The 119,379-nt window shown below is 43.3% G+C and overlaps 4 protein-coding genes and 1 long non-coding RNA gene across 7 annotated transcripts; 4 read left to right on the top strand and 1 right to left on the bottom strand.

The window, feature by feature from the left end:
* Nucleotides 1-2,066: 2,066 nt before the first annotated feature.
* Nucleotides 2,067-45,069, top strand: TEP1 (telomerase associated protein 1). Its single transcript, XM_084861717.1, has 55 exons — nucleotides 2,067-2,212; nucleotides 6,729-7,267; nucleotides 8,678-8,860; nucleotides 9,161-9,295; nucleotides 9,982-10,143; nucleotides 10,816-10,977; nucleotides 11,286-11,360; nucleotides 13,374-13,498; nucleotides 13,714-13,871; nucleotides 16,645-16,754; nucleotides 17,440-17,530; nucleotides 17,752-17,938; nucleotides 20,936-21,104; nucleotides 21,595-21,753; nucleotides 21,931-22,008; nucleotides 22,986-23,128; nucleotides 23,449-23,508; nucleotides 24,383-24,541; nucleotides 25,224-25,400; nucleotides 25,600-25,720; nucleotides 26,280-26,404; nucleotides 26,698-26,811; nucleotides 26,903-27,020; nucleotides 27,487-27,681; nucleotides 27,801-27,976; nucleotides 28,075-28,231; nucleotides 28,358-28,537; nucleotides 28,983-29,075; nucleotides 29,377-29,509; nucleotides 29,666-29,816; nucleotides 30,029-30,162; nucleotides 30,359-30,447; nucleotides 30,710-30,824; nucleotides 31,244-31,484; nucleotides 31,688-31,811; nucleotides 32,658-32,782; nucleotides 32,908-33,007; nucleotides 33,211-33,366; nucleotides 33,507-33,719; nucleotides 33,964-34,117; nucleotides 34,211-34,423; nucleotides 35,264-35,424; nucleotides 35,615-35,728; nucleotides 37,031-37,138; nucleotides 37,501-37,633; nucleotides 37,727-37,803; nucleotides 37,898-38,030; nucleotides 38,171-38,307; nucleotides 38,460-38,584; nucleotides 39,703-39,846; nucleotides 39,997-40,093; nucleotides 41,235-41,340; nucleotides 41,445-41,650; nucleotides 41,769-41,873; nucleotides 44,047-45,069. The coding sequence occupies exons 2-55, from the start codon at nucleotides 6,752-6,754 to the stop codon at nucleotides 44,167-44,169; spliced, it is 7,845 nt and encodes a 2,614-aa protein (XP_084717843.1). The 5' UTR covers nucleotides 2,067-2,212; nucleotides 6,729-6,751; the 3' UTR covers nucleotides 44,170-45,069.
* A 1,597-nt stretch (nucleotides 45,070-46,666) lies between these two features.
* PARP2 (poly(ADP-ribose) polymerase 2) lies at nucleotides 46,667-58,853 on the bottom strand. The gene is made up of 16 exons (XM_084861843.1): nucleotides 58,241-58,853; nucleotides 56,717-56,857; nucleotides 56,142-56,212; nucleotides 55,074-55,124; nucleotides 53,172-53,268; nucleotides 52,684-52,759; nucleotides 51,998-52,100; nucleotides 51,008-51,167; nucleotides 50,625-50,763; nucleotides 50,324-50,387; nucleotides 50,108-50,242; nucleotides 49,708-49,835; nucleotides 49,451-49,550; nucleotides 47,632-47,730; nucleotides 47,051-47,175; nucleotides 46,667-46,932 (listed from the first exon to the last, which is right to left on the bottom strand). Exons 1-16 carry the CDS (start codon nucleotides 58,290-58,292, stop codon nucleotides 46,773-46,775), a joined length of 1,701 nt encoding a protein of 566 aa, XP_084717969.1. The 5' UTR covers nucleotides 58,293-58,853; the 3' UTR covers nucleotides 46,667-46,772.
* A 5,967-nt stretch (nucleotides 58,854-64,820) lies between these two features.
* On the top strand, nucleotides 64,821-77,837 carry LOC311611022. 2 transcript variants are annotated; one of them, XR_014793050.1, is made up of 5 exons: nucleotides 64,821-64,834; nucleotides 68,642-68,810; nucleotides 71,644-71,720; nucleotides 73,237-73,364; nucleotides 75,378-77,837. It is a non-coding gene; the product is annotated as an uncharacterized lncRNA (long non-coding RNA). The 2 variants fall into 2 exon arrangements; XR_014793051.1 differs by lacking the exon at nucleotides 64,821-64,834 and adding an exon at nucleotides 67,869-68,021.
* A 3,915-nt stretch (nucleotides 77,838-81,752) lies between these two features.
* Nucleotides 81,753-89,825, top strand: CCNB1IP1 (cyclin B1 interacting protein 1). Its single transcript, XM_084862382.1, has 4 exons — nucleotides 81,753-81,882; nucleotides 83,518-83,849; nucleotides 87,731-88,064; nucleotides 88,890-89,825. The coding sequence occupies exons 2-4, from the start codon at nucleotides 83,553-83,555 to the stop codon at nucleotides 89,090-89,092; spliced, it is 834 nt and encodes a 277-aa protein (XP_084718508.1). The 5' UTR covers nucleotides 81,753-81,882; nucleotides 83,518-83,552; the 3' UTR covers nucleotides 89,093-89,825.
* Nucleotides 89,826-91,660: 1,835 nt separating this feature from the next.
* Nucleotides 91,661-108,102, top strand: TTC5 (tetratricopeptide repeat domain 5; the record flags this gene model as incomplete). Of its 2 annotated transcripts, XM_084861891.1 has the most annotated exons (10): nucleotides 91,661-91,765; nucleotides 93,216-93,348; nucleotides 94,697-94,908; nucleotides 96,718-96,868; nucleotides 98,917-99,008; nucleotides 101,607-101,663; nucleotides 102,200-102,346; nucleotides 102,532-102,746; nucleotides 104,659-104,803; nucleotides 107,482-108,102. In XM_084861891.1, 10 exons carry the CDS (start codon nucleotides 91,661-91,663, stop codon nucleotides 107,599-107,601), a joined length of 1,377 nt encoding a protein of 458 aa, XP_084718017.1. In that variant the 3' UTR covers nucleotides 107,602-108,102. The 2 variants fall into 2 exon arrangements, 1 of the variants encoding a protein (XP_084718017.1); XR_014792967.1 differs by lacking the exons at nucleotides 104,659-104,803; nucleotides 107,482-108,102 and adding an exon at nucleotides 103,095-103,245 and having other exon boundaries at nucleotides 91,683-91,765; nucleotides 102,532-103,009.
* Between the last annotated feature and the right edge of the window lie 11,277 nt (nucleotides 108,103-119,379).

Raw genomic sequence — 119,379 nt, 5'->3', positions numbered from 1 at the left:
GATTGGCCTCGGAGGCCTCTCCTCTCCCAGCATGTGCTCTACCACAGAGGCTGCAGGCTGCCTCCCCCCCCCCCCCCGCCCCCTTCTGCTCACCTGAAGGCACATCCTCCTCCTGTCCGGTATTCTCCTGTTACAGCGTCCTGGCCTAATTTGCATATTACCTCTCTCTCTCTCTCTTTCTCTCTCTCTCTCTCTCTCTCTATATATAGTCTAAAGGCTCAGTGCACAAAATTTGTGCATTCAGGGGGAGGATCCCTCAGCCTAGCCTGTACCTTTTAACAGTCTAGGAGCCCTCTCCTGTGGGGAGTGGGCCTTAGCACTGCCAAGGAGGTGAGAGAGGCTCCTTCCACCACCACTGCACTCGCCAGCTGTGAGCCCACCTTCTGGCTGAGCAGTGCTCCCCTGTGGGGAGCTGCCCTGGATACAGGGATCCTCTATGCCTGAATGCAGGCATGGGTGTAGGACACAGCTCTTCATGTGCCCCCCCTTTCCATTGACCTAAGTGGAAAATTACTACCACCCCTAGGAATGCTGCTAACTGCAGATGTCTTTGCTTCAGGGTAAAACAATTGATAGGAGCCTGCTGACGCAGAAGGAGCTGTAAAAGGAGTTGTAAAAGGTCAGGTGGTTGTAAAAGGTCAGTTGCTGAAGGAATTTATCTGTACAGGGACTCATCATGTTAGCAGAAACGGCCACCTGTATGATTGCCTGAAATAAATATTTCCTCTTTCAGAATTGTATTTAAAGGTTGGAAAAATAAAATTCGGGGCTGCAGACCTCGGGTCTTGAGCCCTCCCGACCCCATCTGTTGTTGTCTTTCTTTTTTCTCATCCTCACCCCCTCAATCAGGTACTGTTGGTTGCCGGCAGGTTCCGGCACTCCCCCTTTGGGAGTGTATGGACTACCAGGGGCAGCTCCTGCTTTGAACATCTGCCTCCTGGTAGTCAGTGCATGTCATAGTGACCGGTTATTCCGCCATTGGGCAGAAACCAGCTCTCCAACATCCCCCGAGGGTTCTCAATTGTGAGAGGGTGCAGGCAGGCCAAGGGATCCCACTGATGTTCAATTGGGACAAAAGAGAAGGAAGTGGAAGGTTGGCCAGCCAGGGAGGAACCACGGGAGTGCTCCAGGGAGGGATCGAGGGAGGGCTCCTGGGCATGTCAGGCCCGATTGGCTCCGCAGGACTCCAGCAGCAAGCTAACCTACTTGTTGGAGCATTTGCCCCCTGGTGGTCAGTGCACATCATAGCAAGCAGTTCAGTGGCCTTAGCATATCATTAGTATATTATGCCTTGGTTGAACTGACAACTAGACAACTGGACACTTAGCATATTAGGCTTTTATTATATAGGATTAGGTCATCTGGGTACCAAGATGGACTGAGCCCCAATATGGCACCAGAACCTAAAGATGGGGAGTCAGAGGTTTTTAAAGGACTCTAGGTGGGCTTTTTCTAGGTGGAGAATTCTCTGTGCAGGTCTGCATCCTGGGAAACTCTGGAGGAGAGAGATAATGGTCTTAGTAATGGAATGTGGTCTAAGCAAGTGGAGTGCCAATTGTGAAGTGCCCTAAAGGTCAGTTTCCAGGGGAGGGAGTATCAATTCAATATTCCAGATAGATTTCTTATAACCTACAATCCCCTCCAGATGGGCATGGGCTGCCCTGAGTTCACCCTGCCCCAATTAGTCCATATTCCGTCTCCTTTTATTTCTATTTCCACAAAGTAACTTACGGGTGAATTAAAAGTCCAGCTGTCTTTGACACCAGGGGGAAAAAAAAATGTGTCCAGGCAGGAAATGAACATACAAAAATCTTTTTCAAGAAACAGTGGTAGAAGATATGCCACAGATAGGAGAGGAAATTTAGCAAAAGAGGGGACCTTGGTAAATGGGGAGCCTGACGGGCAAGAGAAAGGAGGACAGGAAAAGGGAAAAAGGGAGGGGCCCCAGAAAAGGCTGCAAAGTCCTTGGGCATTTGCACTACCAGCCAGGCTCCTGCTCTCCTGCGGGCGACGCCCCGCTCCGGCTCGCAGGTCAGCGGCTCCGCCCGCCCGCGGCGGTCCCTCCCCGCGCCGCCGGCTCCTCCTCCGGCTCCGGTTCCTCTGACCCGCGGAGCCCAGAGCCGGCTCCTCTTCCTGCTTCGGGGGACGGAGACGCCGTCCCAGGCAGCCGGCTGCTCCTGCCCGGAGTGGCTCCGGGACGGTCGGAGCGCAGGTAGAAGCCGTCTGCCCGGCGCCCGGAGCACCGGGCTCGGAACGGAGAGGGGGAGCCGGTGCCAAGGGCCCAGCGCCCAGGCTCGGGCGGGGCGGACGCGGCGGGTGCGGGTGCCGGCTCCTCCCGGCCGCTCCGGGAGGGTGTGTGTGTGTGAGTGTGTGTGTGAGTGTGTGTGTGAGTGTGTAAGGGCAGGGAAGGGCCCAGGTGTGTGTGTGTGTGTGTGTGTGTGTGTGTGTGTGTGTGTGTGTGTGTGTGTGTGTAAGGGCAGGGAAGGGCCCAGGTGTGTGTGTGTGTGTGTGTGTGTGTGTGTGTGTGTGTGTAAGGGCAGGGAAGGGCCCAGGAGTGAGGGCCAGGGAGGGGCAGGGCGTTGAAGGGACATAAGAGGGAGGAAGAGACCGAGAGTGAGAACGAGTCTCCCTGCTCAATGCTCCTTGGAAGGACATGGTAACTGCCACCAACAAGGGAGTTTGAGCACTGTTTGTAATAAAACAGAAACCCGGGCGGAGCTTAAACAGGAAAGAATCTCATACAGCCAACTTTTGTAAAAGTGAGGTGGGTGTTAATGTGTTAACACAAGGTTTCCATGACACACTGAGTGCAGAATGGTGTCTAAAGTATGATCCTCTTTATGTAAAGCAAATTTAAAAAAAGGGGGTGGGTGGAAGGTGTGTGTGTGTGTGTGTGTGTGTGTGTGTGTGTATAAGCATAGAAAATATCTGAAACTATTCATATAAAACAGCAGTGGTATCCCTGAGAATGGATCTAGAGATGGGGGTGTGGGGTGGGGACTTTTCATTTGCATTTTACAGCTGAATCTCCCTTCCCAAATTCCAGAGTGCAAAAACATTGAACTGTGTTTTTCTGTTAACTTCATTTTTGTTTTGAGACATTATAAAAAAACACAAACTCTTGAGTTAATTCTGAGATTCCCCCACTCTTTTCCCTGGGGTGTATGTGGTACCAGGATATGAGGGAAGTTACGGGGCACAGAGGCCATCATTCGGGATGTCATTTGCCCACACGGACATCCAGGGAGCTATCCATGTCCTTTCTGGTTCTGGATTGTCTGTCCATTTGGGTTTTCTTGGAAGTATTCTACGCTCCTCTCCATAAGCTCTTGCATTTGAGGTTTAACTGATTCATTTAACAACATACTTATTCCTAAAATATCAATACTTAAATGCAAATAGAAGATAACCACTTGTCCAAATAAGTAAATAGATTCCAATAGTATAAGATCAAGCATTCTGTCAAGCAGTTCTTAATTGGCAGTTAATGGAAATTCTAAGCGATCCATGGATGGACCCTGAAAATTGAGTGCAAAATAGTGTATACTCATTTTTTTTCTAAGAAAAACTCCACAGCTTTCACCAGATTGTCAAAAGTCTCTGAATCCCACTGATGAGGGCATTGTGGAAACAATAGTGAACAAGGCTACAAGGGTTATTCTCAGAAATGTATAATCTGGTGGAATGAAAGACAAACAGGCAATTACAAACCAGAGATATGTTCTATGATAGAGGAGGTATGATGTTGTGAGAACACAGGGCCACCTCAATTAGACTGGCTGGCTCCTTGGAGGAACTATTAAATTGAAGCCTGCTGAGTGAGAGGAAAGTACAGTTAGGCCTGGTAAAGGAAGGGATGGGGAAGGAGTGGTCTTTGTAGAAGGAAGAGTATTCCAGGTACCTGCCTTTCTGTAATCTAGAGTGATTACATAAAGTGGAAATTTAGAATGAGATAGGAATAACAGTAAGAGATGAGGCTGAACCATGATCAGTGTTAGGGTTGCCAATGGAGGAACGCACGAGGCCAAAAGAGGTGAAGAATCATGAATTTATTAGGTCACCTGTATACCAGATGGTCTGAGCCCCAAAATGGCACCAGCAGCCAATGGCAGGGAGTCAGAGGTTTTTAAAGGACTCTAGGTGGGCTTCTTTTGGGCGGAGAATTCTCTGTGCAGGTCTGGATTCTGGGAAACTCCAGAGCGGAGAGATAATGGTCTTAGCAAGTGGAATGTATTATACTGTGAAGTGGCCTACAGGTCCGTTCCCAGGGGAGGGGGTGTTGATTCAATTATTTGACCAGACCTAACAATCGGAAGCCAGGTTATATGTATGAAGCAGGGCATATAAAGGAAAACAAGATAAAGCAACCCTCAGGGAGTTCTATTCTTGTAAGGAGAGAGAGAGTGAACAAGGAGGCAAATAAGCAAACAAGGTAAAATTTTACCACCTATAATAATAAAAGGGTAATATTCTAATTAGACCTCCTGGGCATCATTATGAACATCCTTCTGGATGAAGTTGGAGCCCTGGTACAGACGCCTGGTGGTGAGGACCTGAGGGAAGCAGCCCGGGTCCCAGGTGCCAGAGGGAAGCCGGTGCCAGCAGCCAGGGGAAGGAAGGCCTACTCTTGCATGAGTTTTCGTGCATCGGGCCTCTAGTGATAAAATAAACAAGGCTATGTATTAAACAGTGGCTGGGATATGTATCAGGGAGCTCCTTTTTTTGGGGGAGTGCTCCTTTATTTAAACAGATCTATACATTGGGGTCCACATGGATTGCAGGGTTTTAACAAAGGTGGTGGCAGGCAGAATGGAGAGAACTGGATAGGTTTGAGAGACACTGATAGAGTAGAATCAATAGGATTCAATGGTTTATTAGATGAAAATAACAATAGATTTTATTTATTGAACATTTACTAAGTGTTTCTGTAAGTGCTTATTTTTTTCTCTCACTTATTCCTCTAACAACTCTGTGGAGGGAGACATTTATTTCAGTTTTGTAGAGGCACAGAATTTTGTTGAGGCACAGAAAGTACAAAGAAGCCCAAGGTCCCAAGTAGATTCAAGGTCCCATAAGGATTTAAACTCAAGTCTATTCCACTCCAAACCTCTGTAAGTAGAGGTGGCAAGGGATTGGGGGAAAGACAATACATTTCGGATCTATGGAGCTTTGCATACCTTTGAGTCACCCAAGTGGAGATGTCCAATAGACAAGTGGGTAAATGAGTATGAAGCTCAGACGAGACCTAGGTCAAGGAAGACATTTGTGAGTTGCCAGCATAGAAATGTTATTTGGAGCCACAGAATAGGTGAGACTATGTTGGGAAAGTATACAGAATGATTGGAAGTCTAAGGAGCATTAACCTGTAAGGAATGGCAGAGAAGGAACCCCCAAGAAGGTCTGGTCAGAGTTGTAAAAGGAAAACCAGGACAGAGTTTCAATGAGAGTGATTAATAGTCTCATATTGTACTTGAAAGTTGAAGGAAAATAAGTTTTCAGATGTGTCTGTTCTTGTATAACAAGAATTCCACTAGTTACCTAAGAAGATAGCCTTGCAGGAATAGTGGGACAGAATCCCATTTATTTGGTTGAAGAGTGAGTAGTAGACAAAGAAGTTGAAGTGGTGCATATAGACAGCTTAATCAAAATGTTTGTTTCTGGAGCTAAGAATCCAGAGTCCAAGTTACAAGTGTGGCCCCTGTACTAATCACACCTACAGCCCCTGGGCATTTCTTTACCCCTTCATAAGAAGATATCTCTGTTTGTTTATTTTTTTAAAAAAAACCAACAACTTCCTGCTCTTAAGCTTCTGCCTTACTGTTTCCTACTCTCCTCCCTTAGAATATCCCCTCTATTCTCTCTGTAGAATACTCCCTGAATACATCCTATATAACAAAGAGATAATATGCAAATTGACCATCACTCCAACACATAAAGATGGCCACTCCATGTGGTCAAAGATGGCCGGCAGGGGAGGACATTTGGGAGGGACCAGGCCTGCAAGAGAGGGCAGTTGGGGGTGATCAGGCCAGCAGGGGAGGGCAGTTGGGAGGCACAAGGCCTGAAAGGGAGGGCAGTTGGGGGCAACTAGGTCTGCAGGAGAGGGCACTTGGGGGGCACCAGGCCTGCAGGGAAGGACAGTTAGAGGCAACCAAACCTGCAGGGGAGGGCAGTTGGGAGCAACCAGGCTTGCAGGGGTGGACAGTTGGGGCAATCGGGCTGGCAGGGGAGGGCAGTTAGGGGTGACTAGGCTGGCAAGGGAGGGCAGTTAGGGGTGACTGGGCCAGCAGGGGAGGCTAACAGGGGTGGGCAGTTAGGGGTGGGCAGTTAGGGTCAATCGGGCCAGGATGGGAGCTGTTAGGCATCAATCAGGTTGGCAGGGGAATAGTTAGGGGGTGATCAGGCTGGCAGGCAGGCAGGCAAGCAGTTCAGAGCCAGCAGTCCCAGATTGTGAGAGGGATCCCATAGGGATCCTACAGGGATCGGGCCTAAACCAGCAGTTGGACATCCCCCAAGGGGTCCCAGATTGGAGAGGTGCAGGTTGGGCTGAGGGACACCCTCTCTTCCCCTATGTACAGATTTCGTGCACTGAGCCTCTAGTCCTTATAATAAACCCAGTCCTGTATCGGTTGTTCTTTGCCTTTAGTCACAGGCATTACCAGGAGTGCTATAGGAAAGAAACACTCCCTGTGCAGCCAAGTGCTCATCACATCTTTCTCTCCATCTAGGATATACTGGTTGGGCTCCAGCCATGGAGAAACTTTATGGGCACATGTCTGCCCACCCAGACATCCTCTCCTTGGAGAACCGATGCCTAGCCATGCTCCCTGACTTGCAGCCCCTGGAGAAGTCATGTAGGCATATGTCCACCCGTCTAGATATCCTCTCTTTGGAGAACCAGTGCCTGGCCACACTTCCTGATGTGAAGATCATGGAGAAACCACATGGACATGTGTCTTCCCACCCAGATATCCTTTCCTTGGAAAATCGTTGCCTGGCCACACTTCCTGATGTGAAGATCATGGAGAAGCCACACGGACATGTATCTGCCCACTCAGACATTCTCTCCTTGGAGAATCGGTGCCTGGCTACACACTCTGTTCTAAAGAGCACTATGTCTGCCAGCTCCTTTCCCCAGTGTGTCCACACATCTCAGCTGGTGCAAACCTGGAGGACTCAGTGTTTCTCTGAGGGACCAGGCCCTCCGACCTGCCCCAGAGCCCTGAAATCCATCTCTGCCACATGGGGAGCTCAGGAAACAGCTTTGGTAATAGCTCTAGGTGCTCCTCTTGACTGCAGCCATGTCTGCTGGATGCTCCAGCCCCTAGCTTTCGTGCCACAGCATCTCTCCTTGAAGCCTCTTCCTGAGGTGCCCTTTACCCCAGGGCTGGCTTCATCAGCATCCTTACTCTCATTACATATCTAGTTTAGACATTCTGGACAGTAGAGCAAAAACAGACCCTGTCCTCAGAAAGCCTCTGCTCAGGAGGAGAGCCATCATGATGTTGAAGTAGCATTATCAGTCAAATGCTTTTGAGAGCCTATTCAGGCATGAGACACATGTGCTATACCCTGACTCAGTTCCCTGGAGGTGCATATACAGACACATGTCCACTTATACTCGTATATATGAGCACAGGTCAGAATCAGTATACAAACACACATTCCTCTGTACAACCTTGGGATTCGGACTGAAGCAAAGACTAATCTGAGCCCTACACTGTCTCTGCCTATTATAAGCACTACCTTAGGCAAGACTCTTGCCTTTTGAAACTTTAATTTCCTCACATTTATTTATTTATTTTATTGATCTTTCTTATTGAGAGTATTTCAATGTCCCCCCTATTTCTCCCCATCACCACCCACCATAATTTCCTCACCTTTAAAACAAGATCAATGGAAATCTACATCATAGGGTCACTGTCAGGATTATAGCTACTGCCATCTTACACTTATTTAGGGCTATTCAATTTGCCAAGAGTCATACATGCATTATCCCATTTAATCTTAATGACCCCATCAGATAGCCTTAATCCTACCTGATGGAGCCATTAGAAGGGAATGAGGTGGCTGAGATTTAAAGATTAAGGGGGATCCCAAAGTTGCTGGGGGATTGACCAGGGATGTGGCCCTTTTTCTTCTGACTCCGAAATGCATTTTTTAAAAGAAAGAATTTATTGATTTTTAGAGAGGGAGGAAGGAAGAGGAAGAGAGAGAGAAACATTGATGTAAGAGCAAAAGATCAATCAGCTGCCTCCTGTAAGCCCCCCTACTGGTGATTGAGCCCACAACCCCAAGCATGTGCTCTGGTCAGAAATCGAACTAGCAACCTTTTGGTGCATGGGGATACGCCCAACCAACGGAGCCACACTGGCTAGGGTGACTTCAGAATACTTTAATAGCATCATAGGAGGGTTCCTAGGCTGTGACACCAATAAGGAGATGAAAGCAGGTTGATCACAAAGCACCTGAGCAAACGCTCAGAAGATTAGCCAAGAAAGATGGTGAGTGTGATGGTGAGAGATCCCTATGTGAGACAGGACAGATTGGTGCTGAGTGTGAAGGGAGAGGAGTTGAGGTGCTAGAAGATAAAGGTGGACACTTTCTATCCCTGGGAGCTGCCTTCAAATCTAAGTATGTTTGAGAGACTGTGATTAATAATTGCCACTATCCCCAGGGTCATTGGTCCTCTTCAGAAGACAAAAAGCCAGGGGAGAAGAAATGGACAGAGGCTCAAATGCCTTTTTACAGTCTAAGCTTGGGAGAGGAGGAGGAGGTGGAGGAACTGGCCTTGAAGCTCACCCCTGGAGACTCCGAGTCTTGGTCTGAGCCCACTGACCAGGTCCTTCAGGAGAAGAAGGTAAAAATTCCGGTGTGGGAAAGAAGTTGGTGGTGGAGGGGAGGATGGGGGGTGGGTGGGAGCCGTAGTGCCCAAAGACTGAACCAGATTCCTTCCACTGATGGAGGGGCGGCAGGGGGCATCACCCAGCTCTTATTTCTCACCTCCTAATCCCCTTTCCAACCTCTCAGTTGAAAAACCATCTTCTGAATCTGGGATCCATTTTCTCTGTCCATGATTTTGTAAGTTGGCTTGAGGGATGCTTACATTGGTCCTTATTCCCTCTTTCCTCCTTCCTTACCTCTCTTTCTCAATTCCCAGATGGCTCTAATGAGCTTGTTGTGCTCCACTGTGGCATCAAAGGTAAACGTGAAAGATGCCGCCAACCCTACCAAGACTGCCCTCCTGGAAATCTGTAGGGAACTTGCCCCCTTGGAGCCTGAGTTTATCCTTAAGGTATTGTGGTGTGAGAGAGTGGATGGGAGTGGGAAGCTGGGAGCTAGAGAATGTGCTTATGGTGTGTGAGGGGGATGGTGACCAGCTTTGTGCTGTTGGTGGAGGGAGCTTCACTTAGGAAGTGAAGATGATCTCTGGGGGAGTCTGTGGCCTGGTCCCTAGGGTTCTGTGAGGAGTGGAGAAGATGGGATTGGGAAGGAGTATGCTAGCAAGTACACATATAGAGTTTCTTGAGGGCATACCAACAGCATGAAGCATGATCTGGCTCTTAAGGAGCTTATGGTACTGTTAGATCAGCAAAAACACTTCCAAATATGTAAATGTAAATGGCACAGTAGATAAGTGACTGTTTCAGAAGTAGAAAAGAGGCAGGGGGGAGGGGGAAAGATGTTGAACCCAGGGTAAGTCTTTGATAGATGTTGAAGGTGGGAAGTCTTCCAAAGAGGGAAAGGGCCTGGTCGATGTAGAAGGTGATCCATAGACCCAGGAGAAGACATGCTGCAAAGGCAGAAACAGACTAAATTACAGAGGATTTAGGATGCAAAGCTCAGAAGTTGAACTTGATATTTCATAGACAATCTGGAGGGATCGGGAAAAGTTTTTATGCAGGTAGACTAGATTTTCAAGTTAGTTTAGGGCATGAAGTTCTGGGAGAAGATGCTAACTCTCCCCAACCTGCACCCTAGGCATCTCTGTATGCCAGGCAGCAGCTGAACATCAGGGATGTAGCCAACCAAGTCTTGGCCATTGCTGCCTTCTTGCCAGTCTGCCGTCCTCACCTGCGACGATATTTCTGCGCTATTGTCCAGCTGCCTTCTGATTGGATTCAGGTAGCCGAGTTTTACCAGGTATGGCACTCACTTCCCTGAACTTTGGCCTTCATGTAGGTTCCTCTCATTTGCTCATTGCATCCCTGGCGAAAATTCTCGGACAATTTGGCCTCCCCTCTGCTGCCCTCAACCTTAGTGCCCAGACAGGACAGCAGAGGGGAGGGGTAGTGCCCAAAGACTGAACTAGATCCCTTCCCTCTACAAGGCTGGGTTGCCCAACAGGGAGAATATGATTGAGAAGGGCTGGAACACAGTTTAAGAAAAATTGGTCTTATTCTGGACCTTGTATTTACAATGAAGAAAATGAGATCCATGGAAGTCTGTTGACTGGTCCAGTACCACAGAAACTGTCATTTTAGAGCTGGGGTAGGGAACATCTGGCCTGTGGGCCGTATAAGATCTAAGAAATCATTTGGTCTGGCCCTGCCGAGGCACTAGGGATGAGTTAACTAAATGTTTGACCAAATATAGCAAGCTAATTTTTAAATTTAATTGTTAATTTTGTATGTCCTCAGAATGATGTTATAGATATCCAAATGGTCTTGGCAGGAAAATGGTTCCCCTCCCTTGCTTTAGAGCTTGGGCTGAGAACTTGCTCCCTGTTCTCATTTTAACCCTGTGATGGGCCTTGTTTTGTTTTGGAGGGATTGTTTGGGTCTTACTCCTGATGGTCTCTCCTCTCTCTGGCAGAGCCTGGCTGAAGGAGAGGAGGACAAGCTGGTGCCGCTGCCTGCCTGCCTGCGTGCTGCTATGACTGACAAGTTCACCCAGTTTGATGAGTACCAGCTGGCCAAGTACAACCCTCGGAAGCACCGGGCCAAGAGATGCCCCCAGAAACCCCCCCGGTCTCCGGTCAGTCCCTATCTCAGCTCTGGTCATTCACAGCCCAGGTCCCTTTTCTCTGGGAAGGGAGGGACGAAGGAACATGCTCATCCAGGGGATCCCACACTAAGTGTCTGGCATGTTCTTACCATCAGGAACAAATAGTCTGGAAAATGCGGAGGAGCCAGGTAGAGCTCAGGAGTCAGAGAAGGCAGGGCCTGCCTCTTTCTTAGCTGGCTTCCTTTTAGATAGAGATGGGCCTTTGGGACTATTGACATGGATCTCTCCAGGGACAACCTCCATTTCCCTTTTTGAAACTGCTTCTCCTGTCCCTACAGAAGACGAAATATCCATTTTCTAAGAAAATGAAGGATTTGCCAATATTTAATCTTCTTAAAGATGAACAGGAGAAGGTGAGTGCCTTGTTCTGGGGTTCTATATGTGCAGTAGAGGCCTGGTGCATGAAATTCATGCACCGGGGGGGGGGGGGGGGGGGTTCCCCTCAGCCCAGCCTTCCAATCTGGGACATCTCCCAACAGGATAGGGCCTAAACTGGCAGTGGGACATCCCTCTGATCCAGGACTGCTGGCTCCAAACTGCTTACCTGCCTGCCTGCCTCATTGCCCCTAACTGCTACTGCCTGCCAGCCTGATCACCCCCTAACCACTCTCCTGGCAGCCTGATTGACACCTAACTGCTCCCCTGCTGGCCTGATCATCCCCAACTACCCTCCCCTGCCAGCCTGATTATTCCCAACTGCCCTCCCCTGCCAGCCTGCTTGGCCCCAACTGCCCTACCCTGATCTTATGATGACATGGGGGGTGGTCATCTGGTGATGATGTCGGGATGGCTATTTTGTGGCAGCCATCTTGTGTCAAAATGGGGGTGGCCATTTGTGATGACAGGAGGGTTAGATGCCATCTAGACTTTTATTAGTATAGATGAACAATCTTCTCATCTGATACTTAGAAATTGAATTCCATTTGGTTTAGAAATACAAATAGAGGGTATAGTAGGCACAGGCCATTTCCCTACCTGGGGAATTCTCAGCTGTGATTGTGGGATCAGGTTTTGAGAGAACTAGAAAATGCTCTTTATAGATATATTTCTTTATTGCTTTCAGAGAGGAAGGGAGAGGGAGAACGGGATAGAAACATCGATGATGAGAGAGAATCATTGATCAGCTGCCTCCTGCATGCCCCCTACTGGGATCGAACCCACAACCTGGATATATGCCCTTGACCAGAATAAAAACTAGGAATCCCTCAGCTCACAGGCTTGATGCTCTATCCACTGAGCCAAACCGGCTATGGTTTTCCCCCCATTTCTTATTTTTTTTCTGTAAAACTTGAATATAATGTCTGTTTAGATTCATTACAGTATTTTTAAATTTGATTACTAATTCTTGATCGTAAGTAAAGCAATAAATTACAGAATTTCTCTCTCCCCCCCTCCCCTCCATTTCTTTAATTATAGGGGACTTGTCTAGCTGGATAAATGAGTTAAAGACATGAAATGTTTACCTTCCATGGGAATTTTTAAAAACAAACCAAACCATTTTTAAATGTGCGTCAATGACAAATAAGTCATTGCACTTAGTGGTTAAGAGCATAAAATCTGGATTCTGACCTGGGTGTGAATCCCTCCACCACCAGCACTGCTGGCTACCTGACTTTGGCCAAATGATTTGCCCTCTCTTGCCTCAGTTTCCTCAGATATAAAATGGGGAGTATAATAGTACCTACTTCATTGGGTTTTTATGAAGATTAAATCAGTTATTGTATTTCCAGTATTTCTAAAAACACCTGGCCCTGAATAAAGGTGAGCTACCACCACCATCATCATTGGAATAGATTATTAGGAAGACGTAAGCATTATAAGAAAACACATTCTCAGTCGGTCTGCTGATCTTTTCTCTTCATCCTATTAATACATCCCAAACTTAGCTCTTCCACCATAGAAGATTCTGTAAAGCAACTTCTTTCAGGTTTTTTTTTGTTTGTTTGTTTTTTGTTTTTTTTTTAACTCCTCACAGCCTTCATTATTCTGATGCCTCCTCCTGGTCCAGGTCTCAGTGATTTAAATAAGAGCCCCTTTTCTCTTTCCTCCCTTGGAGAACAAGGTATCCTCTGTTCATCCTACCTCCATTTTGCTGTTCACAAGCCAATCACTCCATTTTACCATTGATAGTTCAATCTTATGTAAATAAAATATGGTGATCCCCAAACATTGCTCTATGATGCTTACGATAGGAGTTCTTGTTGGTAGATATTTTTACCCCTTATATTCCTACTCTTTGCCTAAATCTGATTTGGGGAAAGAAACGATCTCATAGGTATAGGATGATCTTAGGTTCTGCTTTCGGAAGAAAGTGACTATGGTCATAGATTCAATGACCCCAGTGGTATTTGGGGGTATTTCCACAGTTTGAGAAGTCTTACAATGCAGTGCCAGAGAGAAAGAAGCCCCCAAGGTTCACCCTGAAGAAGTTGGTACAGCGACTGCACATCCAGGAGCCTGCCCAGCACGTGCAAGCCTTGCTAGGCCACAGGTGGGAAGATACACTCTGAACGTACATTCCGCCTGGGAAACCCCATGACTCTTCTACCCTCATGACCCTAATCCCTGTACTTCTGACCCCAGCAACATAGTTTGGGCCGATGTGGCCTGTAAACATGACTGACTAGCGTTGACTGGCTCACCTTTCCTTTCCTGGGTTATTTTCAGCTGGCTTTGAAATGACAAGGTTTTCCTCCTCCGTTCCAGATACCCCTCCAACCTGCAGGTCTTTTCTCGAAGTCGCCTCCCCGGGCCATGGGATTCTAGCAGAGCTGGGAAGCGGATGAAGCTATCTCAGCCTGAGACCTGGGAGCGGGAGCTGAGCTTGCGGGGGAACAAAGCTTCCGTCTGGGAGGAACTCATTGGTATAGTAACCTTGACCATCACACACTCCTCTGCTCTTCCGATTCATGCCTTTCCATTTTAGACCAGAGGATTTCCATGACATGATGCAGTTACTCTATTGCTTGGTAGTTGTGACACTAAAAATTATTGGACTTCTAAGGTCTGCCATTGACCACACCCAAGTGGACAGGGGTGCCTGCTTTGAGTAACATTGCAAGTGTAGATAGATCATTATTCCAGATGTGGTTAGGTCTTCATCAACACATGACAAAAGTGGTACCTTCTCCCTGATTTCACTTGTATCAGTATCTGTGTAATTCATTCAAATGAGATAGAACTTTCTGTCACATGGCATAGTAGAATATCCACAAGAATTTATATTTAGAACATGGAATTTTTATTTAGAACATGGAATTTTTAACTCAATTTGCCCATATTGAGTAAAAAAAACTTCAAATCAGGGAGGGCCAAATTACTCTCAATCTTCTCTTTCTGTTTTAAAATTTTTGACTATAGAAGGTTCTTTCTATTCCATGTTGTTTTCTTTTATTTCCTCTTTCACCTTTGATAATTTATTTTATTTCCTCTTTCATCTTTGATAATTTAAAGTCAACTTCTTTCTGTTGAGAAATATCTAATTAGACCTTTTATCTGCTTGAGCTTTGTAGACTTCACATGGTAGAACCTTGGAAGCCCATGCTGGCTTTTCCCTTATTTCTCTGTGGGCTGCTGGTTATAGATTATACTCAGGGAAGCCGGAATTGCTCAGCCTCTAGCACTCCACTCACTTTGTGGTTGTCACAATCACATGTTCCACACAAACGCACACACTTGCCTGGCAACCTCTTCCCCAGTATTGATTCAACTTTGGGTGGAGTAGAATAAAGCAGCCTGGATGGCAGCCAGTATATTAGATGACTCTTGTATGCATCATCTGCACTTCCTTTCTCTGCCCCTGAAAACCCAAATTGTGTCATTATTCTTGGTTGAGACAAATGCCCATAGTAACCCATTGGACTCCAGACTTTTTCTAAAAAATTACATATTACAAAACAAATTTTGGGATATAGCAGAATATGTATATATACAGAGTGGGAAAAAGTAGGTTTATAGCTGTAAGTATGAAAAAGTTTATTCTTATGTTATTATTTATTAATTATTGTATTATTTTCCATATGAAAAATTGTAAACCTACTTTTTCCCTACCCTGTATTTATAAAAATTTCATACATATATTAATAAATTAATGTACTTTAAATATAGCAAATTAATTATTTTTAATATAGGTATGAAAGTAAATAAAAGAAAATATTAAAATATATAAACATAAATATAAAATATAAGATAAAATGTATACCCTAACTGGTTTGGCTCATTGGATAGAGTGTCAGTCTGTGGACTGAGAGGTCCCAGGTTTGATTCTGTTCAGAGGCATGTACCTTGGTTGCGGGCACATCCCCGGTGGGGGGTGTTCGGGAGGCAGCTGATCGATGTTTCTCTCCCATCGATGTTTCTGACTCTCTATCCTTCTCCTTTTCTTTCTGTAGAGAATAAAAAAATATATATAAGAAAAGATAAAATGTAATTAGATATACATACCCCTCTTTGATTGGTTCATTAACTTATGAATAATTTCTTTGGAATGAAGCAGAAAATTTCCCAATTTATAGGATAAATACTCAGTTTATTTTCTAGAGTCATAAATATGATGTTGACTTAAGTTCTTATATCTAGAAGACCCTTCATACATAGCAACAGTTGAGAAAACATGACTTTACAAAGGATACAATAGTTCATCAGCTATCACACATCACTTATACTGCGTACTCACCCTCCTCTTTCTCTTCGCCTGATAAAAGCTGCCGAGAAATGCAGACTAGAGCATGGGATGTGGGTTTGGGGCTGACAGACCTGGTCTCTAAAGTGGGGGCACCCAGGTAAAATAGTAAGTGACAGAGGTGAAATTCTATCTGCTTAATCAGAGTGTACCAGTTTCCCAGAAAACTTAAAAGGATCAAGAAGACTATTTGAAATAGGGGTTTGCATTCAATATTATGATGATGAACCTTATCTTAAGTGTATACTGTGCCTTGAAATATTAATTAATGGTTGTACTACATGAATATAATTTATTAATAAACAAACTTACATCAGGAAATTTCTCTTTTAGCCATCTAAACAGTTTGCAAATCATTACTCTTTAAAAAAAATTTTTTAATCTTTATTGTTGAAATTATTACAGATGTTCTCCTTTTTACCCATTGACCCCCTCCACCCTGAACTTCACCCCCAGGCCTTCACCACACTACTGTCTGTGTCCATTGGTTATGCATACATACATATAAATTCTTTGGCTAATCTCTCCCCACAAACCCACCCCGCCTTCCCTCTGAGGTTCATCAGTCTGTTCCATGCTTCTGTGTCTTTGGATCTTTTTTGTTCATCAGTTTATTTTGTTCATTAGGGAAATCACTATTTTTGGTTAGAGAATATATTTTGCTAGTTAACCCCAGTCTCAGGGCTGGAGCCAATAGATAAAGTGATAGCATAAGTTGTTTATTGAAACAGCTGTCCCATAAACAGTGTTGCATAAATTTTGCTCCAACCGTGTTTGTTTTTTCTTTGGGGACCTTTAAATCATTATGGGTAGGATAGGTCAAATGTTAATACCTCACTCCCTCCATCCTGAATTTTCTACATCCTCTGAGCTTCTTGTTCTGCTTTCTGACCTCTCTCACGTCGTATCCTTTGTTTCCTTTTCTCACCCCTGCCCGACCTTCTGACCTTCTGCAGGCAACGGGAAGCTTCCCTTCATGGCCATGCTTCGGAATCTGTGCAACCTGCTGCGGGTTGGGATCAGCGCCCACCACCACGAGCTTGTACTGCAGAGACTCCAGCAAGCGGTATTTGTGAGGGGCACGGAGGCGGGAGGTGGGTGTGGAGATGCTGTTGCAGTTTGGGGAACTGGGCTGTTCTTAGTGGCTGGGGAAGGTCATGGCCGCCAAGCTATTTCCATGTGGGCAGGTAAGGGGATACAGATAGGATGGGGGAGACAGGTGTGGGGGTTCATCAACCCTTTGAGAAATAAGAGTATAAGAACTTTCCTTTTGCTCTGGCTGGGTAGCTCAGTTGGATTAGAGCATTGTCCTGATATGCCAGGGTTGAGGGTTCAATCTCTGGTCAGGGCACATACAAGAAGCAATCAATGAATCCATAAATAAGTGGAAAAGCAAATCGATGCTTTTCTCTTACTTTCTCTCTCTCTCCAATCAATAAAAAAGAACTTTCCTTTTTATTTTCTGATCTACCAGGAGGAAGCACTTCTGTGATTTAACTGATTTCAGAAGGAGTCTGATATGAAACACAGAACTCCTTCTGTTACTTCCTGTCTTTTCTTCTTTACCTCTTCTCATATTCTCACATAGATTTTCATTTTTCTTTAATCTTCTCCCCCTTTCTCTGTATCTCGTCTCTAATATTCATCTTGCCCTTCCTCACCTTCCCACAAATCTAGAGCAGTTATCTCAAGTTCCTGGTCCCTGAGGCCCCTAATGCCTCCCACACTCAGACTCTTCCCTTGCTTTACAGAAGTCCGTGATCCACAGTCGGCAGTTTCCGTTCAGATTTCTTAATGCCCATGATTCCATCAATGACCTTGAGGCTCAGCTAAAAAATAAAGGTATTATCTCTTCTTCTGACTCCTGTTTGTCTCTCATGTCTGAGAATAGATGAAGCAGCAGCACTAGTGTTTTTCAGCCTCCTGCCTTACAGTCTCAGGGTCGGGTGGGCAGAGGTCAGTTGATTGTCAGCCTCAAGGGTTGGGATGCAGGACAAAACTGATGGGAAAACAAGGAGAGGATAGAAACTGCCTGACTCAGGTACTTACCTGTTGCCACACAGAATTGCCATTTCCTTCCAACACACAACTGATGAGACGGATAATGATTAGACACTCTAAAAATGTCCAGAGACGGTACGGTAAAACGCAACTTCAAAACCTAAAACGTCGAGAACTTCGGGCAGTACTGAGGGTGCCCGTGTTTTATGAGCAACTCAAGCGGGAGCAGCTAAGAGTACACAGGAGCAGGTAGGTGTGTGTGTGTGTGTGTGTGTTATGTGGAAGCAAAGGATGGGCAACAAAAGGTACCCTAACAAGGCTTGAGAGTCATCTGGCAACCCCAACTTTTATTCTCTAAACTAAAGACATGCTTGTCAGTCATCCCAATGGCTTAGACTTGTCTGATTCCAATCGTCTCTTGCACAGCAAAACATATCTTTAACCTTGTCTTATGCAGATATCATGAAACAAAACCTATTCTTGTGATTGTTTCATTGGTTCTATGGATTCCGTGAGTCTGTGTAGCATCTCCCTTTCTCCTGTGAGTGCTAGGGTCTTTTCTGCTTCTGCTCTGGTGCAGGTTTCTTTCTTTTTCTTCTCTGTGGCATCTGTTTTACTTTTGCTTTCTCTCTCTATCTGTATTTCCTGACCATTTCACTTTTCTTTCTCTTTTGACACATATATGTTTATCATCAAGCAGGCTCAAATGCAGACATGAAATCTGTCCTAAGTCCCAGCACCCTGTTCTTTCAGACACTTCAACAGTATCTTCATTCATTTTCATTAAAGGAAAAGGCTGGGATCATCTGACTTTTTGGTAGAACTTGGTGGCCAGGAATATCCTGAATCAGTGACCAGTGGTTGAACACGATTCATTAAGAATCAAGCCTAGCACACAGTTCAAACAGTATACCTTTGCTGGCCATTAAGGTAGCCACTAGCCACATGTGGCTTTTGAGCACTTGAAATGAAATGTGGCTTGTCGGAACTGAGATGTGCTGGGTTTTGAGGACAGTATGAAAAAAGGATGTAAAATATCTCATTCATAGTTTTTGTATTAATTGAATGCTGAAATAAAAATATTTTAATTTAATTAACTATAATTTTTAATTGAATAATGCTGGTAGAAACTACTGACTTCTATAGATTTAAAATTATTATGAAAAAACTTAAACATTTACACAAGTAATGAGAATAGTATAATGGATTCTATAGAACTGTTAGTCATATTCAGTGATTACATTTTACCACACTTCCTTTCCTGACTCCTCTCTTCTTTTTCTTTTTTCCCATTTTTGAAGAGGATTTTAAAAACAAATGATAAATAATATGATGCATTTTATTTCACCCCTCTGTACTTCTCCTGCATCTCTTAAAGCAGACATTTTCTTATATAATCAGAATGTCATTAATATACTTAAGAAAACTAAAAAAAAAATTCTTGGTATTATCATTTATTATCTAATACATATTAAAAAAATTTCACTTGTCTCAAAAATATTTCAAAGCTTTGTTCAAATCAGGATCCAAACAAGACATACATATTACATTTGGTTATTAAGTCTCTTAAATCTCTTTTAATTGTTTTCCTGTCATGACTTGCTGTAGAAACCAGGTTCAGGGGCCGCACAGAATTTCCCACATTCTAGATTCTTGTACTTCCTCGTGATGTCATTTAACTTGTTCCTCTATTGCATGCATCCTGGCCATTAACTCCAAAGGCTTGAATAATTCAGATTTAACTTTTTTTCTTATAAGACTATTTCATATATGATTCTTTGTACACTATAATAAGACCATTAGACTTTAAAAAAAGGAAAAGTCCTGGCCAGTGTGGCTCAGTTGGTTGAGGGTTATCCCATGCACCAAGAGGTCCCTGGTTCAATTCCTGGTTAAAGGCTCAATCCCCAGTAGGGGGTATGCAGGAGGCAATTGATCAATGTTTCTCTTTCACATCAATGTTTCCCTCTCACATCAATGTTTCTTTCTCTCTCTCCCTCTCCCTTTCTATCTCTCTGAAATCAATAAAAAACATATATTTTTTTAAAAAGTGAAAAAAAGACTATCAGTCTTTTTTTTGCTTCCTAATAGGTTAAGGATCTGGAGGCACAAAAAGTCTGGTGGTCTTAGTCACAGTGATGCTAAGATGCTAAGATTGATTAGTGCTCTTAGGTGATGACAGCCTGATCTCTCCACTATAAAGTTAATGGTTCATCCATTGATTATCTTTGCCTGAACGAATTGTTTCATTAGCAGTTGCAGATGGAGGTTTTCTGTCATTCCTCATATTTATCAGTTGGAATTCTGTGAGGGGGTGTTTCTCTCTTTTCTGCGTCCATCACGGAAAAGGAAACAGTCCGGTTGCTGAGTGGAGGAGCTGGGGATTCAGAAATTAAAGAAAGAAAGAGAGTAAGATGCAGAGATAGATTTATAAAGCTGGGAGCTAGGTGGGCTGCCATTCCCTCTGATGGAGAGGCAGTGAGCACCCTGAGTCACGCAGCAGGTTTATTTTATAGGATCAAAGCAGCTTATTTGCATTCTTAAGTAGACCCTAGCATTACTGGATTTACATATCTAGACCTGCCCCTGCTGACACCTGGACAAAGGTTAAGTCAGAACTGAATAATTCCTCCCCTCCCCCCACCTTTGTGGGGGAGGGGGGGACGTGTAATAACCAGGGACACGACTCTTCCAGTGCCTCAGGCTCAGCTGACAATTTAAAGAAATGTCCATTCGCCTTCCCAGCGAGCCCTCTACAGAATTCTAAAAAGAACTTGCCTCATCAACTAAAGGTATTTAGTTACCCTATAATAGCAATTGTATTGGAAAGGTGGAATGAATGCTCAGTTCTTTCCTCTTTAACTGCCAGTTTGCAGAGTAAGAAAGTAGTAAAACACAATTTTTTAAAAATGTAGCAGTTAAATCTTGCCTCATGAAGCAAGTATGGATTGATGTGTTAAGCGTGGCAAGTGAATTCAGAGAGTGGGCCTGCTGGTGACTTCTCTCCTGCCATGAGAAGGGATTAGGAGAGTCCTGCAGAATTTAAGCAAAGGGAAGCTCTGTCCTTGTCTCCTCTCCTGGCAGTGGAGGCTGGCTCTGGAAGGTGGGGGGGAGAGGGGGACGGAGGGGGGCGAGGTGAGTGGGAAACTCAACACTTAAGTGGCCAGTTCTCATCTTCCCATCTGCCTTAAAGTGACAAACAGAGAAGCTCCTGAGTCCTTGTGTCTGTGCCTTTCCTGTCTGCAGAGAGTGGAAATACGACAGTGAGATGCTGGCTCGATATCGAGAGGCCCTGGAGACGGCTGTGCACCTCTCCGTGAAGCACAGCCTGCCGCCGCTGCCAGGCCGCACCCTTCTGGTCTACCTCACAGATGCGGATGCAGACAAGATCTGTCCCAAGAGCAACCTAGAAGGGGTAAAAAAAAATTTTAAATAGGAGGTTTGTTAGGATGCTGGGGCTCCCGAGAGGTATCCTGGATGCAGACCTGGTTCTCACAAGCAAACACGCATAAGCAAGCAAGCAACTGAAAGAAATGACTTGCATTTGCTTCCCAGTGTCCGACGTTGGTCCCTGGGGACAATTCCTAGAGTGTGATCTCAAGCCAGGTTGTGGATTATAATTCTCACATTGCACAACTAGCTGGTACATAATCTTTTCTAAATCTCTGCCACCAAAATATTCACTTTACCTGCCTACATCCGAATACTGATTCTGGGCAGGGGTCCTGGCCTCTCTACACTTTCTTCCCGGGCAGCTGTTCCTGTGGGCCTCGGAAGGTCCTCCTAACCTGGGGATTTGTCTCTTTCCCCAAGCAGCGGAGGTGTTTGGCCTTCAGGGCCGAATAGACAAGAGTAGTTTTTAAAAGTAGGGGGGCCTTATTTCACCCCGATGCCTGTCCCATCAGCCCCCCTTGAACTACGTGTTGCTGTTGATGGGCATGATGATGGCGCGGGCGGAGCACTCGGACCTCTTGCTGTGCGGAAGAGGTGCTCTGAAGCCTGCGGTGATTAAGGCAGAAGATGGCATCCTGAAGACTGCCCTCGCACTCCAGGCTCAAGTCCAGGTCAGCCACCCACCCCTGCCCTGCAAAAATACGTGAATGGTCACAGGCCTGGGAAGAGTCTGCAAAGCTGAGAAAGGCTTGTGCTAGTAAATGCAGTACGGAAGATTTCCCAAGCAGACTGTGGTGTGTGTTGCTTACTGATCAGGCAACCACATAACATGGGCCTTTTTCCTTCAGGAGTTAGATGGAGACAATGAATGTTCCCTGCATACTTTGGGGAAACACCTGCTGTCTCTGGCTGCACAGAGGGTTCCTGTGAGTACTGCCCAGTCTCTGAGAAACCTTTCCCTCCCCCGCATTTTCCTCCACAACTGATGTATCTCACTCCTCAAAGCTACCTTTCAAACTAAGTGCAGTGCCCAGATCGGCTCCCTGCTGGCTGCAACTTCCTCACCAGTGGTATGCTGGTAATATATAGCAACCAGTACTCTGGGAAAATACACCTTGGTTATAGCATGTGCTAACTTCCATGGTGTAAATTCTCCTTCCGTGGCTGATTTCAAGGTATCAGTGAACTCAGAGTTGGGAAGAGATGGTAAGTATCACACTATTGTGTAATCCTCCACAATACAGATAAAGTACATGTAGGTAAGATCAAGACTACATAATGGGCCGAAACCGGTTTGGCTCAATGGATAGAGCTTCGGCTTGGGGACTGAAGGGTCCCAGGTTCGATTCTGGTCAAGGGCATATACCTTGGTTGTGGGCATATCCCCAGTAGGGGGTGTGCAAGAGGCAGCTGATCGATGACTCTCTCTCATCGATGTTTCTCTCTATCTCTCTCTCCCTCCCTCAATGTACAAAATCAATAAAATATATTAAAAAAAATACTACATAATGGTAAGATGTAATAAAATAATTAGGAAGTGATATGCTCCTATTTATTACCTTTGTTTTTAATATAATTTACTAAAGTGTAGTTCATACAGTTGAATATTTAATAACGGCCATGTTTCACAACTGGCTCACATAATTTCTAAATATTTGGTAACCAGCTCTTGGGAACCTGACTGAGCAGCTACCCACACCACTGCCCCTAACCCAACTTCCGCTTTGATGCCCCTCCAAGTCCGGGTGTAATGGCTGCCTGGTCCTCAGTGCTCTCAGGAGAAGCAGTTTTCTTTTGTGCTCAGCATTCTCCTGCTGCTCAGAGATCTCTTGATGTCCTTACTTCTTTGGCCTGTCTTCTGTTCCTTTGTTCTGGTCTCAGCCCCTCCCCTTTTATCTTACAGGTGGACAGGGTCATCGTCTTTGGCCAAGCTATGAATGCGAATCTGATAAACAAGGCCAAACAGCTTTTCTGGCAGCATGTGAATCCCAAGTGCCTCTTTGTTGGTGTTCTCCTAAGGACGTGTGACCTAAGGACGTATGACAGGTAACGGTGCTCCTTCTCATCGCCGAGGGTCAGAAGACAGTGATCCATATTTAATCTCTACCGTCACAGTGTGGACCCTCCCACTCACCAGACCCTCCCCAGTTCTTCCTCTTGTGTCCGTTGACGTCAGGTGCAAGAAACTTCTCTGAAGTATTCACCTAGCTCATACCCGTTTGTGAGGGGCCACCCTAGCTCCAGCCTAGCACATTACCCCATTGAAAGTGCGGAGGCAGGATGTTGGGGGGGGAGGGGGGGAAGAGGTAGTGATTATGTTCCTGATACTGTTTCTGATAGGTAGTGGCTTCTTCTTCCTTTGCCAGATTTCAAGATTTGAATCCCAATGACGTGACACTCTCAGGCTGTACTGACGGGATACTGAAGTGAGTACAGGCTGGGCCCTAAAGGGGTTGGGAGTTTGTTAGAGCATTTTTCAGAGAGATCTGCGGTCTCCACTCTATTTACTTGTTTTTTTTTTTTTCAAGGATGATAATGAATTCCTCTTTTAGAGCTGTCTAAGCATAGCAGCAACACTTTCTGTCTTATTGCTCCATCATTATCAAATACTCTGCCACCACCTCATGGTACAGCAGACTGCTCCAGCTCCAGCCATTGTTTTTGTATTACATTTAGTAGGAAAAGGGGACATAGGTGATTATACTGTTTGCTTTTAAGTGAACAACTCGAGAGTTGGTCACATCACTTCTCTTTGTTCCATTTTTGATCCAGAGGAAAGCCAATGAATGCTGAAGTTATTTATTTATGCCAAATTTACAGAAATCTTTTACTTTCTCTCCCCCCCCCCCCCCCATGCTTAACCTCCTTATTTACATGTCTTCTCCCCTGCCTTTTTCTTTGGATGCCATCCATCGCCCCAGCTCCTGTTAGGAAGCCTCGTGCAGTTCCTCCTTCTTCAGGGAGCTTTTCAGGCTGATAGAGCTGACCAAGCCCAGACTGGGATGGCCTTCTTCTTTGTACCTTCGCCCAGCCCAGTTTCCCCTGGCCCTACAGAAAGCCTAGGAAAATTATGCATGACGGGGCCAGAACTAGGTTTTTCTCTTTTCCTTCATTCCTATGGATCCACACCCTCATTTATTTTAAGCCTAAATTCACTGCTTATGGTCCTCTTCTTCAGGAGCTCCGGTTAACTGGGGGCCCTAGCCCAGCCATGTCTTTGTCCCTTGCCCCCTTAGGAAGACCTTGCTGATTGCGACTGGTATTCTGCTCTCATTTTTTTTTGGTCACTGTTTGTTTCAGGTTCATTGCAGAGCGTGGGGCCTCCCGTCTTCTAGAACATGTGGGCCAAATGGACAAAATATTCAAGATTCCCCCTCCCCCAGGAAAGACAGGAGCCCTAGCTATCCGGCCACTGGAAGAGAATACTCCAAGCCCCCTGGCTCCTATTTCCCAGCCTCGGTCAGTCTATGTTTCATGCTTTTGTGAATTGGGAGGAGGGGCTGCCTTCAAAACCTGAAGAATCTCAGGTGACTGGAATTCTTGCTATTGAGATGCTCTTGCTCTGTTCACGGAGGTGTGCCTCTGCTTTCCCAGCCAAGGGTTTCCCTAACACAGGGAATCCTCAGACTGTGAGCATGTCCCTTTCTCTAGTCGAGAAAGGGGCTCAGACTGGGAGGCAGGCGGCATGCAGACAGGGCTCAGGCAGAGGGCTTAGGAGCAGGGGCTCTGGCTTTCTCATCCTGACTTTGCCAAAGAATAGCTTGAATCTTGGGCTAGTTGCTTCAATTTGTAAGCTTTAGCTTCTTGATCAGTAAACTGGAGATAGAGATTGTGCTTATTGCAAGTGTTGTCCTGAGCTTTCCCGGGGCAGATAGTAAATGCATAATAATTATTATTTGACAGAAGAGGGGTGCTTGAAAAGTGGCAAGTGGGGTTTAATTTCCTGGGCTCTGCATCTGGGTCTACAAGCAGCTTATTTTCCGGAGGCCTGCTGGACACCCCATTCCCCCCCAACTGTCTGTTGTACCTGACTCATACTCTGTGCCAAAGGGTGATCAGCTGTGTCTGGGGAATTGGGTTGTGGGGCTGATCCCCAGATCAAGCCCAGCCCTCTGCTTACATGCCCTCTGCTTACCCCCAGATGGCACAGCATCCGGATTTTCATTTCCTCTACTTTCCGGGACATGCACGGGGAGCGGGACCTGCTGCTGAGGTCTGTGCTACCAGCATTGCAGGCCCGAGCGGCCCCCCACCGCATTAGGCTTCACGCCATCGACCTGCGCTGGGGCGTCACTGAGGAGGAGACCCATAGGAACAGGTGTGGGGACCACCGAGAAGAGGGGCGGGTGGGGGCCATGTGGTGGGCAGGCTTGGGGCTGTAAGGATGCCCGAGGGAGGAGAGCAGTGGATGGCTCCTTGGTTGCTAATGAGCAGCCTGCCTTCTGCCACTGCTCAGTTGTGAGTCAGGGCCCCGTCTCCACATTTGTGCCTGAGTTCCCTGATATGTGTGCCTGCAGACAACTGGAAGTGTGCCTCGGGGAGGTGGAGAATTCGCAGCTGTTTGTGGGAATTCTGGGCTCCCGCTATGGCTACGTTCCCTCCACCTACAACCTTCCTGACCATCCTCACTTCCGCTGGGTAAGGCAGACAAGGTCGGAGCAGGGTCTGGGGAGGAAGCAAAGGTTGGGACAGGGGTGGGGAGAAGCCACGGCTTGTCAAGAACCCTGGGACTGTGCACAGGCTGGAAGTGGGGCACAGGCAGAAGGGTCTGTGAGCTGCCAAGACCTAGAGGAGGTAGCTCCTTTGAGAAGTACCTCTGGGTTGTGTGTGGGACGCAAAAAGAAGAGGGTAGGTCTGTTTAGGTTTTGCCATCAGATGGATCTGGGTGCTGATCTCCCTTCAACCCTTATATGTGGGAAGTAGCTTATTCTAATCTGGCCTCAATTTCCCCGTGTACTGAAGAAAAACAGTGGCATCCACATTGCAGGGTTCTATGGGAATTAGCTAGTCTATAAAAAAAAATACTCAATATGTGATGGGCATTCAGTAAGTATTAGCTGTTAGTTATATTTTACTGGCTGGAGGGAGGCGGGAGGAACATTCCTGAGAGGAAGGAGCTCTGGGGTCTGGGCAGATGGCAGGGGAGGGTCTGTGTGATATTGAACTGGGCCCGCCTGTTCTCTGCCCTCTCCCCCAGGCCCAGCAGTACCCTTCAGGTCGCTCTGTGACAGAGATGGAGGTGATGCAGTTCCTGGATCGTGGCCTCCGCCTGCAGCCCTCCGCCCAAGCACTTATCTACTTCCGGGATTCCAGCTTCCTCAGGTGCCTTGTCTGGCCTCCAGGCCTCGGTCTCTCCACAGAAGGCCAGACAGGCTCAGTGGCTACGTCTTTTTCCCCCATGGTCAGAGTACTGACAGAGGAAGGGGAGCTGGTAGAGGGAAATGGCTTGGAGGGCTGCCTTTGCCGCACCAGATCAGCCTCAGAGCTGAAGTAGGGAGAGCTCCCCTTGAGTTTCAGGGAAACACAGCCAGGTCTGATGCGGGGAGGGGTTGCGGGGGAGCGGTGTGGAGAGAGGCTGGGGCCTGAGTCCACTCTTGGGGTTTCTTTGTGGTCAGCTCTGTGCCAGATCCCTGGAAACCTGACTTTACTCCTGAGTCCAAAGAGGCTGTACATCGGATCTCAGAACTGAAGAGCTACCTGAGTAAACAGAAAGGGGTTACCTGTCACAGGTGAGCTGGGGGAGTTGGAGAATCCCTGCACAGAGAGGTGCGGTGAGGGGAGCCAGGTCTCTAACGCTGCCTGTGCTTGCTTTGCCCACAGATACCCCTGTGAGTGGGGGGGTGTGGCAGCCGGCCTGCCCTATGTTGGGGGGCTGGAGGAGTTCGGGCAGCTGGTTCTGCAGGATGTATGGAGCGTGATCCAGAAGCTTTACCTACAGGTCAGTAGGAGCACGGGCGGCCAGGGGAGGGGAGAGGGGGCCGGGTGGTCTAGCTCAGCGTTTTTCAACCGCTGTTCCGCGGCACACTAGTGTGCCGCGTGATGTTGCCTGGTGTGCCGTAGGTGCAGACAAAAGAAGAATTTTATAATTTTTCACTATTTTGTTTACTTAATATTTCATAATAAAGTAATTATAAAATACTTTCTTTGTGTTTATTTGATTCCTATTCAAGAGAATTACTTTATATATAGTCAATGTAGGCACAGAGTTAAATTTTTTAACATTTTCTAATGGTGGTGTGCCTCGTGATTTTTTTCATGAAACAAGTGTGCCTTTGCCCAAAAAAGGTTGAAAAACACTGGTCCAGCTTCTCCTGGGTGGGGAGTGACTTTGTGGGGGCGCTGTGAGTCTTCGGCCTGGGGTCCTGAGGGCATGGAAACCTAGTCACTGCCCCTTGTGCCCTCAGCCCGGGGCCCAGCCGGAGCAGCCGGCATCCATCCCAGATGATGACGTGGTCCAGGCCAGCTTCCAGCAGCTGCAGTGCCCACCGAGTTCCGCCCGACCTCGCCTTCTCCAGGACACAGTGCAGCAGCTGCTGCTGCCCCGAGGGAGGCTGAGCCTGGTGACCGGGCAGCCGGGACAGGGCAAGACCACTTTCCTGGTACGGAGTCTCAGGCCTGGGCAGGAGGAAGGGCGGGCCGTGTGGGCTGGGGAGGGCTGGGAAGGTGGGAGCCTGTGAGTGTAAAATGTGACCGTGTTTTCTGTTCCCTTCTCACACAGGCATCCCTGGTGTCAGCCTTGCAGGTCGCTGATGGGGCCAAGGCGGCCCCCTTAGTCTTCTTCCACTTCTCAGGAGCTCGCCCTGACCAGGGTCTGGCCCTCACCCTGCTCAGACGCCTCTGTGCCTATCTGCATAGGCAACTGCAAGAGCCGAGTGCCCTCGCCAGGACCTACCGGTGTGTATCTTCCCCATGAACCGTGCTTCTGGATGCCACATGCGGCCGCCCCTGATTCTCCCTCTCGGCTGACCCTGGTCCTTCCCCTACGCATTCAGGGGCCTGGTGTGGGAGCTGCAGCAGAGGCTGCTGCCCAAGTCTGCGCAGTCCCTGCCGACTGGCCAGAGCCTGGTGCTGATCATCGATGGGGCTGACAGGGTGGTGGACCAGCATGGGCGGCCCATCTCAGACTGGATCCCAAAGACCCTCCCCCGGGTGAGTATGAGAAGGAGGAGGGGTGAGGGGTGAGGGGTGGGGGGTGGATGCACCTGGGAGGAAAGGGCCTCTCCAACCCTGTTCTCTTTCCCTTCTGCCTCCACACCCTTTGCCCACATTTCACAGTCGGTGCACCTGGTGCTGAGTGTGTCTAGTGACTCGAGCCTGGGGGAGACCCTGGAGCAGAGCCAAGGGGCCCATGTGGTGGCCCTGGGGCCTCTGGATCCCTCTGCGCGGGCCCGGCTGGTGAGAGAGGAGCTGGCTCTGTACGCGAAGCGGCTGGACGAGTCGCCTTTTAACAACCAGGTTGGACCGAGGCCAGGACTGGTGGGTGTGTGGGGTGAAGCTGGGAGCTGTGAGGACCAGGGTGCAGAGGCAGCCAGCTGCCCCACACAGACCAGCTGCTTCTTCATTTTCCCAGGGTCCCTGTGCCAGGGGAAGTTGTTAATAAGATAACTCATTCCCCAGCCTTTTCCCTGGTGAATGGCCTCTCCAGGCCCATCGGTGGCGAGGGGAGGAGTGAAGCTGTGGTTATTGAGTCGGGGAGACAGGGGGTTCCCCAGAAAAGGGCTTGGCTGAGCAGAGCAGCATAGGGAAGGTGATGCCATCCTTGGATCTTTCCACTGCTGGGGGTTCTCAGGGGAGGGGCTACTGTGCAGTGGGCTCTGTGCTGGACTGGAGGGCAGGGGGCGGAGGGCTGGCTGCGGGCAGGCTCTCTGTTGCCCATGTTGAGTCTCCTGAGTCTCATCAGATGCGGCTGCTGCTGGTGAAGCGGGGGTCAGCCCAGCCTCTCTACCTGCGCTTGGTCACCGATCACCTGAGGCTCTTCACACTCTACGAGCAGGTTGGCGGAGGATGGGAACCCCCAATGCTCATCTTCCAAGCCCTAATCCCACCATCCCGTCTCTACTCAGCTCCTTTCATGCCCATCCCTTGTCTTTGCCCAGCCCCATCTTTTGCCGTCTCTGATCAACCCCAGGCCTGCTTTTTATGATCACCTTTCCCCCAACCCTGCTTTTCTCTTACCTGTTTTTCTTCCCCTTACATCCCTCCCCATGGTTTCTCCTGCTGCCCCCTCCCCATCCCTACAACCAAAGCTGCCTCTCCTCTCCGCCCACTGACCGGCCTGTCTCTTCCCCTCCCAGGTGTCCGAGAGACTTCGGACCCTGCCGGCCACTGTCCCCCTGCTGCTGCAGTACATCCTGGGCACCCTGGAGAAAGAGCATGACCCTAACATACTGTGCCAAGCCTTGGCCACCCTTGGGGTCACACATAGTGGTCAGTGTTTGGGGGTGGATTGGGAGGCTGAGGGCTCCGAGGTTGGATGACCTTGGTTGAACTGGGGTCTTCTTAAGCGGGGTGAGGAGGGACTAGGTATCCGAAGGACGGGGACACTGTGGTTTGGTGGGGGCCTCAGAGAGCTGGCCTTTTCAGGTCTCACTGTGGACCAGCTGCACGGAGTGCTGAGTGCATGGAAGGTTCTTCCCAGAGGGACCAAGACCTGGGAAGAAGCGGTGGCTGCTGGGAACAGTGGGGACCCCTACCCTATGGGGCCATTTGCCTACCTCGTCCAGAGTCTGCGCAGGTACAGATGCACCCAGCTGACCTCCTGTGTCTTCCTGTCTTTGAACCAGGGCCCCATGTGGTCTCTTTTCCACCCTACCCTTCCTCTGCATAGCCACTGACACCTGTCTCCCAGGTTGACTTCCCACTATTTGAGGTGGGAATGGGAGTTCACAGCTGTGCCAGGGTGCTCACTGACAGGCCTTCCTCTCTTCTTCCTTCTCTCCCACACAGTTTGCTAGGGGAGGGCCCCCTGGAGCGGCCTGGGGCCCGGCTCTGCCTTCCTGCCGGGCTCCTGAGGACAGCAGTTAAAGGTCGGTATGGGAAGAGGCTGGAGCTGGAGAGCACAGCACACGTCCTCATAGCAGGTAACTGCGGCTCAGATTAGCCCGGGCCACTGAGTGTGGGGCCCTGGCCCCAAGGCTAGGCCCACACACTGCTGCTGCCTTTGGGCTGGCCTCCCCAGCACCTCCGTGGGTGGGCGGCTTGCTGGAGCCTGAAGGATGCAATCTCTGGAGATGCGCCAGGGCTGAATCATCTCAGTGTCCTTCCTCTGACCTCCAGCTCAGCTCTGGAAGACCTGCGACCCCGATGCCTCAGGCACCTTCCGCTCTTGCCCCCCTGAGGCTCTGGAGGACCTGCCTTACCACCTGGTTAGTCCCCACATTCCTCAGGCGCCTTCTCCCAAGCTCCTACTCTTACAGTTCTGAGACCCCCTCTCTCCTTTGACCATGCCTATCACCACTGCCATTGCCCCTTCCAACTCCCTCTACTTTTCTCCTCTTGGTTTTCCTGCCCTCCTCTTTTGGGTCCTTGGTCCGAGACCCCAAGTCTCGGTCCCAGCTGCTCAGGCAGGTCCAAGACCCCCTCGCCAGCCTCTAACACAGCCCTGCGAATCCACTCTGGTTCCCTCAGCTCCAGAGCGGGAACCGTGGCCTTCTGGCGAAGTTCCTCACCAACCTCCACGTGGTGGCTGCACACCTGGAACTGGGTCTGCTCCCTCGGCTTCTGGAAGCCCATGCCCTCTACGGTGAGATGGGTCCCCGTCGGCTTCTTCTTTGAGATACGGGGCTCCTGGGTGTGTTCACGGGGGGCCTGCTCAGAGGGAGGTGTCATGGAAAGAAGAGCCCAATTCCCATTCCAAGTGGGAAATGCCAAGAGGATGAGCACGTGAGTCTCGAGGGACCTTTTGCCCAGATCTCCTAGATGAGAGGTTCTCAGACTTTACTCAGTGGGTAGGTATACAATTACTTGGGAAACGTGTTCAGAATGAAGAGCTCTGGGCCCACAGAGTCCGGTTGCCGAGGTCTGGAGGGGGGTCCTTTTAACGGATGTCCCTGAGGTGGGGCCAGAGGGCCACACTCTGAGACTCACCATTTTAGATGCATGTATTGGTGCTGGGGTCCATGGGGGTCCAGGCTGGCTCCCCAATCTGCGTCTCTTCCATAGCTTCCTCAGTTCCTGAAGAGGAACAGCAACTTCTGGAGGCTGACATCGCTGCATTCCACACGTTCCTGAAGCAGCAGGCTCCAGTCCTCAGTCAGTACCCCCTGCTCCTGCCTCAGCAGGCAGCCAACCAGCCCCTGGACTCGCCTGTTTGCCGCCAGGCCCCCCAGCTCTCCCAGCGGTGGCACCTCCAGCGCATGCTAAAATGGCTTAACAAACCCCACACTATGGAGGGCCAGCAGAGGTAAGAAACTTAATCCCAGACTCTACCCCCAAAGATCTACCCCCAAAGAGCAACCGGCAGCCTTTCTGAAATTGGACAACAGAGGCGAGATCAGCCAGAGTCACCGCTGGAGAGAGGAACCCAGGCACAGAAATGCAGAAATGAATTCCTGTTTCCTTCCCTGTGTTCCTCACTTCCTCCCTTTCTTCCTGCTCTTTCTCTAGCTCCAGCCTGTCCCTGGCAGTTTCCTCGTCCCCCACAGCGGTGGCCTTCTCCCCCAGTGGGCACAGAGCCGCCGTGGGCACTGCCAGTGGGACGGTTTACCTGTTGGACCTGAGAACCTGGCAGGTATGGCACGCACGGGAGGGCAGTTTACCTACCCAAACGGCCTTGGGACCCCAACAGGCCAAGCCCACCTGCTGCCACCCTGTTTGATTCAGCATCTCTACTTCCCTCACATCAGATCAAAAGGGCTGGGGCAAAAATCAGTCACACAGCAACTACTTGCCATAGGCCTTCCGTTCAAGGCATTGTTGTAAGCATCGCAGGGAACACAGGGCCTAGGACATTATCTTTGCCTGCCTAGTGGTTACTTTGGTCGAAAGATGAGACGCAGCACGCAAAGAGGAACCAAAACCTAGCGGTGCCTCATAGATGAGAGCTAAGCTATATGGTGACCGTAGGATACTAGACAGAGAAGAGCAGGCCTTCCTGGTTGGCTGAGGAGGAGCCTGAGCAGAGACGCGGGGAAGAAGGTCTCCTGTAGATTTCGGGAACAGTTGCAGCAGAGGGTGAAGGCTGGAGAGGCGGGCCTCTCATCTTTCTGCCCATATCACACCTCCCAGGTGTCCGTGTACAGTCACCCATTCCCTACCCAGACCCACCAAAGTGTCCTCTGATTAGGGATATGTATGGAATTTGGGGTGGGGAACAAGGTGTGACCCCATCTGGATTACCAGGCTCTGGTTGGACCTGAGCGTGGCCTAGGTCCAGAGCGGGGCCCAAAGCTTTGTGCTTTTAGCAGGTGTTCCAGATGTGGGGCCACATGTGGAGGCTTATGTAGAGACTGTAGAGAGCCAGGGATGCCAGCCCTTCTTGCCATGATATCCATTTTGCTTGGATTTGCTGGACATGGGGGGGTGGAGAGGGGTTCGAGGGAGTGTTCTGAGCGCGCTTCCCCGCTCACGCTCACAGGAGGAGAAGTCTCTGGTAAGCGGCTGTGACGGGGTCTCCTCTTGTTCGTTCCTCTCGGACAATTCCCTCTTTCTTACTGCCTTTGACGGGCTCCTGGAGCTCTGGGACCTGCAGCATGGCTGTCGGTAAGGGCTCTCCCAGGTCTCGGAGTGGGGGCCTTCCCTGTTTGTGGGGAGCCCGGGGGGAGGCGGGATGAGGGGAAGCCTGTAGCCAGATGGCCCCGAGGCCTGACTCTGTCTCCCTGGGGTAGGGTGCTGCAGACCAAGGCTCACCAGTACCAAATCACCAGCTGTTGCCTGAGCCCGGACCGCCGGCTGCTGGCCACTGTGTGCCTCGGGGGGTGCCTAAAGGTAATGCCTGGGCTCTGTGGCAGTCGGCGTTGCCCTAAGTGCTGCCTCAGCCTGGGAGGCTGCTCTGTCAGTATGGCAGGGGCTGCTGACTGCTTGGCCGGGGGAGGCCCTTCCTGCTGAGGGTGGGGACTGGACCGGGAGATCCTTGGAGCTGTGGGAAGAGGGGCTCAAGCCTCTGTCTTCCTCCCCTCTCTCTCCTCCAGCTGTGGGACACAGTCCACGGGCAGCTGGCCTCCCAGCACACCGCTCCCAAGCCCGTGAACTGTGTTGCTTTTCACCCAGAGGGGCAGGTGCTAGCCATTGGCGGCTGGGCTGGCAGCTGCAGCTTCTTCCAGGCGGACGGACTCAGGGTGATCAAGGTGAGACGGTCCGGCGTGGCCCTGGGGGAGGACACGGAGGTGGGCGGGGAAGGCGGGGAATGATGGACGTCCATGTCTCGTGTCCCTTTGGGCTGTGTGGAGAGCAGCCCTGACACTTCTGTTTCCACCTCCCCGCGTAGGAACTGGGAGCCCCGGGAGCCTCTGTCCGCACTGTGGCCTTCAGTGTGCCCGGGCGGGTGGTGGCCGTGGGCCGGCTGGACAGGATGGTGGAGCTGTGGGCCTGGCAGGAGGGGGCGCTGCTGGCTGCCTTCCCTGCCCACCAGGGCTTTGTGGCTGCTGCCCTTTTCCTGCGAGCTGGGAGCCAGTTACTGACAGCTGGAGAGGACGGCAAGGTCAGGGGTCAGAGGGCCGGGGAGGGTTCCAGGGAAGGAGGGCAGAGGCGGGGAATGCTTGTGGAGGGTGGGCCTTTGTGGAGGGGACTGTGGAGATAGCGCGGCTGGTGTGAGCCTCAGGGAGAAGGTGTGGGTGTGCATACAGGAGGCTCTCAGAAGACTGTTTGGAAGCAGGACTTTAACAGGGTGGCTGTCACTCTGGGGTGGGAGTGGGGTATCTGTAAGCCCTTTGATCGGCCCTCAGGTTCAGGTGTGGTCCGGGTCTCCGGGTCGGCCCCGTGGGTGCCTGGGCTCCCTTTCTCTCTCTCCGGCCCTCTCCATGGCTCTCAGCCCAGATGGTCGTCAGGTGGCCGTTGGATACCGAGCTGATGGCATCAGGATCTACAAAGTATCTTCAGGTACAAAGGGAGAAAGGATGGGGTGTTTGAGCCTTTGGAAAGAGACCTCTCCTTTCCACGTGTCGTCCTCTCTTGTTTTCTCTCATTCTCTAGGTTCTCAGGGGGCTCAGTGTCAGGCACTGGACGTGGCAGTGACGGCACTGGCCTGGCTGAGCCCAGAGGTGTTGGTGAGCGGTGCGGAAGATGGCTCCCTGCAGGGCTGGGCCCTCCAGGAGAGCGCCTTTCAGTCCCTCTGGCTCATGTCCAGACACCAGAAACCCGTGCTGGGCCTGGCCTCCTCCCAGGAACTCTTGGCTTCTGCCTCAGGTACTGCTGGGCAGTGGTGGGCAGGGTTGTGAATCACTGAAAGCACACAGACACACACACACACACACACACACACACACACACAGTTTTCACATTTTTTTTTTTTTTAATACAACTTTAAAAGTCCCTTTAAATGCATTTCTCTTGCACAATTGGTCTAGACCAGTGGTCGGCAAACTCATTAGTCAACAGAGCCAAACATCAACAATACAATGATTGAAATTTCTTTTGAGAGCCGAAAACCGACTTCTGTGCATGGGCCACAAAGTTTCAGTCACACTGTACCTGTGCCCCCGCACGTGGTATTTTGTGGAAGAGACACACTCAAGGGGCCAAAGAGCCACATGTGGCTCGAAGCCTCGGTTTGCCGACCACTGGTTGAGGCTGTTTCTTCTTGTTTTTTAACCCTGATTCGGGGGCCTCTTTGCAGTTTTCATGATCCTTTGAGTCCCTGCCCAGTGGGGGACTTTACTGTGTAAAGGGATGGGTTTCCCTCAGGAGATGAGAGACATGTGGAGGTGGAAGTGCAGGGTGGCCTCAGTCCTCTCTCCATAGAAGGCTGGGTCCCAGTGACACTGGACACTGGGGAGGGGAGGGTCTGGAGGTGCGGCAGGGAGCTGGAGAGAGACAGCTGCAGAGCCGGGGCTGGGAGAGCCTGGCATCTTACCCTGTATACTCAGGTGATGGCTGACCCTGGTCCAGGGCCTCTGTGCGGCCTGTGATCACTCCTCCCTCCCTTGGAGCTGTGCCCTCAGTCCTCGTGATCACCTTTGCTTTGGCCTCCGGGCTAGTGTTGCTTCCTCTCTCAGGGACTCTTCCTCTCTCCCTCTTTCCATGCAGAGGATTCCGCAGTGCGGCTGTGGCCACGGCAGTTGCTGACACTGCCACAAAAGGCGGAACACTTACCCCGTGCCACCGAACTGTGGGGACATACAGGCCCCGTCAACTGCTGTAGCTTCAGCACTGATGGGTGCCGCCTGGCCACCGGGGGCCGGGATCGGGTGAGCCACTCTCCCTCCTCCCCCGGTTCCCGAACAGCCCAATGTCTGTTGCTTCCTCCAGCTTTTGGCTTGATCTGCCCTCCTTCCTTCATGAATACGTTCTCTCTCTCCTTGAAACTTCCTGTCTGTGATGGTCCTGGTGTCCCTCCCTCCCATGGTCCTGACTCGTCATCTTTTGGGACCTACCCAGAGTCTCCTCTGCTGGGATGTGAGGACACCCACAGCCCCTGTGCTGATTCACTCCTTTTCTGCCTGTCACCGTGACTGGGTCACTGGCTGCGCCTGGACCAAAGACAACCTGCTGGTGAGTGAAGAGTAGAAGGGTGTGAAGCTCAGCAGGGCTCCTGGGGGAGGACAGCACGACCCATCTGGTCCTTTCCTGACACCCGTTTGGAATAGTAATAGCTAACACCCAGCGTGGCTCAGTGGTTGAGTGCCGACCTATGAACCAGGAGGTCATGGTTCCATTTCCAATCAGGGCACATGCCTGGGTTGCGGGTTCAATCCCCAGAGTGGAGTCGGTGTAGGAGGCAGCCGATCAATGATTCTCTCTCATCATTGATGTTTATATTTCTCTCCCTCTCTTTTCCTCTATAATCAATAAAATATATGTTTGAAGAAATAGTAATAGCTGACATTTATTGAGCCATGAGTATGTGCCATGCATTGGACTAAGCTCTTTACACATATTGCCTCGTTTAATCTTTACAATGCCCTGTAAAGTAGATACTGCTATCATGTTTTACGGAGAAGAACATTGAGTTCAGATAGATTAGAGGACATTTCCAAGGCCGTGGAAGTGATAAAGCCGAACCAGTAAACTTTCTGATAAGAAAGCTCATGCTCTTGACAAGAGCATGCAAAACTGTCTCCCAATAGTTTAGGATGCCCCATCCCTGCAGTAAAAGGGGCTACTGTTATTTCTTTGTTCTAAGGCAACACTCGAGGTTGGGGAAGCCTAGTTTTCTAATGGAGAGTCCCCATGTTCTCAAAAAGAGGTGGGAAAGGAGAGAGTAACGTGAATAGACTTGTCACAGTTTGTCCTCCTGCCTTTTAGGCAGCCACCCCTTTCCTTGGCATTGTAGACTTTTCACCTTTGTCTAGATTTGTTGACTGACAGTATGTCAATACCAAGGACAATAGCTACTACTGAAAATAAGACATCCTCCGAAAATAAGACCTAGCGCATGGAAAGATAAGACATCCCCTGAAAATAAGACCTAGCACAACTTTGGGAGAAAAATTAATATAAGACACTGTCTTATTTTTGGGGAAACAGGGTATGTATGCATTACTCATTGTGTACATGGCAGCTGTGCTAAATCCCTCTTTATCCACAGCAACCGAGGCAGATAGGCGAGCTGTCATTATCCTGGTTGGATAAAAACCTAAGGCTTAGAGAGACGAACTTGCCCCAGGTCACAAAGTAATGAATGGTGGAGCTAGGATTTGAACCTAGGATAGCCATGCTCTCAGGTGTACTGCTCTCATATACACACACACACACACACACACACACACATACACACACACACACACACACACACACACACACACACAAAACTGCTGGAGGGATGCTGATTCTCCCTCTCCTCTGACTCTGCAGATCTCCTGCTCCAGCGATGGCTCTGTGGGGCTGTGGGACCCAGAATTGAGACAGCAGCTTGGTCAGTTCCTGGGTCATCAGAGTGCCGTCAGCGCCGTAGTGGCTGTGGTGAGAAGGCAACACAGAGTTTCCTGGGGTCTCTGGGAAGGCCAAGGGTGCCCTGGGAGACTAGATGCATTGAGTATCTAGCCCCAAAGGCAAAGGGGTACAAAGAATGAGGTGTTTGGGCCTGGATTAGAGCAGGTTTAGGGTGCTGAGGCTGAGAGTTGGTTTGAAGGGAGGGCAAGCGTGAAAACACAGAATCTTAAATGTATGACCTTGTGGGAGGATTGCAGCCATGAATGACCCAGCTATGGCCCCCAGTTCTCCTCACTCATTAAAATCTTCTAAGCCTCTTGTTCTCAGCCCACAGCTCTGTGGTGGGGTTGGACTTCCCAGGTCTTACTTATTGTGGCTCTGCTCTGGGGCAGGAGGAGCACGTGGTGTCTGTGGGCCGGGATGGAACCTTGAAAGTGTGGGACCATCAGGGAGTGGAGCTGACCAGCATCCCTGCTCACTCAGGACCCATCAGCCATTGTGCAGCTGCTCTGGAGCCCCGGTCAGGTGAGGAGATGTCAGCCACCTTCCCCCCCGCCCCCACCTCCCCCGTGTCTCCTCTTTTCCTCTTCTTCTCACTCATTCTCCGCGTCTTATCAGCTTGCCAGCCTGGGTCAGAGCTTCTGGTGGTGACTGCTGGACTGGATGGGCTCACGCGGTTGTGGCATCCGCTCTTGGTGAGTTTCCTGAAAGGATAAGTGGGGGAGGTGGAGCGGGATAACCTTCTGTGTGTCCATCCCCTATTGTCCCATCTTCGTCTTTTCTTCCTAGGTGTTTCAAACACACACCCTGCTGGGACACAGTGGCCCGATCAATGCAGCAGCTGTTTCAGAGGCCTCAGGCCTCCTGCTGACCTCCTCGGAGGATGGTTCCATTCGGCTCTGGCAGGTACCGAAGGAAGCAGGTGAGTGAGGTGCGGAGAAAGGCAAGGTATGAAAGAGGCTTGTGTAACTGGGACCAAGAAGGTCAAGGGTAGCCCGATATCTCCTCTTGTATCCCAGCAGAGGTCCAGCTCCTAATGAGTCCCACTGCTCTCTCCGCCAGATGAGGCAAATATACCTAGGAATCCTGCAGCCATCACAGCTGTGGCCTGGGCCCCAGATGGTTCTGTGGCAGTGTCTGGGAATCAAGCTGGAGAACTAACCTTATGGCAAGAAGCTAAGGCGGTGGCCACAGTACAGGTGAGTTGGGCACTCTCAGTTCATTGTCCATGTGAATTCTGCCCCTGCTGTGTGTTTGATGGCCTGGGTTGGAGGTTGCAGAGGCTCCTGGGAGAGGAAAGAGCGTGAATCCTGGCTTCTCAGAAATACTGATATGATGTTGTGCACACCAGGCTCCTGGCCGCATCAGTGCCCTAATCTGGTCCTTGGCAAACACCTTGGTCGTTGTCAGTGCTGATGAAAAAGTCAGCGAGTGGCAAGTGGAACTGCAGAGGGATTCAACACCCAGAACTTCCAGGTGAAACAAAGCAGCCGGGCTAATGTGGTAGGAATGGTAGTCTCCTTACGCCCAGGATTTTACTCAAATCACTGCACCTCTGCTTTTGAACTAGGTCAATAGGATGCTAGTTGTTAGGCAGACAAAAGTCCCTAGAAAACTGTTTTCTGCTCCCAGTCATCTCAATTTAAATAATAACTAGCCTACTTCATTCTAAGCTATGGGTCAGGCAGTATGAACTAATTGTGTTAATTAAGAGAGCTCACAGTAGAGGAGTGTGCATGTAAGTAAACTGCCAACAATATTCAGAGTGATTAGTGCTACAATAAATATGTAAAAATATCTATAAATACATTTATAGATATTTATATACAATATATCCTGGGGCTGCAGAATTGGAGAAATTTGCATTTTATGTAAGAGTTGCTGTTTGAGGTTGGCCTTAAAGGATGAGTAGGAGTTTTCTGAACCAGCGAGGGAAGGGAATGGAGTTGTAGGAAGAGGAAGTAGCATTAAAAGTGGTACGGAGCCACGAGAGTGCATGATGTATTCTGAGTATGCACAGCCAAGTCTTTGTGTTCTTGGTGGGAGGTCGGGGTAGGATTTTAGATTGAGGAGATAAACGGGCTGGGCCATAGAGGTGGTAAGAATTTTGAACTAGGTCAATAGGATCATGGTTATTAGGTAGAAAAAAGTCCCTATTTGGATAATTATCTGGATTTTTAGAAAGATAACTCTGGTGGCAGTAAGGAGGATGGATAGTAGCAGAGAGATGTTAAAGGTAGGGAGACCACTGTTACAGCAGTTGCTATAGTCAGGGAAGACATAATGTGGGTCTTGACCAGGGACAGTGGGGGTGAGAAGGAGAGATCCAGATGTAGGCATGTGCTACAAGTAGGATCCACAGTGATTATTGATCCCTTGGAGGTCAGGAGGGAAGGAAAAGGCAAGAATGTTAGAGATTCCTAGTTTGAGCAAGTAAGGGGATGGTGATGATGAACACTGACACAATAAAAACAGAATGAGGAATGGAATTTGTAGGGAAGAGAATATGTTTTGTTTTCTACTTCACTGAGGAGTCTCCGAGAGGTGGACTAACGTAGGCTCTTTCTCTTCCTCTGTGCCTGTTTGAGCTACAGTCTCCGCCTGAACCGAGTTCTGCAGGAGAACTTAGGGTTCCTGACAGGTGTGGGGCTGGCCCCTGATGGCCACTCCCTCATCTTGGCTACGGCGGATATGAAGTTATTGCACTTGAAGTCAGGAGAAGCTCCTTCTGAAATCTGGTAAGATCCAAAATGTAGTTTCCTCTCAGGCTGGAGAAAGAGGGAAAAGGGGTTAGTGGTTATCCTGAGGTTGGGTCTGACTGAGGACAAGCGCTGGGGTCTTACTGACTGGTGTTCCTGGGCTCAGCCTCTTTCTTCCTTGTAAACCAGGCACGACTACTCAGAACATCCTATGATGCTCTCCACCCACCAGGACTATGGTGTGTTTGCCCTGCAGCCAACGGCCCCTGGAAGTCTTTCTGTCTTAGTAAGTCCTGTATGAGTGTGTGTTAAAATAAAGATTTGTCCAGAACCAATATTTTAAAACCTTGGGGCCATGATGGAGGATAAGAGAAAAGGAAAGGTGGTTGGTTCCAAATCTCCTTCTCTTCTTCAACTGGAGTAGCTATACTTAAACACATTGTATATTGACTTTCCCTCTAAGATTTCATTGAATAATAATTAAAAAATTCTAGTGTTTAAAAAAATCATGGGAAACCATAAATCTAGCTGTTTTCTTAATTGCATTTGTTGTCTCTTACAACAAATGGAATGATGCAGACATATCTCAGAGATATTATTTTGAGTGAAAGAAGCCAGACACAAAAGAGTACGTATTACATGATTTCACTTAAATGAAGCTTAAGAACAAGCAAAATTGCCCTAACCAGTTTGTCTCAGTGGATAGAGCGTCAGCCTGCAGTCTGAAAAGGTCCCAGGTTTGATTCCAGTCAAGGGCATGTACCTTGGTTGTGGGCACATCTCCAGTAGGTGTGCAGGAGGCAGCTGATCGATGTTTCTCTATCATCAATGTTTCTAGCTCTCTATCCCTCTCCCTTCCTCTCTGTAAAATATATTTTAAAAAGTACAACTAAAATTAATTTATAGTGAGAGAAGTCAGAATATTGTTAGCTCCCAGGGTAGAGGTCTCTGGTATTGACTGGGAAGAGGCATGAAGGCAGCTTTCCAACATGATGAAAATGTTCTATGTCTTGATCTGGACAATGATTGCATGTATGTGCAAAAATTCATCAAGATGCACAGTTAAGATTTATGCATTTTACTATATCTGGGTTACAGTTTGAAAAAAATCCTGACTAGCCCTAGATGGTTTCGCTCAGTGGATAGAGCATTAGCCTGGTGACTGAAGGGTCCCAGGATTGATTCTAGCCAAAAGCGCATGCCCAGGTTGTGGGTTTGAACCCCAGTAGGGGGAGTGCAGGAGACAGCCAGTCAATGATTCTCTCTCATCATTGATGTTTCTATCTCTCGCTTCCTCTCTCTTCCTCTCTTAAAAAAAAAAAAAAAAAAATCCTGACCAGTCCAGAAGAGAAAATAGATGCTTTTGTCTGGGCTGGGTTAAGTGACGCAAGTAGGCTAATCAAAATGACATGTCCTTCCTTTCACAGAGGCAAAAGGAGTCTGGAGAGTTTAAAGAGCGCCTGGACTTTGATCTGAACTTAAAGAATCCCAATGGGACCCTAATATCAGTAACCCAGGCCAAACCTGAATCTGGTGAGTGGTGAGGGGAGGACCCAAGGAATCTAGAGGTGGCTTAGGGGAACATGGTGGACCCTAAAGAATGAGACCTGGCTCTAATGCTGCCCTTGGAATGGCAGAGTCCTCCTATTTGTGTGCCAGCTCCGATGGGATGCTGTGGAACCTGGCCAAAAGCACCTTTGAAGGAGAATGGACCACAGTTAACATCTGGCAGGAAACAGTACAAACGCCTGAAAGCCAAACTACAGAAATAGACTCATCTGAGGGTAGTGACATGGAGAGCTGGCCAACAACCCCAAGTCTAACGACACGGCAGTGTAAAAAGGTGAGTTTGAGGGAAGGGTTACAAATACAGGGGATGAAGCTGTAGGTCTGATCCTGACACTTTCTCGACTAAGGAGGGCCCATGAGAACTCACAGTACATTTGCCCTTCCTCTCTAAGATTCACTCAGGCTCTGTCACAGCCCTCCATGTGCTGCCTGAGTTGCTGGTGACAGCTTCGAAGGACAGAGATGTTAAGCTGTGGGAGAGACCCAGCATGCAACTGGTAAGTGTGCGTATGGGCAAGGAGGGCTGAAAGAATGTCACAAGGAAGCAACCTTGGGATAAGAAAGTTCAAAAGATCAAAATTCTTTTTTTTTTTTTTTAATAAATTTTTATTGTTCATATTATTACAAGTGTTCCTTTCCCCCCCCTTCCCACCCCACCCTCTGCCCTTTCCCCCCTCCCCATTGTCCTCATCCATAGGTGCACAGTTTATATGTTCAGTCTCTTCCCACATTTCCCTCTCCCCTTTTCCCCAAGAATCATCAGTTCACTCCCCTTCCATACCTCTGATTCTACAATATTATATTCAACAGTTAATATTGTTCATCAGATTTTTTTTTTAATTTCCTTGGTTTTTTGATTCACTTGTTGATAGTTACGTATTTGTTGTTCATAATTTTTATCTTTATTTACTTTCTCTTCTGAAAGAACCCCCTTCAGCAATTCATATAATTCTGGTTTGGTGGTGATGAACTCCTTTAGCTTTTTTTTTATTAGTAAAGCTCTTTATCTGACCTTCGATTCTGAGTGATAGCTTTGCTGGGTAGAGTATTTTTGGCTGTAGGTTCTTGCTATTCATCACCTTGAATATTTCTTGCCATTCCCGTCTGGCCTGCATGGTTTCTGTTGAGAAATCAGCTGACAATCGTATAGGTGCTCCTTTATAGGTAACCACCTGCTTAGCTCTTGCTGCTTTTAATATTCTCTCTTTGTCCTTTGCTCTTGGAATCTTAATTATGATTTGTCTTGGTGTGGTCCTCTTTGGATTCCTCTTATTTGGAGTTCTGTGTGCTTCCTGGACTTGTAAGTCCAATTCTTTCCCCAGGTGGGGGAAGTTTTCTATCACTATTTCTTTCAGTATGTTTTCGATATCTTGCTCTCTCTCATCTTCTGGGACCCCCATGATTCTGATGTTGGATCGTTTGAAGTTGTCCCAGAGGTTTCTTACATTATCTTCAATTTTCTGGATTCTCTTGCCTTCTAGCTTCTGCAGAGGAGTGTCTTCTGGCTCTTTATGTTCCAAATCTTTGACTTGATTCTTGTGATCTTCTATTCTGTTTTTAGGACTCTGTAGAATATTTTTTATTTCAGACAATGTATTCTTTATTTCTTGTTGATCCCTTAGCATTTCTTGTTGATCCCTTTTCATATCCTCATAGGTCTCATTTATTTTATCGGCCTTTTCTAGGAGTCTCTTGAAAAACCCTATAAGTGTGGTTTTGAACTCTATATCCAGTCGCTTTTTGTCCTCCATTTCTTTCGTTTGTGATCTATTTGGTTTAGGCATTTTCACAGGCAGCTTTTCTGATGGGGCGGGGTTTCAGGGTGGAGCCTACAGCCTTGGCTTCCGTCAGCCCCGCCCTATGCGACTCCTGAGACTCAGGGTCCTTCAGTACTTGTTGCAAGCGCCTCTGAGAGAAAGGTGCCCTCGATTTTCGCCTGCTACCAAACAGTGTAGGCTCTCCCGCAATGGGCCCGAAACTGGGGTTCAGTTCAGTTGGAAGTGGAGTTGGAGGTGGCGTTCAGAGCAGTCTGGAGCCTGTCTCCTTCCCGCCAGGGCAGTCCTACGGCACAGCCGGCCAGCCCTTCTCTGCGCGCTGTGTGCGCGCCTCTGGGACCTCCTTTCGCTGCTTCCCCGAGTACCGCCTTACAGCCCAGCTCCCTCTGGATGAGCCTGGGTCCCCAGGGTCTGGCCTAGAACGGAGGTTCAGAGCAGTTGGGGGCCCAGCACAGTCCGAGTGTTTATCTCCTTCCCGCTAGGGAACGCCAGCCAGGCACTCGGCCTCCCTCCTCTCCGGCTCCGTCCTCTCTGCCCGCGCCGCGTGTCTCCGTACCTTGGGCTTTTACAGCTCCTCCGCGCTTCCTTCTGGTTTTCTCCTTGCTTCTCGTTGTAGAATTTCCAGTCAGTTGACTTTCCTGTAGTTCTGGGTAATGTCCATTTTATATTTTAGTTGTATTTTATTGAAATTGTTGCGTGCGGCTGCGGCTAGGTGTCTACCCGAGCAGCCATCTTGGATTCTTCTAAAAGATCAAAATTCTATTTCCTTCTGTCCTTCTTGCAATACGGGACTAACGTGTTCTAAATAAAAAGCACTAATGTGAGAGAAGAACAAGGTAGTAAGGAGGCCCTGGGCTTGGAGTTCTCATCTCCCTCTTTTTTGTTCTCATTGTAGCTGGGCCTGTTCCAGTGCGAAGGGGCAGTGAGCTGCCTGGAACCTTGGCTGGGGCCTGACTCTGCCCTGCAGCTCGCAGTGGGAGACACACAGGGCAACGTATACTTTCTGTCCTGGGAATGAAGATGCATTGCTCAGGGCAGCGGTACCATCTGTGCTAGAGGTGCAAGCCTGAAGACACCGATGGGAACTTTCTTGATAAAATTATAAAAAAGAAAAAAGAAAAAAAGCCAAAACCGGTTTGGCTCAGTGGATAGAGCATCGGCCTGCGGACTCAAGGGTCCCGGGTTCGATTCTGGTCAAGGGCATGTACCTTGGTTGCTGGCACTTCCCAGTGGGGGGTATGCAGGAGGCAGCTGGTCGATGTTTCTCTCACATGGATATTTCTAACTCTCTATCCCTCTCCCTTCCTCCCTGTAAAAAAAATCAATAAAATATATTTTAAAAATTATAAAAATAAAGTATCAAGAAATTTCAAGTGAAGTCCTGCCTGAGTTCTCATGTGGATTTGGACCAATTGGGAAGAAAATGGATGTTATAATGTTTCTTTTCTGATTTAAGATGAAGTTTTACTAGAACTGCAAGAAAGTGAGCCAGATCTTTAGTAGATATTCTTTGAAACTAGGCTTTAAAATTCTTGTGTCATTTGCTGGGCCGGGGAGCCCAAGATACCACTTCTGCCTGGAGGAGGAATGCAAGTGCTGTTGGCCAGCACTGAACTGGAGACCTCTCACTTGGTCAAGAAAAAATAAGGGAAGGAAAAGTCGATAGAGCCCCAGTCGCTTTAGAAGGAACTGGGATAGAAGTGGGAAAATACTAGGTTCATTTTAGAGAAACAGTCCCATGTACTCAGAACTAACTGCCCAGATGAGCACTGAAAGCAGAGTCTACTGGCTTTCACAGTCTCTGCCGGAACAGCAGCAGCCACTTGGCTTGCAAGCATAAGTCAGCACAATCATCTGCATTCTTTTTTAAAAAAATTATGTTTTTATTGATTTCAGAGAGGGAGAGGCAGATAGAAAAATCAATGATGAGAGAATCATTGGCCACTTCCTGCATGCCCCACACTGGGGATTGAGCACACCTGGGCATGTGCCCTGACTGGGAATCGAACTGTGACCTCCTGGTTCATAGGTTGACATTCAACCACTGAGCCACAAGCTGGGATCATCTGCATTCTTGGAAGAGATAAAAAAAGCGTATCTTTTTCAAATTCAAGTTCACAAAGGTTAAAATGAGTTGAAAGGGGGAGGCTTTTAATTACAGACTTACCAGAGACTGTGATCCTCAAGTAAAAGTTCTAGAACCTTCTTACTTTCTTGTAATTCTGTCCTATAGAAGAAGTTACCTGAGGCCCTTTCTACGGGTGAAACAAGGGTTAAGGGTCTTGTGTGTCCAAGAATTCAAGTACTTGTATGTGATAAGCCAGGGCTATTACAGGGTGTTGTCCTGTGTTGATAGGGTTTTTTTTCAGAGAAATACAACTGCACACTAGTCTTGACATGAGATTTGGGGACTTGAGTGGGATATTTTGTTCTTATTTCACCCTGATTCTAGATTTTACATGGAGAAATCACCTGAGGGACTTTATTTCTCCCCATGCCTCATGGTCTCCCTCACCCAAAGGATAAAGACATAAGGAACACCGTGTATTCATTTTTGTTTTCTTGGTTACATACCTAGGAGTGGAATTGGTATGTCATGTGGTAATTGAGGAACTGCCAAACTATTCTTCAAAGCAACATCATCATCTTACATTTTCATGTAATATATGAGGGTTCCAATTCATCCACACCTTCACCAACTTGTATTGTTGGTCTTTCTTATTATAGCCCTCTAGGGGGTGTCAAGTGGCATCTCATTGTGGTTTTGATTTGCATTTCCCTTATATCCAATGATTTTGAACATCTTTTCACGTGCTTATTGGAATTTGTATTTCTTCTTTGGGTAAATGTCCATTCAAATCCTTGGTTTTTATTTGGATTATTTGTCTTTATCTTTGAATTGTAAGAATTGTTTCTGTATTCTGGACACCTGTTGAGTCCTAAAGCACAAAGTGGTGGGAGACCTGGTGTGCAGTTGATAAACAGGGAAAAAGGCAAGTGAGAAGACCTGATTGGGAAAAAAGGACCAACTCAGCTTTTGCTGCCTCTATTCTTCTTGTAATAACAACCAACAAATTCCAGTTTGCAGAAAAATTTAATTAAATGGCAAAAAGTAATAACCTCAATTAGTATTCCTCAATGTGCAGTAGCTATTCTGCTGTGAAAGAACAGGATCCCACAGAGATATAATGTACAGTATAAAGAATATAGTCAGTAATATCATCGTAATTTTGTGACAGATGGTTACTAGATTTATTATGGTGATCACTTCATAAGGTATATAAATGCTGACTAACCATGTTGTACACCTGAAATTCATATAATGTTGTACGTATTTCAGCTACACTTTCATTAAAAAATTTAAAAAAGAAAAAAAACAACCCCATGATCCTAAATAACCTGCATCTAGCTGACTGTGAGATACCAAGAATTATACTTTCTGTCCTGGAAATGAAGATACACTAACATCAGAAGAAATATGTGCTTGTAGAAGTAAAGACCAAAGAAGCCAGTGATAGATTTGTACTATTTTTATTACATAAAATAAGAAAAAGTTCAAAAGTACAACATTGTTTATTTCCTTGCTTGAAGATATCTTCTCTGGTTTATTTAATATCAATGTTACCACAGCTGCAGGAAATTAAATTTAACCTTTAGAAGGTATCGCATTCGGACCTGGTTGGGGTTATAGACAATAAATTCATTGTAGTTGAGGGTATAACCATCTGGATTCAGAACTCCTGTGTCATGTGCTGGTCCTAAGGGCACTGTACTCCCATTCCTGCCAAATAGAGGAAAGCATGTCAACATTTGCCTCTGGTTCAGAAGCTGAAACAGAGAAAGTAGAGCCCTGTCTAGCCAAAAGGAGTTCTCTCGTTCTCCAAGCTCTGAGTACTTACAGGGTGACGAAGCTCGCAGGACTTGGAGCCATTTTGCCCAGTCCTTTGGTGCTGTGTTTGCCCTGAAGTAATCCTTCTGCCTCTGGGTTGGCCTCCAGTAGCTCATTACATTGACCAAGAGCTACCTGCAAAGCAAGAGATCTTTGAACGCCCACACCCTTCCAAAAATCGGATGGCTCTGAAGCCAACAGAAAAGCCCATCAGTTCTTTCTTCCCTTATAGCAGAGGAATTGAATGCAATAAAAATTGTACTTGGCTCCTGCCGAGACCCGTTTGGCTCAGTGGATAGAGTGTCCACCTGCGGACGGAAGGGTCCCGGGTTCGATTCCGGTCAAGGGCATGTACCTTGGTTGCAGGCACATCTCGAGTGGGGGTGGTGCAGGAGGCAGCTGATTGATGATTCTCTCTCATCGATGTTTCTAACTATCCCTCTCTCTTCCTCTCTGTAAAAAAAAAAAAATCAATAAAATATAGGGGAAAAAAATTGTACTTGGCTCCCCACTCAAGTTCACTAGTGGTAAACTTTTCTTTGGAAAAATGGGAAGAATAAACTAGAAATCATAGAGGTGTTCTTGCACTACCTCTGACAGGAGCAGTAATCCAATATCCTTTAGGCGAGAGGCGAAGCAGTAATTGGCACTCTTGGAAGACATGTCAGCAAAGTAGATTCCTTTTCCAAACTGAAATATATAAATAAACACCAATGTCAGCAGCTTAACATATTGTGTTAAAAAGGAGGCTCATTTTTTACAGCAAAAGAAAGCATCAACAAAACAACAAGAAAGCCCACGGTGTGGGAGAACATATTTGCAAATAATACCACTGATAAAGGCTTAATCTCCAACATTTACAGATAGCTTATACAACTAAATAAAAGGAAGATGAATGATCCAATTAAAAAATGGGCAATGGACCTAAATAGAACATTTTCAAAAGAAGACAGAAGGAAGGCCAAAAGGCACATGAAAACATGCTCAAAGTCACTAATTGTCCGAGAGATGCAAATCAAAACAACAATGCGGTACCATCTCACACCTGTCAGAATGGCCAACATCAACAAATCAACAAACGACAAGTGTTGGCGAGGTTGCGGAGAAAAAGGAACCCTCATGCACTGCTGGTGGGAATGCAGACTGGTGCAACCACTGTGGAGAACAGTGTGGAGTTTCCTCAAAAAACTGAAAATGGAACTCCCATTTGACCCAGTAATCCCACTTCTAGGAATATATTCCAAGAAACAAGAAACACCAATCAGAAAGGATATATGCACCCCTATGTTCATAGCAGCACAATCTACAATAGCCAGAATTTGGAAACAGCCTAGGTGCCCATCAGCAGATGATTGGATCCAAAAACTATGGTACATCTACACAATGGAATACTATGCTGCCATAAAAAAAGAAGGAATTCTCATCATTTGCAGCAACCTGGATGGAATTGGAGAACATCATGCTGAGTGAAATAAGCCAATCAATGAAAGAGAAACACCACATGACCTCACTCATTTGTGGATAATAAAGAATATTATAAACTGATGAACCAAAATATAGATATAGAGACAGTAAATCAACAGGCAGACTGTCAAATTACAGTGGGGAGGGGAGGAAGATCTGGGGGAGATAATAGATCAACTGAAGGACTTGTATACATGCATATAAGTACAATCAATGGACATAAAACTCTGGGGAGGGAGGGGATGTGTGGGAGGGAGGGAGGGGGCAAAAAAAAATCAATAAAATATATTTTAAAAAATAAAAATAAATAAAAAAATAAAAAATAAAAAAAAATAAAAGGGAGGCTCACATCACTAATCATGTGTTTCTATAACCTTAAACACAATAGAGACCTTTTCCCATTTCCCCTCACAGTTATGCTCCAGACAAGCTTAGCATTGGTGAATCTCTGCATCTGGGGGGAAAGGATGGATATATTTAGAATTTAAAAAAAGAGGGATATAGTAAAAAGTGAGCCTGGCCCTGGCCTGTGTGGCTCAGTTGAAGTGTTGTCTCATACACCAAAAGGTGGCGGGTTCAATTCCCAGTCAGGGTACATATCCAGGTTGTGGGTTTGATCCCCAGTTGTGGCATGTATAGGAGGCAACTGATCGATGTCTCTCTCTCTCTCTCTCTCTCTCTCTCTCTCTCTCTCTCTCTCTTTCTGTCTCTCTCTCTCTCTCTCTTCCTCTCTCTAAAATTAAAAAAAGTGAGCTGGTTCATTCTTGGAAAGGGCACCACTAATCATAATCTAGGGCAGTGGTCAGCAAACTCATTGGTCAACAGAGCGGCAAACCGTGGCCCGCAGTTTGCCAACCACTGATCTAGAGGGAAAAAGGACTAGAACTGAAAAAATTATTGTATCCCTTTACCTTGTGCCTCCTTCTAGGGTTAAATTTCTACTTACCATGTAACCTGTGATGGGAGCCTCGGGTGGGGCAATCTGAAGCCCATGGCTCAGGATTCCTACCCAGTTACTCAGCCTGGAACCATGCCATAGCAGCATCCTAAGGAAAAGCCATTATTGTTGTTGTCTCTGGTGCTCTCCTGCAAACATAGGCTCTGAGCATAAAACCAAGAGCTCTCTGTGCCATCCTTCCCTTAGTTCCATAGCTGCACTTCAGGCAAGGGAATATCTTCCCAAACCCAAAGCTAAACTGAGACCTGTTATGAAGGTCCTCTTTGAAGGCTTCTTTCTCACCCTCCTTCTCTACTTCAAAAACATCCAGCAAGGTCATGGTATAGTCACTGTGTGTGGGAGCATGGGTAGATTGAAGGTACTGGGAAATTATCTGTGAAAAAGAATGAAAGAAACAGCCAATGTGGAATCTATAATAGACCAGACTAAGCTGAGAACTTCAGAGCCTCTGGTATAAATCGACAGACCTTTCTGCTCCCAAATGGTCTCACAAGGCAGTCAGAAAGAGCTCTACCGTCTCAAATTTCTAGTAAACAGAAATTCTGTCCTATACAAAAGTTTGCTCTTAACCAGACATAGCCAGAAAACAGTGGGTGGGGAAGGGTAAGTTTCAAAGGTATGAACATAAATAAACATTTTTCTTACTTTGAACTCATAACTTTCATGGTCTAAAGGGTGCAAGGCACAATGCAGTTTTTTATAGTGTTGGTCCAGTGGATGTTCTGGGCTTTGCAGCTCAGTCTTTACCAGTTTAATGGCAATTTCAATGTCTCCCAAAGCCTGACAAGATGAGATATAGAATCAATATAGGAAGAGCCTGGGATAAGAGATTTAATACTTGCCAATCTACACATCTCTCACCTCTAGTAGTTGTATTTTGTCTGACAGTTCTTTCTCTGTCCGGATTAATGGAGGAGTACGGAGTCTAAGGATAGAGATATAGCCCATAATAAGTCTCTGATCTGTGGCACATGACTAAAAATTAACAGACTAAAGATAGGTCATTTAGAAAAAAAGATATAAGAAAATGGGGTTTTTCTCTTGAGGGACGGAGAGAGAGAGAGAAAAATCATTTTGGTTCTGTATCTATTCAAGATGATCATTTCCTTAGAAATTAAAGACTGAGTCGAAGACCAAATTGAAGTAACAGCACAGGCCTTACCCAAAGTCATGTGGGATCCTGGTGTAGAATTCATTGCAGGCTTCCACGAGAGCTCGTCCTTGCTGGCCAGCCCGAATACAGTCCTCAATCTTCTTAAGAGACTGGTAACCTGCCTTGATTTGTGCCACTGTCAGCTTCCCTGCAGACCCAGAAAGAGATCAGACTCCAAACTATCCTGTCAACTACACTTATGCCCTGCCCAACACAGACTCTCACCTTTCAATTTTCAAAACAGACCCTCCTCCCTCCACACAGCCCCTCACCCCAAATATCTTTTTCTTCATTCATATCAGCAAGTTTTCAATCATGATAGTGATGAAAGATCCCATTAAAGGAACTAGGAAATATGAAGAGAGAATGTAGGATAGAACCTGAAGTCCTACCCAGTGGGGCTTTCTTGGTATCATATTTCATTTCTATCATCATCTCTTCCATGGCCTGGACATTACAGATCAGCTTTATCAGCTCTTGTACACGAAGATCTAGCTGTGACTCGGGTTTCAAGGGGGATTTAAGAGATTCCTCTTTTTTTGTTTCTTCATTCTATAGCCAAAATATAAATAATAAAATCTAAAAGAATCTATTTTAAGCTCTCAGCAAGTACTGGCTGTACAATATCCCTGGCAGGTGAACATCTGCCTCTATTTGAACACAGGCCCATACCATTATTACCTAGGTACTCAAGAGTACCCAATATGACTTCTGCCTTCTAGTCTTATACTTCCCATTGGTAAACACTCAGAATGAGCCTCAAATAAACCCAATATAATATCATTCAATGTGTAAAGACAGCTATTTTGTTTTAAATCTTCTCATCTTAAGACTAAGATTTCTCCAGGACAGTTTTCAACAACTGGTTGTACTCCAGTTTCTCTAAATTGTTCGTACTGTGGTATATAGGGGTGTGTGTATGAGGGTGGGGGGGTGGTGGTGGTAAAAGTAGGTTTATGGTTGTGAATATATGAAAGTTTATTCTTGTATTATTGTTTATTAATTATTGTATTATTTTCCATGCAAACAACACCAGAAGTGAAAACAACTATAAATGTAGCTTTATTCATTTGACTATTAATTACTCCTCTCTTGATTTGTAACATTCAACTTCTGGAAACAAGACCTAAGATTTTGTAGCACCTTAGTCAATAATAGAGACTAGAAAAAAGCACATTTATCCTCATTCTATAGTCCCTTGAAGATTACAAAGATGAGTGAAGGTAACTCATGAGGGAACTGTAATCTTTCCTTAGGGAGGAAATAGCAAGACTCAGGATACTTTGGCCCATTCTGATCTAGGGCCTGATCTAAGTCATTCTGTTAGACTTCACCCTGATTAAGAGCAAACAGTTTCCCCCCTAAACATGCAGTCAGTTTACCTGAGTATTGGTGGTATAGTCCATTTGTACCATATCATATTTTCCAGGCACCTTCTTAAACTTCTCACGATCCTCCCAATTGTTTTTTGTTTTGTCAAGGAATCTGTAGAGTCCAAGGTGGTGAGAAAAATCTTACAAATAAGGATCTAAACTTTATGTCCCACAACAGAGCTCTTTTACACATCAACTTTCCATAAATCTGGCTTCTAAATTAAAGCCTTGAATAAACAGTAAGGTTCAGGCTATAAAGGGAACAAAAAAATACATAAAAATGGGCTTCCCAAAGCCTCCGGAACACCACACAAGCCATTGGAAGTTTAAGACAAAAAGATCCCTATCCAATCCCTTTCTCTGAAGGAAACGTTTTTAGAGACTCCAGAAAAGTTCTTCATCCATCCATAGGAAAAGTAGTTTTTAAACTCTAGCTATATATTCTCATACCACTTTTCCCAAATTTCCTAAATTGTTGATCATGCACTAAATTATATTAGATCTTCTATTTTAAGTCAATTTCAAGGTTCCAGGTGATGTAATCACTAACTACGGATGCAGTTTGGTGTCCTAATCACAGTGTATTATAGTGGAAAGACATTAACATTTAGGCCAAATCACATTTATAAAATTCTTAAGGAAGATACATCCAAGAAGAAGAAGGCTTATTTTTACACTCATTTCTTTGTACTCACTTCTTCTGAAAGATTTCCTTGGCCTTGTTGAGGTCCCCTGAACAAGCCACCAAGTTGTTCTGCCCCGTTTTCCCAACTGCAAAGTAAATGCCACATATAAGTTTGGTACCTAACCCAAGAAGAGTTATCTAATAGTAACAAGCCAGTTCTCTAGAGTCTGGTTAACTTCTAACAAATGGACAGGAAAAAGTGAAAGGGCTTAGGGAATATATCTTGTTGTTATTAGTTGCCTTCTACTAACTGCCATAGTTCATAAACAGCATTATGAGAGTTCTGTCTCCCAACAGGCTGCTCGTAGTTTTTCCAATGAGAACTTCCTACAGAAAATGCCTGCCATTGCCTAATTACAGAAAGCACCATCTGACTCTTAACCCGCTGCAAGTTACAGAGCCTCCCTCCCACCAATTTAAGCTTAGAGGATCCTTGGCCACTCACTACGTTGCTTCTGGCTTTCTGAATGACAACTCAGAAAATGCATAAGTCATTACCTCGGCCCCATCTCATCCAAACACTGAAGTTCCTCTGAGCATCATCTTCTAACAGCTGGATCAGATAGTACTTGTTGTTGTTGAATTGGAGATTGGTCTATGATGAGTGAGAGAGATAGAAACATAAAATACAGGCTTGCAAATTGAAGAAGCATAAACCAATGACTCTTCTTTGGAAAGAAGTGCCAGTAATCGCCATAAGGAAAAGAATAGCGTGGGCAAGGCAATCAGATTCCTGTAAGAGTGAAGGTTTAAGGAAGGATTAGGTTCTACATTAAACTTTGAATTTCTAGGAATTAAAAATGGAGCCTGGAAGCTTCCTCAAACGTTCTACCCAATCTCAGGTGTGTTTTTCAGCTCCCAATCCATTCTCAATAATTATTTTTCAAATGAAGATAATTTTGATGCTTCAAAACTATTATGCTTGTTTGTTTAGAAAATTTACTGTTTAATAGCTTTAATTAAGGTTTGTTTTGTCAACTGCAGTGATTTGACAATGATCTGAGAGCAGGACAATGTTAGGAAGGGAGAGAGGACAGGCAGAAACCAATGCCACAGCAGTTCCTGGCATGACCTAGAGACGTTCAGAGAGAATGTGACTAGAATCTTTAAAGAGATATATAATAAGTAACTTACACAGAGTGAAGAGAGGGAGTAGTCCAGGATAAGGAATAGTAGTTTGTACGATAAGGTTGAGTCCTGGCTATCCAGGCAGTCTTCTTTGTTAAGTGTCTGCCTCTTCCTACCTCATACCTATTCTCGCTATAAAGTCATAGGATGTTAGAACAAAAAGGAGCCATAAGATCTTTTCTATCTGCTCATATTTCATGTAAAAAAAAGAAGTAACAAAGGACTACTAGGTAGCCGTTAAAATTATATATGATGGGTATATAAGTTCAAATATAAAGATACATAATTAGGATATATATTTTAACCAGGCAAATGTATTATCTATTCAAAACAACTAAAATAAATGAAGAGGAAAAGATTAATAAGAAAAAATTCATAAATTTAACATAAAAATGTAAACTTCAATAAGGGCAAAAGGTATACCAGAAAGAAAATCAAAAGGCAAATGACAAATTTGGAAAACATATTGGCAATTTATATTTCAAATACTATGTCCCCCAAAATTTTTAAAACATGTAATACTTGACTATTCAGTCAGAGGCACTGGCCTTTGATTGCTAAATAAAACAATGACAACAGCCAACACAATAGCTGTCCGATGTGAATGAATAAAATCAATACCTATTTCTTTTGTCAGGTAGACAAAAATATATTTATTGGTGTGCCACTGAATTTTAGTAATTAGTTTATGTGTAAGGAGGTTAAGGAGGTTGAAAATTGCTGTTATAGTTGAAACACTAGTCTCATATTATATAAAGTTCCTTGTAGCCAGTAAGAAAAAGACCAACAACCTGTAGGGAAATGTGCAAAATGATATGAATACAGAGTTCATAGGTTCAATAAAAGACAAGAAATCTGCAAAAAAATCTGCTTGCCCTAGCTGGTTTGGCTCAGTGAATAGAGCATTGGCCTGTGGACTGAAGGGTCCCAAGTTTGAATCCGGCCAAGGGCACATGCAGAGGTTCTGGGCTCTGTCCCCAGTGGGGGGTGTGCAGGAGATAGTCGGTCAATAATTCTCTCTCATCATTAATGTTTCTATTTCTCTTTCCCTCTTCCTTCTTCTCTGAAATATATATATATATATATATATATATATATATATATATATAAAATCTGCTTCTTATTGAGGACTCTGCTATCAGGTAGACTTTATCCTACTTTAAAGAGTATGTGCCTAACACAAGGGGCTCCAGAATTAATGATCTGGTCATTGGAACACTGTCATCAATAACTGTCAAGAAGAAATTCCTATAGAATGGCTTCTCTCCTTACCTGATTTAACATGACATCATACACATCATTCCCTTCACAGTAGATATGGGCCTAGAGAGAAAAGATGAAACTGACATTTGTATAGTCTTGATGAGATCCTAAATGAGGCATAAGGCACAAGGCATAAGGCATAAAAGGTCACTCTCCAGCACTACCAACATTCATCTTCCAGGGAAAGAAATGCAAAAGTATCTTCTTTCACATATAAGCTGTCATTCTTATAATAAAAACCGGGGTGGCTCAATGGTTGAGCATCGACCCATGAACCAAGAGGTCACTTATTCAATTCCCTGTCAGGGCACATGCCCAGGGTTGCATGCTCGATCCCCCGTAGATCCCTGGTAGGGGGTATGAAGGAGGCAGTTGATTGATGTTTCTCTTTCTCTATCCCTCTCCTTCTCCCTCTCTAAAATCAATAAAAACATACTTTAAAACCAACAAACATGGTGCCTTTCTATAATTACATAAATACAATACAAATGATTCTCAGTTAAAGAAAACCTATTCTCAGTAATTCATGCCATTTCAGGGCATAGTTTCTCATTTTTCCCTTGACAATGATATAATTTTCTTTCTTTTTTTTTTTTTTTTAAAATATATTTTATTGATTTTGTACAGAGAGGAAGGGAGAGAGATAGAGAACTAGAAACATCGATGAGAGTCAGTCATCGACCAGCTGCCTCTTGCACACCCCCTACTGGGGATATGCCCGCAACCAAGGTACATGCCCTTGACCAGAATCGAATCCGGGTCCCTTCAGTCCCCAAGCCGACGCTCTATCCATTGAGCCAAACAGGTTTCGGCAACAATTATATAATTTTCTAACTGAAAAAGAATGATGTATGGAAAGCTGATGACGGCTCCATAAGTTAATCAGGTTGATTTATTAATAACCTGATTATTAATCCTTAACACCACCACTCCCATCATGTAGCCTTGCAGAAAATGAATCACTAGTAATATTTTAGTGAGGATTTGTGAAATAAAGACTAGCAATGTTCCTGTGAGAATCCCAATAACAATAGAACACTGCTCTCTGAGAAATCAATGGGTTGAGGAGTCTCTCACCTTCCCCACCTTTAGGGTGCACTCTGGGTCCACGGGAGCTTTGCCCTTTAACAGCAAGGTCTTCACAGACTCTGAGGAAAGACAGGCATGTACTATGTCTACTTGTATGGGAATCAAACTGGTTAGAAAGAAACTTTTCATAATTAACTTTGTCCTTCCCAAGCAATCCTGATCTGCCCAAGCCTCAATCTGTTTCAAATCATGAAACTGGCCCTAACCAGTTTGTCTCAGTGGATAGATCATCAGCCTGCAGACTGAAGGGTCCCAGGTTCGATTCCATTCAAGGGCATGTACCCTGGTTGTGGGTACATCCCTGGTAGGGGGGTGCAGGAGGCAGTTCATTGATATTTCTAACTCTATCCCTCTCTCTTCCTCTCTGTAAAAAAATCAATAAAATGTATTTTTTTTTTTTAATCATGAAACTGAAGGTTCTAAGATATAGTAAGCTCAAAAGATAGAAAGTTATTGTGCCTTGGAGAAATGAGAGTTGAAAGAATAGAACACCCTCCACATTTACCCCTCCCAGAGCCCTCTGGCTGGCCCATGTCCTCCCTGGCCTCCCATAGGAGGCTGACCTTGCTTGTCTTCTGTTCGGTCCTTATCAGCCTTTCCTCCAGGCACAGGTTCCTTTTTCACCTCCTGCCTCTGGCATCTTCGAGTTTTCTTGGCAGGAGGAGAGTCTTCTGTATTGTCGGTTTCATTTGATGCTTTAGAAGCTAAGGGCAAGAATGGGCAGACAGAGAAGCAAAACAAAGAATGAGTGTACAGTGAATATAATCCTACTTTGAAAAAGCGCCGCCTTTTTAAGGGAATGGTTTAGGATGGTTTTGTAAGGTTACAAAGAAATAATGACAACTGTTGATTACAGTCTGAGCAAATCGCTTCTGAAATTGCTCTTCTGGCCAAATCAAAAAGTAACATAAAAGCCTCTTTGCAGCTGCACCAGAGCACCATCCTGCCCAACCCTGCTCCTTATCACCACTATTGGCTCCAAGAAGTCAGTCAGGAAACCCCACCACAGCCGTGGCTTTTAAAGATTCCACAAAGGCACCCGTGGAACCAGAGGCGGCTGTGCTTCATAACCAGCCCCAAGGGAACGTCTTAGGAGAAGGAGTGTGCTGACTTGATCAGAAGTGCAAGGAAAGAATCTCAAGGTGAAAGGACCGGTTGAGATACCTACCAAAACCCTGAGAATCACAAGAAAAATTCCGTGTGGGAGGAATTCTAAGATTTGGGATGGTTTCAGGTGAGGATCCACAGGGGACTCACAGACTTGCACAGCCCTTCTGAGATTGTTGAGCAGGATACTGCCATCAGTATTGAGCCAGGTGTCAAGGTTGAGTCACAACTGCCGATGCTTAAATCTACCTCTTAAATAATTGACTAGCAGTTGTTAAAAAAAAAATTAATAATTTGAAAAAAAAAAAAAATTAATAAAGTAAAAGGGAGCCATGGGGCTCTGAGTTCACAGGCTGAGTCATGCGTCTGAAGGCTTGCTTATCGGTTCTGTTTACTTGTTACCCCCAATGCCTATCACTAAAATACCTGTGTTGGAATGAGATAGCGTGTAGTAAAGCCCTTTGGAGTGAGTCTGTGTGGCGCTGAGCCCAGCTGTCTCTCAGCTGTGGAACTTTGCAGAAGCTATCCCATCAGTTGCCCCAAATGCAAAACCCACAGGATGACAATAATACCGAACCTGCTGGACGGGACCATGCACTTAAGAATATGTAGCACAGAGAATAAAGATCAACAACCAACTCTGAGATTCGCATCCTACCGTGAATGGCGTATAAACCATGAATCATGTTTTAACAGGAAGCGTTTTTCCGTTCTTACTGTTACATAAAACAATAATGCATCTTACAATTAAATTTGTGTTGGTCGGATGGCATTAGAGAGATATCCAATAGAGCTGGCACTTTGTTAGGCCCACAATTCTATAATTAAACGAAATCCTGTACCTTTATGATCAAAACTAGTTTGGCAGCGAAGAGCAGGAGCGGGGACGACGAAAGGGGGAGGGCCCAGAGTAGGAGGCGCCGTTCCGTTCCCCACTTCCCGCCCCCCAGCATTGCGCCCCCCAACAATGATCTCCGAACCTGACGCCCGAAGGCAGCCGCTGGTCCCCCTCAGCCGCCGCCGCGCCGCCATGGAGCCGCACTCTTGACGTCATCCGCCCGCTCCCCGGATTCGCTCCGCTGGAGTCAAAAGGCGGGAACACTCGGCGCGAGCGCGCGTCCCGGAGAGAAGTGGCCGGCAGGGACCGGGGAGGCACGCCCATCCACATTTGCATGTCGCTATGTGTTGTGGGAAGTCGCCCTAACTGTGAAAGGCCTACAGGGCAGGGGGCCTTATATAGCCGCCGTGTGAGGCTCCCTTCTTCAGGGCGGAGGGAAGCTCATTGGTGGGGCTACACGCTGAGTGCACCTCGTCACTCTACCCCATGTCCCCTGGGAAGGTCTGAGACTGGGGCCAAGAGCGGCCCTAACAGGGCCCTCCCTGAGCTGCGGGGAGGTGAGTTCCCAGAGAACGGGTCTCCGCGCGAGGGCAGAATGGGCAGGAGATGCCACGGACCCCGCCCCCGGGAGGGGCCTGGCGGATGCCTCCTCAAGCGGAGCTTGGAACAGACTCACGGCCGGCCAAGTGAGTTCAATGGCTGAGGTGAGGCACTCCGCCAGGGGGCCTCATAACCCAATTCAGACTACTCTCCCCCCGTCCTCTTTTGCAGCACAGAGTTGGAATCTTGGGGAAAAAAAATTGTTGCGTTTTGTTGCGTTTTGTGAATAAATTCATTTAACCTTCATGAGGATAACAGCTAGAGTACTTAATGCTTACTATATTAATTCTCACAACGTCCCTATAGCGTAGACTAGTATTATACTCATTTTACATCTGTGAAAATCGATCTTTAGAAAAATTTCAGAGACTTATTAAATGTTACAGTGTATTTGTTTGCTAGGGCTGTCATAAATAAGTGGGTGGCTCAAACAACAGAAATATGCCATCTCACTTACCTTTACCTAAAGGCTAGAAAGAAATCCAAGATAAAGGTGTCAGCGGAGTTGATTCCCCCCGCCCCCCCAAGATCTCTTTCCTTGGATGGTAGATGGCTTTCTTCTTCCTGTATTTTTCCATGCATGGTCTTTCCTTTGTGTGTGTCTGTGTCCTAGTCTCCTCTTTTTTGTAAGGACACTAGTGATACTGGATTAGGGCCCACTTACATGACCTATTGCACTTTAATTACTTCTTTAAAGTCAAACACAGTACTGGATGTTAAAACTTCAACATATGCATTTGAGGGGGGGAGGGTGCACAATTCAGGCCATAACAAAGTGATTGATATTTTTTTTAGGTTTTATTTAGAAAATAAAAGAAAACAGGAAAATAACATATTTGATTATTCTTAATAAAGAAAATGAAAGAATTTGAGACAAAGCCCAAAGGAAAGCTGCAGAGTTTAAAAGTTGAATTAAATGTGCTTTTTCCTGTTTTTCTGTATGCTTATAATAGTCATAATAAATTTAAAAATATTAACAAAAATGATAAATTAATCAAAATAAGTATAACTAAAGAGAAGAATTAACTGTGCCAATCAAGATTTCATATCCAAATAAGTGAACATTTTAAGTAGTATTACTGATTTTGATGTGGTATTCCTAAGATTTATTTAAATTTCTCTTTTATCTGTACTCTTGAACAACATATTAAAATGACAGGAAAATTGATTATTAAACTAAAATATAGATATATTATTACTGGGAAAGTGTTCACATTTCAAAAAGTAAAACCTGTGGTAAGTGGGAATTTATGAAGCCAAGATTAAACAAATAGGTCTTTAAAATAGGGAGTCTTCCTAATGACCGGTTGTATGGCTTTGTATCATATCTGACTAAGCAACTACCACCAATGTCCAGATAAAGAATCATTTAGTATAGCCGAAACCGGTTTGGCTCAGCGGTAGAGCGTCGGTCTGTGGACTGAAAGGTCCCAGGTTCGATTCCAGTCAGGGGCATGTACTTTGGTTGTAGGCACATCCCCGGTAGGGGTTGTGCAAGAGGCAGCTGGTTGATGTTTCTCTTTCATCGATGTTTCTAGCTCTCTATCCTTCTTCCTTCCTCTCTGTGGAAAAGTAAATAAACTATATTTAAAAAAATCATTTAGTTCATACATAAGATCATGCAACTTCAGGCAGCTGAAGCAACCTATGAATATATGAGTTATTTTTTTATGTGGGTCCCCAAAAGGTATAAAAATACTTTCTAGTAAAATTTCTGAAATCCTATAATACATAAAATAAAATGAGAGAAAAATAGCAGGAGCAGAAGGAACATGAGGAACAGAGGAGGTAGAGGAGAGGGAAAAAGAAGAAATAAAAATTTAAAAAGTATTTTGTTGACGTGAGTAACATCCAAACCTGTAGAAAATTTGTATGCGTTTACTGAAGGTAAACTGATGGCATATGCCAGGGAGCAAGATCTCAGATTCTCTGGAGAATGGCAGTTTTGCAGCTTATTTTATACATTTGAATAAAAGGATAAGACATAGAAAAGGTACATGAAATCCACTGGTGGTAGATTAAGGGAATGGGAGGAAGCTTATAACAGGACTGGATAAAAGGCAAAATGGAAAAACACTTTTACCTTGGTGGGTACAGGATAGTTAATTAAGATTCGCAGCACATAGAGATAGTATGCAGGGAACAAGGTAACAGTGAGGGGTTCTGTGGTCCTATGCTCCGGTGGCCTTGAGTCCGATGCCTGTGGTGTGACTTTGACGGGTAGGAAAAGAAAAGTACTGTGACATTTCAAAGGTTGCTGTCCTAGATGCTTAAGAACCATGGACAGAGCTCACTTAAGGTAAAGAGTGCCCTTTGCTTAGGAGGCTATAGGCCCTAGGATGACTACCTGCCATGACCTGCTCAGTTAGAAACTTGATCAGACCATCCTGTGTGGTTACTTTTGGTCACTGAGCTTGTCAGGCCTGCCTTGTGGTCCCATGAGCTTGTTAGGTGTATGTCCCTTTTTCACTCACAATTTGTGGAGTGTAAATGTGAGCTTTACTGCTTAGCCTTGTAATTAGTATAATTTTGTTTTTCAAGGAGCTTAAATCATTAGAAAAAAAAATCTAATATTTTAAATTTGTGATTGTAATTAAGTATTTAAGGTTTTTGAGTGTTTTTAATTTATAAAGCACATTAAAACAAGATACCATATCCATGGATTTACCAGCACTGCTCATATTGCTGTGGCATCTCAAATTGGTTGAACTTTTGGAAAGCAAAATAGTAGCCAGGTTTCAGGAGATCCCCAGTCTTTGATGAAGGGGGAAAAAAGAAATAAAATATCAGCACAGGTACTGGTGGGATAAGATGGGAAGGGGAAGGAATTACAGGTTCAGAGAAGAAAGAAGGAGTTAGCCAAAAAGCCTGGCGAATAAGGATTGTGATTAAAGCAAAGGAGCCTAAAATTGGTCCCAGAAATCTCAAGGTCAGGGATTATATGCAATGAGATAAGTCCCAAGGAAGAATGGAAGTGGAAAAGAGATGAACAGAAATATAAGTGCAGGACCAGCAGAGATGAAGAGCAGCTGTCATAGGAGGTGATTAGAGTGAGGAAGAAAGGGGTTTCTGAAATGGTGTTTTGAGGTGGGGAGTTTTGCTTTTGTTTTTCTTTATAATGGTACCATCAAGAATTGGGGATAATGGGATAAATCTGTGATACTCTATAATCATTAAATAACTATAGATATGTAATCAAAATGATTTCTCCCACAAATTCAGGATGTGTGTGGAGGGTGGGGAGATTGTTGTTTTTCAACACCTTACTAAGAACACACCTCTCTCTTCCCCTGAATTGTCTAAGAATATTTATTTAGGCCTATGGACTCCCAAACACATTCCAAAACACAGAGTCTGTTTCATTCACTGTCATATGGTGTGGTTGCATTGGCTTATGGTGCTAGAATGATCATCTTGTTCAAGTAGAATGTATAGGTCAGCAAGGTTTTCTGAGGGCAGATGATCCCACTTGTTTAGAGCTAAGCACAACCCCAAATAAGCACCGCATGTTTAATACCCTCTCTAGGTTTGTAGTCAGCTCATTTCAGCATTTGAAACCCAGTCTTTCTTCTTTCCCTCTCCAGGAATCCGATTTAGAGATTGGGTAGCTTTCCTTTTCAATCCTTAAAACACATAGGGTCTGTTCATCTCTGTCTATATATGTTATCTTGGTATTTTAAAGCTCTTAACTAATGTAGTTTTCCCACAGTGATTTCAGAGAGCCCTATAATCATCCTTCTGGAATTTCCAAATGATCCCTGCACCTTCCATTGGAGAAGAAAATTTGCCAAGTAATTATGCTAGTGCTAAAGTAGAATAACATGGGTAAGTGTAGGTTTATAACCATATGAAATTAACAGCAAGCATTGATTTCCTTTGCTTTAGTTGTATCCAGAAAGAACTGTATGATGTATAGACAAATAGAATAGTATAAGTAAATTCATGCAAGCATTTACTTACTTTTGCATCTCCTCTAGTCACAAGAATAGGTAATGAGCAAGGAAGGAAGAAGGATACAAATTGAGCGTGTACTACAGATTAGTCGTCATGCTAGACTCTTCCATATATATGTATATATGTTAGGGAAATAGTGTAAACAAAAATCTGGAGATACCTTTCTAAAGAAATTTAGAGAATATATTTAGGTAACGATATGCAAAATGGGACATGTAGTCAGTCTTCAGTATGAACCAAGCATATGTTCAAAATGGAGGGGACAGGGCCAGGTTTACAAAGGAACTGTTGATCAAAGAAATGGGTTGCTAGGGGAAATAAGACCATACATTTACATCACTTGTTTTCTGATTGGTGGGGGCAACTGAACTTTCAATGGTTGGATGACTTTGATCAAGCTGGCGGGGTTGGGGTTGTGAGGTGAGAACAATGGGTAATATATAATTAAGCACGTATCAAGTCCTAGTTTCAGCCAGGCCAGTAGAATAAATAGGCTGTCTTTGATCACACAATTGTAGTACAGAGAGTATTATTAACAAACAATACAATCAGCACCGAAGGCTCTGCAGACAGTTTCGGAGCCCAAAAGAACAAAGTTATGCTCTGCAAGCAACTTCAGAGTTCAAGCTGCAAAAATCCAAATTTTGGTCTGCAATTTATGATACTGGTATTAAAGCTCTCACAAGTCCTCAACAGATATTACTGGTACCATGCTACAGAGAAGAAAATGGAGTCTCAGAGATTTTAAGAAATTTATTCCAGATTGTGCAGCTAGAAAGTATCCTGAAATATCTGTGTGCATCCTGAAGTAGAGGTTTTCATTTGCTGCTATAAGGTAGAAAAAAAAGTTTTCCTGATTCCTTTAGGGTCCCTGGCTAGGCTTAAAAATTAAACCAACAAAGGCAGATTAACAGGAGAAAAGCATACAAACTTTATTGAAGTTTTATATGGACGTGGGAGACTTCTCCAAAGAAGTGTCTAGAACAGGAACCTTTTATACCTTCTGGATAATAAGTTTGTAAAGAATTGACAAGTCAGCCCCTGCCAATTTGGCTCAGTGGATAGAGCATCGCCTGCAGACCAAAGGGTCCGGGGTTTGACTCCAGCGAAGGGCACGTACCTTGGTTGCAGGCTCCTCCCTGCTGGGGCCCTGGCCAGGGCTTGTGCAGGAGTCAACCAATTGATTTGTTTCTCTCACATCGATGTTTCTGTCTTTCCCTCTCCCACTCTCTCTAAAATCAATGAAAAAAATAGCCTCGCAGGATGATTTAAAAGAATAATAATTTTTAAAAAATTGACAAGTCTAAGGTGTAGGAACTAGGGATAGTAAATAATGAAAAAGTAACTGCAAAGGGAAGGGTTAGTTTAGCAAGGTTTGCTTATACAGCTAAACTTTATTTCAAAGCCTAGGCCTTTAACCATCCATGTTTTAACCGCTAAGCCTATTAACTTAAATATTCCCTGAAGGTAAGTTCTAAGGTGAACAGACTTAGATTGTTTGGAATGATAAACATGCATAAATTAACCATGTTGACGTCACAAAGGATAGGAAATTATTCTAAGTAGGGATGGGGAACGTCTGGCCTCTGAGTCACATAAGGCCCTCGAAATCATTTGGTCTGCCCTGCCAAGGCATTAGGCGTGAGTTAATGAAATGTTTGACCAAATACAGCAGGTTAATTTTGACCAGAATCGAATCTGGGACCTTTCAGTCATCAGGCCGACGCTCTATCCACTGAGCCAAACCGGTTTCAGCAGGAGGTTAATTTTTAAGTTGGTAATTTTGTATGGCCTGCGAGTGATGTTATAAATATCTAAGTGGTCCTTGGCAGAAAAAACGTTCCCCACCTCTGATTCTAAAGGAATGAAAATTGATTGTAGTAGGCCCATCTAAGCAAGAATATTTATAAATAGCCCGAATTAGCCCGTGTTCGCTTGTGATACCTACATTAACTCAAAAGGAAACTTGGTTTAAAAAGTTCACCCTAAAACAATTAAGGTAGCATTATTGGCTCATTAAGAGATAAGTTGGTGAAGGAGGGGTTTGTGTTATTTTAGTACCTTTTAAGGTAGAAGAGGAGGGCTTCTGCCTTTAACTCACTAGCCAATCAGGTACTGAGGCCCCTTCTTAAAGCCACTTCCTGTCTCTCCACTTTCTCTCTCTCCTGGAGGTGAAAGACTGGTAAGTGTGCTCTTAATTTTGTCCCCTAATTGGGTTGAATAGCTCTTCCATTTGGGCCACATCTCCTGGTGGCAGGCCTTTATTTCAAGACAGAATTGGAGAGTGTGTGTGAGGCATAAGGCGATTCAGTTGGGCTGGTGGAGATGGGAAGCAGTGAAATGCTCTGCCTGGCTTGTTTTCACGTGGGCTTCTGTAGTACTGGGTCTGTCTGCCTTCCCAAGACTGGTGACCTACAACAATAGACTTGGCTTTCTGCACACAGTGCATGTGTTCCTGGAACACATCTGGGTTCATTTTACTTGAAGAAAAAGGTGTTGATATTAGCCTAGTGCTGGTTTGAATGTTATCTCCCTGGCTGAGAGGGTAGATCTTAGGAGGAGTTCAGACCAGTACATTTTAATTCCTCTGTGTCTGCAGGGCCCAGGTACTAACTGGGTTTGTGGGAGCTGCAGTGGATGTTGTCTTTGCCCAAAGCCTTCCAGTTTTTTTAGTGAGACTAAGCAACACACTCTAAAGTTCGATGATTTTAGTGAGCTCCAAAAGAGGTCCCGATTTTAATGTCCTCACTGTGGGGAGGGTGCCCTAAAAAGCTTAGATGTACTAAAAAAGATCAGGGGCCTAGCTTGATGTAAGCCTAAATCAAATTTATGCCACATTTTACCATTCCAGTGACCTTTGTGAGTCAGTGAGGATCAGCTTATATTTTATTTTAATTTTAATTATTTTAGAGAGGAAAGGAGGGAAACCACAGTTGCTCTTTGTTGCACTCATTGGTTCATTCTTGTATGTACCCTGACGAGGGATCGAACTCACAATCTTGACATATCCAGCTGACACTACTTAGTCTGAGGCTCAGCTTTTGAGGATCAAAATATATAAAGGCCAGGCATTAATTGGTGTGTAATAAATGTTAGGTAATTTAAAAGTAAGTGATACATTTTTTTTTAGTATATCTTTTTCTCATAAAATGTTTTGCCTAGTGTCTTTTAATATAATTTCATCCGATTCCCATTTTTCTCTTTAATATACATTAGTTTGAATAAAATGTATGTGTTTGTTATCCTTACAGGCAAAAGGTGTAAGAAAGACACCTGTATGGAATTTTAATAATTCTCAAGCATTGTTAAATTAATGTTATTTTTTTATTTTTTATTTTTTAAAATATATTTTATTGAGTTTTTACAGAGAGGATGGGAGAGGGATAGAAAACTAGAAACGTTGATGAGAGAGACACATCGATCAGCTGCCTCTTGCACCCCCCCACTGGGGGTGTGCCCGCAACCAAGGCACATGCCCCTTGACCGGAATCGAACCTGGGATCTTTCGGTCCACAGTCCGACACTCTATCTACTGAGCCAAACCGGTTTCGGCAAAATTAATGTTATTTTTTGAATAGGTAATACATTCACATCGTTTAAAATTCAAAAGGATCAAAGTACATATAATGCAGTCCTAAGCCAGTTTATTCCCCTCCCCAATATTAGCAGTTTCCTGTGTATTCTTCCTGAGATATTTGATGCAGATATAAGCAGATATATGTACTTTCCCTCCCCTCTTCTATATGCATACACCACCATGTACCTTTTCCAACTTAAGATTTCCAAATGACTAAATATAGAGTGACTGCATTCTTTATAATGGTTACATAGTAATCAAATGTATTTGCCTAACCATCATTTATTTAATCTTTTATCATTGGACATTTAAGTAGCTTACAATGTTGTTTCCTCCAAATTGAATAGCCTTATACAAAGCTCAGTTGTCACATCAGACATTTCAGTTGGGTTTTGCTATATACTTGTTTATAAGAACTCTATGTGTGCTTACTGTTAGTTATATTTATTTTGTGCACATAGTGATGGCTAGAAACCACCATCATAAATATCTTGATTGAGCAATAAAGAATTTTCTATTAAAAGCAACACCATGCTGATGGTTTGAATGTGAGTACATTTTTAAAGTCTTGAGAGAAGGCTAAGATCATGTCTTGTGAAACATCTAGTTTTCCAGTTAGGCTTTGCTGATTGGGAGAAAAATTAGTTTCTTTCCAATGGAAGTATGCTTTTGTTCAGTAATTTTATATAGACTACATTGGAATCTTCACTGTTAAGTAGGGAATGAAGAAAAGGAAGAAGTAAATTTTTTTCTTAAAATATGTCAAATCTTGTATTTGGAAGGGACCTTATGAGCATATTAGTGACTTTCTTGGCTTCAAGATTGTTATGAAAAGTGAAATTTTTAGGCAGAATAACTGCATTTATATTCATTAAGATGGTTGAGTTTGGACAGTTAATAGAAACAACATATTAAACATTAAAATATTTTATATTTTGCCTCACTTACTCTTCACAACAATTATAAGAGGTAGGTGGTATTTGTCCTCATTGTACAGAAAGGTAATCTGAGGCCTGGCCAGTGTGGCTCAGTTGAGTGTCGACCTACTAGTGTAAACCAGGAGTCATGGTTGATTCCTGATCAGAGCACATGTCCTGGTTGTGGGCTCTATCTCCAGTAGGAGATATGCAGGAAGTAGCCGATTGATGATTCTCATCATTGATGTTTATCTCTCCCTCTCCTCTGAAATCAATAAAAATATATTTAAAAAAAAAGGGGGGGGGGCATTCTGAGGCTTAGGGGAAATTGCATAATTTGCCCAAGATCTCAGAAAATATGTAGGGGATCCAAGATTCAAATTCAGTTCTGTCTAACTTACATCCATTATCTCAACCACTAAGCTAAGTTGCCTATCATTTAGTCTCTAACCTTGCTTGCATTACTTGTAAAATGGAGTTGACATAGTACTTGCAAAAAGGTAATATCTGAAAAGTGCTTTATATATATTCAAGATGGGCAAAGGATAAAATAAAATATCAAGTTAACGGAGTAGAAGGTCTTTACTTACACTTGCATCCTGATCTCAAATTATTCCTTTTTGCTGTTTTGACCCAAAGCCCTCCATCTTATATTTTCATTTGTTTCACCAGCACTGGGACCGGGTGAAATGGTGGTCACTTGGGATAAACTGCATAGTTAGTGATGTTTCTGACCTCACCACTTTTATTTCATACTAGAGGCCCAGTGCATGAAATCGTGCATGGGGGGAAGGTGGGCACTTGGGAGGAGGATCCCTCAGTCCTGCCTGCACCCTCTTCAATCTGGGACTTCTCGAGGGATATTCAACTGCCAGGTTAGGTCACAATCTGGGACCATTGGCTCCTAACTGCTCACCTGCCTGCCTGATCGCCCCTAACTGCTGCGCATGCGCCTTCTCCCCCTCCCTCCCGCAGGCCTGGTTGCCCCACGCAGCCTGCTGCTCGGTCGTTTGGTCATCCCTCGCTAACCCTCTTGCTGGCCTGGTCACCCCATGCAGCCTGTTTAGCTGTCCGTTTGGTTGCAATGGTCGCTTAGGCTTTTAAATATATAGATATGCTCCGAGTGCATACCTCCTGCACTGAGAGGTTATAACGATCACTGTTCTTGGCTAAATTAGCTGACAGTGCAAGGGGAACAAAACAGTCTGTCCAGCTAGCATGGCTCAGTGGTTCAGCACCAAACTATGACCAGGAGGTCATGGTTTGATTGCTGGTGGGGGCACATGCCGGGCTTATGGGTTCAATCCCCAGAATGACATGCAGGAGGCAGCCAATTGATGATTCTCATCATTGATGTTTATGTCTCTCCGTCACCCTTCCTCTCTGAATTCAATAAAACAAAACACTTGGGAGTCTGTTCTGAGAGTAGTGCCCTATAGAGCTAGCTCTAAAGGAGAACTATGCCAAGCAACCCATTTATTTTCCTTTGCTTCAGGCTAAAAATGAGATCCACCGGAGAAGAAAGACCTGGGTCTTCAGCACCCTGGTACCAGCCCAGAAATGTTATTTGAAGCCTGCTACATCTGCTGCAGACCCCCTAAACAAGTGGACTTGGATTTGGACATTCTCAGCAGGAATGGTTATAGGCTGACAGGACCATAAAGGTAGGTACTTCAACTCTCAGTGTTCTCTGTCACATGTATATGTCTCTTTTCTATGAAAAAAAGATAGGAGGGCCCTGGCTGGTGTGGCTCAGTTGGTTGAGCATCATTCTGTGCACCAAAAGGTTTCTAGTGGATTCCCAGTCAGGGCACATGCCCAGGTTTTCTAACTCATCCTGAGTCAGGGTGAGAGATAGTCAATCAATGTTATTTGCCCTTTCTCCTGCATGTCATTCTGTTTAAGAAAACAACCCCTCAAAAGGTAGGAGGTTCTGTGAGTTACTGTAGTATTCCAAATTGCTAGTAGGCACTGAGTAAAATTGAGGGGCAATATAATTACAAAGAAACATTAGTTGATTATTAACAATTTTTAGTTTTTATCAGGCCTCATAAAGTGTCTGTTTACATATAAAATGAACCCTTTGGCCATGAGCTCCAGTACTTTGAAGCACTTCTTACAGGGAACAAAATGAGATTGTTTATGGGGTATTTACAAAATATTTACTTTATGCTAGGTAAATACTCGGTAAATGTGAAGTGGCTTTCATGTGGTAGAATGACACTTGCTGAAGCATGACTGGAATTTGGGAAAGGAATCACATTTACTAGGATTTATGTGCTAGGTTTTGTGCTATGTGGTAAGACCAATATGGGTTTTGTGAAATGAGACAAATATAGAAGTTGTACCTTTAAATCTATAATTATTCTCCTGTAAGATCTATTTGGATCATGGAGTTCTGAGGTAGACATTAAAACTATAGAAACCTCTGACTTTATGTCTTCCTTTCTGTCTACATTTCCTTGGCTAATCTCAAATATGGCTGTTCTGAAAACATTTTACATAATTATAAAGTCTTTATAGGACAACAAAGAAACAAAACAACACTTTGATTATGTGTCATTACATTCTAAAGCAAACCATCATCTGTAGCTTTGCTTATTTCATGTTGAAGTGAAAATAGGGAGTTTTGACAGAACTGGATTTAAATCCTAGCTCTTAATAGCTAGGTGGTGTTAGGAAATTTATTAAATTTCTCTGAGCCTAAAATTTTCTTATAAATATGGGGTTGTTGTAAAGTTTGGATAAAATTGTTTCTATGGTTTTATTAACTTATTTTAGTCATGCCTATCCTTCAAGGCACTACTGTTCAGAACTTTTTGTGATAGAAATGTTCTATATTTGTAATGTCCAATATGGTAGCCATTGGACATATGTGGATATTAAACAATTAAAAAGTGACTAAAAAAAATGAAGAATTTTGTCTTTTTTAAAATTTATTATTTTCTTCTTTTTAAAAATATATTTTATTTTATTGATTTTGTACAGAGAAGAAGGGAGAGAGATAGAGAGTTAGAAACATCGATGAGAGAGAGTCACTACTGGGGATATGCCCGCAACCAAGGTACATGCCCTTGACCGGAATCAAACCCAGGACCTTGCAGTCCCCAAGCCGAGGGTCTATCCATTGAACCAAACCAGTTTCGGCAGAATTTTGTCTTTTAACTTAATTTTAATTTGTATGGCTGTTTGGAATAACATACTGGACAGTGCAGTTCTTAAAAATTGAGATATAAGTGACATTAGCTTCAGGTGTACAACATGATTTGATATTTGTATGTATTGCAAAATAAAATGGTCATCTGGTTAGGATCCATCACTACACCCAGTTATAATTTTTTTCTTGTGATGGAGAACTACTCTCAAATATATAATACAGTATAATTTTAAGTGCAATTTTAAGGCTCATTCAAGACCTACCCTTTTCTTTATGAAGTGTTCCTTGCCCAGTAATTCTTAACATTACTTATTGTCTCTACCACTTATTTGGTACTTACCATAGACATTAATTTCCATGAATCTTATTTCCCCAATTAGATTGTCTTTGAGGTTATGAAGTTTTAAATCTTTAGATTGCTGTATAAAAAAGAACATGGTAAAAATATACTTGAAATATTTTTAGTTAATAAGTTTTAAATAAAGTAAATGTAAGAGAAAAAATATTCTAGTTAGTAATGATGTGAAGAATAGTGAATAGTCTGAAAGTTGCTTGCAGCCATGAACTTACTGTATGCTTCACCTGAAAATTCAGATTACACTCAAGCTCTGGAAGAGGAAATGGGTTTCTTACATTGCCATCTTGTGGCCAACTTGGGCTCCAAGTGATGGGAATTCAATTTTGCTTTGTCAAGGGAAAGTTTATTGTGATAAAAAGTTTCCCAATAGTAAAGGCTAAATATAATCTATATTGGCTCAAATGAAAGTGAAACATGATTTGGAAAGCTATTTTGGGTTACCTTCTCATTTACCTGAATCTTAGCTTTCCTTCCCTTAAAAATTTTTTTAAAAGGGAGTTTTGTAAATTTAATGACTAGTTATATATGTTCTGCAGTCACACACACACAGAGTGGAGATGCTGACAGTAACCATGTCATTTTTATGGCATCTTCCTGCATTTGTTCCCATGACTGCCAAGCTCTCAGCCAGCACACGGCTCTTGTTTTGCATACCTGTTCTCTTATTGAGAGACTGCTGACTATTATAAACTTTCAGGGGATGGTTAAACTTATTATATAGTTTTACCCAAACTTTTAAATTTATACAAAAAGCAGAGCTGGTTTAGAAGTTTGCCCTAATCTGATACTGAGTTTGAGCATTTGATATCCTGCAAATAGATGGGCCAATTTATAATAGTGAATGGAGATTTAAGTAAAAGAATGGGCAGTTTTCCTGGATGTAATTTTCCTTGATGCTATGTGGGTGTGATTTGGTGTGGAGTAGGCTGGTATACATTCAAATCTTGTAATTGTAACCTTTGTGTATTTTTTAATTTTCCAGAGATGATGCCTGATAGTTGATAGATCCTGTAGTTCAACCTTATCCTAGATACAAGCTGGATTGATCTGACATCAGAGGTACGTGTGAAAGAAAAATCTTCATTTTTACCTCATTTGGTTTTCTAATCACCCAGCAAGTTTTGGGGCTCAGTGTTCTTAGTAGCTGAAAGCTGGTAGTTGAAAAAGCCTTAGTTCTACCCTCAACAGGGTTTCCTGGTTTAGGGACAAGGAGCTGGTTTTCGTTTGCCCTTCACCAGTCATTTACAGTTTGCCATGATGAAATGCATGTTAAGTCCGTGTTTCAGCTGATTATCCTGATTAAACACATGCTCTGAGCAGACTAAAGCTAGGGCTAACACCTGGAATTGAATTCTGATTCTTGGAATACTTACTGGGATTTATCTCATGATCCCAAGTGATTCCTAAATCTTTATTAATTTGAAACTACAATATTTCAATGTGATATGGTCTTTTGACAAAAAAAATCTCTCTGAGATAGACAGAAACAAGGCCAAGAATTTTTCATTAGTTGGCTGGATGTCATCCCCTGTACTGAAAGGCTGTCAGTTTGATTCTGGTCAGGCCACAAGCCCAGGTTTCTGGCTCGATTCCACGTGTGGGGTGTGCAGGAGCAGCCAATCAATGTTTTCCTTTCACCTTGATGTTTCTCTCTCTTCCTCTTCTTCCCTCTCTCTGTAAAATATCAATTTAAAAAAATCTTAAAGGAATTTTTAATCTAAAAATTCAAACAGTAGAGAAAAAGCACTGGTAACTGATATAATTCCATCAACCACTTAGTAGTTTTTAACTAATCACTATTTTACTAGTCTGTAAGATTAAGAGAATCCATGTGTTGGTTAAATCAATTTTGTCAAATCATATAATTCAAGATTATACAGTCATTTAAAAGTTATGGCACAGGATTACCTTTCTTGAAATGGAAGGGTATTTATAATACATTAAGTTAAAAACAAGTTACAGCCCTAACCGGTTTGGCTCAGTGGATAGAGTGTTGGCCTGCAGACTGAAGGGTCCCAGGTTTGATTCCCGTCAAGGGCATGTACCTTGGTTGCAAGCACATCCCTAGTGGGAGGTGTGCAGGAGGCAGCTGATCCCCAGTATGGGGTGTGCAGGAGGCAGCTGATCAATGTTTCTAACTCTAACTCTATCCCTCTCTCTTCCTCTCTGTGAAAAATCAATAAAATATATTAAAAAAATAAAAATAAAACAAGTTACAGAGCAATACATATAATCCTTTTCCGTTTAAAACATTTGTATGTACTTACTGAGAAATCACCTGAAAGGATATACTCAAATACTAGGGATTGTTGTCTCTAGAATTGGGTTCTATGGGTGATCTTATTAACCTGTATTTTCTGACTTTGTTATATTATTGTGCTATATAATTTAAAAAGTTACTTTTAAGCAACCTATATAAGACAGGCTTCTATTTATTTATTTTTTTAACCTGTGCCTGCATGTTTCAGCAAGGAAAGGGGGGTTCACATAAGGGCGAAAAATAGGAACTACAAATAATTTAAACTAATATCAGCTCTTACAGTACTGTTTTAGCTTTTGGCCATGTCTTTTTCAGAAACGAAATTTCAGGAGACCAAAACTAGATCTGAGTTTCTTTAGAGAAACTTCTTTTCCAGCCTTGAAACTCTTGGATGCTACAAATCCTGGAAAAAATATAGATGACAACAACATTTTTCTTTTATGGTAAGGATTATGCTGAAATTGAGAAGCTTTGACATACATAAGAATCTTTGAAAATTCAGCATTGTGACAAGGCTAGTTCTGATAAGGTGCTATAAGTTTAAGTTTTTTATAAAAAAGTCAATTAAAGATGTTGAGAGGTAGCATATTATAGTAGTTATATATGGATTCTGGAGTCAGATTAGCTTCAGACCCTTCTATCACTTAACCAGCTATGTAACCTTGGCAAGTTTCTCAATATCTCAGTGTCTGTCTTTATATTTTAGAAGAAGATAATCTAGTATCTGACTCAAAGGAATAGTACTTGACTTTGAAGATTAAATTAGATAATAGGTGTGGGGCTTAGAACATTGTTAAGCATATGGTAAATGCTCAGTTGATGCTGGATATTTTATCAGTGCCCATGTGTACATTTATCTTAGACTTTGCATTACCTGAAAATGTCTTTTCAATATATATATGAAACCCTAATATGCAAATACTAGTAGACTGAATGGTTGAACAACCAGTTGCCTTCACGTGTATAAGCAGGTGCAAGTGAGAGCGGGTGCAAGTGGGAGCAGCAGGGGCAGGAGCGGGGCTGCTAGGAAACAGGGGACTGGGACTGCAGTGAGTGGGGGCTGGGCGGGAGTGCAGAAGATGGGCCAAGACCCACTCATGGGCCCATTGCAGCCTCAAGGCACACAGCTCATTTCAAGGTGCATGAATTCATGCACTGGGTCCCTAGTATCTGCATAATAGGTTGTTGGAGATTCTTTGTTCACTGCTTATCTATATCTCCTAATTAGCCTATCTCTCATTATCTTTTACCCTAAAGCCTAATTTAATTCTAGAATTGGAGGCAAAATCTATGTATTCCTATATAATTGGTCCAGTAACATTTTCTTTTTTTTTTCTTTTTTAAATATATTTTATTGAAAAAAATATATATTTTATTGATTTTTTTACAGAAAGGAAGGGAGAGAGATAGAGAGCTAGAAACATCGATGAGAGAGAAACATCGACCAGCTGCCTCTTGCACACCCCCTACTGGGGATGTACCCACAACTAAGGTACATGCCCTTGACCGGAATCGAACCGGGACCTTTCAGTCCGCAGACCGACGCTCTACCACTGAGCCAAACTGGCTTCGGCAACATTTTCTTTAGTTAATTGTTTTTGCCACTAATTTATTTTATCAAGTTCCTCATTTTACCTATCTAGCTGGACTAATTGATATTTAATGGTTTGTTGAGTTCTTGGCTGACTATAAAAATTTAGAGGTAGTGATTCCTATAAGAATCACTTGATGTTTTTAATAAATACTTCTTAGACCATTTATTAAAATATTTGTTAAATTAGTTGGATAGCCCTAACTGGTTTGGCTCTGTGGATAGAGCGTTGGCTTGCAGACTGAAGGGTCCCAGGTTCGATTCCAGTCAAGGGCATTAACCTTGGTTGCAAGCACATCCCTAGTGGGAGGTGTGCAGGAGGCAGCTGATTGATGTTTCTCTCCCATCAGTGTTTCTGACTATTTCTCTCTCTTCCTCTCTGTAACAAAATCAATAAAATATATTTTATAAAAAATGGTTGGAGATAAATTGATGGCTGTTCCTCTCACTGCTTGCAGCCTTAAGTAGTGGGATTTTAGTCCATCATATATCTAAGCTGACTTGTCTTCACTCAGAGCACCATGGGATGGGTTGGCTGTCCATTAGTGCCTTCTGATTTTTGCGGAGTCAAACAATTACAAACCAGGTGGTAATGTTGGATTAAAAAAATTTACCTGTGATTAAAAAAAACATAAATTAATTTTAAAACATGAGGATATAATCTATAGAGAAATCTTTAATTGTAATAGTATTTTAATTATACTTATCTGGGGCTCCAGTGTAAAGCTGAAATATAAGAGCTCTAGTAAATTGCTGAAATATTCTATTCTTAAGTCATGCATTTTTAAATGTTTATTCAGTTTTCTACTGAGTGATTGTTCACATATTCAAGGAAATAATAAAAAAATTGTTTTTTCTTTTGCAGTATGAAGGTATAGATGGAAGCTGACTTCTCACCAAAAGTGGTTTATAGAATCAACTTAAAAACATGAGGCAGCAAACAAAAGAAAGAGTAAAATATTTCTTCATCATCCTTAGGTTCTTTGCTAGATTGCAAACTCCATGAAAGCAGGATAACTTCCCTATCCTTAACACCCGGCCTAGAATAAATACTCAAAAAAAATTTTTAAGTGAATCAATTTCCATTAATTTTATTATTTTTTAATCCCTGGAAAATGGCAACTATTTTAATGGGATTTCAGCAAGATATTTAAATAGAATAACTGGGACTTAATTTTGACTCTGATGTTAAACTATATATATATATATATATATATATATATATATATATATATATATGTGTGTGTGTGTGTGCATTAAACTCTCTGGGTACCAGTGAGTCTACTTAAAATTTCCTTTTTTTGAAATAAAAATTACTTATTGATTTTTAGAGAGGGAGGCATCGATTTGCTGTTCCACTTATATATGAATTCATTGGTTGATTCTTGTATGTGCCCTGACTGGGTAACAAACCCATAACCTTGGCATATCAGAATGACCCTCTAACCCAGCCGGGACCTAAACCTTAACATCTGATTATGATGTTCGATCCTTTAACAGGCAATAGAGAATGGCTGTGAGAACTATATATGTGAGGAATAGATATACAAAAGCTTACTGATATCTAATAGGCAATCTGTTATTAACAAGTTATAGTCTCATTGGATATTTATCATTGGTTTAAATTGCACATACCAGTCAAGAATGGTTAAAAAGTCACTAATTTTGGGGGGAGGTGGTGGAAGAGGGCATAAAGAGAATAAATGATGATGGGGGAAAATAAAGTGTTTTTTTTTTAAAGTCATTATTTCTGCTTTATATTTAACTAGAGGCCTGGTGTATGAAATTTGTGCATGGGTAGGGTCCCTAGGCCTGGCCTTCCTTCCCTGGCTGCCAGCTGGAGCCTTCCTTTCTGTGCTGCCTCCTGATGGTCAGCATATGTCATAGCAAGTGACCTAACTCCCAAGGGGACACTTTGCATGTTAGCCTTCTATATATATATATATATATAGATGTTGAAATATTCTCAGTTGTTCTGGCTAAATTACAGTACAGGGAATTTTTTTGCTCCATATATTGTACTTATATCCATGAGAATGTAAAGTACATGAAAAATATGTAAAATACACATCCAAATATTGGAATTTGGCTATACTTCACTGTGGTTTGGAAAATAATTTAATACTCATGCTTATATTAGAACCATACAAATGGTATGCAACTAGAATAACCTGTTGGGATATGAAGCCTGTTCTTTATAGATGATGCTAACAGTCTAATATTCAATGATAATGAGGGAAAAGTACTATAATATAGCTGATAGGTTCTTAGAATATCTATTAAAAATTAAGTTTCATTGTAACTAGCATTTTTGAAAGGTGAAAATAACCTGTAATTAAGTGGCATAGGTGATATATAAGCACAAATTGTACTGTCAGTTTATCCAGACTCTTCTATGTTAGGAAAAATGGAATAAAGTTCAAACTTTAAAATTCTAGAAAAGCAAAGAATATAACACTGGGATAGATATAAGCACAAAAGGAATGATTGATTTGTGTATAGTAAAATTCAAACTTTGCGTGCCATGTAAGTGACAAAGGATTCCATATACCACAAATCAAGGAAATGATCAAAGAATATGTGTGGGCAAGTCACAGATGAGGGCCCTTGAAAAGATGTTTAATCTCACTAGTAATCAAAAAGTTACAAATTAAAACAGTGAGATACCATTTCACTGCCATCAGATGGGCAAACATTGAAACAAAAAGCCTGACACTTTCACATGTCGAAGGGTCTGGAACAAGAGGATCTCATCTTTGCTGGTGGCAAAGAAATTTAACTTATATTTTAGAGAATGGTTTGGCAACAACTACATTTCTTGAAAATGCTTATACACTAATCCAGTCTCTGCGTGTTACATTCAATAGGAATTCTTGGCCTGTGTACTCGAGAAGACATGTACTGAAAGTTCATTTCAGTATTGTTTTTTATTGTAAAACTTAGGAACCTATGTTCATTAGGATATGGATAAATGGTGGTGTATGTGTAATATTTAACTGTGCTATTAATATAAACTGTATTGACTACATTTAAAAAATGAGTTAAAATGACCTAGTGATGATGTGCTAAAGATAGTCATTTTAGATCATGAAAACAAAGACATGTGTACACATACTAAAAACATGTATGAGAATGAGAAACACCAAAATTGAGTTTTACCAATGGAGAGGTAGGAAGAAAATGGGGTTGAGATGTACATAGTGGTGCCAAAAATTATATATAACATGTTCATTTAAATATCAAATGTGAGAAAAGATTGGTTTATTAAAGCTGAGTGATGGTCATTCATATATTTTTATATGCTTGATATTTAATAATAAAAAAACTATTTAAAAACCTTTGGTGAATGGGTCTCTGTATCTCAGCCTTGATTTCAGTGGTCTCATCTCCAGAGCGTCCTAGAAATAAGCCAGGGAAGGGTTTATCTATGCTGTGAGAACAGGTCACATACTACCAAGAACAGTTTACTTCTTGGTGTTCTAGACTTCTGCAATATTAAGACTTTGTAGCTCCTATGCTATATATACACTTGAGTGATCAGATTATTATCTCTGAATGTATAATCTGGCTACTTAGTATATATCCTGTATAATAAAAGGCTAATATGAAAATCATATCAGCAGGCAGGCTGGCCAACCACCCATATCTCCTCCCCCTGGCCAGGCTGGCTGGACCCCATCCATGCATGAATTCATGCGCTGGGCCTCATATCTCCACACAAATTTATCACACATACACTGAGTGGCCATATTATGTGTTCAGAGATTATAATTACCTAGCCACTCTATATATAAACACAGAGAAATAATACAGTAACTCATACAGGCTTTTAGCCAAATGGGTTGGAAGTTGGAAAGAAAATGGTGTAGGGGACAGACACTAGGTTTGGGGAATCTGGGATGATCTTAATGAAGTAGGAAGGGATATTGTGGAATAAAGGTAATGGCTAGGATCACAATGTTAGGTACTTGTGCTGGTGGAATTTGATTGCTTTGTGTTTTAGAACTTTAAATGACACTGTGTCCTTTTGTACTTATTTCTACATTTGGCATAGTCAAATCCAGAAAATGCTCAGAAGGCTCACATTGCCAAAAAGAAGTTAAGGGATACATTCCCCCCCCCCCCCCCCATCCAATCTGTGCCACTAGTATTGTTACCTCTGTAAATTCTCAGAAGATAGACATTATGGGAAATGTATATAAAGGCCAAGATGAGCCTTTCTAGTTACTACAGATTTACAAAACAAAACAAAACAGAACAAAAAAACTAGGATAGGAGAGAATCCAAGATGGCTGCTCGGGTAGGCAACTAGCCGCAGCCGCACACAACAATTTTAATAAAATACAACTAAAATATAAAATGGACATTACCCAGAACTACAGGAAAGTCGACTGACTGGAAATCCTACAACAAGAAGCAAGAAGAAAACCAGAAGGAAGAGCGGAGGAGCTGTAGAAACCTAAGGTACGGAGACACGCGGCGCGCGGAGAGGACGGAGCCGGAGAGGAGGGAGGCGAGTGCCTGGCGGGCGTTCCCTGGCGGAAAGGAGATGAAACTCCGACTGTGCTGGGCCCCCAACTGCTCTGAACCCCCGTTCTGGGCCAGACCCCGGGGACTCAGGCTCAGCCATAGGGAGCTGGGCTGTGGGTCGGAACCCCGGGGTAGCGAAGAAAGGAGGTCCCGGAGGCGCGCACACTGCCCCCAGAGAAGGGCCGGTCGGCTGTGCCGCGGGATTGCCCTGACGGGAGGGAGACTGGGGCTCCAGACTGCTGTGAACGCCGCCTCCAACTCCACTTCCAACTGAACTGAGCCCCAGTGCCGGGCTCATTGGGGGAGAGCATGGACTGTTTGGCAGCAGGCGAAAATCGAGGGCACCTCTCAGAGGCGCCGGCAGGGAGCACTGAAGGACCCGCATAGGGCGGGGCTGACGGAAGCCAAAGCTGCAGGCTCCACCCTGAAACCCCGTCCCATCTGTAACTGCGAAATGCGACAACAAAATAGATCACAAACGAAAGAAATGGAGGACAAAAAGCGTCTGGATATAGAGTTCAAATCTACGCTTATAAGGTTTTTCAAGAATTTCCTAGAAAAGATGGATAAGGCCTATGAGGATATGAAAAGAGATCAACAAGAACTAATAAGGGATCAACAAGAAATAAAGAATACATTGTCTGAAATAAAAAATATTATACAGAGTCCTAAAAACAGAAGGGAAGATCGCAAGAATCAAGTCAAAGATTTGGAACATAAAGAGCCAGAAGACACTCCTCCACAGAAGCTAGAAGGCAAGAGAATCCAGAAAATTGAAGATAATGTAAGTAACCTCTGGGACAACTTCAAGCGAACCAACATCAGAATTATGGGGGTTCCAGAAGATGAGAGAGAGCAAGATATCGAAAACATACTGAAAGAAATAGTGACAGAAAACTTCCCCCACCTGGTGAAAGAATTTGACTTACAAGTCCAGGAAGCGCACAGAACTCCAAACAAAAGGAATCCAAAGAGGACCACACCGAGACACATCATTATTAAAATTCCAAGAGCAAAAGATAAAGAGAGAATATTAAAAGAAGCAAGAGCAAAGAAGGTAGTAACTTATAAAGGAGCACCTATACGATTGTCAGCTGACTTCTCAACAGAAACCATGCAGGCCAGAAGGGAATGGCAAGAAATATTCAAGGTGATGAATAGCAAGAACCTACAGCCAAAAATAAGCTACCCAGCAAAGCTATCACTCAGAATCGAAGGCCAGATAAAGAGCTTCACTAATAAAAAAAAGCTAAAGGAGTTCATCACCACCAAACCAGAATTATATGAATTGCTGAAGGGGATTCTTTCAGAAGAGAAAGTAAACAAAGATAAAAATTATGAACAACAAATACGTAACTATCAACAAGTGAATCTAAAAACCAAGGAAATTAAAAAAATCTGATGAACAATATTAACTGTTGAATATAATAGAATCAGAGGTATGGAAGGGGAGTGAACTGACGATTCTTGGGGAAAAGGGGAGAGGCGGGCGTGGGAAGAGACTGAACATAAACTGTGCACCTATGGATGAGGACAATGGGGAGAGGGGAAAGGGCAGAGGGTGGGGTGGGAACCTGGTGGAGGAGAGCAATGGTGGGGGGGGGGGGGGGAAGGAACATTTGTAATAATATGAAAAAATAAAAACTTATTAAAAAAAAAAAAAAACAAACAAACAAACAAAAAAAAACTAGGATAGGTTTTTATTGTATTTGAAGGAGAAAGGTTTAGTAACATTCACAACCCATAAAGGGTTTGCAGGACTTGGTATCCATATTGTTGCTAATTCATTGGATTGTGTGTTACAAATTCACATTGCAGTCACATCATCTGGAAAGGTGGCTACAAAAGTGTGTTAAGTCTTATGTAAGGAGGATCCCTCAAGTCCTCCCCAGCTTAATTTTTAATATGAATTCTAATACACACATTGAGCAAAAAAAACATACAGTTAGTAGGAAAAAAAAATAACAGGTAAAAACATTAGGGTCAAACGGGTATACACTTTTTAAAAATCACAAGCAGATCCAGAAGAGTACACAGGCAGATTACCTCAAAAACAAACAAACCAACCAATAAACAAACAAACAAAAAAACACCTGTGGTGCCTGATTTTATTGCTTCATAAAGCGTTGTAATGAATGTACATAATGTTGACTCTCAACCAAGGAAAATTCTATGTAAGTCTACCGTACATAGAGGATGTGTGAGAGTTGGAAATAGTCTATTTCAAGATGGACAAATAATGAAAGGCAAAATCTACCTCAATATGTAGGTGATAGCTGTCCAGTTTTAGGTATCACGATTTTGGGGATTTTTCTTTTCTTTTCTGAAACTAAGAAAGCCTGTGCTGCCCAGTAGGCATTCTCCATATTTTTCCTGGATAAACACCTGTGTGTACTCAGAGGCTGCCTCCTCTGCTCTTACCCTCAGGAGACTGACATCAAATGTTACCCCCTGTAAGCTCGGGGCGGGGGGGGGGGGGGGGGGGGGGCGGAGGGGGGGTGGAGAGACTGCTGGCTGGGCGGGGGCAGTAAAGGACACGATGATGTGGGGCTCCCAAGTCGGAAACCTAGACCAGGCTCCGTGAGGTTCGCGCCCTCACAGCCCCTGAGACAGGCATGCCTGGTGGGTGCGCGGCCCAAGTCTGGGTGTCCCAGCGGCAGGTCCCAGCATCCTGAGCGGCTGGAACTCCCGGCAGGCTCTGGGCGACGCTGCGCATGCGCTCTCAGACGCAGTGGCAACGCGCGCAACGAATGCTCTCTTGCGGCTGACGTGGTGGAGAGAACCTCGTTTTCCCGCGCTTTTTTTTTTTTTTTTTCTTTTCCTGTGTCGCCTCCGGGGAGGTATGTCATTAGAATTATTTTCTGTGTCCAGCGCGGAGAGCGGGCCAAGAATTTCAGAGTGATGTTTCTGTGTATCCAAATCTCAAAAACGTGGCCCGTGATAACCGTACGGCTCACTAAATTGGCTCTTCCCCACCTCGTGGGTTAGTTGGTATTACCTGTACCTCTCGCTCTTCGAGAACGTTCTCAGCTTCAAAACTGTCTCCAGCGCTTCTGCTTCCGCTGTGCCCATTACCCTGCGGGGGCGAAATAGGCCTCAAGGACGCCGGGGCCCCAAGTATACCCGTGGAGACTTGGATAAAGGTGTCTCCTTGTCGACCCTGTGACTAATGCAACGTGTTTTTTGTTAATATTTTCCCATTGATTACTAGAGAGACTGGGAGGGGAGAGATTGGTGGCCTCCCCCGCACCCTGGACTGGGGCTGGATGGAGCCTGCAACGGGCACGTGGCCTTGACCAGAATCCGACCGGGACCCTTGAGGGTGGGGGGCGGGGTGTGGGGTGGCCATGCCCTAACCACTGAGCCAAACCGGCAAGGGCCTAGTGCAACATTCTTGACAGAATTTGTTACTGGAGGAATGTGAACATTTTTACAAATATATATATTTTATTGATTTTTTTACAGAGAGGAAGAGAGAGAGATAGAAAGTTAGAAACATTGATGAGAGAGAAACATCGATCAGCAGCCTCTTGCACACCCCTCACTGGGGATGTGCTCGCAAGCAAGGTACATGCCCTTGACTGGAATTGAACCCGGGACCCTTCAGTCCACAGGCTGACGCTCTATCCACTGAGCCAAACCGGTTTCGGCTGAACAATTTTTTCTTGGTGTCTAATTGGTTATCATTATTATAATTTTTGCAATATATGACTTATTTTAGTATATCCAGAAGATTGCTGCCCTGTGCGGGTTAGCAAAATCCCAATAAGAGTGAACACTATATTGAAAAGTAACTTAAGAGTATATTTAGTTTCACAGATGTTTTAAATAGAAGCACAGCATTGAATAGTATTTAAAATAACCGGTGAATGTTAATCTCGTGATGAAAATATCAGCCTTTACACAGCCTTTTCCTGCTTCATAATGGTCAATTATTTAGATGAATTAGGTTAGTTTCCATATAATATCAGGTTACTACTACTCTGTAAGTAAAGAATCTGAAAAATCAGCATATATGAACAACCTTAAAGTACTTTGCACTAAAGAATGGCTGAAATCAGTTCCTGGACCTTTATATCTACCAAGTGTGAGAAGTAATACTAAAATATCCTAGCAAACTAAGAATGGGTAATAAATTGGAATTTTTTATTTATGTGTTAAGGAATGACAAAAAGCATTTTTTTTTTATTTGTACTTTGTAAACTTTCCCTCCATGTACATATTATTTTTTATTTTACTAAAATTTGGAACCACTTGTGTCTTAGCTTTCATTAAATGTTTTTTCAAGGCCTTCGTAGTGGCTTGCACAAAGAAGCACCGTTAATATGGTTAAGTGATTAAAATAAACACAATTTATTAACTAATAAATGCAAAAACATAAATGTACATTATTATAAAATTAAAACACGGTTTATTTGTTATTTCATTTTCACTGCAATTTGATTTATTTGGCCTTTTTATTTACTGCTTATTAGGATTCATTGCAGGATCTGGGACCTCACTATATATTATGTCTTTGTGTGACGACATGCTGCTTTGTAATTATCGAAAGTGTCGCATCAAACTCTCTGGTTATGCATGGGTCACAGCCTGCTCTCACATTTTCTGTGATCAGCATGGCAGTGGTGAGTTCAGTCGTTCACCAGCTATTTGCCCTGCTTGCAACAGTACCCTTTCTGGAAAACTAGATATTGTCCGTACAGAACTCAGTCCATCAGAGGAATATAAAGCCATGGTACTGGCAGGACTTCGACCAGAGATTGTGTTGGACATTAGCTCCCGAGCACTGGCCTTCTGGACATACCAGGTTAGTGCTTAGGCTTTTCTTTGGAGAGTATGATTTGAGGTATATGTAGAAGTTTCTAATGTTTTTTCTTCACTTGTGTTTGTACCTTTTTTTATGAATGTATGGAAAACTTTCTTTTTAATAGGTTTTTTTTTTTCTTTAAAAGTAATATGTTTATTTTTGAAAATCCAAAAGAAAGAAAAATTAAAAAAATATAATTCCATCACTCAGAGATAATTATTGTTGGTATTTTGTGCATTACTACTTTTATGTATATAAATATGTATTTTATATATAAATATATATTTTTGTCTTTACAAAAAAAGGATAATGCCACACATACTGTTTTTGTGGCCAGTTAAAAGTCGACGATATTTTATGCTTATTATGAATATTTTATTAAATATTTTTAAAGTAAGCATTATGTAATTATATATATTTTTTTACATATTAAAGGGAGGTTTATTCCCCAGTAACCTGTAATTATAATTTTAATGGTTACATTGTATCATAATTTATTTGCAAGCTATTAAAAATGCTTTGATGAGCATTATTAACATCATATTCATGTTTTTAATTATTTGCTAAGATTAAATTCCTAAAGACAGATAAATTAATTTCAATGTTTTTTAAATTGCAGTATTTAAAAAATATATATATTGTTTTTTGTTAATTCTCACCCAACGATATTTTTCTTTTTAAGAAATCTTTTTATTGATTTCAGAGAGGTAGAGAGAGGGGGAGAGAGCTAGAAACATCAATTATGAGAAAGCATCATTGATTGGCTATCTAGGGATCATGGTTCAATGCTCAGCCACTGAGCCACACCAGGCAGGCACCCGAGGATATTTTTCCATTGATTTTTAGTAGAAGGGAAGGGAAACAGGGAAACATCGATGTCAGAGAGACACATCGATTGGTTGCCTCCTGCACGCACCAACTTTTTGGTGTATGGGACAATACTTCAATTACCTGAGCCACCTGGCCAGGATTTTTTTTTTTTTTTTTTTTTTTTTTTTTTTTTTAGCAGTGTCAGATTAATAGCAAAATTGAGAAATTAAGAAGGTTCAAAGATTTTCTGGCCTACATTGACATATCACTTATCATCCAAAGTTTATAATTTACATTAAGGTTCTCTCTTTGTGTTATACATTCTGTGAGTTAGGACAAATATATAATGACATGTATCTCACTATGATAGTATCATACAGAGTAGATTCACTGCCCTAAAAATCCTCCATGTACCACCTATTCATCCCTTTTTTTTTTCTTGTTGTTGTTAATCCTTGCCCAATGATATTTTTCCATTGATTTTTAGAGAGAGTGGAAAAGAGAGGGGAAACCCTGAGAGAAACATTGATGTGAGAGAAGTACATGGATTGGTTGCCTCCTGCATGAGCTCTACCAGGGCTCAGGCTGGGGGAGGAGCCTGCAACCAAGGTACATGCCTCTGACCAGAATCAAATCTGGGACCCTTTGGTCCAAAGGCTGATGGTCTATCCACTGAGCCAAATTGGCTAGGATTGTTCATCCCTTCTTACCCTCAACCACTGATCTCTTGACTGTCTCCATAGTTTTGCCTTTTCCAAACTGTCATAAAACTGGAATCGTGAAGTTGATAGCCTTTTCAGATCAGCTTTTTTTTTTTTTTTGCTTAGTAATATGCATTTAAGTTTCTTCCATGCTTTGCCATAGTATGACAGTTCATATCTTTTTAGTTTTGAATTATTTTCCATTGCACCATAGCTTATTTACTCATTCATCTACATTAGAACATTTTAGTTGCTTTCAAGTTTTGGTAATTATGAATAAAGCTCCTGTAAACGTTTTTGTATAGGACATAAGTTTCTACTCCTTTGGATAAATACCAAGGAGCATGATTGTTGGATTGGTAAGAGTAGATTTAGTTTTGTAAGAAACTGCCAAATTGTCTTCCAAAGTGGCTGTAACATTTTGCATTCCTATTAGCAATGGATGAGAGTTCCTTATAAGCATTTGGTGTTCTCAGTATTCTGGATTTTGGCCATTCTAATAGGTATGTAGTGGTATCTCATTACTGTTTTAATTTTCATTTATCTGATGACATATGTGTAGTATCTTCATTTTCTTATTTGCCATCTGTGCCTCTTAATTGGATAGTCTGTGCTCTTATTATTGAGTTTTAATAATTCTTTGTATATTTTGGATAACAGTCTTTTACAGGATATGTCTTTTGCAAATATTTTCTACTAGAAGCTTGGTGCACAAATTTGTGCATGGATGGGGGTCCCTTGGCCTGGCTGGTGATCGGGGACAATTGGAATATCTTGCCCAGTCCCAATCGGGCCATTGGGAGGTTGGCCGGATGGGGGGAGGGGCCATGGGAGGTTGGCTGGCCTGCCCCATCAGGGTTGATTGGGGCTGGCTAGGGAGGTGAGGGGCCAAGAGAGGTTGGCCTCCTGCCAGAGATTGGCTGTGGGAGTGCACTGACCACCAGGAGGCAGCTCCTGTGTTGAGTGTCTTCCCCTGATGATCAGTGCACTTCACAGCGACTGGTCAACCAGTCATTCGGTCGTTTGGTCATTCAGTTGCTTAGGTTTTTATATATATATAGATTAGTCTTTGGCTTATCTTTTATTCTCTTGACATTGTCTTTTACAGAGCAGAAGATTTTAATTTTAATGAAGTCTAGCTTATCAATTTTTTTCATACGTTGTATCTTTGGTGTTGTATATGAAAAGTTACCACAAAACCCAAGGTCATTTAGATTTTCTCCTATGTTACCTTGTAGGAATTTTATAGTTTTATGTTTTACATTCAGGTCTGTGATCCATTTTGAGTTAATTTTGTGAAAGGTGTAAAATCTATGAGTAGATTCATTGTGACCTAAGTATTTTGCTGGCTGTTATCCAGAGTTTGCTCTCAGTTATATGCTTTGGCCTTACCAGAATGGCTGCATGCTTTCACAAAGCCAACAAGAGAGAATGTGCTAACAAGACAGATTTCATATTCTTATGTAGTGTACTCATGAAGTGACATCTTGCAATTTTATTTTTATTTTATTGTTTAAAGTATTACATATAGTAGTACATATATCTCTTTTTTTCTCCCATTGATCTTCCCCCAGCCTCCCCTACCTCGTACTGTTGCATGCCCTCATCCCACCCCCCAACATCTTGTAATTTCTTTCTGTGTTTTAGTCACAGGTCTCCCATACACACTCAAGGAGGGAATATAAATACCAAGAGGCAGGAATAATTTTGGGCTACTTTATAATCTGTTCTTTGTACTATGATTTACTTAAAACATAGGATTATGTTTCTTTTAAAAATATATTTCTATTTATTTTAGAGAGGAAGGGGGAGGGAGAGAGAGAGAGAGAGAGAGAGAGAGAGGGGGGGGGGGAGAGAAGGAGGAGGAGGAGGAGGAGGAGGAGGAGGAGGAGAGAGAGAAACATCAATGATGAAAGAGAACCATTGATCAGCTGCTTCCTACTTGCCCCCTACTGGGGATCAAGCCTGGAACCCAGGCATGTGCCCTTGACCTGATTCGAACCTGGGGTCCCTTCAGTCTGCAGGCCAATGCTCTATCCACTGTGTCAAACAGGCTATGGCGGGTTATATTTCCTAAAAAGTTTGGACTACATGTCATTTGTAAAAGTTAGACAAATGCTTACTTCTTTTGTTGGTGTAATGGTAATGGTGTGATAGTATTCCTCCAGATTTTTTAAAATGTATTTAGTGACATAATAATAATCATCCTGTTGTCCACCCTGATTACTTCTTAACATGGTTCTAAATGTTAATAATACCCCAGGATAAGCATCTTTCTTTTGTTTTTGCATTTGTAAAATTTTACAATATATACCGGTAAGTTTTATATTTATTACCTTAAAAATCTTTTTTTCTCCTCTCTTGGGACAGGTACATCAGGAGCGTCTCTATCAAGAATACAAATTCAGCAAAGCTGAGGGCCATATGAAGCAGATGGAGAAGATATATACTCAGCAAATACAGAGCAAGGATGTAGAATTGACCTCTATGAAAGGGGAGGTCACCTCAATGAAGAAAGTACTAGAAGAATACAAGAAAAAGTTCAGTGACATCTCTGAGAAACTTATGGAGCGAAATCGGCAGTATCAAAAGCTCCAAGGCCTCTATGATAGCCTTAGGCTACGAAACATCACTATTGCTAATCAAGAAGGTAACCTTGAACCATCCATGATTTCCAATCCTGGTATTTTTGGCTTCCCATTAGGTAAGGAAGGACATATCATTATCTAATATTTGTTCTTTAAATCACTGATTTTTCACATTGTGTTCTGCATGGCTCCAAGTAGTCAGTAAAGACTCCAAAGGCCGAGAATGGTGATAGGCTGTAGATTCTTCATCCATGTCTCATTCTGTATATGATTCATCATTATTTTTTTATTTATTATATTTGTTTATGTTTAAGTTACAGCTTCAATTTGAACAGAAAGTAAATATCTTCAAAATAAAATCTCACAAATTGCTACTTTAAATGAAACGCTATTTAGTTGCAGTAATAGTAGTATTAGCTGCCATTTATTTATTTTATTATTTGGTAAATTGATTTTTAGAGAGAGAGAGGGGGGAGGGAGAAAGGGAGGGAGAGAGGGAAGGAAAGACAGAGAGAGAGAAAGACATCGATTAGTTGCTTCCTATAAATGCCCTAATGAGTGGGGATTGAACCCACAACCTAGGTATGTGCCCTCCGGGAATCAAATCCATGAACTTTTGGTGCACAGGACAATGTTTTAACCAACTGAGTCACACCAGCCAAGGCTAAAAATGTATTTCATTGTGTCAAATTACTTTTGGTGATGAGGTCATGGCTGTAATTGGAAATTGCATCACAGAAGAAAGTATAATATATACTGTGGTCAGGGGGAAGGATGGGGACCATCATGGTCCTTTTTCTATCTTAACATTAGGTTTATATTTTATTTGTTTTGTATGAATTGAGTTCGGTTAAAATATTTATTGAATGACTTTTGTCTTTTTGGTTTTAAAGATTTGTAAGTAAATAGATGCTTAAGTTTTCGCCTTCTTTCCCCCCTAGGGAACAAACCCAAGTTTCCTTTGGACAGGACACCAGTTCAAAACCAGGGTGGTGGAGACGGAGACTTTCAGTTCAGACCATTTTTTATGGGTTCTCCCACAGCACCTGAACCCAGCAACAACTTTTTTAGTTTTGCATCTCCAAGTCGTGAATTAGAGCAGCAGCAAGTCTCTAGCAGGGCCTTTAAAGTAAAAAGAATTTAATGAACTTTACAAAATGTTTCTCTGTACACTTCCAGTGATTTCATTTATCAAATAATCTTTATTCTAGATAAGAGCCACCAACCTCCCTCTGCTACTAAATTTTGAAGTTGTCTTCACATATTCAATTTTTAAGAAATTGAATAGCAATGAGGAGTGGCTTTAGAGACTGGTTCTTTTTTCTGTGTTCATTATTTAAAGCATGAGCATTTTATTAAACTCAATTTCATTGTGAACTGTTGAGTTTTTACCAGTAGTAGGAAGGTTATAATATTATAGGGTGCTTTGTAGATCACAATTTGTTTCTGTCTGGGTGTTTCTGACTGAGTTATATGTTTATGCTTATGTATAAAAGCACCTATGTTATATACATGCCATATACATGCCATTTTGGAATTTGGTATCTATGCATATATGTATATGCATGTTCCTTTATATTGATATTTTGCTATATTTTCCAGTATATTTATGAGAAGATTTAGGTGTCAGGAAATGGTAATGTATGCCTATAGTTTGTTATTTGGGTGTATACATTTATTCTTATATATTTGTATATTTGCTCTTGTATTAACTTGTTTGGAATGTATGTGCTCATTCAGTGAATGAGAATACAATTTTATGTACATATGATCAGTTCTTATTTCTATTTAAAAATAATTTACATTGTTAAAGTTATTTTGTAAAGTTTTTTTATGCCATTTATTTAAAAATAAAATTATTCCTTCTTTATTGTTTTGTCAGCTGTTGTCTTGGGTTTATTTATTATATTTTTATTAAATATATTTTTATTGATTTTAGAGAAGAAGCGAGAGGGAGAGAGAGATAGAAACATCAGTGATGAAAGGGAATCATTGATTGGCTGCCTCCTGCACTCCTCCTACTGGAGATTGAGCTTGCAATCTAGGCATGTGCCCTTGACCGGAATCAAACCTGGGACCCTTCAGTCTGAGGTTGACATTCTATCCACTGAGCCAAATTGGCTAGGGTTTGGGTTTACTTATTTAGTAATGCACTTCTATCATAGAATACTTACAATATGATATTAATCTCAAGAGGTTATATTAATTAAAATAGTTTTAAAAATTTAAAATTGATTTTAGAAACAGATTGTTTCTAGGATTTTAGTAATGGAGAGAGAGAGAGAGAGAGAGAGAGAGAGAGAGAGAGAGAGAGAGAGAGAAAGGTAGAAACATGGATGCCAGAAAATCATTGATCAGCTGCCCCCTACGTGCTCCCCACTAGGGATCAAGTCCACAACCCAGGCATGTGCCCTGACCAGGAATTGGATCATGACCTCCTGGTTCATGGGTCCACACTCAATCACTGAGCCAAGCCAGCCAAGCTCTTCCTTGAACTTTTGTTTCTTCCTATAGATTCACAGAATCAATCTGGAGTACAGGTAAGCTATAATTAAAACTAAAAAGTAAAGAGAAACTTTGTTAAGACTATTACACGCAACTTTAAAAATAGTTACTTATTATTGAAAAGTTGAATATATTCACATGGTATAAACTCAAAAGGTACAGAAAAGGCACTTGTTTTCCAGCAACTGAGTCCCCTTTTGGAAACAGTTATTGTTGCAGGTCTCTTGTGTCTCTTTCAGAGAGTCTATGTAGAAGTAAGTAATATTTGAATTTAAAGATTATGCTTATTTTTCAGTAACTAATACATGTTCATAACAATAAATTCAAAAGTGTACATAGTGAAATTTTCTTTGCCTAACAACAACTCTCTGTTCCCCTATTTCCTTCTTCAGAGACATTTATTGTCTCTTATGTATCCTGGATATATAGTCTATCAAGCATTATTTGTGCACTAATATCCTATACAATAATAGGCTAATGTGCAAATATACCAAACAGTGGAATGACCAATCACTATGATGCACACTGACCACTAGGGGGCAGAAGCTCAATGCAGGAGCTGCTCCCTGGTGGTCAGTGCTCTCCCACAGGGGGAGCGCTGCTCAGCCAGAAGCTCTGAGCCGTGCTCACAGCTGGCAAGGAGTGGGCCTAAGCTGTGTGTTGGACATCCCCCCAAAGGCTGCGGAACTGTAAGAGGGCACAGGCTTGGCTGAGGGACCTCCCCACCCCCGAGTGCTAGAATTTCGTGCACCAGGCCTCTAGTAGTAGTATATTAGTGATGGCTTCCATACTACCTCAAATGTAGTAGATTTATTAGGATAGTGTGTTCAAAATGATAAATTCCTCATACGTAAAAAATCACTGTAAAGTTGTACTACATTTCCTTCAAATTTTAAATTTGTAACACAGGCATCTACACTCAACCTGTCTTCTTTTTGGGAGTATTATAATCTGGGCATAAATAAGTAGGAAAAAGTGAGACAAAAACATACAGTACATGCAATTAGCTGAGAACAGATTGTTTCTGGTTTTTTGGAAATGAAGTTTATGAACTGTATTGTGATTACAGACCATCTCCTTTGATCTTGAGATATTGGGTTAAGTTGGTTTGGAGCCATACTCTTCCCTAGAAACCAGCTTCTCTACTTAGGTGCAGGCAAGCCTCCAGCGCCCTAGATGTCGCTGTGGCTCCATGCTGAGCGTAGGTATGAGTCTCTCTGGTTATAAAGTTGGGGGCGGAGTAGCCGAGAGCGTCCAGGAAACGATGGCTGATGAAGAGGAAGAAGGCAAACAGATCTTGCAGAAATTGCAGGTGGGCTGTAGGGTAAAACCTGGATGCGCTTTTGTTACCGGGGAGAAGCAGGGACCCCAGTTTATGCGGTACCTGCGAATGCCTTGGCCGCTCCGGACGCCGCGCGCGTGGTGCGGTTACTATAACAACCTCCGGAGGGGCCGCGCCGCGGGCCGGGAGCCTCCGGGCCCGGGGAGGGCGCGGACCTGGCAGTGTCAGTCCTGCACGGGAGATGATTCGTTGCTCCTAACTTTATTCATGCACGTTCTTAGGAAGCTTTTTCCCCCTCCTCGATTCACCCATAACAAATAGCGTACACATGTTTATGGCAGATTTCCAGGAGCTGTTTTGATCCCCACAAAGGCCGTTTCTCACTTCTCTGCTTTGAAATTGGCAGTAATCACGGCAATGGCTTGCCCCGCATGTGTCCTGGTTACTCCTTTTAGTACTTAATGGTTTTGTTACTCTGTACTTAATGGGTCTGATGCAGAGGGGACCAGACTCCACCCAGTCCACAAGAGACTGCAGTTTTGAATAGGACTTGTGTTTTGTCCTAGGTAGGTAGGTAGGTAGGTAGGAGCTAACTCCCTGACTAGACTCTTTATTTTTCTTTTAATGACCCAAGAATTTTTTCTTAAATCACAGAGAATCAGTTTTGTGTGTGTGTTATAAAACAGCTTGTAATTTAAACATTAGACCTGTGACAGGCTTGTAACTTGCTTAAAGGCTTTTATGCAAAAAGTTAAACATTGGTGAGATTTTGTTGTTGGTTTTTGAGCAGATTTATATGATAAACACTTTTTTGAATGTGAGCTTTACTTCCAGTCGACTTGGATTAACTGAACTTTATATTCTAGTATGACTGGCTGAAATATTATTAGTGTGTATATGTTTGTGTGCATGGATCTCTCTCTAAACACACACACACACACACATACACACACACACACACACTGAGTAGCCAGATTATTATTATCTCTCAACGCATAATAATCGGCCACTCGTGTGTGTGTGTGTGTGTGTGTGTGTGTGTGTGTGTGTGTATAATATGGAATAGAGGAGAAGAAAGCAATAATGATGTTGTCATCCACAGGAATGGTGGCAAGCTTTGATTTCATTCTTATAGACATCTTAGGGTACAAGGGAAAAGTGTATTTTTCAAAGTGTGTTTCACGGACTATTTTTATTACAGTCATCTAGAATGCTTGTTAAAATGCAGTATTTTGAATTTTGCTAAACTTACTAAAATCAGAATCTCTGCAGGCCGGGTCCTGGAAATGATATACACAATGAAATTTGAAAAGCACGGATACACAGGGTGCTGGTTTATTCTCTTTGTTCTGGTAGGCTTTTAAATTAAGTACAGGACATAAGTACTATTTGTTAGAGGTGGGGACTGTTCTTTAATTCATTCAGTTAAGTCTTGTCTGGTGTTCTCTCCACATAATCAAACCATCCTTGTGCTTCCTAGGAACTGGTGGACCAACTCTACTCATTTCGAGACTGCTATTTCGATACACACAGTGTTGAGGATGCTGGGAGGAAGCAACAGGATGTGCGGGAGGAGATGGAGAAGACCCTGCAGCAGATGAAGGAAGTAATGGGTATGAGTTCCAAACGTGCATGCAGCCCTTTGCCCATCACTGACATGTGTAGGGTTTTCTCTTGCTGTGTACTTTTGGGTATCCTATTTGTGGCTGCTACAGCATGGGACAACAAAATATTACCCCTTGCAGGATGGCAACCTTGCAGTCCTCTAATTTTCCTAAAGTTTGATTATAGTAAATGCCATGAAATAAAATAACGTAATTGTGGCTTGAACTATTACAGTGATCTTCTTAACTGACCTTTATGCCTCTAACTTTTTACTTCCAAATGAACTTACTTAATGACTGTGGCCATTATCTTTCTAAAGTATTATTTAAAGCATTCAATTTTATCCTTTTATCTGCCTCTTTGCTCAAGTGTCTTCAAAGATTGCTACTATTGAATGTGTGAACTCTAAACCCCTTAACCTGGTATTTAAGTCTCCATTTTCTGACTCTCCCGCCCCTCATCTCTAACTGCATGCTTACAGAGGAAGTTTTTGTTTCATTCAGGTTGGATCATGTATTCTCTCATGAACGTGCCACATGTTTTATGCCTTTTTTTGTTTACATCATTTTCCTACCTGGGGTTTTTAAAATATATTTTATTGATTTTTTTTTTTTTTTTTTACAGAGAGGAAGGGAGAGGGATAGAGAGCTAGAACATTGATGAGAGAGAAATATCCATCAGCTGCTTCCTGCACAATCCCCACTGGGGATGTGCCCGTAACCAAGGTACATGCCCTTGACTGGAATCGAACCTGGGACCCTTCAGTCCGCAGGCCGATGCTCTAGCCACTGAGCCAAACCAGTTTCGGCTACCTGGAGGGTCTTTTCCCCCCCTTTTTACCTTTTAAAGCCCATTCACTGGTTGTATGCACAAGTTTTGACTAATATTTATTTATTTACTTGAGAGGGGGAGGAGGGGGGGCACAGAACGGAGAGGGATAGAGAGAGAAACATCATTAATTGGCTGCTTCCTGCATGCCCCCTACTGGGAATGGGGCCTGCAACCTGAGCATGTGCAATGACTGGGAATCCAACCAGTGATCTCTTGGTTCATGGGTCAGTCTCTGAGCCACACCGTCCAGGAAGTACTTAATTTTTCACATATTTGCTTTGTCCTCTCCACTAGATTATAAGCCCCTCAAAGGTAGGGATAGTGCTTTCTTTGTTACCTGGTTATATACCATAGTCCTCTTCCTATGGCAGGCTTTCAATAAGGGGTTTGTTCATACAGATTTTCCTCAGATGTTTTATTTCTAGAGCTGACATGGGATTATTCCTTGAGAGAAAGTGTTCTGGTCTTATCTATAAGACTGCCTGGTCTTTTCCACTTTCCTGTATCTTTTTCCCTTTCTCCTAGGTTCTGTCCAGGGCAAAGCACAGGTTCTGATGCTAACTGGGAAGACACTGAATGTGACTCCTGACTATAGCCCTAAGGCTGAGGAGCTCTTGTCAAAGGCTGTGAAGTTGGAGCCCGAGCTGGTGGAAGCCTGGAACCAGCTGGGGGAGGTGTACTGGAAGAAAGGGGATGTTGCAGCTGCCCACACCTGCTTCTCAGGAGCCCTCACCCATGTGAGCTGACCACTGTCCCCTCAGAAGACACAGATGGGATTGCTTTGGTTCTCTGCACTTCCCTAGGATATGAATGCCAGAGTAGAACCATATTGGAACTAGGAGAAAAGAATCATTAAGGAGGAAGGGAGGGGGAACAGACCTTAATGAGGAAACCAGGGATAGGGGACTGAAAAAGGAAGATGATGTTGGGGTCAGGTTCAGGGGTAGATGAAAAGTTATCAACCAAGCTGGTCCTTGTAGATGTGGGTCTAAGATACACATGGCAATAAGAATTAAGATGACAAGATAGATTTATGTATGAGGTAGATCTGCTATGTCTCTTGGACTTGGTAGAGTCGCCTTGTGAGGTAGGTGTCCTCTAGAGTCCAGTAGCTCAGCCTCCTCAGATATGAGTTGGGCATTCCAGATGTGCCCTGTGTGAGCTGTGTGCACTGCCCTATTGAACCTTGATTGATGTTTGTGACACTGGGAGGGATTGACCCCGGGTCAGTCGGTTGCGAGGATTGGCTGCAACTATAGTGGAAGAGCTGCTGTGCAGGAGCCAGCTTGCTTCAGTGGGGCTTTGGTGCTCACCAAGTCTGCCCCTTGAGGGTATCACTTGTGGAGGTGGTGGGGTTGTAATCTGGCGTGGTTGAAGCTGACCACCAGGTACACTGGCTCTGGAGCCTCCTGGGAGGTGCAATGTTAGCCACTGCCTGTGCCCTGCCTGGGGCCACGCAGCATGAGCTACAAAGCAATCTGCAGATGGCTGCTGCTTGTGTTGGGCTTGGAGGTGCCCAGGAAAGGCCAAGCTGTGAACCAAAGTGTGCTGCTGCTAGTGCTTTGCCTGGGGCCACTTACGGAGAGGTAGGGGGCATGCTGAGGCCAGTTTCTGCTTGTTTGAGAAATTTTAAGAAAGACTGAAACATGAGGCAAGGGAGACCAGTTGTATGAAAGGCCACTGGAAATGGCTTGGATGAACCTGCAAGTAGGGAGTGGGAGGGGTCCCAGGGAATCACCACGGCAGGGCAAAAAGAGTGAGCCAGGTTGATGGAGATTCAGATTTGGCATCTGCCGATTGGCTCTGTGCAGAGGGGAGGGTTCATCAAAGGAACACTGGCCTCTGCCAGCACTTCTGTCTGGGAGAAAGCTGCCCCTCCAGCTTTTGCTCTGATTCTAGGCAAATTAGTTCCCTCCCCAAATGTCCCAGGTTCCTTTCAAGCTGCTGCTCTAGTGCTGGAGCTCGTAGGAAGGGAGTGAGTCTGAGTAAGTCCATGTGCAATCCCTTTAAGAAGAACTGCCTGGGACTCCTACAGCTTTCCCTGTCATTCAGCCACAATCTCCTCTGTTTTTTATAAACAGAAGTTGTGGGGACTTCCCTTCTAAGCACTGGAACCCTTGGCTGGTGTGGGGCTGGGACCCCTCACTCCTCAAGGAAACCTCTGCAGCCATGATATCTCTCCTGATTTTAAATTGCAACATGTGTGTGTGGAACAGCTGGTTCTGTGATTCCATCCCAAGTCTCTGCCCTCCTACCATGATGTGCTTGGGCTACGAAGTCTCGATGTGCTTCTTCTTTAGTTCCCAGTTGTAGGACTTCCATTCAGCTAGATTTCAGGTGGTTTTGGAGGGTGGTGGTTCTGTATTGTACAATAGTTGTAATTTTGATGTGGTTGTGGGAAGTGACGAGTACTGTGTTTACTTACGCTGCCGTCTTGACCAGAACCCCTGATGACAAAACAGATTCAGAAGCAGATGGGGATAGAATAGACCTGGAAAGGGGAACTGGAGTCAGGAAGGTTGAGTATGTGTCTTCTCCATTTGCAGTGCAAGAACAAAGTCTCCCTTCAGAACCTGTCGATGGTGCTTCGCCAGCTGCGGACCGACTCTGGAGATGAGCATTCTCGCCACGTCATGGACAGTGTCCGGCAGGCCAAACTGGCTGTGCAGATGGATGTCCACGATGGCCGCTCCTGGTGTGAGTGCTCTCAGACATCTCCACCCAGTTTTAGAGCAGTGGTTCTCAACCATGGCCACACACAGAGTCATCTGGAGCCCACTTGTAGAGTCTGCCTCTGACTGTGAAGCCAGGGCATCTTTGTTTTGACGAAGCCCGAAAGGTGTTTTGTTGAACCACTATTCCACGAACTCTTGAAGCTTTTCATTCAAGAGAGGAGTTTTATGTTTCCACATAAGCAAGACAGGGCTGTTCACCTTTCTCCTTTAGGTCTGTGTTTGCCTCTTTATCCCAGCGGTACTTGGGGTGTACTAAATATAGTGTCATCAGTAGTTTGTGTCAGGCTTTTAAAAAAAAAAAAAAAATTCACTTGAGGACATGCTTAGAGAGTCGAAGGTGGAGAGAAAGAGAGAGAGAAACATTCATTGGCCGGATGTCTTCAGTATGCTCCCAACTGGGGATCAAACCCACAACCCGGGTTATGTGCTCTGTCTGGGAATTGAACCAGTAACCCTTCAGTGCTCAGGTTAATTCTCTACCAACTGAGCCACTCTGACAGGGCTGTGCCAGGCTTTCTCATAGACTTTTCAGGGTGATCAAAACAGGTCGTATCTTTTTTATTTTTAAATATTATATTTCTTTTGTGAGATTTTATTTATTTGTATGTTTGTTTGTTTGTTTATTTCCTCACCCGAGGATATTTTTCCATTGATTTTAGAGAGAGTGAAAGAGAAAGGGGAAGACAGAGAGAAACATTGATGTGAGAAAAACATCGATTGGTTGCCTCTTGTATGCACCCTGACCAGGACCCGGGCCAGGGAGGAGCCTGCAAAAGAGGTACGTGCCCTTGACTGGAATTGAACCTGGAACACTTTGGTCTGCAGGCCGGCACTCTGTCTACTGAGCCAAACTGGCTAACACCATATCTTTCTTTTAAAAAATGTATTTTTATTGATTTCAGAGAGGAAGGGAGAGGGAGAGAGAGAACTAGAAACATCAGTGATGAAAGAGAATCATTGATTGGCTGCCTCATGCATGCTCCCTACTGGGGATTGAGCCCATATCCTGGGCATGTGCCCTTGACCAGAATCGAGCCTGGGACCCTTCAGTTCACAGGCTGACACTCTATCCACTGAGCCAAACTGGGTAGGGCAAACAGATCTTATCTTAAATGCTGGCTCTGAAATAAATGCTCCACCACTGTTTCATTGCTTTTTTTTTCTTTTTTTTTTTTTCTTCTGTTAGGTGGGGCAGGATGGCTAAGAGTGGGATGGTTTGGGTATTTCCCTTCTTTAGGTTGGTTAGATTCTGGTTAACTAGTTTCTCCTGAGGGCCCTCCTTGTTTACTTTTGTTAAGAACAGAGTGCTCTGCCCTAGCCAGTTTGGCTCTGTGGATAGAGAATTGGCCTGTGGACTGAAGGGTCCCGGGTTCGATTCTTGTCAAGGGCACATGCCCAGGTTGTGGGCTTGATCCCCAATGGGGAGCATGCAGGAGGCAGTGGATCAGTGATTCTCATTATTGATGTTTCTCTCTCTCTCTCCCTCTCCAGTCCTCTCTGAAATCAATAAAGAAATATATTAAAAAAAGAAAAGAAAAAAAGAACATAGTGCTCTAGCATATTTTAGAATGTTCCTTTTTCACTCCCTCTGCTAAAAGCAGGAGAGGATTTTTTTCACTGATACCTCTGGGAATCTGGTTAGCTCCTGGAGGTGGATCTCAAAATATTATGGGGCTCCCCTTATGGCTGAGACCCCTGCATTTTTAACTCCTAGACTTGTGCATGCTGAGCCTCCAGTAATTCATGAGTTAACAGTTCAGGTTCTCATACTCCAGGACTGTTTCCTGTGGCAGCTTGTGAGCTTCTATTCTGTTACACCACAATTCCCTGTATTCACCTGTCTGTTGCTCCAGTTTTGGGGGCAGTGGTTTGCCTGGTGTTGTCCCCTCTGTAATGAATCCAAGAAGAGTTGTGATTTTTTATTTCTTCAACTTTTTTTTTTTATTATGATGAAGTGGTGACTTTCAAGTTCCTCACATGCATAATGTAATCCCTGTGTCTCTTTTCCAGATATTCTGGGGAATGCATACCTTTCTCTTTACTTCAATACTGGCCAGAACCCTAAGATCTCCCAGCAAGCCCTCAGTGCCTACGCCCAAGCAGTAAGTATTTACGGCCGCCCTGGCCAGATGAATAGAGGCAGAAGCAAGAGTGGTGTTCAGTCTTCCTTGTGGCTCTTAGCAAGCAGGATGGGCACTGCTAGCTGGCATCCGATGTGTGTGGCTTTGCAAAGCTGTGTCTACAGAGGCGACCTTTCTGCTTATCCCCTGAGTATTAGAAACCACTTGCAGTGTGGTGCCTTAGTGCTAGATAGCTCCTCGAGCTGTCTAGACTTTTTAGAGGCCTGTATCCAAATCACAGAACCCATGCCAACATGTTCATCTTTTTTTAAAAAATATATTTTATTGAATTTTTACAGAGAGGAAGGAAGAAGAGGAATAGATAGTTAGAAACATCGATGAGAGAGAAACATTGATTAGCTGCCTCCTGCACACCCCCTACTGGGGATGTGCCTGCAACCAACGTACATGCCCTTGACCAGAATTGAACCTGGGACCCTTCAGTCTGCAGGCCGACGCTCTATCCACTGAGCCAAACCAGTTTCGGCATGTTTATCTTTTTTATTTTATTTATTTTTTCTTTTAATATATTTTATTGATTTTGTACAGAGAGGAAGGGAGAGAGATACAGAGTTAGAAACATCGATGAGAGAGAGTCATCGATCAGTTGCCTCTTGCACACCCCCTACTGGGGATGTGCCCGCAACCAAGGTACAAGGAACCCGGGACCCTTCAGTCCCCAAGCCGACGCTCTATCCATTGAGCCAAACCGGTTTCGGCATGTTTATCTTTTTTAAATGGGAAAAAAAATCTATAGTAATAAAAGCATAATATGCTAATTAGACTGGATGTCCTTCCATACGAAGCTGGGGCTGTGAGGGCCGAGCCCCTTGCATGAATTTCATGCATCGGGCCTCTAGTATTAAAATAATGCTTATTAAATTTGTGCGTGTGTTTTAAGAAAAATTAAACCTAAATCTTAAGTATACATTAAGTGCTATCCCCACATTGACCATTACATACTATGGCTTTGATTTCCCACAGGCTAAAGTAGAAAACAGCATCACTTCCTAGGAACTATTGCCCTAGAGCTTGTGCTTTGCTTAGGCATTCAGGCCATGTTTAATCAGTAATCACCTGCACTGGGGTTTCTTCAGGCCTTGACTGCCTGGTTGCTCATTGAAAGCTTCACATTGGTCTTCTGAGCACTTTCTGTTTAGGCCTTATACTCACCTTTCTTTATTTGCTTTCTTTTTTCCTTTTAAATATATTTTTATTGATTTCAGAGAGCATGGGAGAGAGAGATAGAAACATCAGTGATGAGAGAGATTCATCGATCAGCTGCTTTCTGCATGCCCCACACTGGGGATTGAGCCCGCAATGTGGGCATGTGCCCTTGACCGGAGTTGAACCCAGGGCCTTTCAATCCGAAGGCCAGTGCTCTATCCACTGAGCCAAACTGGCTAGGGCTCGTTTGCTTTCTTGCTTCTCTTGACACAGAATTGCTTTTTAACTTGCCGTTACTTATTTTGCTCTGTATGGCAGAGTAAAGAATACTACCTTATATTTATATTTGCAAGTTAAGGTCTGTCCTTTTTTCAGTCAGGGAACTTTTAGGCAGAGGAATTCTTTTTTACTCTAATTTCTTAATTTGGTTAATGTTTATATTTTAAAGAATAATGTTTATGGTTGTATGTACTTCCTTTAAAATTTTATATTTGGATTCTGCTAAAGACTTACTTTTAACTCTTCATTTCTTCACCCAAACTTGCATTTTAAAACATATTTGAACCAAGCATTTAAACAATTTTAATTCCTGCTGTTTGTGCTTTTGCAATGGCTCATTCTTGCCAGGCAATGAATAGAGTTTAAAAAAATAAAAATAAATAAAATAAGCCCTGGCTGGGTAGCTTAGTTGGTTGGAGCATTGTCTCTTACACCAAAAGGTTGTGGATTCCTGGTCAGGACACATACCTAGATTGCAGGTTTGATCCCTGGTCGGAGTTTATACAGAAAGCAATTGATCAGTGTTCTTGTGTCTATGCTTCTTTCTCTGTCAAATCAATAAATCCTTGGGTGAGGATTAAAAAAAACACAAAAAAACAAAATGAACATAGCCATAAATGTCATCAGCAGTTTCTTCACAGCGCATTTGTCTGCACTGTCATGTGGTTTCTGGCCATCTATTTACATTAGAGAATCAGATTTTACTTTCAGTGTGTTTTTTAAGAGGACATACAACATGATTCTGCTTGTGTCTGGAGCTGGGCTTCTGGGCAGAGGAAAAACATTAAATCGACATAATTTCTTTCCTAGGCTTTCCTCATTTATACCGTCATCTCACTATTGAAATTTTTTTTATGACAGTGCTTTCACACATGTCTTCTCCTCTATACTATTGTATAGATAAATTATAATCATTTTTAAAGTTTCACACACATGCAAAACCCCTAGCATCGTGAGGTTTCAGTGGCTGTGTAACGTACCACACAAACAATGACTATAAATCAGTGTGGGTATAGGTAACACTTGACAAGAAAGAAACTTGAATATTTTCAGGGAGAGGAGTTTAGGACATACTGGGCATGGCCATCCGTAAGACAGACAGGATCCACTCATGATCTTTTTATCCGGCTGCAGGAGAAGGTTGACAGGACAGCCTCCAGCAATCCTGATCTCCATCTGAACAGGGCAACGGTAAGACCTGTGGCTGTGGGGTGGAGGTCATCTGAAAGTCAAACAAATTTCGGTCTTAGCCTGTGAGGGTAACTGAGGATTCATAGGAACAAGGTTGGGTACAGACTGCAAGAGAAAAGTAACAGTAAAATTATTTCTAGGAAGAACTCGCTCAGTTTAACTTCAGTAGGTGGTGGCATCACTGGAGGGAAAGGAAAAGGGGTGAGGGGGTGGGAGGGTCCATAGGGAATAGGGGGCAGCTTATAAGACTCTTCTGAAATGCTTTTAGAAATAGAATGACCCAACTCTTAACTATTTTAGTGTTTGGAAGTTGGGCTCTTTGAAATGACTCCATCTTTGGGGTTGTGATTACCGTGGTCAGGTAAAAGGATGTGAAGGTGTTACCATCTCTTCAGGATGTTCATTGTAGCTCCGGAAAAAAACTGGGTAGGAAAACGGTTTATTAGGTTTCTAATCGATTATGCCATTACTTCCCCCAGCATAGTTTGTGTTAAAAATATTTATAATTGGGAGGTTTTGGGTTACTTCTTATGCAGTTACATAAATACGAGGAGAATTATGGGGAGGCCCTGGATGGCTTCTCTCGAGCTGCAGTGCTGGACCCTGCCTGGCCAGAGCCCCAACAGCGAGAGCAACAACTCCTGGAATTCCTGAATAGATTAACCAGCCTCCTTGAGAGCAAGGTAAAGATGTCTAAAGGCTGAATCCTACTTCTTTATATTCTGCTGTACATCAGTAAAATAAGACTAGAATAGGCTTTGGTACTAGTGACCCTATGGTAGTGGTAGGTGGGAGGGAAGGACTAGACTCTCCAGGGGAGTGACTAGTTCCTAGCTTCTAATCTACTGTATTTCCCCTTCCTTGGCAGGGAAAGGTGAAGACCAAAAAGTTGCAGAGCATGCTGGGAAGCTTGCGCCCAGCCCATCTAGGCCCTTGTGGTGATGGGCACTACCAGTCAGCCTCTGGGCAGAAGGTGACCCTGGAGCTCAAGCCGCTGAGTGCACTGCAGCCTGGCGTGAACAGTGGTGCCGTGGTCCTGGGGAAGGTGGTGTTCAGCCTCACTTCAGAGGAGAAAGTCCCCTTGTGAGTCTATCTTTGCCTTTCCCCTTTTTTTTATCCTCGGAACTAGTACTGCCACTTCCTGGCCTTTCTCTGACAGCTGAACACAATTAGTGGTCACAGGCCGGTGAGTTCTGCTTCCCTGCTGTGCCTGTCCCATGAGCAGGTATTATCTAGGTCAGTGGTTGGCAAACTGCGGTTCACAAGCCTCGGTTTGCCGCTCTGTTGACTAATGAGTTTGCCAACCACTGGGATAGGGGCTTAATCACAAGGAACAACAATAGCCTGTAATTATTGGAATAAAAAATCTAGGTCAGTGGTCGGCAAATTCATTAGTCAACAGAGTGGCAAACTGTGGCTTGTGAGCCGCAGTTTGCCGACCACTGACAATCTCTAGATTCTGTACCATCCATCTTTCCCTGTTTCACCAGATGTTTATTGAACATCTATGTGCTATAGAGGATAAAAAAAAAAGAGAGAGAAATGTAAAGGACTCAAACTAAGGGTGCTTATAGTCTAGCAGAGTAAATAAGTTAAGGATGTTCATTTAGAAAATTTTTAACTTTTGAAAAATTAGGGTTTTATCAGTGCCATCGCTCCTTGGTCTTTTTTTTTCTTAATTTAAAATATATTTTTATTGATCTCAGAGAGGAAGGGAGGGATAGAAACATCAACGATGAGAGAGAATCATTGATCAGCTGCCTCCTGCATGCCCCGCAAGGGAATAATCGAGCCCACAAGACTGGCATGTGCCCTGACCAGGAATGGAACCATCATCTCCTGGTTGATAGGTTGGCACTCAGCCACTGAGCCACACAGGCTGGGCTCGCTCCTTGGTCCTTCACTCACTTCCAGGATGTTCTCTTGTGTTCCTTCCCAAGCAGTCCCTGTTCTTTTCCTTATCACTGAGGATTTGTTTTCCTGTTTTGACCCAGATATTTTTCATTTCTATAAGATTCAGTCCTTTTAAGGAAAACTTTCTTGCTTTTTGATTTCAACATTTCTCCTAGAGTCCCCATGTCCAACCATTGTCTTTACTGAATTTATCACAAGAGAAAAGTTATTCTACTACCTATCACAGTTGTACTGTAGGTGTTGGTTTAACTGTCTAAGTCCTGCTAGACTGCTAGCTCACATAGCTGGATTGGTGTTTTACTGCTAAGCACAATGCTTAACATATAGTATTCAGTAAAAGTTTGTGGAATTAAACTAAATTGACAGTTATGGTTAGAGAGTTTGATAAAGGTTGTAGTAGTTAAACTGATAGACCAAGAAATAATGTTTCAATAATGAACATTTTGAGCAAGTTCATAATTAATAACTAGAGGCCCGGTGCATGAAATTCATACACTCGGGGGATCCCTCAGCCCTGCCTGCACCCTCTTGCAATCCGGGAGCCCTCAGGGGATGTCTGACTGCAGGCTTAGGCCTGCTCCTAAACTGGCAGTTGGACATCTTTAGCGTTGCCTCTGCTGCACTCGCTAGCCATAAGCCTGGCTCAGGGTTTCTGGCTGAGTGGCACTCCCTCTGTGGGAGTGCACTGACCACCAGGGGGAAGCTCCTGCAATGAGTGTCTGCCCCCTGGTGGTCAGTGCACATCATAGCGACTGGTCATTCCACCTTCGGTCAATTTGCATATGAGCCTTTTATTATATAGGATTGTCAAATGGTCTCAGTGTGCATGTGTCCTAATTCTTGGCAAACTGACAGATCGATGAGTCATGTGCATGTTCTCTAAAGATATTATTTATCTAAGACAAATGAGGACTCCGATGTCCATAGTGAATGATGGTACTGATCATAGGTTTTCTAGATAAGTTTTACTAAAAAAAATCACTTGTTTATTTTATTGATATTTAAAAACACCCCTGTTTCTGTTCTTTCTTGCCCACTTTTCTTTTTTTTTTCTTCCTCTTAACTCATTTGAACCGGGCAGTACGTTTGGCCTGGTGGATTCAGATGGCCCTTGTTGTGCAGTGATGGTGTATAACATGGTGCAGAGTTGGGGAGTGCTCATCGGGGACTCCGTAGCCATCCCTGAGCCCAGCCTTCGGCATCACCGAATTCAGCACAAGGGAAAGGTGGGTGATGGTGAGGATTCTTTCTCACACGCTAGGCTCTGAACGTGGGGCCGAGTTTATCTCTTAAAAATATGTAAAAGGATGCATTTGTGTGTATGATATATATATATACTACTAAACATATATATATATATATATATATATATATATATATATATGTAATTTTTACTGAAAAGGGAAACTACTGATAAACAGAAAGAATGAAAGAAAATGGACTGAATAGACAAAGAAATACTGTATGATATTACTTACGTGTGGAGTCTACAAGTTTTCTGAATTTGTAGAAAACAGAGTAGAATGGTGGTTACTGTCGAGTTGGGGAATTGGGGAGATGTTGTTTAAGGGTACCAGCTTACAGAAGATAAAGAAGTCCTAGAGATCTAATGCACAGCACCAGTGATTATTGACAAAAATGGTAGTATAAACTTTAAAGTCGCTAAGAGACTAGATCTTAGTTGTTCACACCATGAAATAGAAATGAAAATTATGTCACTTGACAGAGATGTTAGCTAACACCAGGATGGTAATCATACTGCAAAATATGAATTATCAAATCAACATGCTTTGTATCTTAAACTTACACACTGTTATAAGTCACTTATCTCAAAATAAATTTTAGAAGGTGGGGTGTGAGGGTGGGATGGGAGTGATTAATTGGGGAACTTATATGTATAGTTCATGTATAACTATAACATATAACTTATATGTATAACCCATGGACACAGACAATAGACTGGTGAAGGCCTAAGGGGCATGTTTGGGGTGGAGGGGATTAATGTGTAGATAACCACAGTTTTCTAATCCACTCATCTGCTGATGGGCACTTACTAGGCTGTTTCCAAATCTTAGCTATGGTGAATTGTGCTGCTATGAACATAGGGGTGCTTATATCCTTTCTGATTTGTGTCTCTAGTTTCTTGGGATGTATTCCTAGAAGTGGGATCATTGGGTCAAATGAGAGATCCATTTTTAGTTTTTTGAGGGAACTCCATACTGTTACCCACAGTGGCTGCATTCCCACCAGCAGTGCACGAGGGTTCCTTTTTCTCCACATCCTCTCCAGCGCTTGTCGTTTGATGATTTATTGATGATAGCCATTCTGACAGGTGTGAGATGGTACCACATTGTTGTTTTGATTTGCATCTCTTGGATGATGTTATATTTTTATTATATTTTTATATCTGCCCATATCCATGATTACTTTATTAAATTCATTTCTGAGGTAGAATCCTGGCCCTAAAGGGTATGCAGAAAGATTTTTGATACATATTGCCAAATAATTTTGTGGGAGGTTGCACCAGTTAATACCAAAAGTGGATGTAATTGTTTTCTATAGTTTTCTTCTCAACTCTTTGTACAAACCTTTGAAAAGTTATTTGCCGATTTTATGTGAAAAATATAGCATCACTATTATTTGGCTTTGGTTTCTTGATTATTGGTGAGGTTGAATATTTTATCATATCTCTATTGACTTTTTATTTTATTTAAAAAATTTTTAATTTATTGATTGATTTTTAGAGAGAAAGAGAGAAACATTGATTTGTTGTTCCACTGATTATGCATTTATTAGTTGATACTGTATGTGCTCTGACTAGGGATTGAATGTGCAACCTTGGCATATTGGGATGAAGCTCTAACCAACTGAGCTACCCTATTTATATACCTTTTATAAATTGACTATTTTTTTTTTTTTTTTGTCACATCCCCAGATTATTGCTAGGAAATTTTTTAAAAATTGATTTGTGAGAACTCTTTAATTTACCTCTGTAGTTTGACTTAAAAAAGCCTCCTTTGCCATCACAATGGAACAATCTTTTTTGCATGAAGATCTTTTAAAAACAGGTTTTAAAGTACATTTGAATTGATGAAATGAGCTGATTCTTTTCTATTATTAGGAGAACTTTTAAACCACACATTCTGTCTCTTCCTTCTGATATAAAGGGAGAAGTAACTTAATTTATATCTGGCAGGTTAATTTAGGGTCTTACAAAGCCTTGAACTGAGAGTTTTGCATCATTTCTACCTGGCTGGCTACTATGTATATCTAGTTATAATTGTCAGCAAACACTGTGGGAAGGGCAGATTCTGTGAGGGCTGGTGGCATCCTTTTGTTAGCCAGTGCCAGGAACCTGTCTTTTTTTAGTCAGAATTGTCTCATTCTTGTAGTGACACTACTGGCACCCTTCCTGCCCCAGGTTTTCCTTCCGAAGGTTAAAAACTTTGGGAAAAGTACACTGAGTGGCCAGATTATTATGATCTCTGAACGCATAATAAACTGGCCACTGTGTGTGTGTGTGTGTGTGTGTATTAGAGGCCCAGTGCATGAATTCGTGAATGGATGGGGTCCAGCCAGCCTGGCCAGGGGGAGGGGACATGGGCGGTTGGCCAGCCTGCCTGCTGATCAAACTCCTGGTCAAGGGGACAATTTGCATATTAGCCTTTTATTATATAGGATATACAATAAATAATCTGAGTGGCCAGATTATTATGCATTCAGAGATCATTATAATCTGGCCACTCAGAGTATATCTCCTTTGTTAGCTCAGCTTTGTTGAATGTGGGATGGAGGTAAAGTATGCATATACTAAGGAGGTGGAGAGGAGGAGGTCGTCACAGGCGGTGTGAATTTGTCCCACTTTAGGGTCTGTAACGAACCTCTGTATGTTTGTCTTTTCTAGGACTATTCCTTTTCTAGTGTCCGCGTAGAGACGCCCCTCCTGCTGGTGGTGAATGGGAAGCCTCAGGTCTCCAGCAGCCAGGCTGCTGCCACAGTGGCGTCTCGGCCACAGTGCGAATGACCTCACTTACCCTGCATGCTGAAGAGCGAGCGGAGGCACGGAGATAAGCTCACGGGCACTCGTCAGCTGGACCGGCCGCGTCCAGTGACTCAGCCGGAACGGGGGGATGTTTTAGATAACTTTTCCTTCCTCTGCCCTGAAAGACTCTCTGTGTCTTTTCTCTCTCTCTCCTGTTATCATGTTCGAGCTCTCTGGGGCCACATATTCTCCTGGTACATCTCTCCCGCCTCTTTCATTGCTCTTCTGTGCTTTAGGCAGAGAGCATGGAATTGGTAGAAGTGTTGGGATCTTGCCATGGGACAGAGTCCCCAAAGTTCTGTTCTTGCCTCCTTCCTGAGCCTCATGTGTACATATCATTTCAGTATTTATTGCTAAGGGAGGGGGCTTAAATTTTTAATGGCTTGGTTTTTGAGCAATTTTTATTTTTATTTTTAAAATTTAGATTTATCCCCTTCTTTGGGGCTGGAAAAGAATTAAATTTGTTTGGAAAAAAAAAAATAATACTGTGTTGTTTGGCCTGCTTCATTCCCTCTAGGCTTGGATTCTTGGTTTTTAGGGTCACTTCAGGACATTAGAATAACACCCCACCACCTTTCCCCCTGTATACAGAGGAGTGCAGTTCCCTTCCAGTTAAAAGTGTCCTGACAGTAGGCAGTCCAGAGCAGGAGTGACAGCTCCACAAAGTCTCTGGGAGCGAGCTTCCTTCGTTTCCCCCATTCTGCCATCCGAGAGGCGGTCATTAGCATGGCCCAAGATGACACACACTTCCAGTGGTGTTATCAGACTGAAAGACCAGAGAGAGCTAGGTGTTCAGTTTTTAATATGCCGGTGATACATTTATAACAGTTTCTCTTAATATCCTTGTGGAAAAATGGGAAAATGTGAGGGAGGATTAATAGGCAACTGGATAATAGTTTAACTTGGAAGAAAAACTTTTAGTAATATGGCTTAGGTCTTTGTCCTTGATCCAGTCCTGTTCAACTTTTTTTTTTTTTAAATTGATTTCAGAGAGGAAGGGAGAGGGAGAGAGAAAGAAACATCAATGATGAGAGAGAATCATTAATTGGCTGCCTCCTGCATGCCCCATTCTGGGGATTGAGCCTGCAACCCTTTTCAACTCTTCTAAAAAATTTTTATTTTATTGTATTCCTGTTCAACTTTTGATTAGTGACTTGGATGTCATTAATAATTCACTCAGCTTATAAAGAATAAAATACAGAGGACTCCTTATAATTGATGATAGAATAAGCACCTAGCTATCTAAAGAAGATACAAGGACTGAATCTAGGAAAAAATTTGGAAGTCTATTCTTTTGGTCCAAAAGGTCAATTTTAGAGGTATATCTTCAAAGTCATGTATGAAAAAATGCTAGGACTTTTAGTAGATAAGATAAAGTCAGCATGAATAACCAGTATGATATCATTACAGAAAATACTCTTAGACTACACCATGAATCGTAACCAGAGAGTTTTTTTGTTTTGTTTTTCATAATATATATATATATATATATATATATATATATATATATATATATATATATATATATATATATAAATTTCAGAAAGGAAGAAAGAAATATCAATGATGAGAGAGAATCATTGGCTGCCTCCTGCACACCCCCTACTGGGGGTTGAGTCTGCAACCTGGACATGTGCCCTGACTGGGAATGGAACCCTGAACTGGTTCATAGATTGATGCTGAGTCACACTGGCCAAGCCAGAGAGTTTTCAATAAACTGTCAGACCACAGGTGGAGCCTTGTGTTCAGTTCTGGATGTTGATTTTGAAGAGTGTGAGGAACTTGAGGGGTGTAAAATATCTAGAGAAGCAGTTGAAAGGAACTGTTGTGTTGCAGGGGTGATGGATGCCAGTAGAGTCAGTTAGAGAGATGAGAATCAATAACTGTTTCCCTTCTACTCAAGTCCTGAGATGATTTGACATAATCTGTGTTGGGCCAAACAAAAGAAAAATGGCCAGTAGATGGTAGAAGCACAACTAGAAAGATTTTATGATGAAATATATGAACAAATGAGTATGCAAAATATGTCTGTACAGTTTAAAGAGTAATTAAAATACCTGTGCAAATGTCCACCTGGCTTAAAAACTAGAACATCACTAATATCTTAGAAGTCCTATGTGCCTTTTCATGACCTCATTTGTTTTCATAGCTGTATAATATCTCGTTATATGCCAGTTTATTCATCTTACTGTTAAATGACATATATTTTTCCTATCAATGTAATACATTATTAATATTCTGTACATGTCCTGATGTGTAAGGCCAAGAGTTCCTTTTATAGTAATGGTTCTTGGATCATCAGCACTACCTGGAACTTCCTTAGAAGTGTAAATCTGTAGGCTCTAATCCCTGAATTAGAAACTATCTAAGGAAGAGTCCAGCAATCTGTGATTAACAAACCCTTCTGGTGATTCTGATTTGTGAGAACCATTGTTTCAGAATATTGGCACAAGTATGGAATTGCGGGGTTATAGAGTACATACATGCCCAACTTTTTTGAGAAATTCCAAACATTTCCAAAGAGGAAATTTGTAACAATTTATGTCTCTATTATGTCTGCAGAGGAGTCTTCTCAATGCTTCTCATCCTTTCCTAATTTTGGTGTTTTACTTTTAAGAGATTGCAAATACAGGAGGTTAGAATAACTTGTTACCTTAATTTGCATTTTTCTCACTATTAATGGGCTTGAGCATCTTTTCATATATTTACAAGCCACTAATATTTTCTCATGGTAAAAATGACTATTTGTGTTTTTGCCCTTTCTGTATTGGAATTCAAATTTATTTGTAGGACTTATTTATGCATCCCTGTACTAATATTTTGTCATTTTATGTGCTGTAAACATCTAACAGTTCTTAGCTTGCCTTATTACTCTCTGACTTTGATCTTTTGTTGAACAAAGTTCTTAATTTCAATGTCACTGAATTTGCAGTCTTTTTTTTATGGCTAGCACTATGTAATTTTTTCATTTTTTAATTATTTTCTAAATTATTTGCAATATGTTCCTTTTTTAAAAAAAAATTTTCTCTGGTAGCAGTAATTTTGTTCCCTTTTTCTGTACTGATAATAGTTTATTTGAACCATATCTCTTTTCTTTTAAGCACTTTGTCTCTTATAAAGTCTTAAAAGAACTTGACTTTGACCTTTATCTTTTGTATGTTTTTTTCTATTTCATTAATTTTTATTTTTATCTTCATAATATTCTTTTTTTCTCCTTCCCAATTGTTATAAGGATTGCCTATTCATGAGCTGGCTATTATTTTTATATCTGATAGGCAACTTGATACTTCATTGTTTTTATAGATTTTTTAAAATATGTTTTATTGATTTTGTACAGAGAGGAAGGGAGAGAGATAGCGAGTTAGAAACATCGATAAGAGAGTCATCGATCAGCTGCCTCTTGCACACCCCCTACTGGGGATATGCCCGCAACCAAGGTACGTGCCCTTGACCGGAATCGAACCTGGGACCCTTCAGTCCCCAAGCCAACACTCTATCCACTGAGCCAAACCGGTTTCGGCTACTTCATTGTTTTTAATTAGCATTCCTTTATGATGTTGAACATTTTAAAATAAAATACTTGTTAGCTACTTATGAATTTGAGGTAAAATGTAAAAGAGGACATTCAAGACTGAGAAACTGTATTAAGGAAAAGAGTTTAGGGAGATACATTTAGGACATGATAGAACACTCTGTACATTCTATATTATATGGCACATTTTTTAATTATGTTCTAACTAGAGGACTGATGCACAAAATTCATGCAAGGGGCTTGGCCCTTGCAGTCTTTTTTTTTTAATATTTTTTTATTGATTTTTTACAGAGAGGAAGGGAGAGAGATAGAGAGTTAGAAACATTGACGAGAAAGAGTCATCGATCAGCTGCCTCTAGCACACCCCCTACTGGGGATGTGCCCGCAACCAAGGTACATGCCCTTGACCGGAACCGAACCCAGGACCTTTCAGTCTGCAGGACGGCGCTCTATCCACTGAGCCAAACCGGTTTTGGCTGGCCCTTGCAGTCTTGGCTGCCTCAGCCTGCCCCTGTAGTCCCTTGCAGCCTTGGCTGGCTCTTGTATCCCTGGTTTCGTCCGGAAGGTTGTATGGAAGGTCGTAGGCTGTTCAGTCTAATTAGCATATCAGATTTTTGTTATATAGGACTAGAGGCCCAGTGCATGAAATTCATTCATCGTGGGGGGTGGGGTGGTTCCCTCAGCCTGGCCTGCACCCTCTCCAATCCAGAACCCCTTGGGGGATGTCTGACTGCCAGTTTAGGCCCAATCCTACAGGTGTCTGGGATCATGGGTGGCTTTGCCCAGGCCAGCCACAGGCGCCCAGGTCCCCAGGCTGCTTTGCCTGGGCCCAGCTTTGTCAGGAAGGACATCTGGAAGGTTGTTCAGAAGACGTCTGGTCTAATTAGCATATTACCCTTTTATTAGTATAGATTACTTGATAGTATAGTTTGAATTCTTTAAGGACATGGTAATTTATACTCATCTTTGAGTTCTAGGTATTATCATAGACATCTGTGAGTGTTAGACATTGCCTGACTCACTAACAAATGGCTAATTGGCTTGATAGATGATGGGTTAGGAAAATAGGATATATTAGTCTAATATAAAGGGTGTTAATACCTTGTATACAGAATAATAAAGAATTTTGAAATTATTCTATTAACTTGAAGAACCTATAGAGCAGGGCTCTGCTGTGGTAGTTGTTCTTCTTATAGATCAACATGGTATCTAGCCTTTCAGAGAAACACTGGAAATTGCTAATTATCAGAATAGTAGAGGCCTGGTGCACAAAATTTGTGCACTTGGGGGTGTCCCTCAGCCTAGCCTGCACCCTCTCGCAGTCCATGAGCCCTCAGGGGATGTCTGACTGATGGCATAGGGGAGCGGGCCATCAGTCAGACATCCTTAGTGTTGCAGTGGAGGCAGGAGAGGCTCTCACCACCACCACTGTGCTTGCCAGTAGTGAGCCTGACTTTGGCTAAATAGCACTCCCCCAGTGGGAGCGCACTGACCACCAGGGGGCAGCTCCTGTGTTAAGCATCTGCCCCCTGGTGGTCAGTGTAAGCCATAGTGACTGGTCGTCCCGCCATTCAGTCAGTTTGCATATTAGCCTTTTATTATATAGGATGAAGCATGGAGGTCAGAATTAGGGAACTGGATGAACTATATCAGTCATGATTCAATTAGGGAAACGGAGTCTGTATGAAATATAGGATAAGGGTTTTATTATACAAATTAGACCTTATGCAATTGTCAGAAGAGCTGAGGGAGTGAAGGTCTAGGAGGAATTTGGAAGCCACCAGCCAGTCAATATGAGAAACCAACCACTGAATGGGATTACAGAGGGAGAGATCGTAGGGAGGGCCGAGAGGCTGTGCCTCTATAAACACAGCCTTGGTGGGTCTGCTGCCAAGAGCCTAGTGGACCCATCCGAGACCAGTTTGGCTCAGTGGATAGAGCATTGGTCTGCAGGCTCAAGGGTCCCAGGTTCAATTCCAGTCAAGGGAACGTACCTTCGTTTCGAGCACATCCCCGGTGGGGGGATGTGCAGGAGGCAGCTGATCAATGTTTCTCTCTTATGGATGTTTCTAACTCTCTCCCTCTCTGTAAAAATAAATAAATAAATAAATAAATAAAATAAAAAAAGAGCCTAGTGGGCCTGCAATCACAGTTGGTCAGCCAGGTCAGCAGGAAATAAGAGCAGGACAGAGTGGAGGAGAGTAGGAACAAGCTGGACCTCATTGGCACCTCTTGTCTGTCACCACCCGTCACCACAATGACCTTCAGACTAATGGCTACTGATTCATTTCTATCTTCCAGGTCTTGTGAACATTCTTTTTTCGCCAACTCTTAACTAGACTATACAGGGAAGAGGATTCTTGGAAATGTAGTTCCAGTTTGGTCAATACAGTAAAAATCCAACACTGCAAAGTTCTAGGATAATACTCAAAGACTACAGGTCTAGTTACAGTGATTAGGGGAAGAACTGAAGGGGGGAAAGCCAGGATGTTAAATCTGAGAAGGTACCATGAAAATAGTGAACTCAGCTAAATGACAAACCATAAACTATTTCTGACATGTTATGATCATAGTCCTAGTGAAGAAGTCAGAATCTGGAATCTTGCTTCCTATATAGGCACTTCTTCCTCATCCCATCTTTTCTTTCTAACCTTCACCTGAGGAGTGAGCATATTTTTTCCATTAACCTTTAGAGAGAGTAGAAGGGAGGGGGAGATGGGGCAGAGAAAGATAAAGGAAGAGAAAGAGAGTAACATTTATGTAAGAGAGACATCAATTGATTGCTTCAGACCAGAGATGGGGACCAAACCTACAACCTAGATATGTGCTCTAGACCAGGATTTGAACACTTGACTCATGGTGCGCAGGCTGATGCCTTAATGACTGTGCATGCTGGCTAGACTCCTCATCCTATCTTTAAATTATGGTGGCCTTAGAAGTTCTACTCATGGCCTTCTGCTTTTTCCCCCCCCTTCAAAATAGTTTCCTTGGACCATTTCATTCATACCCCATGTTCAATTACCAAACTAAGTACCAATTTCCTAAATCTGTATTTTCAAATTGTTTGCTTAGCACTAGTGCTATTTTTATACCAACTTGCAAGGCAGTATGTGCCATAGACTGTAAATCCAACATATTTGAAATAGAATTCATCTCTAGCAACTACTCTATATCAGCAGCTGACATCAACATGTATTCAGTTATCCAAGCCAGAAACCTTGGAAGGCACATCTGACAATTCTTCATTTTCAGTATCTGTCATTGGATATGCTGATCATATCTTTTAAATAGCTCTTCATTTATTATTCTTTCCATTCATATTGTCTTAGTTCAATAGTTTAGCATTTTTTGCCTGGCTGTTACAATGTTATTCTTTTTATTTTTTTCTATCCCTACATCTTTCTCCATTTTTTCACTTTTAATAATCTTATATAATAAAAGGCTAATATGCAAATTGTCCCCTTGGGAGTTCAATTGACTGGGAGTTCAACCACTCTCTATGACATGCGCTGACCACCAGGGGGTGGAGTTGGCAGCCAGGGGAAGGAGGGCTTTGATGGGCTCCGATCACCAGCAAAGACTAGGAACTCTACCCAGGCATGAATTTTGTGCACTGGGCCTCTTGTAATGATCATAATAATAGTATTGTCAAAGTTTATAGGCAGGTAAGTAGCAGAGCCAGAATTTGAAATCTCACTGTTACTCTGATTCAAAGACTCTGGGCAAGTTCCTTACCTCTGAGATTCTGTGTCCCTATCTGTAAAATGGAGTTAATATTACTACATACCTTGTAGGATTGTTGTGAGGATAAATGAACTAACATATATCATACATGGGGGTGTAGATAAAGCAGAGACAAGCAGGACAACACTCAATTATGCTGGAATCATTAGAGCTGGAATTTGAACCCAGGCATCTCAACTCTAGAGCCTCTACTCTTCATTATGCTAATGTGCCTCCCGCTGTTTCAGAAGGAGGTAATGTTGCCAACATTTTCTTTTCCCCCAACACAAATATGACATTTTGTTTCCTTACTTAAAAACACTTAGCAATTCTATAATTTCAGTAAGACACCCAGTAAGACACTCCTTCACATGGGCCATGACCTTCATGTGTTGATCTGCTTATCTAATATATGACCTCACTTCTGCCCTCTTCTCCTTATAATCCTAATGCATGACAAACCCAAAATATTTTTAATATCTGGGAAATTCCATGCTCTTTCATATCTCAGTACTATTGTACATGTGATTCTTTCTGCTTGAAACACGTCCTCACTCCTGGAGAGCTCCTAATAGTCCTTTGAGAATCTGCTTAAATATTACCACTTTTTTTTTGGTGGGGGGGGAGATATGTTTTTTATTTATTTTAGAGAGAGAAAGGGTGAAGGATAGAAAGATAGAAACATCGATAAGAGAGAGACATCAATTGGCTGCCTCCTGCATGTCCCCTACCAGGAATGGAACTTGACCAGGGATTGAACCAGGGATCTCTTGATTCATGAGTTAATGCTCAACCACTGAGCCACACTGGCTGGGCATGTGTTACCACTTTTGTAAGCCCTTCCTGAGCATGCTCAGGGAAAATTTTGACGTATCTGTCTATGACATTGTCTTTTAAATATTTGCCAGTTTCCTTATGCTAGGAGCTTACTGAAGATCCTCATCTTTGTGGTCTTAGGTCCTACTTGGTATCTAGCACATGTGCACAATAAAGTTATATGGAACAAACGAATGAACTTTAAAAGAATATTTATGCTGTTCCCATGGTAATCTCCCATTTTAATCCATATTAATGACTATCCCTTGGTGTTATATTCTGTTAGCACTTTATTTACTGATCTACCTATAAAGTGTAAGTGTTGAATGTGACCTGATAGGCAACTTCAGTTTGGTTTGATATGTATATTTATTGATTATACACATACTAGAGGCCCAATGCATGAAATTTATGCAAGGCAGTCCTGGCTGCCTTGGCCCTTGGCCCCGGCTTCGGCTGGCAGATTATCCGGATGGTCAATCCACTGTTCAGTCATCTGGTCTAATTATCATATTATGCTTTTATTATTATAGATACTATTATAGATATATTTATTGATTTCAGAGAGGAAGGGAGATGGAAAGACAAAAATATCCATGACGAGAGAGAATCATTGATCGATTGCCTCCTGCATGCTCCTGCCACTGGGGATTGAGCCCGAAATCCAGGCATGTGCCCTGACCAGGAGTTGACCACCACCTCCTGGTTCATAGGTCGATGCTCAACCAGTGAGCCACACCGGCCGGGCTAGTTTGATGTATTTTACCTCTAAATGTGTGCAGCTGCATTTCCCACTGTGTCATGTATCCTCTCCCTTTCTTCTTGTGCGAACCTGTCTCTTTGTATGAGGCCAATTAATCTCCCTTGATATCCAGGAAAGGAAGTTTCCCCTCTGTCAGTCACTTGCCATCCTGTTGAGCATTGGGAAACCACAGTCTCTGGAACAGGCAGGTTCTGTGACTTTTTCTTTCTAATCTTTTTTAAAAAATATATATTTTATTGAATTTTTTTTACAGAGAGGAAGGGAGAGAGATAGAGAGCTAGAAACATCGATGAGAGAGAAACATCGACCAGCTGCCTCTTGCACACCCCCTACTGGGGATGTGCCCGCAACCAATGTACATGCCCTTGACCGGAATCGAACCTGGGACCTTTCAGTCCGCAGACCGACGCTCTACCACTGAGCCAAACCGGTTTCGGCTCTAATCTTGATCCTTTATGCTGTAGTGTTAGCTTGTTTTTCTACTCTCTTAAAGTGTTTGAACAAAAACACTATTTCAAATGAAATTTATTAAGATAAATATATAAAAATCAGAACACATAAATCAGAATCACATTTTCAATTTCTCTATCACTTGGTTTTCAGATTTGCACAGAGCAGACAATCATGGGAAAATTATCATAGAACATTTGTATATGTGGGTGGAGGTGATGGAATGGGGAGTAAGTGGGAAGATACAGGAAAAAAAAAAAAATACTGCTCTGGTCTCTTACCCATTATACTGGGAAGGAGAATTGGATTGTGGTTTTCTGCTTCCTAATTATAACTTCCTTTTTCATTTAACCTCAGGAAGTTGTATCTACAATAGTGTAGAATCAAAAAGTTACAAAAAGCCCTAGCCTGTTTGGCTCAGTGGATAGAGCATTGGCCTGCAGCCTGAAAGGTCCCGTGTTTAATTCCAGTCAAGGGCAATGTGTCTGGGTTGAAGGCTTGATCCCCAGTAAGGCATGTGCAGGAGGCAGTCAATTAATGATTCTCTCTCATCATTGATGTTTCTATCTCTTCCTCTCCCTTCCTCTGAAATCAATAAAAATATATATTTTTAAAAGTTAAAAAAAAGTAACAGTGAAAAGAACATTTCAACTTCTAACCCCCTAATTCCCTTATAGTAGTTAGTGTCCACTCATTTTCTTTTCTTCCAGATAATATATATATATATATATATATGTAAAAGCATAGTGGCATATCACTTAAAAGCATACAAAAATACTGCCTGTGTGATCTTAGGCAAATCCTTTGAACTTCAGCATTAACGTATTTAAAATCCTAGATGGAAATAATAATACCCAACAAAACCCACAGAGATTTTGTGGCAACCATTGAAGTAGTGCTGGTGAACATGCTTTTAAAATCAGCAGGTATTTTACAAGTACAGGATGGAGGGGAGGGAAGCCTTGGAAGTAGCCATGTCCTTCGCAAAGGACAATGAGTCACGTGATCTGACTTGATAAGAGCAGTTCTGAATTGGTAGCAGGGTTGCTGTGCCAGTAGCCTAACTCTGTTGGGTATGTTTCCCAGGTCTTGTCTCTCGTGGCATGTTCTTGGGTTCTCTAAACGACTAATCAAGAGATACCACTTGCACTTTAATTGTCAGGTGTGTAAGCACTTGGGATAAGAAGCGGGAGCTTGCCAGAATGTGGGACACCTCTGCCTCCCTCCCTCACCCCTCCTCTTTCCTCCCTCTTCATGTTTGGGGAGTAGGTATTGGAACTTGGCTGATGCAACAGTTTGCATCATGGTCCCTTGGTGCTGTGGGATCCATTCACTTTTAATTGGGAGTTGCTGGAGTCATTTTCTCCCTCCCTCACTCTGACTTCCTTTTCTAATTTGTTCTCAGGGGCTTTCAACACTTGCTTTAATGAACCACGGCAGAGCTGCTGTGGAGTCCTGAACTGGCATCTGGGGACCCCAGGTTCTTCTGCCACAACTCTGTTTCTTCAACTTTCTTTTCTGATCTGTTAAAACAACTTTGTCTTTGAATTAGGCCTAGGGGAGAGGGGTCCTTTGGGCATTATGTTCACAGAAGCACCTGGATGGTGCCAACTTCTAGACTTTGCCAACTACTGTTTGGCTCGAAGCATTTTGTTCCTGTTAGCAGAGAAGGGAGAAGATGGTGTCTGGTTGAGGTATCCAAAAGGACCTAGTGAATGCTGGGAGAAGCAAGGTGAAAACCTTATCATTTGAGTGATGTGAGCCTCCATATATTGGTCCACAGATTGCTTCTCTATTAGCAAAAAGCCTTGTGGAGATCTTACTTTGTCTGCTTTCGTTTGTCACTGACCAAGGAGAGCAAACACTAGTTGTACAGCTTTGGCCAATAATCATTATTAGGTTACATTAAAAAATATTCCTTAAATAGACTTTATTTTTTAGAGCAGTTTTAGGTTCACAGAAAAATTGAGTGGGAAGTATAGAGAGTTCCTATATATATCCCTGCCTTCACACTATCAACATCCTGCATCAGTGGTACATTTGTCACAACCAGTAACCCACATTGACACATTATCACCCCAAATCCATAGCTTATATAAGGGTTCACTCTTTTTTTTTTTTTTTAATATATTTTATTGATTTTTGTACAGAGAGGAAGGGAGAGAGATAGAGAGTTAGAAACATCGATGAGAGAGAGTCATCGATCAGCTGCCTCTTGCACACCCCCTACTGAGGATATGCCCGCAACCAAGGTACATGCCCTTAACCGGAATCGAACCCGGGTCCCTTCAGTCCCCAAGCCGACGCTCTATCCATTGAGCCAAACCGGTTTCGGCAGGGTTCACTCTTGATGTTTTACATTCTGTGGGGTTTGACAAATGTATGATGATTTGTATCCACTATTATCATGTACAGAGCAGTTTCATGGCTCTAAAAATCCTCAGTACTCCACCTATTCATCCTTCTCTTTTTCTTC

The sequence above is a fragment of the Pipistrellus hanaki genome (genome assembly GCF_964339955.1).
Source record: "Pipistrellus hanaki genome assembly, chromosome: 1".
NCBI classification, from domain to species: Eukaryota; Metazoa; Chordata; class Mammalia; order Chiroptera; family Vespertilionidae; genus Pipistrellus; species Pipistrellus hanaki.
This window is presented reverse-complemented; position numbering and strand designations above follow the sequence as displayed.

Coding starts and splice junctions, on each gene's coding strand:
- TEP1 (XM_084861717.1), top strand. CDS start 6,752: ATGGAGAAACTTTATGGGCACATGTCTGCCCACCCAGACATCCTCTCC. Junction 26,812..26,902: donor AAAGGGGTTACCTGTCACAG/GTGAGCTGGGGG, acceptor CTTTGCCCACAG/ATACCCCTGTGAGTGGGGGG. Junction 37,634..37,726: donor TGCTCTGGAGCCCCGGTCAG/GTGAGGAGATGT, acceptor GCGTCTTATCAG/CTTGCCAGCCTGGGTCAGAG.
- PARP2 (XM_084861843.1), bottom strand. CDS start 58,292: ATGGCGGCGCGGCGGCGGCTGAGGGGGACCAGCGGCTGCCTTCGGGCG. Junction 55,125..56,141: donor GCACCCTAAAGGTGGGGAAG/GTGAGAGACTCC, acceptor TTTTCTCTCTAG/GCCCATATCTACTGTGAAGG. Junction 49,836..50,107: donor ATGAAAGTTATGAGTTCAAA/GTAAGAAAAATG, acceptor TCTTTTTCACAG/ATAATTTCCCAGTACCTTCA.
- CCNB1IP1 (XM_084862382.1), top strand. CDS start 83,553: ATGTCTTTGTGTGACGACATGCTGCTTTGTAATTATCGAAAGTGTCGC. Junction 83,850..87,730: donor TGGCCTTCTGGACATACCAG/GTTAGTGCTTAG, acceptor CTCTTGGGACAG/GTACATCAGGAGCGTCTCTA. Junction 88,065..88,889: donor TATTTTTGGCTTCCCATTAG/GTAAGGAAGGAC, acceptor TTTCCCCCCTAG/GGAACAAACCCAAGTTTCCT.